This window comes from Mirounga leonina, unplaced genomic scaffold, assembly GCF_011800145.1.
Source record: "Mirounga leonina isolate KUSES-001 unplaced genomic scaffold, KU_Mleo_1.0 Mir_413, whole genome shotgun sequence".
NCBI classification, from domain to species: domain Eukaryota; kingdom Metazoa; phylum Chordata; class Mammalia; order Carnivora; family Phocidae; genus Mirounga; species Mirounga leonina.
In genome coordinates this window covers 2,990,623-3,133,627 of record NW_023270734.1, presented here as the reverse complement: position 1 = coordinate 3,133,627, position 143,005 = coordinate 2,990,623, and the positions used below count along the sequence as shown (strand labels likewise).

Below are 143,005 nucleotides of genomic sequence, written 5' to 3'. Positions count from 1 at the left end.
ATATATATATATATATATATATATATATATATATATATATATATATAAATTTAAAAAAAGATCTGTAGTAAGCATCTCCTTCAAAGCCCAGGTCAAGAGACACTGCATTCTTAGTGCCACACAAAATAATGATAATAGGTGAGATGATTTGTTGGTGTTATTTTAGTCTCTGTTATGGACTGAATGTTTGAATCCCCTAAAATTCTTTCGTGGAAGCCCTAAACCCCCAATGTGACTTTATTTGGAAATGGGGACTTTATGGAAGTAATTAAGAGTCCATGAGGAGGTGGAGGGTGGAGGAATTGGAGAAGGTGGTCAAAAGGCACAAACTTCTAGTTATAAGAAAAATAAATACTAGGGATGTGATGTACAACATGATGACTAAATCTAACACTGCTGTGTGATACACAGGAAAGCTGTTAAGAGGGTAAATCCTAAGAATTATCACCAGAAGGAAAACAACATGAAAAAACATTACCCTTTCTTTCTTTCTTTCTTTCTTTCTTTCTTTCTTTCTTTCTTTCTTTCTTTCTTTCTTTCTTTCTTTCTCTTTCTTTCTTTCCTTCTTTCTTTCATCAATACAAGATGATGAATGTTGGGCGCCTGGGTGGCTCAGATGGTTAAGCGTCTGCCTTCAGCTCAGGTCATGATCCCAGGGTCCTGGGATCGAGTCCCGCATCGGGCTCTCTGCTCGGCAGGAAGCCTGCTTCTCCCTCTGCCTCTCTCTCTCTCTGTCTCTCGTGAATAAATAAATAAAATCTTAAAAAAAAAAAAGATGATGAATGTTAACTAAATTTATTGTGGTGATCATTCGACAGTATATGTAAGTTGAGTCCTTATGCTATACACCTTAAACTTCTATAGGGCTGTGTGTCAATTATATCTCAATAAAACTGGAAGGAAAAAAGATGAAATGAAGTCATAAGGTTGAGGCTCTGATCTGATAAGATTAGTGTCCTTATAAGGAATACCACCTACCTCCACTACTTACTGGCTCTGTGACTTAGGCAAGTTACCTCTGTGCCTGTCAGGGAAAAATAATAGTGCCTACTTCATAGGTTTATTATGAGGATCAAACGAGTTGATATTTGTGAAGCAGAGTGCCCGGCTCACAGTAAATGTACACGTGTGTGACAAATAAATAAGAAACTGATAAGTCACATTCTATTAGGAGAACAGGAGCCACCTAAGTAGTTTGAGTATGAAGTTTATCACTGGGAACGAGAGACTTAAACAACCTCTGGGGATAAGGAAGACAGGGATGATAGATAGAAGGCACGGAACATGGATCAAGACAAGCTCCTTCTCTTCGATCCTCCAGCCACACAGTGGGTGATTCTCAGAGTACAACTGAAAATCACAGGCAAACACCCATGTCAGCTGTCTGCATCTGCAGATGTTCACACTGGCTTTGGGGTAGAAGAGTCCCTGCTTATCTCCTGTCCCCCAGCACCTCTCCAATGCTTCCCTGTGCGCAGGGGAGATTGGAAAGTGTGGGTTTCAGGCTGTCTGTCCACAGCCCCCGGGAGAGCTCAAGAAGGCAGGACTGACACCAGGTCAAATTGATTTGGTTTCCCCCGCAACTCATTAGAAGTAGGAGGTTTTCACAATGAGATACCACCTCACACCAGTCAGAATGGCTAAAATTAACAACTCAGGAAACAATAGATGTTGGTGAGGATGCAGAGAAAGGGGAACCTTCCTACATTCTTGGTGGGAATGCAAACTGGTTCAGCCACTCTGGAAAACAGTATGGAGGTTCCTCAAAAAGTTGAAAATAGAGCTACCCTACGACCCAGCAATTGCCCTACTAGATATATATCCAAAGGATACAAACATAGTGATCTGAAGGGGTACTTGCACCCCAATGTTTATAGCAGCAATGTCCACAATAGCCGAACTATGGAAAGAGCACAGATGTCCATCGACAGATGAATGGATAAAGAAGATGTGGTATCTATCTATAGTGGAATATTACTGGGCCATCAAAAAGGGTGAAATCTTGCCATTTGCAACAACGTGGATGGACCTAGAGGGTATTATGCTAAGCAAAATAAGTCAATCAGAAAAAGACAAATATCACATGATTTCACTCATATGTGGAATTTAAGAAACAAAACAAAATAAAACATAGGGGAAGGGAAGGAAAAATAAAATAAGATGAAAACAGAGAGGGAGGCAAACCATAAGAGATTCTTACTATAGGAAACAAACTGAGGATTGTTGGAGGGGTGAGGGGTGGGGAGATGGGGTAACTGGGTGATGGGCATTAAGGGGGGCACTTCATGTAATGAGCACTGGGCATTGTATGCAACTGATGAATCACTTACCTCTATCTCTGAAACTAATGATACACTATATGTTAATTAATTAATTTCAAATAAAAAAAGAAGAGGTTTTACTTCTGATTATCTTTGTATGTGCTTTGCCTTGATTTGTTATTCAACATTCAAAGAGCCCTCAGAGATCTTGTGTAAAGCTATATTATCATTTCCTTAATGTAAGGAAGACCATAGTTTATACTTCTTTTGCCTTTCCTTTGTGCCTTTTTTTAAAAAAAGATTTTATTTATTTATTTGACAGAGAGATAGAGAGTACAAGTAGGCAGAGTGGCAGGCAGAGGGAGAGGGAGAAGCAGGCTCTCTGATGAGCAGGGAGCCCAATGCGGGGCTTGATCCCAGGACCCTGGGATCATGACCTGAACCGAAGGCAGACACTTAACCGACTGAGTCACCCAGGCGCCCCTCCTTTGTGCCTTAATAGAATTTTGCACTTGTAATGCACTATGTGTGCTCAAGAAAATTTTATTTATTGAAGGAAAAAAACATTTATAACCAAAAAGACTATAAACAATACAATTCAAGCAACAACAAAGCAGCCTGAAATTCTTTCAGATAAAATTTGCATTTTTAAAAATCTGCTTTCACTTTTTTTCACAGTAATAAAATAATTTATTATGAAAAATGCAGTCATTAAAAAAAAAACCCATGGCATGTCACAAAGACACAGGAGCCAGCCTGATGGGACACCCATAGGCCAAATCTCACACAATGTGAGCACCAAAATAATTAATAATATTCTAAACCATTGAAAAATAGTAATCTGTGAGTCCATACTGACCATAATAGGTAATAACCAATAATAAGCAGAGAAATAAATAACAGGATAAGGAGGACCCTTGCTCAGGGCTCGCTGATCAAAGTGAAGATGTGCTGGAGTTGGACACTCATAGCAAAGCCTGTGTTGGGCAAGAATCATCAATAGATGCTCAATCTAGGCATTTTGATGAGGCACTTGGTCTTAAAGTGTCTCCCCCTAAACTGCTTATTAGTTGCAAAAAGGGAAGAAAAGAGCAATTAGACAATGGAGAAATTGGATACCTCAACTGGGATGATCCAAATCAACATTACCAATGAAGAACAGATGGGTATCAGGTGCATCCAGAGGTGCTACCCTGAGAAAGGTACATGATCTGTGTAGTATTGTGGCCAAGAACGCATACTTGCATCTAATCATGAGGAAACCCTAGCCTAACCCAAAGTGAAGAACATTCTTTTTTTTTTTTTTTTTTTTAAAGGGTGGGGAAGCTATATTTTTCAAAAATGTCAAGGAAAGCTGTAGAAATGTTCTCAACTAAAGGAGACTATAGAGGCAGGACAACTCAATGCAATGTGAGCCTACCCTGACTCCTGTACTGGAGGAAAAATTCTACAAAGGATGTTGTTGAGTTAACTGACAACACTGGAATACCAGTCCCAGTGGCAGATTAGATTAGACAAAGGCATTATATGGCGCTAAGTTTACTGAAGTTAATAACTGCACGGTTGTTAGGAAATAAACATCGAATGTATGTAGAGATAAAAAGCCTTACTATATGTCACTTACCCTCAAAATTGAGGAAAAAAATTAGAAAGACATAGATCAAATGATAAAGCAAAGGTGGTAAAATGCTAACAACAAGGGAATAATACGGATGTTCTTAGTACTAGTCTTATTCTTTCAACTTTTCTGTAAGTTTAAAGTCATTTCCAGATAAAAAAGGAAAAAAAATTTAAATCTCTGAAACCATTTTTCACTTTTGCCTAACTTTAATACGACAAATTTCAAACAAATAGGAGATATAAAGGAAACTATAACCAAATCCCATGTACTTATTTTTTACAAAAAAACTTTAATAACAGATAAGGGTCAAGTAGATTCCTGGACATGGTCTGGAAACTTAGGAATTCTCAAGATATGCCCTTTGACGGACACCTGTGTTGCTAGCAAAAGGGAAAATACGAAGTGATGGCTGGGAAAGGTCTGCTCCTATCAGCCTTGAGGGCAAAGCTCTTGTCCGATCTCTGTTATCTTCAGGGCCCACCACACTGCTCGTGGTAGAGCTGCTGCCCAGCGGACTTTCTTGTGTGGCTGGTGAATGGATAACAAAGGGCTAACATGGCCCTCAGAGCCCTATCTATCCCCAGCCAAGCTTTGGGGCAGTGCTGTGGTTTCTAGGTTGCACACCTTTCCCCATGAGTTCATTCCAGTGCCCTGAGAACCACGAGAACTGGCCCCACCTCTTCCCTTTCGGCTCTTCCAATGGTTCTTCTAATCTATAGGGCCTTGCTAAAGCTATTAAAATTATCCAGACCTGGAATATTCTTGTTTATGTTTCAGTCAACAAAGTTAACTGATGGATTTAATTCGCATACAAATTTTTTTCATTATTAGTTATCCCTCCTTTTAATGAATGATATTTGACCCTGAATTCAGAAACTGTGCTTGGTTTTAAATTATCCATGCAAAACGAAATAGTTAAAAGATGATTTAGCCCGGGTTCTCTGGGAAGCAGATGCCAAGAAGGAATTGGAAATGTAAGACACTTATTGGGGAAAACATCCGTGAGAGGTAGTAGGGAGGGAGCAGAAGGAGACAGGGAGAACTATTAGACGGTGATGCAGGTCTAGACCCATGAAGAAGATAGGGAAGGAGAAAAGGAAGAAGGTGGGGAGGGAGGGAAGGAGGAAAGCCACAGTCTGCTTGTCGTTCTCAGAAAGTTTCAGCAAGGTTAGGAGAGAACCCTTGAGCCAAACTCTCTCATCATTGGCACCCCTGTCTCCCAGGAATGGTCTCCTTAGTATCCCTGCCATGTTCAATCACTGGCCAGGAGCAGACCATGAGAAGTGTGGCCAGCAGCTAGGGCTGGAGGCTGATTATACTTCCTGCAGTAGGATCTGAGAGGCATATCCCATTGGCTGCCACTGACAATTATTTGCATGATTTAGGCTGAGCTGCCCTCTGCTTTTACCTGGTATGATCCAAGGCAAGTTTGGAGTTTTGGCCTTAATCATCCATCTGGACTCTGCTGTCCGTGCCATGTAGCTTTGAACAGGGAGGTATAGTCAGGGCATCCTAAATAAAAGGGATCCATGTAGTGCTGAAAACATTAAGCCATAGCTCTGCAGCAAAATAAGTTCTGCTTTCGTTTCAAAATACAGTACGTGCATTATTTTCCTTTTGCCTCAGAAAGACACTGATTCCAGATGTTGGATGTCCGTTGACTCCCCAAATCTAGTGGCTAAATTATTCCAAAGCCTCACTTAAGTATTTATTTTAAAGATTTATTTATTTATTTGAGAGAGAGAGAGGGCACAGGTGGGAGGGGCAGAGGGCAAGAGAGAGAGAATCCTCAAGCAGACTCCCCGCTGAACACAGAGCCCAACACAGACCTGAGATCATGACCTGACCCAAAATTAAGAGTCAGACTCTTAAAAAAAAAAAAAAAAAAAGTCAGCTGCTTAACCAACTGAGCCACCCAGGTGCCCCTAATTATTTTTATAGACTCATTTATAGATCAAGAAAGCTTTAAATTTGCCTTTGTTGCCAAATGTGAAGATCACCTTATGGTGGGCCATCTTTGCATCCATGCCCTAGGCCAGCTAGAATATCTCCCCTCAGAAACACTGAGGCTTTCAACACTGACATCAACTAGATGAAGAGAGTTGGCTTTTGCCTCTGCAAGGTAACTATTTAGGAAGCCTGGGTTCTTAAGTGGGTTCCTTTGCAGAGCCTCCTTCAGCAAATCTCTCATTTTGGGAACATGGTAAAAATGTAAGGATAGATCTAGTAGGATCTAGTGCAGACAAGCACAGTCTTGATTTAGAGGTGATGAACTCTGAGTTTGAATCTGCTACACTGCTCTCAGCAAGGCAGGTGGCATATCCAAATGCCAGGCAGTTGGAAAAGTTCCAGAAGGAAAGGGAGGTCTAGGAGTAGTTATTCGATACTTGGTCACAGAACAGTGGCATTCAGAAGGGGAATTCATTCACGGGCCTAGATGAAACTGGAGAAATGGAGGAGAATCCAGTTCACAGGGGTTTGAAGCAGTGAAGCATAAAGAGAAGAGTAGCAACCAAGTTTCTAACCTATTAAAGTAGAAGGCAAGGCCTCAGATACAGAAGTATACATGAGGAATCAATGTCCTGCAAATATTGGGGTGCAAGGATCAGATCCTACCAGCAGTTAGAGCCTGATTCAATGTTGGGTTGAGGATCTATGCCCTCGCTTTCATTATCCACCATGTATAGAGGATCTGAATTATTCCAGTGTGAGCTGGAATTTTCCGACCTTAGACATAGGAACTAAGCAGCCCTAGATGCAAACTCCTAAGGTTCAGAATTTGGGGGACCATAACCTTAAGAAGCTAGAAAGACTTCTATGAACACTTTTATGTGTTCATACTTTAGGATGATAATTTCTGTAATAAACATTTCACAAATTGAATGTCAATTTACTCAAAAGTATAAGAGATTGTTAAAGAAATAACACAGTGGGGGGCGCCTGGGTGGCTCAGTTGGTTAAGCGACTGCCTTCGGCTCAGGTCATGATCCTGGAGTCCCGGGATCGAGTCCCGCATCGGGCTCCCTGCTCGGCGGGGAGTCTGCTTCTCCCTCTGACCCTCCTCCCTCTCGTGCTCTCTGTCTCAAATAAATAAATTAAAAAAATCTTAAAAATAAATAAATAAATAAATAAATAAATAAATAAAAAGAAATAACACAGTGGGGACTCAATTATCAAAATAGGATCCCAGAATAACTGCAGATTGGCTGTACTAACATGTCATCAATACCACCAAGAAATCCTCAGTTTTCATTACCTTTTTGACAACATGATGAGAATGAACAGTCCTTTCAGATTACTGATGTATCGGCTGCCACTGCCATACACAATCAAAGCATGAAGTGAATACTGTATCAAGATGGTTGCATATTTAGAACAAAGTATATCTTTTTTTTTTTTAAGATTTTATTCATTTATTTGAGACAGAGAGAATGAGAGACAGAGAGCATGAGAGGGAGGAGGGTCAGAGGGAGAAGCAGACTCCCCGCCGAGCAGGGAGCCCGACGCGGGACTCGATCCCGGGACTCCAGGATCATGACCTGAGCCGAAGGCAGTCGCTTAACCAACTGAGCCACCCAGGCGCCCTAGAACAAAGTATATCTTAGAAAAAGAAACAGTATTAGAGGTTGGGTTCTGCTATTTTCTTATTGCTTTATAGGGACATAAGCCTTTATCTGGTAAATATCATAGTTAGAGGCATTTCTAGATTATTCCTTTAAAGGTATTTAATCCTCTATTTAGCAAGATTCATAAGGGAGAGGTACTTCTGGTCTTATAAATGTTTGGTTAGTTTAATGCGTTTTGGTTGTCTTCAGGTTTTTTTGTTTTGTTTCGTTTTTTACAAATCATGGATCGTGGCATGCATAATGCAGCAATCTTACCATTATTTTAGAGGAAAAGAATGCTTTATTCTTGACTTACCCTTAAATTAAATATGTAGGGAAAATTACTGAATTACATACTTAAGACTAAGTCTATGGAATTCTGGAAGAAGGAGAAATTACATTGCCTATGTGCTCTACACCTTTTACCCCTTACCCTGCCATGTGAAAAATTAATTATGGAGGTATAATTTGGTTAAAACATTATCAAGGGGATTTTAATGGGGAAAGAAGACAGCGAAGGGAAGGAGGCTTTGAGAGATAAATAAATAAAAAGAAATAGGAATGGTTTTGGTATGGAGATTGTAAGGCTGCATTATAGATTGATTTTATTTATATGTGTCTATTACTGCCTAAAGTCCTTTTTCAGTAACAGTTTACCGTGCTATGTCCCATTTCCTAATTTAGCACCTTCACGAGGCCAAGGCTTGGAGTCCGTAATAGTTGGTCTCTACAGTGTTAAGGTGGTCATTGTGGTATGGCTTACTCAGAAGCAGTCTGTGCAGAGCATCTTCTCTTCAAAGTTTGGCTTGTGTCCAAGGCTACATCTCACCCTCACCAACCACCAGTCATGCTGATGATTAAGACAACGAACTGGTTTTTAATGAGATAGGGATAAAGATACCCTGTTTCTAGCTGTGTTATCTTAGACAAATCATTTAATGTTTGTGAGTCAGTTTCCTCATTATTAAAATGAAGGGGTTGCACTAAGTATCTTTCAGTTTTCAATGTTTGTCTATGTAGTTCATAGTTACCCTTTATGTTGATATTTTCGCTTGGAACTAGGTTGATGAGAATAGTTTATAACTGTCGATACATTTAAAAATTCAATAACTGTGGGGTGCCTGGGTGGCTCAGTCACTTAAGCCTCTGCCTTTGGCTTAGGTCATGATCCCAGGGTCCTGGAATTGAGCCCTGGGTCAAGCCCTACGTTGAGCGCCCCCCATTAAACACCCCCTTCTAGCCCCCCCATCGAAACCCTGGAGGAGCTCAGCAGGGAGTCTGCTTCTCCCTCTCCTTCTGCCCCTCTCCCTGCTCTTGCCTTGCGTGTGCTCTCTCTCTCAAATAAATAAATAAAATCTTTTTAAAAATTCAGTAACTGCGGGATGCCTGGGTGGCTCAGTCGTTGAGCATCTGCCTTCGACTCAGGTCATGATCCCAGGGTCCTGGGATCGAGCCCTGCATCGGGCTCCCTGCTCAGAGGGGAGTCTGCTTCTCCCTCTGCCCCTCCCCCTGCTTGTCCTCTCTCTCTCTCTCTTTCTGTCAAATAAATAAATAAAATCTTTTTTAAAAAATTCAGTAACTGCTATTGCTATATAGAAAAATGTATTTGTTAGAAGTAGATATTTCCATTTTGGAGTAGGCTGATAAGATTATCTAACCATGGTGGACTCATTTAGACTCAATTCAGAGTCCATATATTTTAATCCTACTCTGCCACTGGTTACTTTTGTTTTTTATATGAGTTATTGATGACATGAATATTCACAATCATCCAGCCTCTTTGGATCATTGTTTCTTGATAGGTAAACTTTTTTATAAAATTTAGGAAAATTGTTACAAAGTGTATGTTAATAATTTAGGGTCTATTTCAGTTAATGTATCTTAACTGTGACAAGAGAAATGTGAACTATTAAGCAAGAATTTGGATATATCTGAAGTGAATTTCTTTTTATTTAGATCACATTTATGGATTAAGAAGACAAGATAAGTTTCCAAACAGGTAAGAAAAGTGAAAGATAGAAAATATGGCTGACAAGAGACATGTGAGATCAATCCAAGAGCTCTAATGCAATTCTAGGAAGAGAAAAGAAAGAAAAAGGAATAGAGTTAGTAACTAAAGATACAATAGAGAAAATCTCTCCAAGCTGAGATTGATAAGGCCATCATGTGCCAAGCAGAATAAATTTTAATAAGACTGACATTTAGCCACATCCTCCTGAAATTTTACAAGAGTGACAAAGAACTCTTGGAAGTTTTCTGATATAAAGAAAACAAAACAAACAATAGGTTAGAAGGTATAGAACCCGTACTTCCAAAGTTCTGAAAGACAGTGACTTTTATATTCCAATTTTTACTGTACTCATCGTGAAATACATTTCAGTTCTTGGGTTCTTCTTGTAAGCTTGTCATTCATAAAACCACCTGCATTTTCTCATATGCATATTTTCTTAACTGAAAAATTGAAATGCTTTTAAATTTAACTTCCTGGCCAAGAAGATTCTTTAAACATAGAAACATATACATTAAAACAAGGAGCTTGGTGCAATTTAAATTGTGTATTTTTCTTCATTTCCAAAAACTGTGAATGGAATTTGGATATACTTTTAAGAATTCATCCTTTTCCTAGGTATGAGCTGCTCCAAACTGGCAAGAGAAAGAGGACAAACAGTCTCGCTTTGTGCTAATTGTGGACTTTAAACAAAGTCCTTAGGCACTACTCAGCACATAAAGCTCAGGCAACACCGAAATGCAAGTATTTAATGGCTCAAGTAAATTTTCCCCTTCTGTTATTCAGAGCAAACCTCAATTGGAAAGTAAGGGCAATCCTCAGGAGGAAAGAAGGAAGGAAGAAAAAAAAAGAAGGAAGGAAAGCAAGCAAGGAAGCAAGCTCACGCTAAATCTGTCTTGAAAGCATTTGCTGATTTCTGTAGACTGGAGGAGTGCAACAGCTCCAGTGTAAGGTCAGAGACCCCACGTAAAGTGAAAACCCTCCAAGGAGACCCCATGGTGGATGAACTGCAAAATGATCCATCTCTAGAAAAAGGATATATAGTTGACCCTTAAACACTTGTGGGTGTTAGGGATGCCAGCCCCACATGTAGTCAAAAATTTATCAAAGCCTAATTTCTATTAGCCTACTCTTGACCAGAAGCCTTACTGATAACAGAAACATACCACAGATAGTCGGTTAACACATATTTTCCATGCTACATATATGATATACTGTATTCTTACAATAAAGTAAGCCAGAGAAAAGAAAATGTTACTAAGAAAGTCATAAGGAAGAGAAAATACATTTACAGGACTGTTCTGTATTTATTGAAAATAATCTTCCATGTCTAAGTGGACCTGCACAGTTCAAACCCATGTTGTTCAAGGGTCAATTGTTTTTACACTAAAAAAATATGTCTTATTTTCTGAAATTCAGATTTAACTGCTCTCCTATATTTTTATTTGCTAAGCTGGCAACCTTACCCCTCAACTAAGATAGTACTAGGACTTAACTCTTTTGGCCTTGGCTACGGCTGGAGGCAGGTAGGTAGGAAATTTTCCTGAGTTTCTTGCAACAGGCAAGTCCTCTTACAGCTTGAAGGCACAAATTCATGCTACCTATGTGTCCCTGGATACCTGGAAGAAACAAATGTAAATCCATTCTGCAGAAATCCAACTTAAAACCCAGACTTCAAAGAATTATCAGAGATAAATTTATAACACAACTTACAGTCAGAAAATATAAAACACGTGAGGAAAACAGGCTATCATGAATGAGAGTTAGCAGAAATTAAAAGAATCAGATTTGAAAGACTATAGGTGTTTAACTTTTTAGCTGTGGAATGGTAAAATAAGTAAGGTTAATTTGCATAAATAAATAAAAGAGGATATTAGATGTATGACTAAGAAATGAGAGATTTGATTATTGAGGATATTCAAATTACTTGATTCAGTATATCACTTAATTGTAGCTAGGTGTTATAGTTTAACTCTTGCTTTAAATTGTATTATTCTTTAAAATGTAAAATTAATTAGTATAAAAAGAAAGAAATACTAAATTTATTTTTGTCTTCAAGAAAAAAAAGGAATCCCCATATCATGTTTGCTAAAGACTTGTAACATTTTTCTATTTGAAAGATAGTAATTGGTGGGCACCTGGGTGGCTCAATCGGTTAAGCAACTGCCTTCGGCTCACGTCATGATCTCAGGGTCCTGGGATCAAGCCCCACATTGGACTCCCTGCTCGGCGGGGAGCCTGCTTCTCTCTCTCCCTCTGCTGCTTCCCCCACTTGTGCTCTCACTCTGTCAAATAAATAAAAAAATAAAATCTTTTAAAAAAAGAAAGAAAGAAAGAAAGATAGTAATTGGTATATACTCTTTGGTACTGGTGTTAGGTTTTGCTATGTAACAAATCATCCCCCCAATGTAGTGCCTTATAGCAGAGTTTCATTATTTGCTCACAGTTATGTGGGTAAGCAATTTGGGTCTGTCTTGCTTCCTGCAGGGTTAGCTGGACTCAGCTCACTCTATGTCATCTGAAGAGGCTGGATCGGCTGGGATGTCTGGGTCCTCTCTTTGTGGGCTCTTTCACCCTCTAGGAGACTAACCTGGACTTTTTCTGAGTGGGAGTGGGCAGAGTCCCTGAGAGAGGACAAGCCTTTATGCATAAGTGCTTTTCAAGCCTTTGCTTGCATCCTATTTGCTAATGTCCCATTGGCTAAAGCAAGTCACATGGTCAAGTCCAGATTTAAGGAGGGTGAAATAGATTGTCTCCTGAAGGGAGAAGTGTGGCAAAGGGGTATACACTTACAATAGAAAAAACTGATGGCCATGTTTTGCTGTCAACAATATATTGGCGTGGCTACCAAACTGAGAAAGGAATGGGGGGAAATGTGCAGGAAATGTGCAAAAGAGTAGGTTCCAGAGTGGAGTGAGGTTCATTCATACATTTACTAAACCTTTACTGAGGACCCAGATAGTCAGGTGAGGGGCTCACACTCTGCCCCTGGGAGGTCGTTTGGATCATGTCCTGTGTGCTTTTTGACTCCAGATCCATTTCACTGTTACCCATTTAGAGTGTGTAAACTAGTTATCTAGTCCAGGCAAATCTTTAGGTACAAATTATGTACAAAGGAAGCAAATAAGCATTATGTGTTGCTTAAAGCCATTTAACTCATGGTCCTGTAGAGAGCTGTCTTTCAAATTGTTTCCAGTTTCCCTCCTAGTTCACTTCTTTCCACTGCCAGTCCAAGACCAGAGTCATTTATTTATTTGGTTAGTTTAGATATATACCGGGACTGCTACTAAGAAGATTTGCAGCAGCTGCTAAATTTCTTTTTCTCAGTTCCCTTGGGTACTAGGGAAGCACATTCCTTTCTATCTGAGCCCTAAGGCTGGCCTCCCAGTACAAGTGAAAAATGCACTCTTGATAGCCAAATAAACCCCTACCTAGTTTAACACTGATTCTTACAAAATATTCCTAACTCTGGTTCCCTTTCTCTGGGAATATAGAGCTGGGCTTATCTCCCCTAAGATGTTTGGGCTTTCAAGCGCTCCCGCCCACTCAGAAAGCATGGTTTCTCTGCAAGCTTAATGTATTTCCATTCTTCTTCTAAACTTGAACCCGCCCATCTCAGTAACACAAGGCTCATATCTCGATTTTCTTACAAACCATTGTCCTCCGGTTAAACTTTATCATATGTCCACTACCAGGATATATTTCCAAGTCTATGTTAGTTTTCAAACAATTTGCAAAGACTCAGCTTTCCTTTTCAAAAATGTGGTTATTCCTAATAAATGCCAAAATTTTTATCAAAAATCTTCCAAATATAGAAACTTAGATTTGTGCTGTTCTGTAACGTAAGGACATACTATATATGTATTTTAAAACATACTCTCTAGTGAAGCCTAAACTGATCTATTTTTACTCTTTCTCAAATCTTAGCCCTGACACAGTCATTCTTTTTTAAAAGTTTCCATGCTTGCTATTTCTATAGAAAAAAATTGACTTACAAAATAGAGCAAGCAGTTGAGACACACTGTTAATATGGAAAGGGAGTTAACAGGGTCACCCCTAAAGAAAGGGAAAAGAGGGAGCACGGGTGGCTCAATCGGTTAAGCATCTGCCTCTGTCTCAGGTCCTGTTTGGTCCTGGGATCGAGTTCCACATCAGGCTCCCCCCCCCAGCAGGGACTCTGCTTCTCCCTCTACCCCTCCCCCTGCTTTTTAAAATCTTTTTAAAAAGTGGAGGGAGGGGGACACTCTTCTCAGAAAACATAGAGTGGGAAGATTTTATCACATTCTGTTCTTTTCTACCTATCACTTCCTACTTTTGACTATATCACAATCTTAGAGTTGGAGACAAAAATCTAGAAGCATACTACCCTTAGCCTTTGTATATTTATCTAATACAGCTATTCATTTTCAAAGCAGACTATAATTTAGGGGCTATATGGACTTTTCAGGATCTCAGTAACCAGTGATTATGTTGTTGCAAGTTGTTGGTCAAGAGCAGTCCCTTTGGCTTAAACTCATCAAAGAAAAATCTGAAAAGCTAGCAGCTAAACCTAAGATTTTGTTTTAGCTGAATTGGAGGGAGAATCAGTGGAGAGTCACAGAATACTTCTCCACAAATGTACTTTGGCAGATTTCCTGGCAGGTCACAGACGGGCCTTTGGGTTGGGTGATCTTGGGATGGCTTTACTGAAGTACCCCAGAAGTTGGCTCCCTTTTTTTTGTAAAAAGCTTTGGGTACTGAAGAGAAGGAGGGAGTTGCAAGTTCTCAGTCCCATTGTCTTCTCTGTCCACCAGTGCTGCCACTGCCAGTGACCACAGCTTTGTGGAGTTCCCGTTTTGATAATGCAGGGAAGCGGTACTTGGTAGGAACTGTCTGTCTGTCAGTTCAACCACAGAAAGTTCTATGGTGTTATCTTCTAAATCCTGATATTTAGCTTAGTTTGTTCAGTTTGCAGGAAAAAAAAATATTGTGAATTTGCTCAGGCCACATTGCCTTTTGCTTATCACTCATAGTGAATCACAAATACCTAAACTCCCCAATGTGATATGAAGATTTTGAAGCCCAGCACTCCTGGATTCAAATTCTATTTCCTCACTTTTAACTAGCTGTGTGTTCCGAGGCATATTATTAAAGATAATGCAAAATGCCCACCATCACAGCTAAGCCAGCCCTTGTGTGTGGACCCTCTAGTATCGATGTGTCATCTGGGCAGATGTATCTCAGATGTATTGCGGGTTTGGTTCCAGACCAGCACAATAAAGGGAATATTGCACTAAAGCAAGTCAAAGGAATTTTTTGGTTGCCCAGTGCATATGTTTACACTCTACAGCAGTCTATTAAGTGTGCACTACCATTATGTCTAGGAAAAAAAATGTATATACCTTAATTTAAAAATAGTTTATTGCTGGAGCACCTGGGTGGTTCAGTCAGTTAAGCCTCTGCCTTTGGCTTAGGTCATGATCTCAGGGTCCTGGGATCGAGCCCCAGGTTGGGCTCCCTGCTCAGTGGGGAGTCTGCTTCTCCCTCTCCCTCTGCCCCTTCCCCAACTTGTGCTCTCTCTCTCTCTCAAATAAATAGATAAATAAAATTTAAAAAAATACTTCATTGCTAAAAAATGCTAACCATCTTCTGAGCTTTCAGCGAGTCATTATCTTTCTGCCAGTAGAGGGTCTTGCCTGGAGGTTGAAGGCTGCTGACTGACATCGTGGCTAGCTGAAGGCTCGGGTGCCTGTGGCAGTCTTAAAATAAGACAATGAAGTTTACCACATCAATGTACTCTTCCTTTCACAAATAATTTCTCTGTAGCATGCAATGCTGTTTGATAGCACTTTACCCACAGTAGAACTTCTTTTCAAGATTGGAGTCAATTCTTTCAGACCCTGCTGCTGCTTTATCAACTAAATTTATGTAACATTCTGAATCCTCTGTTGTCATTTCAACAGTCCTCACGACATCTTGACCAGGAGTAGATCCCTTTACAAGAAAACACTTTCTTTGCTTGTCCATAAGGAAAAATTCCTTATCTGTCCAAGTTATGACACAAGATGGCAGCAATTCAGTCATCTGCAGGCTCTACTTCTAATTCTAGTTCTGTGTTGTTTCCACCACATCTGCAGGGACTTCCTCTGAAGTCTTGAACCCCTCACAGTCATCCATGAGGGTTGGAATCAGCTTCTTCCAAACTCCTGATACTGTTGACATTCTGACTTCTCCTCAGGAATCGTAAATGTTCTCAATGGCTTCTAGACTGGTGAATCCTTTCCAGGAGGGTTTCAGTTGACTTTGCTCACATCCATCGGAGGACTCGCCATGTATGTCAGCCATAGTCTTACAAAATTCATGTCATAAATAATAAGACTTTAAAGTCAAAATTATTCCTTGATCCACAGGCTGCAGAATGAATGTTGTGTTAGCAGCCAAGAAACCATTAGTCTTGTCCATCTCCATGAGAGAGCTCTTGGGTGACCAGGTGCTTTGTCAATGAGCAGTCATATTTTGAAAGGAATCTTTTTTCCCCAGAGCAGTAGATCTCAACAGTGGCCTTAAAATATCCGGTCAACCATGCTGGAGACAGATGTGCTATCTTCCAGGCTTTGTTGTCCCATTTATAGACAGAGTGGATCTAGCATGATTTTTTAGGGGCCTGGAATTTTTGGAATGCTCAGTGAGCATTGGCTTCAATTTAGAGTCACCAGTTACATTAGCCCCTAATAGGCAAGTCAGCCTGTCCCTTGAAGCTTTGAAGCCAGGCATTGACTTTCCCTCTCTAGCTATGAAAATCCTAGGTGGCATCTTCTTCCAGTAGAGGGCTGTTTCATCTTCCTTGAAAATTTGTTGTTTAGCACAGCCCCCATCATTAATGATCTTGGCTAGAACTTCTGGATCACTTGTTGCAGCTTCTACATCAGCATCTGCTGCTTCACCTTGCATTTTTGTGTTATGGAGACTGCTTCTTTCCTTAAACCTCATGAACCAACCTCTGCTAGCTTCAGACTTCTCTTCTGCAGCTTCCTCACCTCTCTCAGCCTTCACAGAATTGCAGAGAGTTAGGGCCTTGCTCTGGATTAGGCTTTGGCTTAAGTGAATGTTGTGGCTGGTTTGATACTCTGTCCAGATCACTAAAACTTTCTCCATATCAGCAATAAGGTTGTTTCACTTTTTTATCATTCATGTGTTCTCTGGAGTAGCACCTTTAATTTCTTTCAGACATTTCCCCTTTGCATTCACAACTTGGCAAACTGTTTGGTGTGAGAGGCCTAGCTTTTGGCTTATCTCAGCTTTTAACATGCCTTCCTCACCAAGCTTAATCGTTTCTAGCCTTTGATTTAAAGTGAGAGATGTGCAACTCTTCTTTACACTTGAACACTTAGAGGCCATTGTGGGGTTACTAATTGGGCTAAATTTAATATTGTTGTGTCTCAGGAAATAAGGAGGCCTAAGGAGAAGGAGAGAGATGGGGGAATGACTGGTTGGTGGAACAGTCAGAACACACAGAACATTTACCAGTTAAGTTAGCCTCTTTTTAAAAAAAAGATTGATTGATTGATTGATTGATTGATTGATTGATTTGAGAGAGAGTGAGCACATGTGTGAGTGGGGGGAGGGGCAGAGGGAGAGAATCCCCAAGGAGACTCCCTGCTGAGCACAGAGCCCCACATGGGGCTCTATCCCACGTCCCCAAGATCATGACCTGAGTGGAAACTAAGAGTCCGACGCTTAAACAACTGAGCCACCCAAGAGCCCCAAGTTAGCCTTCTTATATGGGTTCAGTCTGTGGCGCCCAGCCCCCAACAGTTACAATAGTAACAGCAAAGATCACTGATCACAGATCACCATAACAGATAAAATAATAAGTATGAAATATTGCTGGGATTACCAATATGTGGCACAGAGACAGCAAGTGAGCAAATGCTGTTGGAAAAATGGAGCTGAAAGACTTGTTCAATGCAGGGTCGCCACAAACCTCCAATCTGTAAAAAATGCAGTTTCTGCGAAGTGCAATAAAGTGAAGCACAATAAAATGAGGTATTCAGTAGGCAGTGAACTGTAGGCAATATTAAACATAAAAGGAAGGATAGCAGCCAATCCCATAGTTTTTCTCTTCTTATCTATTGCCTTAAATCAGTTCTCAGAAAGAGAAAGGAGAGTGAGCTATATTATTATTATTATTATTATTATTACTATGAGGAACATCATTAAGATTTGAATTACTTCATTAAATGGAGATGCCACAATTAGCCAAAACTAAACTTACAGCACAACATGGTATATTTCTTTCCATATTTGAGAATTAATTAGCTACAAATAACAACAACAAAAATCCCAAATCACAGTGACTTAACAAAATAGCAGGTTATCTTCTCTCTCGCATGCAAAAATCTGGAGGTAATCTCTCTAGGGCTGATAAACCATTTCATGGTGCCAGGAAACCAAGATTCTATCTTTTGTTCTATCACCCTTAGCATATGGCTGTCACTTCATAGCCCAAGCTGGCTGATTCAGGCTCCAGATATCACATTCACATTGTAGCCAGAGGAAGGAAAAAAGTATAACAGTCCTTTTCCTTTAAGGACATTTCCTGAAAGTTCCATGTGTTATTCCTGCTTATATCCTACTGAACAGAATTTGGTCACATGGCCACAGTGAGCTGCAGGAAGGTGGGGAAATACAGTCTTCTTCTGGACAGAGATGGACCCCATCGAAAACCAGGGATTCTACTAAAAAGAAAGGGAGAAAAATTATTGGAAGAAAACCTCTTTGCCACAGAGGGCTTTTAGATTTCTAATGTTCCACAGGTAAATGTATTTATTATATAAAAAGGTCAATATCCCTTCAAACAGGAAAGTAACTCTCATATAGTAAACATCAAAAATCTATTTTGGAATTTTGCAAACTAAATTTAACTTTCTAAATGATAACTTAAGATGACCTTTTTTAATATAGCTGATGAATATTCCTTTGTCTAGAAGTATACTTTGTGATGAAGAAAGAATGAAAGCCAGATGGAAAACAACATTTTAAAAGGAAGGAATTTGAGGGGCGCCTGGGTGGCTCAGTAATTTAAGCAGCTGACTCTGGATTAAGGCTCAGGTCATGATCTCAGGGTGCTGGGATCGAGCCCCTCATCTGGCTCCACGCTCAGTGGGGAATTGGATTGAGGATTCTCTCTCTCCCTCTCCCTCTGCCCCTCCCCCACTCATGCGCATGTGCACGCGCGCGCGCTCTCTCTCTCTCTCTCTCTCTCTCTCTCTCTCCCCCTCTCTCAAATAAATAAATCTTAAAAAAAAAAAAAAAAGGAAGGAATTTGGTACTGTCATACAGTTGCATTTCACCGGGCCAGGAGATAGCCCTAAATAAGTTTGGAGCCCTGCTGATGGAGTCATATGTCCCTACTAGGCTGGGCTACAAGGCCACACACCTGCTTGTGTGTGGCAAGGGTGCTCCCAGCTGCAATGTGCAGTGGCCTAAAAACATATAGTCTGCGCCAATGGTGAGCGTAAAAGAATATTCCTACAGAAGTCATATCATCTCAATAGGATAATGAAGCTTGATTAATTAAGAAATACTGGACATTAACACGAGTGAAATTATTATAGCATTTTCTGAAACTCTGCATGTAAAACTGGGTGCCTAGTCATTCTATACCAAGTGGAACTGAACTATAGCCCTCAGGACACCTTTGAGCTATCTCTCAGGAATTCAAATTGTGAATAAATACCCGAATATGCATGTTAGAAAGGTTTTGCGGAAGTGGACCCTATGATGCTTTGATGGAGCATTAGAGTCTGTTAGGAGAGAGTGTTGACCGGGGTAATGATCGCTAGTGACAGGACCCAGAGAAACCCTACTTTAACAACAAAATAATTGCAGAAAGTGTCAGAAACCTTTAGTGTTCTGCACCACACTCCACCTCTAAGTAAATTTTGCTTTGGCAAAGACCCCTTAAATGGGTTTGATCTTTCTAAAATTTAGGAGAATAAGAGTCTGAGGAAACCACTTATAGGATTTCCCTTTGCTTTGATTCAAACACAGATAATAGCTAACAGATGATACAGAAGCCTTTGAAGGCAGTGATAAACTCTTTTTTATGGGTGAGGGGGCAGAGAAATTTTGCTAGATTATGTAGTTCCTACGCTATAAAAAATAAAACCATTCATTCTTTTCATTCACAAGAGTAATTTCAGTAGCTTGGTAAAAGTAGATCAAATTATGAACTTTCTCAAAATAAAAATTGGCTTTCCTATTTTAAAAAGTAGCTTACTATTCTCTTAAGATTTTATACTGTTTTGCAAAAAGAAGTTTGCAAAGGGAAGTTTGCATTGCAAAACAATGTGGATAAACCAGGGATCTGAAGAGTAAGGCCTGAGCAAATGTTACTGTAGCGCTTGAACTCCTTGGCCAAAGGGAGTTGCCTCATAGTTGGATAACTGGTGCTTCTGTTTTGGGGTAACTTCCTGGTACAACTGAGAGCTTCCCTTTTGGATACAGCTGCTCTACTGTAATATGACCAGGATTGCAAAAGAAAAGTAAAGCCTAAAATGGGGACCCAGAAGCAATGTTTCATTAGTCTAAAATTTTCATCTGTGAGTAGATGAGCACACATACAAGTAGACAATGCCATGTAAATTACATTGACTATTGTGGTTTTATGGAGCAGGGATTGATTCCCATCTTGAGGTCATCTGTGCTGTATGTCTGATTATTCATTTCGTATGAGACATGTGGTGTTATGATTCAGATTGTACTTTAAGTTATATAGATAATAATTCCTCACATAGTGTTTTATTTTAATTGTGGTAACATTTTTAAGTGTTCTGTGCATTAAGTACATTCACATTGTTGTGCAACCATCACTACCATGGACCTCCTGTTTTTTATCATATCATACTATAACTCTGTACCCATTAAACATAGCTCTCTAATAACCCCTCTTCCTTAGCCCCTGCTAACCTCTACTCTACTTTTTGTCTCTGTGAACTTGACTAAACTAGGTACCTCATATAAATGGAATCATACAATATTTGTATGATTTGTGTAAATATGGAAACCTTTGTGACTGGTTTATTTCACTTGGCATAATGTCTTCAAGGATCATCCATATTGTAGCATGTGTCAGAATTTCTTTCCTTTTTAAGGGTAAGTAATATTCCATTGTATGTGTGTACCATATTTTTGTTAATCCATTTATCTGTCAATAGATGCTGGGTTGCTTCCATATGGAGGAAACTCCATATCCTCAACAACATTTATTACTTTCTGGGTTTTTTTAATAATAGTCATTTTAGTGGGTGTGAAGTAGTATCTCATCGTGGGTTTGCTTTGCATTAATCCTTAATGATTGAGCACCTTTTCATGTGTTTATTAGCCATTTGTTTATTTACCTTGGAAAAATTTCTATTCCAGTGTTTTGTCTATTTTTAATCAGGTTTGTTGTTATTGTTGTTGTTGTAGGGAGTTCTTTCTATATTCTGGAATCAGTCCCTATCAGATATATGATTTCACATAGAGTTTTAAGGGGGAATTAAGTCCACAACGGTGGCTGAGTAGCGGAAGACTCATGGGATGAACACAAGCTTGTTGTAAGTGAACAAAACATACTGATAAGCAGGTCTCATGGGGGAAAGAATAAGTAGTCTAGAAATCCCCCACAAAGTGAAAGGATCAAATCAGTCTTAGGCAGAGTTCTCCTTCCTTTTTTATCTCCCTTGGTGTGTGGGCGTGGTGTTACCTGAAGGTTCTCCCTCTTTTTCCCAACCCCAACAACTATATCAAAGACCCACCAGACAAATCAGTGATTTGCTTTAGGGCAGTGTTTCTCAAACTTCCCTCACATAACAATTTTTGCCATATTCACGTAATATGTAACATTTTTTTCTAACACTTTTCTTTAAATCAACTCAATTGTAAAAATTAAATTTATCTTAAAAGAAATGTTTAAAATCAATATTGTAAATGGCAAACCAGAATCAGGTGCCCTTCCAGGCACAGCAGATTATAAACATCAGTTACTCCTTTGTCATCCAGGACATCCCTTGCTGGTGGCCCTAGATAAGCATGCCCTGGCCCTAACAGTGGGTCCCATTACATCTGCCAGCAGAGTGGGATGGGACTCTTTATTGGACAGAAGGTGCTGTTCAATGGACAGTCTGTCCTGTGCACAGATTTGTGCCCAGGGAGTGGAAATGGGCTGATGGTAGGATAGTACCATCACAAATGGTTGTCTATAGTCATACTATGTGAAACACTACTTGAGCCTAAAGAATAGTTCTTAAGATTTTCTTCTTGGGGGGTGAGGTGAAGCCACAGATTCCCACAAGATATGCTCTGTATATGTAAGGAAAATGTCAGTTGTCTGAAGGTAATTCTTTAATTTGGTAGTCCTCAAACTTAGTGGTCTCAGGACCTCTTTATATCCTTAAAATTAGTGAGCTTTTGTTTATGTGACTTTTAGCTACTGATATTGAACATATTAGAAATAAAAACTGAGAAAATTTGAAAATTTTTACTAATTCATTTTAAATAATGATAAACTACACATTACATAAATATTTTTATGAAAAATAACTATATTTTTCAAAACAAAAGACGAGTAGCTTTGTTTACATTTGTGTAAATCTCTTTAATATCCGGCTTAACGGAACTTAGCTGTATTTTCATATCTGCTTCTGTATTCAGTCTTTTGCAACATCACACATCATGTGGCCTCTGTAAACTACACTGCACACTTATGAAAGAGAGTGAAAAAGTCAAATAATGTTTTATTATCATAAGAAGTAGTGACTTCATAGATCTTCTGCAGGAAGATCTTCTTAACTACTCTCAGGTCACACTGGAAAGCTCTGCTTTAATTCATTTGGAGCTAGCTAGTGGGGTATAGTGGTTTAGAAGGCAGATCCTAGAGGTGCCTGGGTAGCTCAGTCTTTAAGCCTTCGGCTCGGGTCATGATCTCAGGGTCCTGGGATCGAGCCCCGCATCGGGCTCCCTGCTCCACGGGAAGCCTGCTTCTCCCTCTCCCACTCCCCCTGCTTGTGTTCCTCTCTCGCTGTCTCGCTCTCTCTCTCTCTCTCAAATAAATAAATAAAATCTTAAAAAAAAAAAAGGCAGATCCTAGAGCTAAACTGCCCCACTTCTGCCTGCCACTTTTATTATCCATTTGACTTTGGCCAACAAATTTAACTGCTTTGTGCCCTAGGTAGAATAAAGATAATAATAAGGTGATAAACATAAGGGTATATATCTATGAAATTAGTAAAATAAAATAGAACTTTGAGAGGGGGGTGTATGTAGGTGCTCAGTTTAGTCTTGAACTAGAAGTTCATTATTATTTTCATTGTATTTCTTTTTTTTTTTAAGATTTTATTTATTTATTTGAGAGAGAGAATGAGAGACAGAGAGCATGAGAGGGAAGAGGGTCAGAGGGAGAAGCAGACTCCCTGCCGAGCAGGAAGCCCAATGCGGGACTCGATCCAGGGACTCCAGGATCATGACCTGAGCCGAAGGCAGTCACTTAACCAACTGAGCCACCCAGGCGCCCCCATTGTATTTCTTAGTTTATATGTGAAGCTGAAAATTTTTGGTATGTTTATCAGCCATTTGTATTTTTTTGACTCATTTATTAATATACTTTATCTACCTTTGTGTTGAGTTAGTCTTTTTACTAATTTTATGACCTCTTTATATAGTATACATATTAACTTCTCAATTCTTGTATATATTGCTATTATTGTCTCCATATCCATAATTTGTCTTTTAACTTTATTTGTGGTGCATTTTTCATCATGAAGTCTTAAATTTGTATGTGTCAAATCTACCGGTCTTTTTCCCATGGCTTCTGGTTTTCATGTGTTGTTAGACTGACACTATTCTACATTTTATTTCTGTAGTTTATACTTTAATTTTTAATATTTGGAGATATAATATGCTAAGAATTTATTTTGGAGTATTATGTAGAAGAGGGGATCTAATTTTTTTTTCTGCAGAATGGGTAGCCAATTGTTTCAACACCATTTCTTGAATATGCCATTAATTTGCTGCTGATTTAGAATGTCTTCTTTATAATACACTAATTTGTTATAACCATGTGGATCTACTTTTGGATTTCTCTATTTTGTTCCATATAGTATTTGTCTCTTCCAACATCCATAATATTCATTGTATTTATTTATTTGTTTGTTTATCTAAAGATTTTATTTATTTATTTGACAGAGAGAGACACAGCAAGAGAGGGAACACAAACAGGGGGAGTGGGAGAGGGGGAAGCAGGTTTCCCGCCAAGCAGAGAGCCCGATGCGGGGCTCGATCCCAGGACCCTGGGATCATGACCTGAGCTGAAGGCAGACGCTTAACCGACTGAGACACCCAGGCGCCCCCATAATATTCATTTTAAATTACTTTAGCTTTATAGTAAATTTTAATGTATGATATGAAAAGCTCCCCTTCATTATTCTCCTTTCTCATAATTTTGATTTTTTCATGAATTTATTCCATGAATCTTTGAATGAATTTTTCAAATACAACCCTTACGTCCCCCAAATTGTGATTGTAATTGGAATTACATTACATTTACTTATTAATTGGGAAGCACTGTCCTCCTTTACAATATTAAGTTATCCCAGGTGCCTGACTGGCTCAGACAATGGAGCATGGGACTCTGATCTCAGGGTTGTGAGTTCAAGCCCCATGTTGGACTGTAGAGTTTAATTAAAAACAAACAAACAAACAGAGTAACTTATTCCATCCAGGAAATTAAACGGCTTTTAATTTAGTCCAATTATTTTTTATATCTTTCAGCAGATTCTTAAGATGTTCTCAATATAGGTCTTGCTACTTCTTTTAAAACTTGTTCTTAGGTATCAAACAGGCTATTCTGTAAAGATCTGTCTGTGATTATCACCCTCAATCAGGATAAAAACTCTAAGGCAGATTGTGAATTATAAGATGATTGTGAATTTTCTTCTGCACCACATTTTTGTTTTGCCTCATATTGAAAAATAGAAGTTAAGGTATTCAAAATTTATAGGGTGAGCAAAATGCATCAAGAATTAAAGATAATTTTGTACTAAGAAGGGTGAACTGTTTGTCTGCTAAACTGTCTGATCCACCAAATATGTCTCCTCAAGCAAGATAAAGTGTTTGAGTCAAAATTAGATTCTATTCCCCTACCTGGGTCTTGGAAAGAGAAAAGTAAGAAATAAGCTCCTTGATTTTAATGTATAGAATCTCCAACAATCATGTGCAACAGAATCACTTGATGGGCTTATTAAAACAAAATTTGCATTCTAAAAAGTTTTCAGGTGATGCTGATGCTGTTAGTCCAATGACTACACTTGGAGAACCACTGGTCTAGTGTAATAACCCTGGGAGAGAAATTCCAGTAGCCTTGCTGCAATAGATGCAGGAGGAGATGGTAGAGAGAGCATTATAAGTTAGATCTCTGATCACAGTAAGAATTACTATGTTTGTCATTATATTCCTTTAAATCTATGATGTTTTACTCTGAGTTTAGGTCTTATTCAGATCCCATATATTTTGTATGAAATGTTCTGGTTTTTCAGTTTGCATACAATTTGTAATCTCAACTTTAACTTCTGCTGTAACCCAAAAATTAGTAAGGTGATACATCTTTTTACTCATTTGTTCACTCATTCATCAAATATTTATTGAGTATCATCTGTGAGTCACATGGTTGGGATAGATCAGTGAGAAAAGAGACAGATTTCCACCTTATGGAGCTTGTATTAGTGGGCAAGAGATGAGCAACACATGATAAACAAAATAAGTAAATTATATAGCATGCCAGAAAATGATAAATGCTATAGGTACAACAAAACAACAACAACAGAACAGAAAAGGAATCATGGATGCAGGTGGAGGGGCTGCAATTTTAACTATGCTAATCAAATTAAGCCCCAGTGAGAAGGTGAAATTTGAGCAAGGACTTAAAGGAGGTGAAGGAGTCAGCCAAGTGGATATGTAGCAGAAGAAAGCAGAGTAAACAGCCTATGCAAAAGCACTCAAGTAGTAGCATGTCTAGAGTATCTGAAGAACACGGAAGCCATGGAAGCAAGCAAGCGTGGAGAACTGGAGATGAGGTCAAAGATATAAAGGGGGCCGATTCATATATGATTTTTGTAGGCCACTGTTACAATTTTTGTAGGCCACTGTGAGTGAAATAGGGAGCCACTGAGGAATTCTAGGCAAATGAGTGACAGAATATAATTTATATTTCAAAGCATCACAGGCTATTATGTTCAGCATAGACTATAGGGAGCAAGAGTAGAACCAGAAAGATCAAGTAATAGGCAACTGAGGAGTAATCCAGGTGGGGGGTGATAGTTGCTTGGATCAGAGTGGGGGCAGCGGAAGAACTGAGAAGTGGTCAGATTTTTGTTCCATTTCAATGGTAGAGCCCACAGAATTTCTTGATAAAATGGATGTGTGTTGTAAAAGAAGGAAATCAAGGATGACTCTCAAGTTTTTAGCCTTAGCCATATGAAGGATGGAGTTAGCAAGAGTGAAATGAGGACAATAACTGAACAGGTTTAGGATTGAAGATCAGGAAATTGGTTTTGGATGTTAAGTTTCAGATATCCACTTGACAGCCAAATGGAGATACTGAGTAGACAATTAGATATAGGAAACTGGACATCAGGAGAAAAGTCAAGGTAAGATATAAATTTGGGATTTATCAGCAAATAGATGGTTTTGAAAGCCATGAAACTAGATATGATCACCAAGATATATAAAGGACCAAACCCTGGGACACTCTAAAGTGAAGAGATCAGAAAGAAGCATCAGAGCAGTGAAGGAAACACCAGTACTCTAAGGAGAAAACAGATTTTGGTATTCTGGAAATCAAGTGAAAAAAGTATATAAAGAAGGAAGGAGTAATCCACTATGTCAAATATTGCTGTTAGGTCAATTAATATTAGGACTGAAGATTAACCGTTGGCATATGGAAGGTTTTAGTGACTTTAACAGGAGTTAAAGTGATGGTGATGGGGTGAAAGCCTGATTGAAATAGGTTCAGGTAAGAATTGGAAGGGGGGAATAGTATAGAAAAGTATAGACTATTATTGCAAGAAGCTGTTTTGCAAAGGGAAGCAAAGAAATGGGACAGTAACTGGCAAGCAAGGTAAGGTCAAGAGTTTTGTATCTTTTTTTTTAAATGGAAGAAGTAACAGAATGCTTGAATGATGGTGGAAAAAATCTAGTATGGAGGCAAAAACTTGTTGATGTAGGAGAGAGAAGGGAGAATTTTTGAATCGATATCATTGAGTAGCTAAGAGGATAGGATCTAGTATAGGAATCAGCAAACTTTTTCTGTAAAGGACCAGGTAACGACTATTTTAGACCTTGCTGACCACACATGATGTCTGTTGTATATTCTTCTTCCCCACCCCCAGCTTTACCAAAATGTAAAAACCATTCTTGGCTCATGGGCTCTGTGAAAACAAATAGCATGATTTGGCCCATATGTTGTAGTTTGCCAATCCTTGATCTAGTACACAGGCAGAAAGGCTGATTTTATTTTTATTTTCTTTAAGATTTTTTTTTTAAGTAATCTCTACATCCAACATGGGGCTTGAACTCACAACCCCAAGATCAAGAGTCGCATGCTCTACCGACTAAGCCAGCCAGGCACCCCAGAAAGGCTGATTTTATATAAGAGTGTGGAAAGCATGCATAGCTTTTGTATTGTAATAGTCTGGAAAACAGAGTATATGAGTTCAGCTGCTGATAGGCAGACAGATGTAGTAGGAGCTCTCTTCTGATTGCTTCAATTTTCTCCAGGAAATAGAAGAAGTTATCAGCAGGTAAGATTGAGAGCAGGAAATGCTGATATCTGAAGAGGAGAATTGTATGAAATAGTTGTCTATGAAAAGGAGAGTGAATAAACTTGGAGCCAATATATTTTGATTGCCTGGCCGCATTTTGAGATCACTTGAGGTTTGTGTTCATCAAATTTAAAGTGAAACCTCTTTACACTTGCATTTTTCTTCCAGTCATGGAAGAAAGAAAGAAAGAAAGTCTTGCTGGGAGCAAGAGTGAAGTAAGTAAAGACTGATTAGAGTTACAGTTTTGCCAGGTGAGTATGATGAATTAAGAGAGAACATTAAGGAAATGTCCAAGAGAGTGATCAATGATAGACCATGAAATTTAAGCAAAGTGAAGAGGGGAAAAAAAGTGAGGGGCAGTGAAACAGTGATAAAATCAATATATTGGAATTCCCAATGAGTGTGAAGAATTATTGGGAAGCAGGTATCTAGAGCAGGTATCTAGAGCTGGAAAGATAGGAAAAGATGGTCATAGAGGGGGATGCATGAAATTAAGATATTGGTGGGTTTGTAGTTACTGGTAATAAGTAGATCTAAACAGGGAATGACCAAGGGAGTGGTGTAGGCAGTATGAAAAGGAGAAGTAGTCAAGAAGATGAGAGTCAAAGCATTAGAAAAATCATTGATGTGCATATTAAGATCACCAAGAATTGAGGCAGGAATGTTGGAGAGACTGACAAAGTTAGAATCATCAAGAAATAAAGATAACCTCTGTTGACTTGAAGTTTTTTTGCACTGACATCTTAAGAGTAGGTTTTAAGAACTTTACCTTTTGAAATTCACTAAGGTTTTTTATGTGGCCAAACTTGATTGATATTTGGAAATGCTCCATAGACATAAGACAATATGAATTCCCTACTTGTAAGATACAAAATTATATTTATAATTTTTTTTCATTAGTTTTTTCTCAGTGAATATGGAGAGATCAGTTAGGAGGACATTGAATAGACAAAAGATGGTGGTTTAGTTGAGGCTGGTGGTAGTAGAGATGAAAGGAACTGGATGGACTAACAGAAATTGATGAAATCAAATCATCAAGCCCTAATGATGAATTGGATATGGCATGTAAAGGAAGGAAGCAACAAGGACATCTTCTGGGGGGCGCCTTGGTGGCTCAGTTGGTTAAGTGGCTGCCTTTGGCTCAGGTCATGGTCCCGGTGTCTGGGACGAAGCCCTGCATGGGGCTTCCCTGCTCAATGAGGAGTCTGCTTGTCCCTCTGCCCCTCCCCACCACTCATGCATGCTCTTTCTCTCTCTCAAATAAATAAATAAAATCTTTTTTTTTAAAAAAAAAGGATGTCAGGTGCGCCTGGGTGGCTCAGTTGTTGGGCGTCTGCCTTTAGCCCGGGTCATGATCCTGGGGTTCTGGGATTGAGCCCCACATCGGGCTCCTTGCTCAGCGGGAGGCCTACTTCTCCCTCTCCCATTCACCCTGCTGGTGTTCCCTCTTTCGCTGTGTCTCTCTCTGTCAAATAAATAAATAAAATCTTTAAAAAATAAAAATATTTTAAAAATTTAAAAAAAGGATGTTTTCTGGGTTTCTATAAAAAGGTGAATGATGGTCTAGCATTATCATTGAGAGCAAATATTTTGAGGAGTCAGGATACCTTTGTTCAAAGTTAGCCTTACTTACAAGGGGTGTGATATCAACAAGTTATTTTGCTTCTCAATTTTCTCACTTTAAAAAGCAGGTAATAATATATGAGGTTCTTGTGAGGATTAAATGAATTAATGGATATAAGACACTTATTTCCACCTTAACACATAGTAAGCCTTCAATGAGTGTGAGCTATGTTTAGTCTTTATTGAAACATTCAAAGATGATCCAGTTTGAAAGGCAAGTAATGAGCTCAACTGTATATATTTCAAAGCATACACTTAAAGCACACATGTGGAGGTAAATAAGCAGCTGGATATTCAGGCCTGGAACTCAGAAAAAAAATATGGGCTAGAGATACAAATTAGTGAGTCATCTGTGTATAGATGGTAGCTATACACAGAAACCATGGGAGTGGATAAGATTGCCTGGGGAAAAAAATAGTGAGGAAAAGACTGATTTTGTTGTTTTTTTTTTTTAATTGAGATAAAATTCGTATGACATAAAATTCACCATTTTAACCATTTGAGTGCACAATTCAGTGATTTCCAGTACATTCACAATGTTTGCAAACATCACCACTAAATTTGAACATTTTTATCACTCAACTAAGAAACGCCATATCCATTAAGCAGTAACTCCCCAGTCCTGCCTCCCACTAGCCCCTGGCAAATACTAATACTGCTTTTTACATCTATGGATTTGCCTATTCTTGACTTTTCAATTGAATGGAATCGTACTATATGTGGCTTTTTGTGCCTGGCTTCTTTCACTTAGTATGTTTTTCAAGGTTGATCCATGTAGCAGTACTTCATTCTGATTTATGGCTGAATAATTCCATTGTATGGATATCACAATGTGTTTATCCATTCATTTATTGATGGGCATTGGGGTTGTTTCTACTTTTTGGTTATTATTTAGCTATACACATTCATGTACAAGTTTTGTTTGTTCTCTTGAGTGTATGTTTAGGAGTAGTATTGCTGGGTCTTATGGTAATTCAATGTTTAAACTTTTGAAGAACTAAGAAATTGTTTTCCACAGTGGCTGCACCATTCTACATTCCCACTAGCAATTTATGAAGGTTCCAGTTTCTCCACATTGTTGCTAATATTTGTTTTCAAATTATAGCCACCCCAGTGGGTGTGAAGTGGTATCGTACTTACTTTGCATTTCTTTAGTGGCTTACAATGTTGAGCATTTTTTCATATACTTCTTGGCCATTAGAATATCTTCCTTAGAGAATTATCTATTCAAGTCCTTGCCCATTTTTACATTGGGTTGGCTTTTTATTGGACTTACTAGAGTTATTATATATTCTAAATTAGAGACCCTTAACAGATATATGACTTGCAAATATTTTCTCATATTCAATGGGCTCTTTTTCTTGATAATGTCTTTTGATGCACAGAAGTTTTAAATTTTGATAAAGTCCAATTTATCTATTTTTAATTTTGTCACTTGTGTTCTTGATGTCATATCTAGAAATCCATTGCTAAACCCAAAGTAATGAAGATTTACCCCAATATTTTCTGAAATTTGTATAGTTTTGCTATAACACATAGGTCTTTGATTCATTTTGAGTTACTGTTGTTACATGGTATGAGGTAAGGGTCAAAATTCATTCCTTTGTATATTGATATCCAGTTTTTTCAGCAGTATTTATTGAAAATACTATTCTTCCCTCAGTGATCTGTCTTGATATCTTTATCAAAAATCAATTGACCATAGATGTATGGGTTCAGTTCTGGGCTTTCAATTCTATTACATTGATTTATATATCTATATTTTTTGTGTGTGCATGAGAGTTTGAGAAGTTTTTTTTTTTTTTTTGCTTTGTTTTTTTGTGTTTTTTTTAGGAGAGAGGGGGTTGGGGGAAGGGCAGAGGGTGAGAGAAAGAGAGAGAATCCCAAGAAGGCTCCACGCCCAGCATGGAGCCCCACATGGGGCTTGATCCCACAACCCTGAGATCATGAACTGAGCCGAAATCAAGAATCAAATGTTCAACCAACTAAGCCCCCCAGGGCCCCCAGACTGGTATTGTTTTTTAAATGTTTGATAGAAGCCACAAATGAAGCCATATGATTCTCAGTTTTTCTTTTTTGGAAGTTTTTTGATTACTGATTCAGTCTCTTGTACTGTTATGTCTATTCTATTTTGAGTCAGTTTTGGTAGTTTGTTTCTAGGAATTTGTTTCATTCAGATCGTCTAATTTTTTGGCATATAATTGTTAACAATTCTTTTTATTTCTATAAAGTTGGTAGTAGTAGTAGCAATGTTTCCACTCTTTCTGCTTGTAGTAATTTGAATTTTCTTTTTTTCTTGTTCATTCTGTTTAAAGGTTTGTTAATTTTATTGATCTTTTCAAGGAACCAACTTTTGGTCTCATTGCGTTTTCTGTTTTCTATTGTTTATTTCACTTATCTCTGCTCTTATCTTTGCTAAGTCCTTCCTTCTGCTTGCCTTGGGTTTCATTTGCTCTTCTTTTTCTAATTCCTTAAGGTAGAAGGTTAGGTTATTGTTTCTAGATCTTCTTACTAAATGTAGGCATTTACAGCTATAAATTTTCCCCTGAGCTCTGCTTTTGCTGCAGTCCATGTTTCAGTGTGCTGTATTTTCTTTTTCATTCATCTTAAAGTATATTAGAATTTCTCTTGTGATTTCTTCTTTGACACATTCATGATTTAAAGGTGTCTATTTGTAGTTTCATACCATTGTGGTCAGAGAAAATACTTGATATGATTTCAATCTTTTGAAATTTATTGAAATTTGTTTTATAGACCAACCTATATTCTATACTGGAGACTGTTCCACATGCACTTGAACTATGTTGGAATATCTTTTTCCATCCTTTCACTTTCAACTCATATGGTTCTTTGGTTCTAAAGTGAGTCTCTTGTAGATGGGATATAATTAGAACATAAAAAAAAAATCCATTCTGCCAATCTCTCTGCATGTTAATTGGAATTTAATGCATTTACATTTAATGTGATTAGTGATAAGGAAAAACTTACTTTGCCACTTGCTTTTTCATATGTTGTATATCTTTTCATTGCTCAATTCCTCCACTACTGACTTCCTTTGTGTTAGATATTTTCTAGTCTATCTTTTGTATTTCTTGTCATTCGTTTTACTACATTATTTTCTTAATAGTTGCCCTAGGGATTATAATTAGCAACCTATAATAATATTTTTTAAGTAAAAACCAACTTAGTTTCAAGGGCATAAAACATTTTTGCTCTTACGATTCATTCTCTCTTTTGTTATCACAAATTACATCTTTATACATTATATGCCCAAGGACAAAGATTTATAATTACTGTTTTCATCGTTGTATTTTAAATCATACAGAAAAAAAAGAAGTTACTAACCAACAATACATTAACTCTGACTTTTATATTACCCACATAGTTTCCTTTAACAGTGCTTCTTCATGTGGACTCAGGTTACTATCTAGTGTCCTTTCCTTTCAGGTTAAAGAACTCCCTTTGGTATTTCTTGTAGGGCAGGTCTACTAAAGACAAATTCTCTCAGTGTTTGCTTATCTGAGAATGTCTTAAGTTCTTCATTTTTGAAGGATAGTTTTGTTGGATATAGAATTCTTAGTTAACAGGGACGCCTAGGTGGCTCAGTTAAGTGTCTGCCTTTAGCTCAGGTCATGATCCGAGGGTCCTGGGATTGAGTCCCACATCAGGCTCCTTCCTCAGTGGGGAGCCTGCCTCTCCCTCTGCCTGCTGCTCCCCCCTGTTTGTGCTCTCTCCCTCTCTCTCTCTCTGACAAATAAATCTTAAAAAAAAAAAATTCTTAGCTAACAGTATTTTTCTTTCAGCACTTTGAATATGTCATTCTATTGTCTACAGTTTCTGGTGAGAAATCAGCTGTTAATCTTATTGAGGATCCCTTGTTTATGAGGACTCACTTCTCACTTGCTGCTTTCAGGATTCTCTTTGTCATTGACTTTCGACAGTTTGATTACAATGTGTCTTGGTGTGGGTCTCTTTGAGTTTATCCTACTTGGACTTCATTGAGCTTCTTGCACATCTAGATTGATGTCTTTCATCAAATCTGGGCAGTTTTTTGCCATTATTTCTTCAAATATTCTCTCTGTCCCTTTCTTTCCTCTCCTTTCGGAATGCCTATTATGCATATATTCATATGCCTGATGCTGTCCTACAGGTCTCTTAGGCTCTATTCATTTTTCTTCAATCTTTTTCCTTTCTGCTCCTCCAACTGGGAAGTATTAGTTGACCTATGTTGAAGTCTGCTGATTCCTTCTTCTGACAGCTCACATCTACTGTTGAATCCCTCTAGCGAATTTTTAGTTTCATTTATTGTACTTTTCAACTCCAGAATTTCTATTTGCTTCCTTTTTATAATTTCAACCTCTTTATCAATATTCTCTACTTGGTGAGACATACTGTCCTGATTTTAGTTCTTTGTCCATGGTTTCCTTTAGCTATTCCAGCATATTTAAAAGAGTTGTTGGAAAATTTTTGTCTAGTAAGCCCAATGTCTATGCTTCCTTGAGACAGGTTCTACTAACTTTTTTTTTCCTGTATATGGGCCACACTTTTTTTTTTTTCTGCCTTGTTATTTTTTGTTGAAAACTGGACATTTTGATTATTATAATGTGGCAAGTCTGGAAATCAGATTCTCCTCCCTCTCTAGAGTTCATTGTCGCTGCTTATTGTGGTTGTTGTTGTTTGTTTAATGATTTTTCTAAACTAACTCTGTGAAGTCTGTATCCCTTCTTATGTGTGACCACTGAAATGTCTGTTCTGTTGGCTTAGTGGTCAGCTAGTGATTCAACAGAGATTTCCTTAAATTCCTATAACCAAAAATGATGAAAACCACTTCCAGGTTTTGTCAGAGGGCTCTTTCCAGGTGTGTTGGGGCATGCCTTTATCATTCAAATGGGCAATTTATAAGTCTACCTTATCTTTCACTTTCTATCTGCGCAAAGCCTGAATGTTAGTCAGAGGTGAGACTTTAGGAACTTTGCAGGTTTTTTCTGTGCATTTGCCTCACCCAAGATATATAGGTAGCCATTTTTTAAGATTTTATTTTTAAGAAATCTCTACACACAACATGGGGCTTGAACTTACAACCCCAAGATCAAGAGTCACATGCTCTACCAACTGAGACAGCCAGGTGCCCCCAGGTAACCTTTCAGATTCCCAGGAATATGTAGGAGTTTTTCAAAGATTTTATTCTCCAAAGTATCTCACTCTTCAGCCTTTTTTCCCTGTGTCTATTGTTTGCCCCAATTGTTACTCCTTTCCCCAACTGGCATCAGCTAATAAACTTGCCTTTAATATCTCCTGGGTAGTCACTTCTGCCTCAGGAGAGTTCTAAGTTAGGCAAAATAAGGGCAAGCCCTTGCACCAGTCCTCCAGGGAGCCACCAGACAGGTCAAAATAAACTACTACCATTCTTCGAGAACAAGGTTCATTCTGCTACCTCTGGCACCAGGAACCTACACCAGGAATGTAGGCTGTTGTCCAAAACTGCCACTGAACTGGGGATGAAGAAATGAGGCTAGGGTAAGTTTCAATAGCACAAAGCTCTCCTACTCGGATTCAATCACCTTGTTCTTGATTAAATGTTTGCCTGGTTATTGTAACCTTTTACTAATTTCCAGAGTTCACATAAACTTGATTCTGATAATTTTTGCCAAATTATTTGCTGTTTATGTAGAGAGACAGGTCCTTGGAGTTCTATAATGGCCATTTTACTGATGTCACCACCCAGAGACTGATTCTTGGAGAACCTCAACATTTGGTAGTGGAGTAGAGGAGGATGAGTCTGCAAAAAGGAATGAGAGGAGCTGCTAGAGGTAGAAAGAAAACAAGGAATGTGATGTGTTATAGAAGCCAAGAAAGAAATGTAATGCAAAGGGAGTAGCTATCAATGCCAAATATTCTAAGATTCTAAGAAAAAGACTGTAAAATGTTTGGTGAACACAGGTACATAGAAGTCATTTGTGACCTCAAGACTATTTTTCAAGAATCTTTCTTTCCTTTCTTTCTTTCTTTTTCTTTCTCTCTCTTTCTCTTTCTTTCTTTCTTCTTTCATTTTTTAAGTAATCTCTACATCCAATTGAACATGGGGCTCAAACTTATGACTTCGAGATCAAGAGTTGCATGCTCTACCAACTGAGCAAGGCAGGTGCCCAAGACTATTTTTCAACAGGTTGACATTGGCATTTTGAGCAGGATAATTCTTAAATGTGAGAGACTATCCTACAGATTGCAGTATGTTAGGTATCCTTGACCTCTGACAACTAAACACCAGTAGCACCCTTCACCCTTAAGTCATAACCAAAAATATACAAATCAAAACCAAAAAGTACTGCCACATATCTCAAAATGTCCCCTGGAGAATTAGCACTCTCTTGAAGAACCACTACTTTAGGAATCTCTACTTTGGTGATATTAAAGGGGCAGATGTCAGATGATAGTAACCTGGAATATGAATAAAGGGGTGAAAATGAAACCAGTGAGATGCCAGAGACGAGGCTTACTGGAAATTTGGCTGAAGTGAGGAATGTGACAGGGCAGCAAATGGGGTCAAGGAAGTGTTTTTTTGACATAGGATTCAGATGTGTTTAAAAGCAATGGATATGATCCATATAAAAGGGTGAGTTTACGTATACAAAGAAAGGGATACTTGTTAGTCTAAAGTAACTCAAGAGGTGGAAGGAAAGTATATGTTAAGGAAGTGGCCTTAAAGAGGAAGTTTAACTCCTGTTTTTGTAACAGTGACCTTAGGACAATGCAGTAGCATCCTAGGTAGTTTCCCTGCTTCCTTCCTTACCATATAGACTATTCTTAACACAGTAGCGAGCATCACTTTTCTGCTTTTAACTCTCCAATGGCTCCTCATCTCACTCAGAATAAAAGCCAAACTTCTTATAATGGCTTATTAGATCCTTCATGATCTGCCCCTTCATCCCCTCCTTTAACCTATTTGATCTCATTTCCTAAAACTTTTCCCCTCAGTAACATTTCACCCCACAGCTTTCCTTATTATTCTTACACACCAGGCACATTCCTGCCTCTAGATATTTGCTCTTGCTGTTCCCTTTGTCAGGAATACTCCTCTCCAAACACCCATACAGCTTGCTCTCTCACCACCTTCAAGTATTTGCTTAAATGTCATCTGCTCAATGACTACTCTATTTAAAATATTACTTCTTAATCCTGCTCCTTCCTATAGCCTTTCATTCTTCTCCGTAGTACTTTCTACTTTCTAGATCATCATATCACTTATTTTATTCCTGTCTTTCCCCACTAAAATATAAGCTCAAAGGCCAGGGGGAGGTAAAGATTTTTCTTTGTATGGTTCATTGATGTATCCCCAGTACATAGTGGGTACTCAATACATTGTTGAGTAAATAGGGAGAAGGATGACTGTAAGTAGATTTGCAAATTTGGAAGCAGGAAGAAATCTCCCTTTGGTGGATTCAGTTTGGGAGGAAAGTGGTGAGGTTATTTGCTGAGAGTAAAGGGGAGGTAGTAAAGTGAGGGGGATAGATTTGAAGAGAGTGGAAGTTTGAAAACCTTGTTAAAGTAGTGAGAGATTTGAAGAAAGAAATAAAAGATTGCCTAGATGTACTGGGGGTTCATTTGATTTTGGTGATCATGAGATTTTTAGTAGAATCCATCTATTGTATTGTCCAATAGTCTTCAGCAGTGTGCAATTGCTCAGAGGCATTGAGAAAGTGAATGATTGGGGTAATTCAGGCTGCAGTTTTGCCAGACAGAGGCAAAGGGTTTAGGGTATAGTTCTCAATCTTGGCTGTACTTTACTATTTATCAGTTGGTAGGACTTTAAAAAATAGTGAGTTTGGGGGGGGGGGGGGGGGAAGTGGCCAGTTTGTAAATCTAGAGCTTACCTCTACTGCCTCTACATGAGTAAATAAGGAACTCTGGATCCGTCGACTATTTACATTATTATCTCTGCTTAAAAAGATACATCATATACTGATATGGTGCTGTCCTGGAGATTTTTACTCCTCATTTCTAAATAGCAATTTTTGTGGCAGGTTTCCTATTTTTCCACATACTTGAATGAAACCCTCACATCACATCTCTGATAACTCAAATGATCTCCTTTTAGTTATATATTAAAATATAAACTCCATAGAAGCAGAAACCAAGTGAATTTGCTTAATACTGTGTTCCCAAGACATGATACCCAGGTCAATAATGTTTTTTGAATGAATGAATGATAGCCACCAGCAGTGGGGCATGTATGTGCCAGGTGCTGCACATTTATGTAAAGTGATTTCATTTACTTCTGACAAACAGCCCTATACCCTATCAAGCCAATTTTAGAGATTAGGAAGTATAATCTCTGAAATTTCGGTAATTTGCCCAACATCACACTGCTAGTCAGTCAATAATGTAGCCAGAGCTCTACATTATGTCATTCTGATTCCAAAAGCCATGTTTTTAACCACGTTTATCCTGTTTGAGAGGAAGTCAAGGACAGAGAAAAAAGAGAAATGCAAAGAGTAGGTAGAGATCCCTGGGTGGCTCAGCTGGTTAAGCATCTGCCTTCAGCTCCAGTCAGGATCCCAGGGTCTTGGGATCAAGTCACACATCAGAGCTCCTTGCTCAGCAGGGAGCCTGCTTCTCCCTCTGTCTGCTGCTCCCCCAGCTTGTGTGCGCTCTCTTGCTGATAAATTAAATAAATAAACAAAAGAGTAGGTAAAAATTTCAGAGAATACATTTATTATTTTGTGATCCTTTAGAAATTCTAGCAAAACCTCTTTTAACCCCTTTTACAATCAGAAACATGAGAACTTCACTTTTTGATTCTCCATGAATAGGATCACATTAAAATCATGGTCACCTACAGTCTATGGGCTGATAGTTCTCCCCCTCTATTGGTTGATATGTGTTAATCTGTTGGTTGAAATATGGGTCTTTTGCGCACTTACAAATTTGTAACCTCTCAATAGAGAGAAATGCAAATAGTCTAAGATTTGCTATACAGGCAGTTATGTAAATTTTCAAATGCTATCTAATACAGTATTTTATCCATATTAGGTATAAGCCAGCTTTTCCCTATTTATAACAGCAGGACTGGATCTTATAACCACATCTTTTCCTCTTAAGAATGAACAATATTTTGCTATTTTCTTTGTAATTTTGTAGGCAAGTATTCTTTCACTCAACAAATGTTTATCTGATGTCACAGAGATATCATTCTACTGGGAGACAAGCAATAAAGAAAATATATATTATATGGCAAATAGTAAAATAAAAATAGAGCAGGGTGATAGTAGTGGGGTACCATTTATATAGAGTTCTCAGAGGGAAGATCTTTCTGATGAGATTTAAGTAGAGACCTAAAGAAGTGATCACAGTGTGAACCAAGTAGGACCAAAGGGGAAGAACATTCTAGGCAGGATAGTAGGGCAAAGGTCCTCAGACATGCTTGGTATATTGGAGAAAAAGGGAAGAGAGTGATGGGGGAAAAATGAGCAAGTAAAAAAGTCACTGGATATGAAACCAGAGGTAATATGGAGGGGGTAGTTCACTTACAGACCATGGTAAGAACTTTGGCTTTTATTCTGAGATGGGAAGCCATTGCTGGGTTTTAAGATAGAAGTAATACTGACTTGTAAAGAGATCATTCTGACTGCTGTGTGAGCTAGTAAGCCCTGTGAAAGTAGGTATAGAAGTAGGAGATGAGTTAGGAGGCCTTTGCTATGGCCTAGGGATAAGATGGTGACTTGGACCAGGGTGAATGGGATGGAGATAGTGAACAAAGATCAGACTCTGAGTATATTTTGAAGACAATACTGGTGGCATTTGCTGATAGAGTGGATCAGGTATGAAAGAATCAGGACTCCGAAGACTCTAGTCTCAAATAGAAGAATGGAGTTGCCATTTCATGAAATAGGGAAGACCTAATCAGAATTTATTTAGGGGTGGGGGGAATTAAAGACTTTGGTTGTGGATATATTAGGTTTGTGATACCTGGACATTTGAGCAGTACTGTAGAGTAGGCGGTTGATTGTGAGCCTAGTGTTTAAGGGAAAGATATAGGCTAGAGATTCAAATGTGGGTTCATTTAGCCAGACACATGGATAGGATTGCCTAGTGAGGGAGAGCAAAGATCAGAGGAGTCCAAGTTGTGAGATTTGAATCTTGGGGTACTCCAGCATTTTGAGGCTACGAAATTAGGAGGAACCAGCAAGAAGACTAAGCAACAATCATTTAGGAAGGAAGAGAAGAAAGAATGGAATCCTGGCAGGCCAGATAAAGATCTTCAGGAAGAGAGTAATTCATCAGCTGTGTCAAATGCTGACAGGTGAAATGAGATGAAGATAAAGAAATAAAAATTGGATTTGAGAACACGGAGGTTACTGATATTTAGCAGTTTCACAGTGGAGTGTGGAGATCAAGTCTGATTTGTGGATTTAAGAGACAGCAGCAGAAGTGGCCAAGTTTGTACAGAAGAGCAAATCAAAGTGGTGGGGGCATATTTGGAGGGAGATACAGGTCAAGTTTTTTTTGTTTTTTAAATGGTGGTAGCTATTAAGACATGTTTTTAAGTTGACAGAAGTGATCAAGTTGACAGGAAAAAAAGTTGTAAGGAAAGCATACAATTCCAAGAGTAAAATGGAACTCAAGGAAAAGGTGGCAACTTTGATCTTAGAATTTTGACAGTTTATCCATTGTTACAGGAGTGTAGCAGTGTATTCAGATGTAGGAAGATTGGTAGGTGCAGTGGTGAGTAGGAGGGAGCTGTTATTGATTTCTAATTTTTTTCTATTACCCTAGAGAGATAAGCAAGATAATGCCTTTTTCAGAATGAGGAGTGGGGGATGTCTTCTTAGTTTAAAAGATTTGTTAAACAGCTTTTTAAGAGAGCTGGGTAAATGGATTAGGGAAATCAGCCTGGGGGGAAGGGTGATGAATACAAGCTCAATCCAGAGTTAGCATTGCTGTTTTTCTCCAGCCAAATTCAACTGCAAGCACACAGTGAATTAACCAGGATTGTGGTTTAGGCAGGTAAAATGGAGGAAAAGAGAAGGAAAGGATTGAAGGTTATTTGTAAAGGATTTATAACAATGTGATAATGGAATCTAAAATAGGCGATGAGGGGCACCTGGGTGGCTCAGGCGTTAAGCGTCTGCCTTCAGCTCAGGTCATGATCCCAGGGTCCTGCGATCGAGCTCCGCATCAGGCTCCCTGCTCCGGGGCGGGAAGCCTGCTTCTCCCTCTCCCTCTGCCCCCGCTTGTGTTCCCTCTCTCGCTGTGTCTGTCAAGTAAGTAAATAAAATCTTAAATAAAAAAAAAAAGGGATGAGTTTTTTAAAATTGGGTATAACGTTTAGACGGGTCCTTTAGTAAGTAGTTGATTCTTATTTGAGGTAGTTCTTTTAAAGCTTTTATTTATTTGACAGAAAGAGACACAGCAAGAGAGGGAACACAGGCAGGGGGAGTGGGAGTGGTAGAAGCAGGCTTCCCATGGAACAGGACCCTGGGATCATGACCTGAGCTGAAGGCAGATGCTTAACGACTGAGCCACCCAGGCGCCCCTAAGGTAGTTCTATTAAGTCACTATGAACACTGACCCACTCCTAGGGAAAACAGGGTTAGGTTCCTGAAAGACATTTTCATCAATGTGTTTCTATTTAGACAGCTTATTGTTGATTCCTTAACACTGAACTCATCATAGCCAAGGGCAGTAATAAGCCTGAAAGTTTATCTAGGACCTGTGTTTTCTTCACCAAGCACATCGCCATCTTGTGCTTAGGATTACTAGACAGCACTTCAGTCCTAAGCTTGGAGGGGCATTTAAAAAAAGCAAAACCACCGATAAGCATGAAAAGCGCAAAAACCCTGAAAGTATATATATTGTGAAAAGCACATTAATTTACAGTATGAGAGAATTAACCAGTGCTGTCTTGTTAAATTCAGCTGGGAATGTTAAACTTTTTGCCACTCTGTGCATGTCCATGACTGCTATGCATACTGATCTGGCGATCACAAATTTTAATAAGTGGGCAAATTTGCAAATATAGAATCTATGAATTGAGTAAGCAAATTTGCAAATATAGGATCTATGAATAATGAAGACTACATTGCCTTGTACAGTTTCCTCCAGTTTGCTGCTTTTGATCAAATGGTATTTATCAAAATTTCAGCACACCATTACCATCAAAAAACTAGTAATAAATTTTGCTGCCGGTTTTCAAGAAGTTTCTACGTAAGATATACTACTTTGTGTACTCTGCAAATCTATCTTCGGTCTTCAATGCGTCTGCCTTCAGCTCAAGTCATGATCCTAGGGTCCTGGGATTGAGCCCCGCATCGGGCTTCCTGCTCAGGGGAAGCTTGCTTCTCCCTCTTCCACTCCCTCTGCTTGTGTTCCCTCTCTCACTGTCTCTTCTTCTCTGTCAAATAAATAAATAAAATCTTAAAAAAAAAAAAAGTTCAACTCTTGGTTTCAGCTCTGGTAGTGATCTCAGGGTCATGGTATCCAGCCCTTAGTGCAGCTCCGAGCTCAGGAGTATGCTTAAGATTCTTTCCCTTTCCCTCTTCCTCCCCTTGCCCCATGATCTCTCTAAATAAAATCTTTAAAAAAAGAAATTGCACATAAGACTCTAGGTTTTTTAAAAATTTTTTCCCCATTTCAGTCATTGGCAGTCTTTTTAATTACTGATAGTTTATGGGGCATTAAGTAGGCTTTCACTGGTTCTGGAAAACAGCAATAACCCTGACACCTGGCAGGCATATGTGACATGTAATCATTTCTTTCAATCAGTTTTGATTTCAGGGCCTCTTCCCCACATCATTCCTTCTCTTCATTAGGCCCAGCAGTAACGTTAACTTGTTAGATACCAAGTCAGTCAGTTACTTTTTGATACTGGTTTTTGGTGGGGTCTTATTTCTTCTGGTTTCCTCTTTTACCCTTTTCTTCTGTGCAAATATATATTTACTTTGTTTATTACAATCTTTCCGTTAAAATAATTCTGCCTTATAAGGAGTTTAGAGCAAGGGAAAAAACCCCACCTGAATATCTATCAATCACTACCCTCAAGTAAAACTTAATTTTGGGGGGTACACTTGACTTTCCCCCCTCCCAACATGCCAATGCTGGTACTGCGCCTGCAGCGGTCTATAAAATCCAATTCGTCGCAGCTTCATTGAGCACACCCTATGCCTTTATTCACATGCAGAACCTCCGAGTGAATGAATGTTCTTACGCCAAAGAACTTCAGCGAGGAAGAGAAACTAGAAGAGAAAAATAGGACATTAAAAAAAGGATAGGGTGGGGAGGACACAGCGGGGGGGGGGGGGGGGGGGGGGGGGGGCGGAAAACAGGAAATAAGTAAGAGGCGGTTCAACACTTTCCCCCAGTAACGCATTCCCGCTCCCTGTCAGCCTCGATTTCCATTCACCGCCCAGAGCGGCGCTCCCTCCTCCAACTGGGCACGTCCACCTTACGGCCGCACCCGCGCACGGCCTTCCCGCATTCGGTACGGCACCCCTTAACTCCTGAGTCTTTCCTCGCTCGGCAAGCTCGCTTTCCTGCATGCTTCTGGGGGTGAGACTTACTTCGAACGTGCCGACGGGCAAGCTCCAGGCAGCCCCGGCCCACCCAAGGCCCGGCGCGCGCTCGGCGCCAGGTCTGAGACAGGTGCCCAGGCCCAAGTTCCGGCTCCCGGGAGCGGGCCGCAGGGAGCAGCGGCACGCTCCCCACCTCCCCGAGGGCAGCTGCCGTCGCTGCCGACCGACGAAGCTCCTTGGTAACCGCCCGCCAGCCGCCTAACGGGGGGGGGGGTTCCGACCACCCCGCCGGGGCCCGAAGGGGCGGGGGCCGGCGGCCGGAGAGCTCACCCAAGGGCACCCTCCCACCCCCGCGCCTCTGGGCGCACGCGCAGCAGCCGCAGCCTCCTTTATTTAGTCCGCGATGGCTCCTCTTGCGTCCCACCGTCCTCCTCCCGAAGGCGGCTCCCGCCCCGCGCACCCCGGAGCCCCTAGGACCAGCCTCGAGCAGGTCCCCGAGCGGGACTATCCCTAAACTGGAACGGCAGCGGCCGGACTTGCGCGTGAAGAAAAGAAGCGGCAACCGGAAAGACCTGACGGGTCGCAAGGAGGCGAGCCAGGCCTCAGAGGAAGAGGAAGGCCGGGGCGAGCCGAGGTTTGCCGAAGGCGGCGTTCCGGAGCCGCGCGGGGCGGGGAGGAAGGCCGAGGGTGGGAGAGGAGGGGCGCGGCGGAAACTGCCGAGGTTTTCCGAAGGCCGCGGCGTCCGAGTTGCCCGGATGTAGTTGGTGGAGCGGCAGCGGCGGCACCAGCGGCGGCGGCGGCGGCGGCAGGAGGCGGAGGAGAAGGACCAGGCAGCGGCGGCTACGGGGGGAGGAGGGGAGGAGGCGGCGGAGCAGGGCGAGGAGAAGGCGGAGGAGGCAGTAGCTCTCCGCGGGGCTGAGCCGGACGCGTCTTCTTGCCCCCCTCCCCCCGGTTCGCCGCTGCCGCCGTGTAGTTGGCGCGGCTGCCCGGGCTGAGAGTGAGCGTGGTGTCGGCGGAGGGAGATGGCCCGGGAACGCCGGCGCCAGTAACGGGGAGGTGCTGAGAGTCGCCGAGGGCGCGCCGGGCCCTGGTGCCGGTCCTGCCGCCCGCCCGCCGCCTGCGCGCCCGCCCGCCCGCCTCTCGCGGCCGCTCTCCCCCTCCCCCGACACACACTCACAGGCCCGGCATTGATGGTAATGTATGCGAGGAAACAGCAGAGACTCAGTGATGGGTAAATTGTCTTTTCGTTTCGGGCCGGGCCGCAGCGCGGGCGGGGGGCGGTGGCGGCGGCGGCGGCGGCGCGAGGAGGGGGGGCTGTTCCTCCTTATCTGGTGCTGGCCGAGCCGCCATTTTTGTTGTTAACCCTGATCCGGATCGGGCTGGGAGGAGGAGCCGCCGCGCGAGCAGGCGAGGACGGAGTGAGTGTGGAGGCAGTGGAGGGCCGGGTTCTCGGCGTTTCGCCCTGGTTACCGCCTTTCAGCCGGGTGTGTGTGTGTGTGTATGTGTGTGTGTGTGTGTGTGTGGGCTCATTGCCGGTACGTTTGGTAGGTCTCCCGCGGGGAGAGGCGCTGGTGGGGGGGGAACCCGTTTTCTTCCTCCCCCGCCGAGGTGTCTCATATCGCCGTCTCTCTTCCTGTTTTTCAGCTGTCACGACCGGAGGGGGGACTCGCAGCCTTACCAGGTACCAGCCGAGGCCGGGGTGGAGGGGTGGGTGGGGGGACGGAGGGGGGAAGGGAGGAACTGCTACTCGAGCGCAGGCTTCAGAAGTCGCTACAGGCCCTTCGGTGCAACAAATCTGAAACTAGCACCGCCGGTCCCCTGAACATTTTGTGTTTGGTTCTGTTAGCGCTCTCCAGCAACGTTTGGTGACTTATTTTGACAGGTGACTGGAGGAAGTTCAGGGTTTTGTTTTTGTTTTGTTTTTTTTTTAGGAAAAAAAAAAATCATTCCTAGCCAGGAAGAACCTAACTCGATTATTTCGGTGTGAAGGAATCGATGGGATGAGACGATAGGTGACTTCTGAGCCATATTTATTGTATTTGGGAACTAAAAGTTAACGTAAGGATACTTGAATTAGATGGAAAGCTTGGGAAGAAACAACTAATTGATTTGGAACTTTTATGTGTGTCCTAAACTATCCCTTCCCCATTTTAATTGTTTTTGGTGCAAATAGTTGAGTTACTAGTGAAAGATAGTGCTTTTTCTCATTGTAAGAATTGAGATCTTTGGATACTTGGATAATTCGTTCTATGGCCAGAAGTCTTTTTATGGATAATTCTAATATAGATGGTTCTAGGTGGATATGTTCCTTTTTGTTACTGCGGTTTCTGCATGTAAAGTTTTTTAAAATTGTGATAGAAGTGGGCCCTGTTTTGAGGGGGAAATCTCCTAAGTGGTTGGTAACTATCAGATGACACCAGAAATAAATACTTCCCACTTCCTATACTTAATCACTTAAAGGAGTTTCTACGATTATAGTTCTGTTACTGGCTAGCATGAGTTGTTAAAGCTCAAGTTAAAAACCCTAGGTCCCTTGGTGTGTATAATACTGTTCATTATCTTTGGATAGTCAAAAGATTAAACGCTGTTGAATCTGCCCTTTTGAAACATACTAATTACACACAGTAAAAGACTGGTTTATTATGGTTGTCTTAAATGTGTGTTAAAATAAAACTAAACCATTGTGAGGGAGTTTTAGAAATACCCACCAACGTTTTTATATCTTGAAATTATTTTCCATACCTGCAAGAGTAGGTAAGTTAGGTATGAAATGGTTTTTTTTGGATCAAAAAATTCGAGAAACTGATGCTTTTTTTGTAGGTTTGTAGAGACATGCTTATGTATACTTGTGTCTGTGCATATCAGTTGTTAGAACACAAGATTATTACATTAGTACTCAAGATGAAACTAGTACATGAGTTTCTACTTTGGATTAAATTTTGTAATTCCCAAAAAAATTTATTAAGGAATTAATGTACCAAGGTGTTTGATTTTTTTGTAGTTACGAGATATTTAATGAAAAAAGTTTTTTTTTTAAACATGATTTGTACAAGAGTCTTAGGTATTTAGGTGTTGTCTGAATAACTTAAAGGCAGAATTGAAAATAGAAATTTTAATTTTATTGATATAAGTTCATAAACAAGTTAATATGCCAAATTTTATGATAAAATCATTTAGGAAGTTAAGTTTAAAGTTTCAATTCTTTCTCTCTTTTTTGGGGGGTGATGTTTTACAGGCACTTAAGTATTCATCGAAGAGTCACCCCAGTAGCGGTGATCACAGACATGAAAAAATGCGAGACGCCGCAGATCCTTCACCACCAAATAAAATGTTGCGGAGATCTGATAGTCCTGAAAACAAATATAGTGACAGCACAGGTCACAGTAAGGCCAAAAATGTGCATATTCACAGAGTTAGAGAGAGGGATGGTGGTGAGTAGCTTTTTTGATGAAACTTCCACATATACTTAACAATAGCTCTCTGTAAAACAATAGGTGGCAGTGATATTTCCAGCGTGGGGACATTACCATATGGTTATGTCATCAAAATATTTTATTTCTATTAATTTACTTAATTCCTAAACAAGTCACTGTAGAAGTAAGCTATTGAGCTGAGCATCTTAAAATGGATACCAGTGGCTTATAATAAGAGAATGCGTTTATGAGTATGACCTGCCAAATGCTTTATTACTGAGAGAAATGCAGGACGTTTTTCTAAGAAAAGAACTTTCACCTTTTCAAGTAAAGTCTTCAGTTTATTTGACTCAGTTTAAGATTCTTGTTGCTGCTTAAATTTATTTTTTATAAGGAGTTCAAATGTGTTTCCTACTGATAAATTATGAATTTAAAAGCTTAGTACAGTTTTTGAGATTGTTTACAAGTTAAAAAAAAACCCACCTGTGATTATAAAATTCTTTTGGGTTTTTGTTAGCATTTAAAATGTTATTTTCCAGATTCTCCAGGATTTTATTAAGGTAATTTTTATACCGTTTTCATACAAATATTCAACTTTTTTAAAGTTAGCCTCATTTCTTTTGTACGGTGCTGATACCCTTCAGTTATAACCCTACCTCAAGCTCTTTGTGATAGGAGGCTAAGAAAAAGTAAATCAGTAACTATTTTCAGATTTAATTTGCCCAGAATTTACCAAAAAATCAGATTTCATATTTAAAGCATGTATTGAGGCACAAACCATTTTCACTAGAGTAATTAAAACATCTGGTTTTTCCCCACTGTAAGATCTTCTCTTGTTTAATAGATAACATGTTTGAGATACATATATACAACAGTGATTGTACTTTCAGAAGCTTCTAAGGAAACTCAAATGAGTGCCATGTGGCTTTCTGTCCATGAACTTCTCAATACTTTGCTTACTTTTAAAAAATATCCTTCATCTTCTGGTCCTCTTTCCGCCTCTTAGGATGGAGATCAGCTTTATTCAGTGTGATCAGATAATCAGAAACATGAGTGTTCTCTGTCCATAGTTACTGGGTTGAGGAAATTAATGGTTAGATTGCATTGAAATGGAAGAATTTAGACACTGGATGGAAGGAGAATACAGTTCTGTTGAATATAGCTATAGCATTGTGCTACTGATGCAGATAAACTTTATTTTATTTGTATGTAACCAGTAGGAGGTGGGTTTGGTTATTAAAGTGTTAGAAGTCCTTTGATGGCAAAACTACTTTATTAATGTTTTTAATTTTGTGGGTAAATTTTCCAGTGTTAGATATGGTTTGAGATGATACTATTTTTGGTTATTCTTCTATAGTGGATTTCATTTTAAATGTTAGCTCTTGGAAGGCAGGTATTGTTTTGTGTTGTACTGTGTTTTATTTTTAAAATTTTGGTGATTGTGACAAAATAGGATGTGGTACTTTATCTCTTTACAGATGAGTATCTTAGATTTTCTTTTAGTAATTGTGATCTGGTTAATGGATCCTATATTTCCAAATCCAGGAATAAGTCAGTTTAGGCACTCTGGGAAAGTTCTGTAAATGCTTTTGAACATTCACAGTTAACCATACCTGATAATTCCTTTATAGGTGAGTTAATCCCAAGATCATTCTGTTGCTTATTTATTCAACAAACATGGGGCAACAGTTGTGTAGTATTCCTGGAAGTAAAGATAAAATGTGATCCTTGCCATAAAAACTAGTTCGAAAGGCTTTGACTTTTGGCAGCTAGTGGTGGTTGTAGCTGCTAACTTTATCTGTACTCCTTTTTTCTTCATTTCGATTTTAATTTTGCTTCCTATGTGAATTCCAGATACTTCTAGGGTTTTACACTTGATCTTAGCCAAAAGGCCGAGAAGCGATTACTTCTAGGGTTTTAGTTTTCTGTGTATTTGCATCTGGTTGCTGATGCTTCTTTTGTAAGAAACTTGTAATTTTTCTCATCTAGTCATTTGCTAAGTTAAGCCCCACTTTCTGATTTGCTTTTTAGCTGTTTGTCTTCTTCTGGAGCCTTTTAATTAATAGCTCCATTTCTATCTACCATTTCTAATATGCCTGGCTGCCATATTCCTTTATACTATGTATGAATAATAAGTATCATAAAATATGAGATCTCCATTCTGAAGTTTGGAATGTCTCTTTGATGTTAATTCTCTTAAAGATGTGAAGTGGTCGTTCTTTTCTCATTAATACTTAGGTATTTAGTGCGTAAGTTTGATTTTTTTTTTTTTTTACAGGCATTTGTATCTTTTGGATTTTTATTTTTAAATAAATGTAAGTTATATACATATAAGTATTCATATATATAAAGTTAAAACCATTTCCCAATGTTAACTGCAGTGATCTGTGCACCTGTGTAAGTAACTTAATTTAAGAATAGGTTAGGGGGGCGCCTGGGTGGCTAAGTTGGTTTAAGCATCTCACTCTTGATTTCAGCTCAGGTCATGATCTCAGGGTTGTGGGAGTCAGCCCCACATCTGGCTACACACTGGGTGTGGAGCCTGCTTAAGATTCTCTCCCTTCCCCACCCCCCTTAAAAAAAACCAAACAAACCACTTTTAAGAACAGGTTAGTATATTGTTTGTTGATCTAATATCAGTATGTTATTTTCATTTTCATTTTAGGTTTTTAAAAGAAACCTAGACTTCAGTAAATATCTACTAACTTAAGAGCCTATGTACTATGATTTGTAATTTGCATTTTAGAAAGCAGGTTAAACAAATGTGGAACTTATAAAATCAAGGTTGGGCTTTACTGGCATCTATCTACATCACAATGTATTTTTTACAGTGATTACTAGATTTCTTTTATGGCACCTTGGATTTCCTTGGAAAGTGCCATTTCGGAAGTAACGTATAAAAGGACTTTAAGTAATTTACTAGGGAAAGTAAAAGCAAGGAGAAGGATTGTCAGTTGTAGAAATGTTTAGTTTAAAAAAAGACTTACTATAGCATAATACGTACAGTTAAGAGAGTTAGATTTTGTCCTTTTCAGATTTATTAAAGGGAATGTAGATTATGGTAAATTAGGGGCCGTTGAGAGTATAATTAAATATTCTTTAACTTGGTGAATCAGGTTATTTTTATATATTCTGTGATTTATTTGCAAAACAGTCTTAACCAAAAGCAAGAATCTTAAGGTACAATCATTAGATTTGTTTTTATAACTTAAACATGTTTTTAAAAGTGCGGCTGACATCCAAACCGCCGAAGTATGAACCTACAGTTCATGTTGAATTTGTATTTTCGTGGAATTTTAAGAACACTTCTCTTTAGTTATTAAAGTGTGTTTTTCTTGAGACTTGTTTTAAATGATTATTTTACCAAGTAACTTCAAGAATGATAGTGCAGATGAGTTTAGGATGAAAGGTATCTTAACAAGGATTCTGGAAAGATGTTCCACAAAACTTCAACCTCTTGGGGGTTGTCCTATTTTTCATATCCCTCTCAGAATTATTTGTAAGAAACTTATTAGAAGATATATTTGGAATACTTGTTAGAAACCTCTTTTTTGGGGATAGCTTAACTCAGTTGACTAATTGAAAAATATTTTTCATTGGTTTCCTGAGCATTTAGGTATCTTTGAGTACAAAGTAAAGTTGCCTTTAGTGGTTTTGGTAACCATTGTTTCTAAAGATTTGAAAAAAATTTAGCTGCATAGTGAAAGTTTTTATTTTGTTTTGTCATGTAGCCATGTTTGGAGATACTTGGAAATGTATATTCATCTAATTTTCAAACAAAGGGTACTATATAACATTTGAAGAAATTGTTCTGTAGGGACTATTTGGGGATAATTGGTGCTTTTATAGTTTTTAAAATATAATTTAGTAATGTTTGAATCTTTTTAAAATATAATTTTTGAATTTTGAATCTTTTCACATTGGGTGATAGATTGATACTTGGGTAACACGCACGGTTATTCAGGTAACTGTTTTGAATAAAATGAAATGTGCTTTGCATTTGTAATGCTAGAAACTATTATAAAAGTGAACAGTCTCCTTTGATCCTCCTATTGCTTTTGGAAGGTAGAACAGATAGCGTCCGTTTTACAGTTTTACAAATGAGAGAAAATTTACTTGTATAAAATTGAACAAATAGTGGCAGAGCTGACTCTAGAAATTGGTCCTCTCTGTTCTGGTAAATTGTTTACACTGTCAGAGAGGAAACATTTAGGCATATTGATAGCTTATTTGGTGGGTGTTTACTATAGCACAAATTTAAATTTAAAGTCATATCCTCTTGTATCTTAAAGCTTTCACCCAGCGTCCTCGGTGGTTACACCTAATTTAGTCCTTATCAAAGCCACGGCATTGACAATGGCACAATATATGTGTGTAGTTCTAGACCAAGATAGCACGTCAGTGTTTGACTTTTTAAAAGAGTTTTAACGTGAAAGTTTGCCAAAATTTTCGTTTGGAAGCAGCAGTTTTCTCACGGCCTTATATTCAGATACTTGTTTTCAACGCAACTTAGAAATTTCATACAGAATCTGAAGTTTACTAATAACTTGGATTTCATTCCAGTGAAATAGATAAATATTACCTATTTTTATTGATTCATGTTTTATAATTAAGATAGTAAAGTAGGCAGATAGGTTTGCATTGGATCTCCATAGGTCAGTTAAAAACCACAGGAAATAGGTATTCATTCCATTTCAAGAGAAACAGAATAAGCTTGGCAGGTTAGCAGTCCTAATATTTCAGTTCTTCAGTGTTTTTTTTTTTTTTTTTTTTTAATTTTAGGAAATATATATACCCTAGACATGTGTACATGTATTTGAACACATCCAGTCATTTGTCTTAATCATCACCTTTTAACATTTTGTTTTTAAAGGGATGGTTATATATTGTTAATGATATAATGTTATTTCTATTTCACAATCAAAAATATTTTGGAATGGTTGATTTTGATCTTTTTAAGGCAGTCTTAATTGAGCTGTTTTTTAGTTGTGCAAGATGTAAAGTTTTTGGTATAACAGGATTTTTGGTCCATAATTCACAGAAAACTAGATTGTCTCTGTTAAGTGTCTGCTTATTGTCTTTTGTGCAGAATGGTTGTGGTCTGTATAGTTTATCATTTTGTTACGATGCTGGAAAGAGTGAAGGTAGCAATGAGCTGGGGCATCTTTACCGGGATTCTGTAAGTGGGACCACATCTGTAACTACTCTGCTTCTGGGACTCAGTGTACTAAGTATCGGAGATACTATTTGTTAATCATTTCAAAAGCAGTTATTTAGGTCTTGCAGATGTCTCCTAAGAGTCTCTCTTCTACTTATTTATCTGATACTTTATAATTTTGAAAGCCCTTTTACACTGTTTCTCATCTGATCCCACAACAACCCTTTGATGAAGATTATTCCTGTTTAAGTGGGAATACTTGGGAATATAATTTGAAGGTAGAGCTAGGGTATTATATATAGCTAAGAGACTGGCTTTCCAGTTTTAACAATTAATAGTAGCTTAAATACTTCACTTGGATTGTAGTTACAACCACTTCCCAGTTCTTAAAATACAACCATTTTGCTCCTGGCTACCACCTTCTCTTACCAGGACTCTGCAAAAGCCTCTGAATGGTGTTCTTTTTGCATCACACAATTATTTCCCACACAAGTGGTCCAGTTAAAATGCCACTCAGCTCACATCACTCTCTTTCTGAAAACCTAGTGACTCCCTGTTACTTACAAGGCCTATAAAAGACCCTGTGTAATCTGGTGTCTGGGTGTTTCTTCAGCTTCCTCACCTACCACTCTTGCCCTTGTTTGTGCTGCCCTGTCCATTCTGGCCTTACAGGAAGAAGTTTGTTCTTGTCTCAAGAGTACTGCATTTTATGCTCCTCCTTTCTAGGATGTTCATCTTTTTGTGTGTCCTCCTGGTGCACTCTCCACTTCAGTAATGTGCTTAAATGTCACCATCTCCCAAAGGCCTTCCCTGCCCTTCCTGATCACTCTGAAACTGCCATCCCTGTCATTGTCTATCCTTTTCACTGAGTGTTCGTCCTTGTACTTCACATAACTTGATGTTATTTACTTAGAGTCCTGCTGCTGCAACATGACTTGTGTGTCCCTGAAAGTCATCATGCTATGCAAAATCCCACCACCGGATTTATGGGAAAAGTGAAGTTAGGGGCACATTAAAGAGATAGGAACCCAACAAAAATCATAGCATGACATATTAAATGGTTAAGGAGTACATTAACAGTACAATAAATACGGTACTTTACCTTCATGAAGACCTGAAATTAGCTTGTGGGAGGTGGGCATCTTTTGAAAGGGTTGCAGCTTGTGAGTTACTGTGAAGTGATGGAAGGAGGGTTATCTGAAGTAACCCTCTGAAAGTTGTAACACTTAATTGTGCATGGATAGGATTCATAACTCATAGGTTGAATTGAGGTAGCTTGAAGATGTTTGGGGTGTGTGCTTTGTGAATTCCTATGTAGCTTGGTTCATCTGGGTACGGCTAGTGTTTTTCACAGGTGAAACTGCTCATAAGTGGGAAATTTGTGTTATGCTCAAATAATTTCTTGATTTGCCAGTAGTGCTGGAACAAACGTGCATTTTCAAATACAAGTGTTAATAGCAGAACTAACTATATTAGAGCTTTTCTTTGCTTGTCTTCTGTGGAATATATTCCACCAGAACAGGGAGTGAATTTGTTTTGTTAACTTGTATTCCTCTCGCGTAGAACAGTGTCTGACACCTTGTAGCATTTCAGTAAATGGGTGGCTAGAATAATAATGGAATTGTTATTATGATGTAAGGTAAATGAAATTGCAGTTTTCTGGAACAGTGCTTCTGAAACTTGAATGCGTATAGTAATCACCTGGGGATCTTGGCTAAAATGCATATTCTGGTTAATGTGAGCCACAAACGCAAATTACATGTGTGGTTTTCTAGTAGTTCTGTTGAAGTAAAAGTAAAGTGAAATTAATTTTAGTATATTTTCTAACCTAGTCTGTCCAGAGTATTATCATTTCAACATGTACTTGATATTTTTAAAGCTATTAATAAGATTCTTTACATTCCTGTTTTTGTGTGAAGTCTTTGAAATCCAGTATTTTACACTTACTTTATAACACCTTTCAGTTTGGACTAGTCACATTTCATGTGCTTACTTGCCACATGAAGTGGCTATTGGGCAGCAGAGTTCTGGAGAATATGATCACTCTGTTGGTCTATCTAGCTTCACACATACTTCTCTATTTCTCTAAAGAAATTTTTCATATGCCTGATTTCTGAAATACCATGTAAATGCAAGGTATGGTTAGAGTTAATGAATTCTTGAACTATATAGTGCTCTTGTACTAAAATTTTTCTGTTAGGACACATTTATCGGAAAAATTAGAGAAAGGAGGAAAATAAAATGGCCTTAAATCCTGTCATTTGGAGTTAATCAGTTTTTCATAGGACACATTCTTGTCCTAAAATATTAGAAGGATTTTATAAGTAGCTTTTCCAGAATTTTTATTAAAATGGTTTCATATTCTGTTATGCCCTTTATTTTGGCTTGTATTTAATATTTGTGTAGTGGGTTCAGTGGACACTTGGTATTGACAGTATCAGTCTCAAGACTGACTAGGAATACTTTTTAGTTGGTTCTTAGAGAGAATATTAATATTTCTTTTTATCCTTAACTAATGTATTGAAGTCTTCTTTCAGTTAGTGTTTAAGTCTAGTGTCTGATACTTGTAGCTAGGTGATGTTAGGCACAGTACAAAATCCGAGTTTTTGTGCCCACTCCCTTAGGATTGTTGTGGAAATTATGTATCTAAAATGCTTTTCAAGCACATGGCTAAGTGCATGAACTGTGACACCCTAAATGATTAGGTTTGCTCTTATTCCTATGACTAAGTTAGTGTCAGATCAGCAGCTGTAGGTTTCAGACTATTCTCTTCTTTAGAGTTAAGAAGGAAAACAATGGGTATTTCAGTTGCCAAACTGAAGAGCCTGATAAGTGAGAGCTACATGAAGGGGGCTCCAGGGCAGTTCTGACTAACTTGGTGCCTGCTCATGCCCAGGACTTTGCAGTTCAGAGATTTTTAGATAGATGTAAGGATAATTTCCTCCAGATTTGGCTGCCTTATTAGAGTCACCTGAGAAGCTTTTAAAGCAACAAGTTCCTTGACTCCCTCTGAATTAACCATGAGTCAAAGCAGTAGGGGATGTAGCCTAGAAAACTGAATTTTTAAATAAGGATTTATTTTAGATCTTTATAAACTGCAGGTCTAGGGAGAGTACATGGAAGAGGAGGAGGAGGAACTCTGAGTGGGATAGTAAAGAATTTTATCATTAGGAATCTGGAAGTCTGGAGTGGTTATTTGCCAGATCATATGTTAATGTGTTATCTTGGTTTTAAAGAGTTTTTTTCTCTTCGACCTTCTTTCCTGATTTATAGATTATGCAGTTTGTATGTAGTTATACATTAAATACCTAGCTTAGTTTCATGTGGCATGGACATCTAATGCCCCACAGTAGAACTAATGCTGGACAGTAGGGAAGTTTCTAACCAGTATCAGCAACTGGCAAGCAAGTGAGATATATTTGGGTAGTAACAGGAGCTACTGCTATTGCTTTTTAGATAAAACTGTCTTTGGCACTTGGGGTATCCTCCTCCTCCCGCTACCCCCCAATCCTTGTGCCTTCCTGTTGTCTTGAGACTGTTGAGTGGTAAACTTCATTTAAGTAATTGATTTGTGAAGAATAATTTTGCAGACTTCCAACTTCATAAAAATGTGTGCTGGTTGATCATGAAAACGTTGATTATAATAGGAAAAAGCTAGCAAGTTGGAACACAGTATGATAGGCTGTAAGAAGTAGTGTTCTCCGGCACTTGGGTGGCTCATTCGGTTGAGTGTCTGCCTTCAGCTTGGGTCATGATCCCAGGGTCCTTGGGATCGAGTCCTGCATCGGGCTCCCTGCTTCGTGGGGAGTCTGCCTCTCCTTCTATCCCTCCCCCGCCACTACTTGTGCATGCTCCCTCTTCTCTCAAATAAATAAAATCTCCAAAAAAAAAAAAAAAAAAAGTAGTAGTGTTCTCTCCTGCCTGTGGCCTTCTCTGTGGTGGTTTGGTCCAGTTTCTGTTCCTGCTGTTCCTTGGCTCCTTACTAGGGTTTTAAAGCATTTGTATTCAATACTGTATGCGTAGATATCTCTATCATGGGACATTTAAATTATAAAAAATAGTAAGGGTTAAGTCACAAAGCTGTACTTAGTAAAACTGTAGACTAACCTTAATTTTATACTTTTGTGTAATTATGATAGTTCCTTTTTTATATAACTGTTGAATGTCAGTTTTGATTATTTTGGAAAACAGGACAAAGTGCTTAGCCTTTAAAATCTCCCCTTTGATTTGGGCCAGTTTTTTATTACCTTGACAAGGAATGGGTGAGTTCCAGACACTGACTCATATAGGGATGTTCTTGATTTCTTGGGAAGAACAGGTTTCAAAATGCAGCTCTCATTTTAGTATTTTGATGTTTAAACTATTACTTTCAGTACAGACATTAGGAAGTGGAAATCTTACCTTACTGTTTGTTTAATTTATAGTTGATTCTCATTTTCATCGTAACCATAAAAATAGTTCATGGAAAAGACTTTAAGTATGGTCAGTCTTGAGCAGGAGAGCTACTGGGAGCTGTTACGCTGTTTAATTGACTTTGTCAGCACATGTTATTAGCATAGTTAGGGAATTATACACTATTGACTACTTTTTCCCCCGTTATGTCCTTGCACGTTGGCACATTATACATTTAGGATTTGAAATTGTCCTTTTGTGTGCTGATTTTGGGTACATTAGCTAACTTTTGGTTATATAAAGCCATATGTTACTAGCATTGCTTGTAATTAGGATTTGGATTAAGATAGAAGTAGAATTTATTTTTTATTTATTTTTTTAAGGACTTTATTTATTTATATGACAGAGACACAGCGAGAGAGGGAACATAAGCAGCGGGAAGTGGGAGAGGGAGGAGCAGGCTTCCCGCGGAGCAGGGAGCCTGATGCGGGGCTTGATCCCAGGACCCTGGGACCATGACCTGAGCCCCGAAGGCAGACGCTTAACGACTGAGTCACCCGGGCGCCACTAGAAGTAGAATTTAAAAAGAATTACAGTTGATAGGAATACTTTGGCATCAGAATGATAGAAATGTTAAGGAAGAGCTAAAGCTTGAACCTGATACACTGGGAGAATCCAGGAGATAATGGGGTGTGGGGGCCTAACACTGGGAGAATCCAGGAGATAATGGGGTGTGGGGGCCTAAAAAGTTAGATATGATCTTGTTTAGAATTTTGCTATATGGGAACCATATCACTAATGGGAACATATCACTAACCAGCCACTAATGTGGATGCTTCTCATTTCTACTTTGATAATGTAGAATGGGTTGTGTTAAAAACATCTTACGTTATCTATTTTGAAACAAAAAGGTTTATTTAATTTTTATAAAATCAGTAGGACAGTATCCAAAGAGCAGTTACAACAATGAAAGCACGTTCAAGGTACTCATTATATGTAGTTCCTGCTAATTGCATGTTCTATTTCTTCGTTAAAATTAGAACAGCTGGTCGTCTGGATGGCTCAGTTGGTTGAGCGTCTGCCTTTGGCTCAAGTCTTCATCCTGGGGTTCTGGGGTCAGGGAGTATGCTTCTCCCTCTGCATCTGCCCCACCCCCCCCGCCCCCTCCCAGCCCAGCTTATGCTCACACTCTCTATCTCAGATAAAAAAAAAATTAGAACAGCAATGTTGATGGAAGGTAGAATATACAATTCTGCTGCAGCCCCTCACTGTAGTTTTATATGAGGTTAAATCATACAATACTGCTATTTCTGTAAGTAGAAAAAATGATCCTTAGTTTCATGTGGTTCCACCTAAATTATAACAGATTTGTAGCATATTCGCTTCTTGTTAGGGCAGTCCCCTTGTTTTTCAAAAACATCTAGGTTGTACTTAAGTATATTTTCTGCCTCAATAATTTTTTAAAATGTTTATTGCCAAAAATGGGCATCCATATAATGTTCATTTTGTTGGTAATGAACATCCTTGTTCCTGACTTTAATGGGCATACTTCTATGGTTTCACCTTTAAGAATGTTTCTTTTAGTTTTTTTGGTAGGTATTTTACCAAGTAAGACATTTTCCTCTTCCTAGTTTGCCAAGAGTATTTATCAGAAATGGATCTTGAATCTCATGCTTTTTCTGCAACTGTTAAGAAAGATCATATGATCATAAACTTTTTCAGGTTATTAATGTAATAAATTACAGTAGGTTTCTTGAAGCACCTTTTCTTGGTCATGGGATTCATGGTTTTGATGTGCTAATTTTTATTTTATTTTTTAATTTTTTGCCTTTATGTCCACAAATGAGAAGCACTGTTGAAAATGGATGAGAAACATTTGTCTTTTTCTGTGCCCTGAAGCAGCTTAAATAATACCAGAATTAACTTTCTGAAAGCTGTGGTTGAATTCTGCTATAAAACTCTGCTGTTACTGCCTTAGTGAGTGGTAGAACTTTAGCTCTTTTCACATTTTTTGTATGGTTATTGACTCTTTCCCTACAGCTTTAGTATTTTATTAGAAAATGTATTGATATAAAGTTTAAAATTTATGTCTATCAATAGTTTGACTCTTTTCTTGTATTGTTACTCTCCTATACTTCTTAAGAATCAGACTTAACCAAAGACTCATTTCTTGTATTGGTATTTTTAAACAGGCTACAGAGGGGCGCCTGGGTGTCTCAGTCGATTAAGCAGCTGCCTTTGGCTGGGGTTCTCCTTGCTCAGCGGGGAGCCTGCTTCTCCCCTGCCTGCCGTTCCCCCTGCCTGTGCTTGCTCTCTGTCTCTCTGTCTCGCTCTCTGTGTCAAAATCTTTAAAAAAAAAAAAAAAAAAAAAAAAAAAAAAACTGCAGAGAAACAACTCTGTTTTCTACGTTTTATTTAATTTCTTCTTGGATTCTTTTTTGGCCATAATTTCTTCAGTTGGATAGTTTATTTTGATTTTTTTTGTTTATTGAAAACATTTAAAAGTAAATTTTCTAAACTTCACTTTGTTCATACTGCATAGATTTTGATGCAGTTAATAGAGTGATTGCATTTCTATTCAAATCTAGATGTGATTCCAGTTTTGTTTTTTCTCTATTTTAGCCCAGGGGTATTTGGAAGTATGTTTTTAAAAAAAATTTTTGAAGATTTTATGTATTTAGTTTAGAATGGGAGCATGCGCACACAGGCGCATGGAGGTGGGGGGCAGAGGGAGAAGAAGAGAGAGCATCCTAATCAGACTCCCCTCTGAGCAGGGAGCCCAATGTGTGGCTCCATCTCATGACCCCGAGATCATGACCTAAGCTGAAATCAAGAGTCGGAGGCTTAACCAACTGAGCCACCCAGGCGCCCCTTAAAAATTTTTAATGAATTTTATAAGCTAGTATTTTAATAATTACTACTACTAGACTTTCTTTTAAATTCTAGTTTTATTGGCCTGTTGGAATTAAGATTTTTTTTCCTAACAATAATTATTTTAAGTATTTTGTGGATATTTGAAAATAATGCATTTCTTTATGATACAGAGGATTCTGTCAGATCAAGTTCTTTATGTAGCATAACTATAAATAAATCTTTAGTAATCTTAATTTTTACTTGATCCGTTTTCTGACAGGTGAGAAAGTTTTCCATTGTGGTAGTGGATTTCACTTCTCATTCTTTAAAACATTTTTTGCCTCACGTGTTCTGTTTGCATGAAGATTTATAACTAATATTTTTTATGAGTGGTAATCTGAAGTTTTGCATGCCCCAGCATGTCTTCATTTTGTCCTTATACAAGAAGAATGATCTTCTGGCTAGATTAAAAAATATGAATCCTCCCCTCGCTCCCCCCCCCTTTCTGAAGATACTTCTAAATTGGTGATTACAGTTCGTTGTTGCAGGTGAGAAGTCGGATCTCAAACCTGGTCTTTTTATATATAGCTCTCCATTATGATGTATGTCTTTTACTTTAATTCTCCCACCCCCTAGCTGGAGAGCTTTTAGGATTTTTATTTTTCTTTATCCTAAGATGTAAAATTTCACCAGTATCTCTTTGTAACTGGGATCTTTTTTCATGCTTCTCCTTATCGCTGTTTTCATCAAAAGAGAGCCCTTAGAGTTGTTCCCTCCTCCTCCTGCTACCTTCCCCATCTTTAAAAACAATTTTTTTTTTAAAGATTTTATTACTTGAGAGAGAGCTAGTGTGGGAGCATGAGAGCACGAGTGGGGAGGAGGAGCGCAGAGGAAGAGGAAGAGGCAGAGGGAGAAGCAGGCTCCCTGCTGAGCAGGGAGCCCCATGCTGGGCTCTATCCCAGGACCCCTGAGATCATGACCTGAGATGAAGGCAGACACTTAACTGACTGAGACACCCAGGTGCCCCTTAAAATTGTTTTTGACTCTTCACCTTTTGGAACTTTGTTAGGTGTCTTTTGATTATATTCTACTTACCTCTTTCCTGGTAAATAGTAGATACTTGGATACTTTTTGAGAGTGAGAGTACGTTGTACTCTGGAGAGAATCCGTTGGCATATTTCTTCCAGCATTCTGATTAGATTTAAAGATGTGTTCATTTCATTGACCTATTGAAAGTTTTATTTTGGACAGTCTACTTTTAATTTTTTTATGGCCTATAATTTTATGAATCTGATTCAGTAGAAATACTCTGGGAATTTACATGATTTTTAGTTTTTTCCATGTCAGATATGTTTCCTCAGAAGGTTTTCTGTTTGAGTTTGGTGCTTGTCTTCCACAGTATTGGGTTCCACGGATGTTTGCTCCTTGTAGTTGACTGTTCACATTTGGGGATGAGAGTTTAGGTTAGCCACTGTCCAATAGAACTTTTTTGTGGTTGAAAATGTTCAAGGTCTGAGCTTTCCATATGGTAGCCACTAGCCACATGTGCTCATTGAACATTTGAAATGTGGCTAGTAGAACTATGAAATTCAGGTTTTAATGTTACTTAATTTAAATTTAGCCCATTGCCATTATACTGCTTCTCTCCTCACTTGAGCTGCTTTTTTTTTATTATGTTATGTTAATCACCATACATTACATCATTAGTTTTTGATGTAGTGTTCCATGATTCATTGTTTGCGTATAACACCCAGTGCTCCATGCAGAATGTGCCCTCCTCAATACCCATCACCAGGCTAACCCATCCCCCCACACCCCTCCCCTCTAGAACCCTCAGTTTGTTTTTCAGAGTCCACAGTCTCTCATGGTTCGTCTCCTCCTCCGATTTCCCCCCTTCATTCTTCCCCTCCTGCTATCTTCTTCTTCTTTTTTTTTTTTTTTAAACATATAATGTATTATTTGGAAGGCAGCTATGCTCACCACTATACCACCAACGCAACATATAATGTATTATTTGTTTCAGAGGTACAGGTCTGTGATTCAACAGTCTTACACAATTCACAGCGCTCACCATAGCACATACCCTCCCCAATGTTTATCACCCAGCCACCCCATCCCTCCCACCCCCCACCACTCCAGCAACCCTCAGTTTGTTTCCTGAGATTAAGAATTCCTCGTATCAGTGAGGTCATATGATACATGTCTTTCTCTGATTGACTTATTTTGTTGAGCTTCTTTTTTTGCAACTGCTAATGATCTCTTGGTTAACAAGTCCACTGAAAAACTTTCCATAAGTTGTTCGAAGTGATTTTTCTTTCTTTTATTGATATATATGTATATTTTATGATGCCGGTTTTCTTTTCTGTGCTGTTATCATCTCAATACCTGCACTGAACAGTTAATATTTCCTGAAGTGTTCTGTCCTGGCTGCTGCTTGTTCTATAAATCCTACCCTTTGGTTTCCAGGGCCACCTGTCTTTTTGATTATTAAGCATGTTTCATATGGTTTCCCCATAGATAACTTTCCTAAAATCTATTCCTAAATTGATTATTCCCTGGTTAATGCATTCTTTTCTTCTGTCTTTAGAGGGGAATTCTAGACCTCATTGTCCTAACTATTGTAGCGTCATTTTAACAGATCTTTTGTTTCATTCCTCATGCATTGCTGTCTGAATAAAAATTTTAGACTAAATTTAAACATACTATTCTCTTGATTAACCCTTAAAGTCTTCATTGATAATGTATTGACAACATAATTGTCTAAATATATGACTTTTCCTCCTTCCTCATGTACTTATCTGGGAAATATTCCTGTCTGGTGCACATAGAGGACACAAATGAAAAGGGAACACCTTTATGTTCACGCCAGAAATCTGACATCTCAGAATAAGATTTTTTGCTTGTAAATATAGCTTGAAAATTTGAAGAATTTAAAATCTTCTGAGTCATCCTTGCCAGGAGTCCAAACTTCTCCTTTCTCAACCCACCCTCCCTCTCTCTGTACTACAGTCATGTAACTCTACCTACCCAGTCCTAGAACATCAAATTGCTGTTGTCCTTCTGTATGTTTTCACAGCTAAAACTGTCCTCTCCAATCCTACCACATTTTTTTTTGTCTTGGCAAGTCTATGAATCCTTCAAGATCCCAGTTCTTTATTGTATGAAGACTTCCTTGAACCTTTTTGTATCACAGTTCTTTTATAGGGAGTTGTAATTTTTTGTGTATGTGGTTTGTCTTGTGTACTGTAAGCTCCGAGAAGGCAGAGACTATTTTAATTTTTACTGTATCAGGACCTGGCATATAAATGTAGGTGTTCAATAATGTTAAATGTCTTATATGTCATTTGACATGTCTAGTACATGTCAGAAATAAGTGCGTGGTAGTAACCTTCAGGGAATTAATTGGTTTCAAGTTAAAGTTAATTTTTCAGGTGCAGTTAAGAGTAAAATAGTAAGAATTTACCATTTCAGAATTCCTAAAGTGATTGAACTTGGTTTTTGTACTATTTATGAAGGAAGTAAATAGTTTATTCAGACCTTTAGGAAAACATAAAGTTTTAGTTATAAACTTAAAATTGTGTATATAATCGGTAAGTTAATTCCACCACATTATTACTAATCCCTTAAGTGGCTTTGATTTTTAGACTAATATCAGTAGCTTCATTATAATCTTATAGATATATATGATATTTTAAATTCTACAGACTTCTTACTAGTTTTAACTGTTCCTTTCCTAAATTATTGTTTCTCAAACCCTCTTAAGTTCATGCCCCACTATCGAGTTTTACTTTCTGTAGTATATTAAGCAGAAAAATGGGTTGGATTTTTTTGTTTTTTAATTGTTGTTAGTCTGTTTTCCAACTATAACCCTATATTTGAATATTCAGTAAGTTTATCAAGCTTATTGAAATTAAGAATTTCCCTAGAAATTCTCATATGTAGTGCTCCATTTCTCAAGGGTAAGCCCTTGAGAATTGATGCTCTAATTATTTTTAATTAGTGATTCATTGTGTTGTGTTTTATTCCTAAAAGTGACTAAAATGTTAACTGAAGATCATTTTGAATTAGGGAAAAAAAGGAATGCAACTATAATGTGGCATACTTTAGCTCTTGAACTTGTGCATTTTGACAGTAAAACTATGATTTTTAAAAAGTAAACTCTTTGAGGGGCACCTGGGTGGCTCAGTCCATTATGCATCCTACGCTTGATCTCAGCTCAGGTCTTGATATCGCAAGGGTTGTGCGTTCAAGCCCTGTGTTGGGCTCCACACCAAGCCCAGTGTGGAACCGATTTAAAAAAAAAAAAAAAGGTTAACTCTTTGAAGGTGTGTAAGCTACTCCTACCCAGCAATGGCTAAGTTGGAAGTCTTTTGGGATTGAATTCACATTTTGTTGAAAATCCAAGAGCCACAAGTAGCAGATCATTCTTAATTTCTCTTTAATCTCATTTTGTTTTTGATATGAAACATTAGCCAACGTTCCTTCTACTCTATTTACCAGTATTTTCATTGACCCAAACCCGTCTTCAGTGATTAAAGAATTAGCTTAAGATATTTGAGTGAGGGGCACCTGGGTGGCTCAATTGGTTAAACGTCTACCTTTGGCTCCCGTCATGGTCCTGGGATCGAACCCCACAGGCGCCTTGCTCAGTGGGAGCCTGCTTCTCCCTCTCCCTGTTGCCCTGTTTGTGTTCTCTTTTCCTCTGTCAAATAAGTAAAATCTTAAAAAGAAAAAGAAGATAATTGAGTGAATGTATTATAGGTTCAGAAATGGTTTCTCAAGGAGGAGTAATAATTGAGAATTGCCATCGGAGAGTCTTAGAGTGAATACTTTGAAGGTTCCTAATTACTTTTTTGGTATGTGAGTATTCTGATGTTTTGTTTTGTTTTGTTTTTAAATCACATTGTCATATTTCCAATTTTTTCTTTGTGTTTATTTTGAAGGATATGTGTGGTTTTTAAAAGCTATCTTCTGGCTTTGAAAAGCACTAATTTATTTTTATAGCTGTTGGAATGGTGTATCATAAGATTTTTCCTCTAGGCTCGGAATTGATCAAATTAAGTGGAGAAAGTCATTTTGTTGGGCAGAGTGGTACTTAAGTTTTGGTTTGTTAGCCCTGTCTTTTTTTTTTTTTTTTTAAACATTGTAATCCTTTCAACATCTTTCAGATTAGTATCAGTGGAGGAAGGCAGGGAACCATACAGAGAGCTTTCATTATGTGTGGTGTTATTTCAGAAGAACCTTATTGGTTGGCCTTTGAGTTATTAATATACATGTCAAAGCATCATGTTAAGGAACTATTACCAAGTAAAACTTAAAACATCAACAAAGAAAATACTGAGTCATAGAGCCAGAACTCTGAATATTGATTGGATTCTTATTGTCTGTAGGAAAGTTCTTTTGGAGTTTGGATATAATGTGTCTTTCAGGATGCTCTGCTGCTAGAGATAGATCAGTTAACTTGATAAGAATTAAGGTGAAAACATGTAAAGTGGAAAGAGTACCAATCTTGAGATGTGGATATTGTAGTTTTTGCTTTGCTGGTTATTAGCTTTTTAACCATGGGCAAATCATATTCATGTTACTTCTTGGCTGCTGCTTTTGTTTTCCCTTCCCTTTTTTCAACAAGTTGGATTGATAATGTCCAAGGTCCTTTCCAAATAAATAGCTTGAGATGTGTACATGAGAACCTTCTGATTTTTGTGATTTAATTTATGATTTCTGATATTTGCTGTGTGTCCTGCCATTCCATGGTAACGAAAACACTCTTCCTGCCAGAAGTATAATACAGTTTGTGTAACTGTTTTTGTTTGTGTGGGGACCTTTGGAATATTTTCCACCAGTGTTTATTTAGTATTCTCATCACTCTATAGAGAAAGGTAGAACAGCATGATAGTTTTCTTTGTATTTTTTAAGTTTAAATTGAGAAACAAGGTTTATATTTTTGAAGACTATTATAAACAGAAACCCTGTTAGAAGTTTTTACTGTATATAATGTAGAAATGAGATTTTGTTTATATAAAAAGTGGTTTAGTTTTTTAACCTTATCAACACAAGTTTTCAGTTTATTAAGTCTTAAGTTGCCCACCAAATACAGAATTCATTTTTTGCTTTAAGTCAGGATATACTCATTTTGACTCTCCAAATAGAGAGTGTTAAACATTTTAAACTTAATCTACTGGTCAAACACCAGTTTCTTGTGGGTTTACTTTTAAAAAAATGAAAGATACTAATTTCATATTCTAGAAATTCTTTTGTATTCTTTGTATTTTAAATGTAGAGCCTTTTCTGGTTTTACTTGATAGATGAGACAGGGGAATTATAAAACAGGCATTATGCAGTTATGTAGTGCCATTTAAAACTGGGAAGAGTCCTTACAGGTTTTATGTTTAAAGTGTGTAAGTGAAGCGTAAATGTTAATACCTAAATTTGACAATTTATTTTTGGTGAAAATTGATTTTTCAAAATGCAAATATCTGGCATGAGTAAATACTTGTAATATTGTATAGATTTATGTAGCTGCGGAATAGAATGAGCACTGAGGAAACATCCTGGTTGTGCATTTATCAGTTGTATGAGCTTCAGTTCTCTTTGCATCTTGGTTTCCTTTCCTTAGCACTTGACACTCTTAATGCCATTATCCTTCCTTATCCACAGTATCCGCTTATTGAGTCTCTTAGATCTTGCCTCTGAAATAGCTTTTGAATCTATTCGTTTTTTCTAACTCAAACCCTGATCCTCTTTTGCTTGAATTAAAGCAGTGGCATACTGCCCCTTCCCTCCCCCACAGTTCATTCTCCACACCACAGCCAGAATCACCTTTTAAGGAAAGTACATTTGCTCATTCTTTATGTAAAAATCTTTCAGTGTCTTCCCACTGCCCTTAAGATAAAGTACAAATGTTTCACTGAACAGCTTCCCACATCTCTAATTTTCTAGCTGTCCTGTATGCTTCAATTCTTTGAAGATAATGACTTCTTTCACACATGGGTACTTCACACATGCTGGTTCCTTTTAGAAAATGATCTCTCCTCCAGCCCCTTTTGCCTCGTTAATACCTTCTTGTTTTTTAGGCTTCGATTTAGAAGTTAACTTCCTCTAACCTCCCAGTCGCCAGTCTAGGTTGGTTAGCACATCTGTTACCACATTTAACACTTAATTTATGGTGATTATATAGTAGTGCCCAAAACTTAGCTTCTCATCTTCCCCTCTCAAACCTGCTTTTCCCAGTTTTCTGTATTTTGTTAAATAGAAAATGTAGCCTCTCAGTTGCTCAGGCCAATAATCTTGAGCCTCCTAAACCGGTCCTTCTGCTTTCCTACCTTCTAACTCTTCAGTTTATTCTCCATGCAGCAATCATATCAAGTTGCTTCTCTACTCAAAACCTTCTCAGACGTCCTTACAGTGGTCCCCAGGCCCTGTGTGATCCATTCCTTTCCCCATTGTTACCTCTCTGACTTTGTTTCATTTTACTTCTCTTTTGCTGAACTTTAACCATACTGACATCCTTGTAATTCCTTGAGCATTTCACGCACATTCCTCCCTCACAGTCTGTCTTTGCTTTTCCTTCTTATTGAATATCTCCGATATCTTCTATCGCTTAGGTAGTTTGAAAATGATATATAAAATGTGTGATTAAGAGTAATTATTAGAGAGTAATAATGAACTGAATGAATTGAATGGAATAATCAAAAGGATTACAGCGACATCTGTGGTTCTCTGGTTCTTACCCAGGACAGCAACAGATTGTTCAAATGCTTGGTTTCTCATGAATCTTTTTTCTCCTACCAGAGGACTAAATCTTAAAGAGTAAATCCAATGCAGTAATTTAGAGTCTGTATTTTTTTCTTTTTAACAGAAGTTGAACATACACTGTAAAACATACTACCAGTAACTTTAGTCTACCAGTTTTTTTCAGTGTTCTTCAGAGCATACTTTATTTCAGAGAAATCTGTATTTATTACAGTTTTAGAGAAACATTCTTTTTTTCCCCCCTATGGTCAAGTATGTGCAAGTATGGTTCATGGACCACTTGTTCCAAATCCTTGGGGTGTTTAAAAATGCCACTCAGAACAGCCAGCTGAATCAGAACCTCTGGGTGATGAAACCTGGATGTCTCATATTTAACATGCTCCCGAAAGTCATGTTGGTGCACATAAAGTTTGACAACCATTGCTTTGTGCTACATGAATGATAGAACTAGAATTAATAATGGAATAGAGGAACTAAGGATTCATGGCGTGATTGATTAGTGGCAGAAAGTTTGGGATAGACTTTAAAACTTAACATTTAATTTAAATATATTTAAAACTTTGAAAAAATTTTAAGTTTATCATTTTGATTAATTAGAACTAAGCTAAGAGCTAAGAGAACATGGGTTCTTTAAGAGTGCAGAAGTACCCTCCCTTTTTTTCTGGAGGCAAGTATGAAACATTTTGGATTGATCCAGGATCCAGGAGGAGTTGTTGATACTCATGCCTTCTAATTCTTAATGACATTTTGTTACTTGGGGATTACACTAGAGAACCTTGGGAGTACTCTGTGATTTAAACCATAGAAACATAACGTAGAGTATTGTAAAGAGTCTACAACCCCTTCTTTCTAGGGAAATGCCTTTTTTATCTTAGTGCTTTGGTTGCATCAACAAATTTTAGGTGTATGTTAGAGTATTTGTGAACTGTTTTACATTAGCACTCAGTTTTTAGCTTGAATGTGAATGGGTTATTTTGGGTTGAGGACAGCTATTTTTTTCCTACCTTCTCACAGCTTTGTTAAGTAAAAACTTTGCTGCTTTTAAAATCCATTTATTGTATAACAGTTTTAAGTTGGAGATTGTCCTAAACATTTGGGACTGGCACTTGGATACTTTGGTTATGTTTCTGAAAAGGCTGCTTAAAGTCAAAATTATTTAACTTGAAACAGTCTTGTTTTAGTAAAAAGAGGTGGTTATGCCCTGAGGTGTTTAGGAATTAGCTTTGAGTACCTGTGTAATTGCCTTATAAACTGCTGGGCATAATTTAATGCATTTGCAGTGCCAGTATAAATCATATTGAGTCAGTATAACAACAGCATTATGAGACTGTATTAATGTCATACAGTATTAATATTAGCTATATAAGGTATGAGATTTAGCAGGCTCAGTCTTGAGAGAGAAAACTTTACCTCTGTGAAATTATTCTTCTTCATTTTTTTCCCTGGTGTCACTTTACTTTGTTCTCCAACGTTATATGCACCAGTCTACTTTTTTCTTTTCTTTTTTTTAATCCTCTGTGAGGCTTGAATTCTCACGACCCAGAGATCAAGACCTAAGCTGAGATCAGGAGTCCAGCGCTTAACTGACTGAGCCACCTGGCACCCCAGCAATCCACTTTTATAAAAATAAATTACAAAGTTTTATGTGAGCAGACCGACCTGTGTAAATTTAGTAATTCTTCTCCTTGATCCTCATTATTGCACTCTGTTGTGTCAAAGACTACAGTTATTTTAATGAAAGCAAGTAAAAAAAAAAAACTGTATTTGCTTCAGAATCAGTAAAATCTGGTACATTCAAGAAGTTCAAGGAATTCCAAGGTAGGATGGTCCTAGGGCTTAAACACACTGCAAAGAGTGGAGCAAAATTTTTTATCCACTGTAGGCTTTTTAGTTGATGCAGTTGGCAGGCACCTAGAAGCCAAAGGTTGACTAGAAACAAAAGTTAAAAGATATCAAGGAATTGTAAAATGAATCTGTAGTGCATTGGTACAGATCAACCAACACGCATTTGTTACTGTAACATGGAATATGTAAGGTAAGAAAACATAAGGAAAAGCGTGACTTTTTTTTTAAGATTTATTTATTTGACAGACACAGCGAGAGAGGGAACACAAGCAGGGGAGTGGGAGAGGGAGAAGCAGGCTTCCCGTGGAGCAGGGAGTCCGATGTGGGGCTCGATCCCAGGACCTTGGGATCATGACCTGAACCAACGGCAGACACTTAACGACTGAGCCACCAAGGCACCCCAAAGCATGATATTTTTCATAAGATGTTGATGTAGGACATAAAGATAGATTGGGCATCTACCATGTGCCGGGCATTCTGGATACTGCAGAGAACAAGATAGTTAAATCTGCTCTTAAGAGACTGTCATTCACGGGAGAGAGGTAATAAACTTAAAAATATGTGAGTTAGAGAAAAGTGCTGCCTCATAGAAAAATAAAGCTGAATAAGAGGAAATAAAACAATCTAGGGAAGTAGGGGTTGTTACAAAGAAATGTTGGAAGTAAGGGTTGCTATAAAGAAATGAGGAAGGTAGCCACATATGACTATGGGGTGAAGAAAGTTTGTTCCAGGCGGAGAACAGTAAATGGCAAGGGCTTCACGTGAGATTGTGTTTGATGTGTTTGAACAAGATAGCCATGGATGTTTTTAAGGTGAGGAAGTAATAGAAGGTGATGAGCTCAAGAGAGGTGAGGCAAGGGAGCTCAAGAGAGGCAAGCAGGGCCATGTAGGCTTTTGAAAGGATTTGGGCTTTATTTTGAATAAGATAAAAAACCATTGGAGGATATTGAATGACTTTATATGAGTAAGAGAAGCAGCGAGGTCACTTAGGACACTATGCATTAGTGGAAAGAGACAGTCCTGGCTTGAATTAGGATGATAAAAGTGGTATGATTCTGGATGTATTTTGAAAGAATCAGCAGATAAACTAGAAGTGAAGAAAGACTCCCAAGACCCAAGCATTTCTAAGCTGGAACTGTCATTTATTGAGATGAAGAAGACTATACAACAAAAGGTTTGGGGTGTGGGTAGGGTTGTTTTCCATTAGAGAATCCTGTTCAGACATCAAAGGGAGATGTGGAATAGGCAGATGACTGGGTCTGGAATTTAAGGAGGAGATTGGGCTGAAGACATCGGCATATAGAGTAAATTTAAAACCATGAGACTAGATTTCACCCAGACTGTGAATGAAGGAAATGAATAAAGGCTAGGGGTCTGCAGCCTTTCTTCTCTGTAAAGGACCTAGATAAGTAAATATTTTCGTCTTTGCAGCCAAAAGGTCTCCTGCAAATAATCAGCTCAACCAATGTAGTGCGGTGGAACCATGGCATTTTGTAAAGGAATGGGTGTGGTCAGATTCGACCAGCAAGGCATGTGCACACCTCTGCTGTCAAGAGATTACTGCAGATTTATTTTGTGGTACCAGATGTTTGGAAGTCAGGAACTTGAGGGCTAACTAACAAAAGAGATTGGGAAGGAGCAGCCAGTAGAGTAGAAAAGAACCTGAGTTATCTCCTGGAAGCCAAGTGAAGAAAGTGTTCCAAGATGTGTGTGATGACTTACGTCTAGGTCTGCCAGTAGGTTGGGTAATGTGAGAACTGGCACCCTTGAGGGTTTTGACTTTGACGAGCAGTTTCATTGGACTCGAGGGAATGAAGACCTGATTGGGGTGGGGAGAAGAGGTGAAGACATTGACAAACAGAGGAGTTTTGCTCTAAAAGGAATAGAGAACAAAAGTATGGCTGGAGTAGGATGTGGGTTAAAGGAAAGGGTTCTTTTTCTTTCTTCTTTCTCTTTCCTTTTCTTTTTTTTTTTCTTCTCCTTTCCTTTCCTTTTCCTTTTCCTTTCCCTTTCCCTTGATGAGAGCCATATACTGATGGAACTGCTCCAGTAGAGGGAGAAATTGCAAAGGGCTAATTGCTGGAGCAGTGTTGAGATTCAGTATACAAAATAAAAGGTTGGCCTTAGATCGGAGTATTAACAGTTCAGGGATAATAAGTAAGAGGGCACCTTATTACTATTACAGTGTATATACTGATTATTCTTTGTCAATTATAGCTGGAGAGATCACTATAACACCGTTTTTTAAAGGAAGATTTAGGGCGCCTGGGTGGCTCAGTTGGTTAAGCGACTGCCTTCGGCTCAGGTCATGATCCTGGAGTCCTGGGATCGAGTCCCACATCGGGCTCCCTGCTCGGCGGGGAGTCTGCTTCTCCCTCTGACCCTTCTCCCTCTTAATGCTCTCTGTCTCTCATTCTCTCTGTCTCAAATAAATAAATAAAATCTTTTAAAAAAAAATAAAGGAAGATTTATTTGAAGCTATAGTGGATGAATTGGCGTCCTTCGTGCCTTCAGACTGCAACCTTTGGTGCTGTTGGTGTTCTGCAAAACTACCTTGCAGGTCACTGTTAGGAGCCAATTCTACTTTTTATTTGTTTTAGATAGCTGTTCTGGGTAAGATTTTGTTTTGGAAAGAGATTCTTTAGGCTTTGAAAACTATTTGTCAAAATATACTCTTAATATGAAGTGATAGATGTCAAACTTAAAAGAACAGTAATGCAAGATGATGATCTGTAGCTCTTTAGAACTGGATGCTCCCCACTTAATTGAAGAAATACATCATTACAAATCAAGGAAGCCTCTTGCGTACTACCCTTCCTCAGTCATGTTATCCTCTGGACATCCCACCCTCAGCCCCGCCCCTTTCCTAGAATTACCCTGATTTTGGTGTGTGTTGTTCCCATGAATCTGACTTTCTTGTTTAGATTTTGTGTTTTACATTAGATTTTACATTTCTAAAATGTACTTTTATAGATTTTCTTTTGACAGAAATTCAACCAGAAATGAAAAGTTTACTTTTAAATGGTGTTTTTAAAAACAACAGTTTAAAACAATTTACATTAGGGTGTGTGGATGTGTGTTTTAATGGGGTTTGACCCTAAGGGGTAAGTGGGATGGTGAGTGAAATATTATGGCTTTCTCTTCTGTTGTATCAGAATCTTTTCTGGGGTGTGGTGGTTGGGGAAGGGTTAACATGAGAGGATTGGGGAACAGAGAACCAGGAACTAATCGTGATACATGATATGTCCCAGACCTCTGAGATGAGTTGTTTCCTAATAGATAATCTATCTAAGTATTTTCCCCCCAAGCTCCTTTAGGGCAGTGACATTAATTGAAAATCTGATTCAAATAGAGTGATTGCACCATTTACAGCATGCTTTCTGGAAGCATACATACATAATAGATGCTGAATAATACGGTGATTTAATGAGAAAATGTTATGGTTAATAGTTTCTGAATTTGAATATCTTTTAATATACTTTTAGGAGATGAGAAAGGTAACAAAAATTAATAAAATTGACAGTATTTAGGCATTTTCTAGTTCTTATTTGAAGGGGTCAAATGAATTGAATATTGGTTTTCCTATACCATATGTCAGTTATGTAAATAGTGTGATGCATAAGTGGCATTGTGGTACAGTGAAGATAACAAAATTAACAGTAGGGCAAAGGACACTACTACCCATGTTTGTCTTGCATTTATTAACTCTGTAGCCTTGGGCTCATTATTTAAAAATTTTCTCTAAACTTTGAACTGTAAAATAGGGTTTAAAAAAATGATTTGTTTATTTAGAGAGAGAGCGTGAGAGTGAGAATGTATGTGTGTGTGCAGAGAGGAAGAGGGGAGAGAAGCTCAAGCAGACTGGAGCCTTTGGATGCAGGGCTCAGTCTCCCCACCCTGAGATCATGACCTGAGCTGAAACTGACTCAGATGCTTAACTGGCTGAGCCATCCAGGTGCCCCTAAAATACTTATTTTTACTACTCCTCCCTCAAAGATTTGCTTGATGATTAAATGAAATAATTATCTGAAATCTGTATCAATCCCTAACGTGTTCAAGGTAATCAAAATTTTATTTTGTTGTTTCTGTTTTATGATACTTTCTGTTTTGAGTAAAAATCTATTTGATTTAGGCACAAAGAGCGGTATTATTCTTTTAGCATTACTCTTTTCAAGTAAACTCTTTTTCTCCATACTTGGGATGTTTAGTAATACCTAATATTTCAGTCTTTATTTTGTCTTAGAGCCAAGCTTAGCGATTGTGTTTTAGAAGGTAGAACACATGAGATTTTGGATTTAAAAATAACACAAAAAGGGGAACGTTAAATGTGGCACTGTTTTTTCTTTTATTGAAAATATTTCTTAGATTTTAACTCTTAAAATGCTGTATTTTATAGCCCTGATCAGTTAGATTTGGGAATTCTACAGTGTACTTGACCTGAACTGTCTTAAGTCTTTATGAATACTTCGAACTTTCAAAAATTTATGGCAATTTAATGATAGTAACACAAGAGATTACTCTGTTTTTAAGAATTACAGTAAAACATATGAATAAAGTCTTTCTGAAATGTCATCAAATCTAGAAGTGTAAAAAAAAAAGGAAAAATCAAGGAGCAAGAACAATGTGGAACGAATAGTGTGGAGTTCATTGGTGGGGTTGGCTGATACTGGTGTTGTCTCTACAAGGCAAAATGACTTATGTGAAGGAGATAGAATGAGAGAATGTGGAGTTTAGATGAGTGAGCAGGGTGATTAAACATAAAACATACTTCGTGGAGATGAGGAACTTCAGCGGGGATAGTGAGGAGCAATGATGAAAGTGCCCTTCCAGCAAAAATACTACAGAGAGATTCTGTATACTTTTTATCCATTGCCTGTATGTAAACAACATGTTGGCATAACTATAGTATACTATCAAAACCAGGAATGTGACATTTACAGTTGTAGGTGTGGAAAAATTTTTGTTTCCTTTCTGAGGTTCTTTGACATAAATTAATAGGAGAAAAATAAGTGCCCCAAACATGAGACTCAAGGGCGAGTCAGGCAGTTGAGGCACTTGTGACAACATCCTGAGCTAAGGAATGGGATGGGGCCTGGGGGCTTCATAGGGGAGGAGGGCAACTCACAGCATGAGAAGAAGAGCGGATGTTTGGGGCGCCTGGGTGGCTCAGTCGTTAAGCATCTGCCTTCGGCTCAGGTCATGATCCCAGGGTCCTGGGATCGAGCCCCGCGTCGGGCTCCCTGCTCTGCGGGAAGCCTGCTTCTCCCTCTCCCACTCCCCCTGCTTGTGTTCCCTCTCTCGCTGTGTCTCTCTGTCAAATAAATAAATAAAAATCTTAAAAAAAAAAAAAAGCGGATGTTTGTCCTGCCATACAAATACGTCTTTTATTTTTTTTATTTTTATTTTTTTTAAAGCTTTTATTTATTTGAGAGAGAATGAGAGAGAGAGAGCACAAGAGCGGGGCGGGTCAGAGGGAGAAGCAGGCTCCCTGCCGAGCAGGGAGCCCGATGTGGGACTCGATCCTGGGACTCCAGGATCATGACCTGAGCTGAAAGCAGTCGCTTAACCAGCTGAGCCACCCAGGTGCCCCCAAATACGTCTTTTAGTTTAAAAAGTTACCTCAGGTAGTCTTTTTCTGGTTCAAGCTTCCTATCTAAATTCTTTTAGGTAGTTACGGGAGAGGGAAAAGTTTTTCCTGAGTCTGTTGGGTCTTGATTGCCTTCAGCTCAAAATGATCCGCATGCCAGAGTGGCATATTTTGGGGTGACATCCTGTTCTCCTCCACAATCCACTGGCCCTATTCAGATTTTTACCAATTTTACATGCAGTGTGTGTGTGTGTGTGTTTCATGCAGTTTTATCACATGAATAGATTAACATGACTGTTGTCACAGTCAAGATACAGAACAACTCATCACGGTAATTTCTCATGCTACTCTTCATAGCCATAGCCATCTCTCTCCTTCCAGTCTTCCCTCACCTCTTCTAACAAGCAAGCTGCTTTCAGTCATTACAGTTTTGTCACTTCAAGAATGTTACGTAAATGGAAGCACAGTGTGTAACCTTTTGAGATTTTTTTCACTCAGCGTAATTCCCTAGAGAACCAAGGGGGTGTGTATCAGTGATGCATTTCTGTTGTATTGCTGAGTAGTGTTCTGTGGTATGATACACCTCAGTTTGTTTAACCATTCTACCTGTTGAAGGACATTTGGGTGGTTTGCAGTTTTGGACTCTTAACCAACATAGCCATGCATTCATATACAAATTTTTGTGTGAAATAGCTTTTCTTTGTTAGCTGCTTAACTTTTTAATGCCAGTTATTTGTAGGGAAATCTTCACTTGCTGTACTCAGTCATCAAACTATTATTACAAATTATTACTGTTGCCAGAATTTAATCCTCATCAATGGTCCTCTCTCTCTTTTTTTTTTTTTTTTTAAGATTTTATTTATTTATTTGAGAGAGAATGAGATAGAGAAAGAGAGCATGAGAGGGAGGGGGGAGGGTGAGAGGGAGAAGCAGACTCCCCGCCGAGCAGGGAGCCCGATGCGGGACTCGATCCTGGGACTCCAGGATCATGACCTGAGCCGAAGGCAGTCGCTTAACCAACTGAGCCACCCAGGTGCCCAATGGTCCTCTCTCTTAATCACATTTTTCTTTAAGTCATTACACAAATACCTGAATTTTTTTTAAGGAAAGGCTTGATTACTGGATGCCAATTTAATATTTCATTATTTGTATCTAATGTAGAGTGATGGTAAATGTATCTGGTTTGCTTTCTACTTTGCTCAGAAAATAGTATGAGCAACTCTTCTGAATAACCTGTATTTTCATATTTGGTCAATATATTCGTTGGAACAAATATACTGTTCGTTTAACCTATCAAACTCTTGCGCTGTTGTATTTTCACAGAAGTATATCTTGATACTGTATTTTTAAGAGATTTAAAGATTGTGTTCAAAAAGCAGTGTCACAATCTAGAATCTGACATTTGTAGCAGAGTGCCAATACCTACTAAACTGCAATTGTCAAAAAACTTGAAATAGGATAAAATACAGTCAACAGTAAAATTACTGGATGTTATTTAATCTGCCTTTGAAGATTTAGGAGACTTGGAGGTTGCAGTGTATATTGTAGCTTTGGCAGGTATCTGTCAGTCACCTGGAAGTTCAAACAAACCAACCAACCTGAAAATTTTCCTTATTAAAAGTGGCGGGGGGGGGGTACCTGGGTGGCTCAGTCGTTAAACGTCTGCCTTCTGCTCGGGTCACGATCCCAGGGTCCTGGGATCGAGCCCCACATCGGGCTCCCTGCTCAGCAGGAAGCCTGCTTCTCGCTCTCCCACACCCCCTGCTTGTGTTCCCTATCTCGCTGTGTCTCTCTGTCAAATAAAAAAAAAAGTGGCGGTATGGAACCAGGAATCTTAACAGTTTAAAAAGCACCTCAGTTTCTGTTGATATACATAGTTAAGTTTGGGAAACTAAAACTCCAGGGAAGAATGATTTGTTTGATTCTGTTAGAGTCTTGTACCATCTTGGGCATTTGCTGTTCAGTATTTGTCAAGTGAGTACTCTGTGTGTTTGGGGGGGTGGGGTAAGTCACTGTTAGTGCTTTTATGAAATAAAATTACTAAAGGAAAAATTTCAAGAGTATATTTTGAGGAAATTAATATTTGCTCTATAGCGTCAGTCATTTGGCATAAAAGTTTTTGAAATAAACATAAGTGGCTGTTGATTCCAGATACTAAGCAGGTGAGTTTAGGTGCATTTAGGTCATTCTGTTGTCTTAGAAGTTATAGCTTCTCTCCATTTGCAGATTTCTTATTTTGCTTTTTCTTATGATTGTCTTTGTTTTTCTGTGTTAATCTACTAATCCCGCCCCCAAGTTATGAGTGCTTTGATTTTTGATTTCTTAAATATTTGATAATGTCCTCCTATTGTTGCCTGGTTGGAAAAATAATTTTCTGGGTCATATCCATTTTTTTCTCTTAGCTAAGACATTACTACTTTGTATTGTAGCATTTAGGATTTCTTGGGAGAAGTTTGAGGTTAGCCCTTTTTTGTTTGTTGTATAAGTGACATGCTTCTGCTGCCTGGATGTTTTAAGAATTTTTTATGCTTAAAATTCAGCTTCATCAGGCTATGAAGATATGTTTCAGTTTTTATTGGTTCTTAAATTTTTCCTGGTACATGGTAACCCCCTTCAGTCTCCAGATTGAGCTCTTCCTATATTTCAGGAAAGCTTTTTTTTTTTAATACTCTTGAGTGTCCTGTTTTCTATTCTCTTCTTCAGTACCTCCAGTTTTACATATGTTGACTTCAATTTTCATTTGTGGCATTTTATCTATAACTGCTTATCATCTCTGTCCTTCTGTCTTTTATGATATTTTTCAGGTCGGTGTTCCCCCTTATGGTTGACATTGCTTTCAGCAGTGTTGGTTCTTTTATTACTTCAAATGTAGTATTTGTTTCTTTGATGATTTCATTTTTAACTTCTTCCTTTTATTTCTTCCAGCTCCCCCACCCCTTTATATGTTCCCCACCCCTTTATTTATTTGTTTTGTTTCATAGAATTCCTGTTCTCTGGACTCTGAGCTACAACAGAATTTGAAAGTTACTGGTTTCCTGATATTTATTTCAAAGTATTTTCTTCGCCATATTACTGTTAATATACTATCACTTTGGTCTCTGCACAGGCTGTGTAGGGTGGTTTCTGTTTATGTACTTGTGTTGAGTGAATTTGAATATATACATGTGCATGTGTGTATGTATATGTGTAAAGTGATTCAGTTCTCTTTGATTCTGTTTCTTATTCTCCTGACACTACATTAATTGTGTCCTTAAAAGATGGTTGCTTATTATCTGCCTAGAGATCAGAGAAAGGTATGGGAGGTGTCTCTTGGGAGGAGTGATAATATGGGAAAGAGCAGTTCATTCATTCTGTTTTTTCCTGAACTCACACCTTACGTGATTAACTCTCTTCTCAGAGCTCACTCTCGCGGTCCAGGCAAAGGTTTAGAATGGCAGGGCCCTCCCTCCCCTGTTTCAGGTAGTTCTCTGCTTAATTGAGCCAAAAAGTCAACTTAATGGGCCAAGCGACCTTTCTCTCCCAGCTCTTCTGCCTGCCATAGTTTTAAATTTTTTTTAAGATTTTATTTACTTATTTGACACAGAGAGAACCAGAGAAGAGAGAGCAAGCACAAGCAGGGGGAATGGCAAGCAGGGGAGAAATAAGCTCCCTGCTGAGCAAGGAGCCCAACGTGGGGCTTGATCCCAGGACCCTAGGATCACGACCTGAGCCGAAGGCAGTGCTTAACCAACTGAGCCACGCAGGTGCCCCCCCCCCCTTTTTAAGATCTTATTTATTTGACAGAGAGAGATAGTGAGAACAGGGGCACAAGCAGGAGGAGTGGTAGAGGGAGAAGCAGGCTTTCCTGCTGAGTAGGGAGCCTGATGTGGGGCTCCATCCCAGGACCCTGGGATCATGACCTGAGCCAAAGGGAAACGCTTAACAACTGAGCCATCCAGGCACCCCTGCCATAGTTTTTAAAATATGTATCCTGACAGACTTTAGAGGAATTGGGTGTTGGTCTTTAGTAATTTTCCTGTACTGAATATGAATTTTAATTTTCTCTTGAAACCATTTGTCAGTACGAGTTTGTTGGGTTGTAACTATTCCATAGTTGGATTTGATTAAATATTCTTTTTCCCCCCCTAATTTTGATAGGTTTTATAGAGGGCAAAGACAGAAACATGCTCATGCTGTCATCTTTCTGGAAGCCTGCTTTTAATGTAATTTTTATTACTAAATTGTGCTGTGTGAATCGTTTAATTGTTGGAGTATATCATTTGAATCATTGAATTACAGGCTTTTAAAATTAGTTCGGAAGTAGTCTCTTAACATGACTCTTCCACGGTTCTTTTCATTGTTATACTGCTGACTCCATTTTTGTATGGGTTGGGAATTCCAGCACCTAGATAAATTGAGAACATAAATGTTTCTCAGATTTACATATTGTGGTATATGCATGCAATGTGGAGTATAATGTTGCCATTAAAAATGATGATGTAGGGCGCCTGGGTGGCTCAGTTGGTTAAGCAACTGCCTTCGGCTCAGGTCATGATCCTGGAGTCCCGGGATCGAGTCCCGCATCGGGCTCCCTGCTCGGCAGGGAGTCTGCTTCTCCCTCTGACCCTCCTCCCTCTCATGCTCTCTGTCTCTCATTCTCTGTCTCAAATAAATAAATAAAATCTTTAAAAAAAAAAAAAATGATGATGTAGAACGACTTTTATTGATGAGTGAAAATGTTCCGGGATATTAAGTAGGAAAATCTACACATTAAAGTAGTATGGTTCTATTTTGGATATTAAAGGTACATGTAGGAAAAAAGCCTGAGCATAGAGTTTTCCTGATATTTTTCTAGATTCTGAATATAATATTAATACCTTTTCTTTATTTTAGAAAGTCAGGTAAGTTACTGCAATTTCCAATGGCAATTTCCAAAAAAGTGGTATTTAAAAAAAAAAAAAAGACTTGATTGGGGATGTTCTTGATATTACTTGGTGATAAATATCACTATGTAAAGATCATCCCTTTTTGAAATTTCTCTTTTTCGTATTAAGGAAACATCTCATTCCTGCAGTTAGTTAGTTGGTAATTTGTTAAAAGTCTGCTTAAATTTTATCAAATGCTTTCTCAATATCTTTTTTAAAATTAGCATTCAAGGGGTGCCTGGGTGGCTCAGTCAGTTAAGCTTCCAACTCTTGATTTTGGCTCTGGTCAAGATCTCAGGGTTGTATGAGGGAGCCCCACATTGGGCTCCCTCTCTCTACTCATGTGCATGCTCTTTCTCTTCTCTCTCTCTCTCATTTTTTAAAGATTTATTTGAGAGAGTGACCACAAGCACAGGGAGAGGCAGAAGGAGAGGGAAGAGAAGGCTCTTCACTGAGCAGAGAGCTGAACATGGGGCTCTATCCCAGGACCCTGAGATCATGACCTGAGCCGAAGGCAGACACACCGCTCTTTATTTCTAAAATAAATCTTAAAAAAATAATAATAATAACATTCAAGATTTATATTCATGCTAGTCTTCAGTATTCAACTTTAGCGCATTCCTCTCCTGAAGTGTATATATAGTTGTGAATTCTCTTAATTCTGTATTGACCTGTGGTTCTTGTTATCTTTGTCAGAATTTTGTAGTTGTTTCTTTTAGGATTGAGTCTGTTTCTGGAACAGATACATTACAGGAATTACTTTTTCCTTGAAAGTTTGAAACAATTCTTAAATAAACCTATATAATCTAAGTCTGGCTAGGGCTGTGATTGGACAGGGAAAGTGGTGAGAAATGGAAAGATGGGATTGAAAGGGAGTGAAGAGATATGTATGTAGTATTTGTCCAAAGAATGTTGCCATAAAATTGATATGTCGGTTAAACATTATCAGCAAATGTGATCTGTCGAGCTTCTCTAATTACTGAGCTTCTGTTTCTAATTTTTAAAATACCTCATAGTAAGCAACATTTGCATCTGCTGCTTGATGTGTATAAAATTGACTTAGACAATGTGGCAATGTTTACTTTTCCCTTTAATAGACAATCATTTCACAGTTAGAACACCTAGACACAGAGTGTCCAATGTTAGATTACCAGTAGCTGTATCCAAAACTGCAGCCCTGACTGTCTCACCACAAAAGCAGGATGACTAAGCAGCAGAAACAGATGGGAGTTTTTGGATAAATGCTGTTGTATGCATGCGTCTCTAATAAAACACACACAGGAGCAGTATTTAAAATACTAAAAATTTAAAAACTATTAAAAATATTGGAAAAAATAAGGGAAAACCCCATGTTTTCTTTGAGGTAACTGCTGTAATATGCTGCCCTTTTCCTTCTAATACCTCATGATTTTGGGAAAAGCATTTTTCTAATTTATATTAATGGGTACAGGTAAAAGAAGGGAGGAGAGTAATTTTTTTTTTTTTACTAATATGTGTTAGTAATACAGTCAGTGGGTGTTAACAGGTAATGTCTTCTTAACACTTTTTTGCTGTGTTAATATTAGTTACATTTAACAGATGAAGTTTATATACCTGCATTTAACATAGGGTTTGTTACTACTACCCAGCTTTTTGACAGCTAATTGGTAGAGAGGATATCATTCCTTTTTAAATGATGCTATATGGAGGCTAGAGGTTCCAAGAATGGAACTGAGCATGTTGATCCTCAATCCCACATTACCCTTATTGCAGTAAGAGTGGCTCCTGTTTTAAGTATTGGGCTTCCATTCATGCATTTGTTTTATTTTAGTCTCCTGACAGACCCAAGCACTGTTGTAATTACAGGGATTATAGCCAGGACATGACAGGCAAAGTCCCTGTGTTCAGGGAGTTTTTCTCTCCTAGTAGAGGAGATGGACAATATGGAATAGGCAGACATGATTATTTTATAATTGTAATTTGTGCCATAAAGGAAATAGTGTTTTGAAATGGTAATGGCACATGGTAGGAGGTGGTCAGTGAAAAGCTGTTTTAGAGGGTAACTTGTGAATTGACACCTGCAGAATGAGCAGCCAGCCATGTAAGGAAAGAATTCTGTGGCGGAATTGGTGGAAAATACTAGACAGCCATTTCCTTGAAAAAATTTTCTTTAGTCTTCGTGTCATCCTTAAAGATGCGTACTTTTGTCCCCCTTAAAGATGTACACTTTATTTATTTTTAAAGATTTTATTTATTTATTTGACAGAGACACAGCGAGAGAGGAAACATAAGCAGGGGGAGTGGGAGAGGGAGAAGCAGACTCCCCGCCGAGCAGGGAGCTGTTGCGGGGTAAAGATACACACTTTAAAGTCTCCTTTTTTCATGATGCACCCAGTACTGTTCAGAAGCATCGAAAAAACCCAAAATACTCAAAAGCAAACAATCAGTTCTTAATTGTTTATTTAGAGAGTTTTTTGTCCAAAAGATAAAATCTTTTTTTTCCTTAGCTTGGCTTCCAAGCCCGTTTAGTAGTCTTTGGCTTATGTTTAGCTTTACACCCCTTTTATCTCATCTATAGGAACTTTGTGTTCCTGTCAGACTTATTTTACTCCTTGCCCTCTGAACCCTTATCACTCTGTGCCTTCCTATTCTTAAACCATTTCTCCTGTCGTTTTTCTTGATTGAAGTTTATTCTTCACTTCATTGTACCCAGTTAAATCTCTTTTCTTTAGATGATCTTTGTAATTTCCTTTATTATCTTAATATAACTGAGAATTGTAAGTGTGTGAAACATATGAGAGCATAGCACATACTTGAAGATGCCTTTGTCTTCATTTTTCACCCGTTTTTAGTTTGAGGGGTACCATGAGGCTTCCAAAGTTGAAATTGTCTTGCTCAGTTGATTACAGTCCAGAGGTAAAATTACTTGGAGAGACATATAGGCATGACAGGACCTGCCTTTCTTTCTCCTTATTTGCTGTACGGCTCTCTAAAGGCATCAGCTTGGGAAAGGGTGTAATACTCAGTTTGCAACTTCATCATTGCCTATCCACCCTTTCAGAATCTTATTATAATTTGATACATTTTCTTAAAACTGTTATTTTTTTCATGTTAACTTTTTCTTTCAAAGGAGTGCTTTCCTTACTTTGACTAGCCCCAAAGTTAATACAAAAACAAGGAAACAGAATAATGTGAGATGTAATCTAATTACACTGCATAAAAATAGCTGTTAAGGAGAGATGTGTATTATGGTAGGGCACTTGTTATAGATTGGAAGATCAGGAAGGGCATTTCTAAGGATGTGGCATTTAAGCTGAGACCAAAGGATGACCAAGAAATAAGCAGAGGAAGAATGGGAGATAGAGGTGAAGATAAAGGATGTGTGAAGGATCTAGGATAGGAAAGAACTGGGCATGTATTCAAAGAACTGAAAGTGGCCAGGATAGCTAAGGTGTAGTGAGCAAGGTGTGGTGGGTGCTGCAGAATGAGGCTGGGAGGGTAAGTAGGACCATGAAGTTGAATGTCTTCCCTCTGTACCCACTAAAATTCAAGACACACGTTGTGCTCAGAGATGCAGGCTTGAAAGATTACTTTGCTCTGTGAAGACTCTTTTGAAACAAAGACAAGAATGAAAGTGGGAGAGCATTGAGAATATTATGGTGAACCCAGTGAATTTCAACTGGAGTCAGTAAGAATGAGGAGATCCTTAATCCAAGATTAATTCTCCATAGCCCTATAATGCCAACTATTTGTTCTTTGTGGTACTGAATCAAATGCTTGAGATCACTAAGAGTCAAGAGTCCCGTGTTGATAATTTTTCTAAACAAATGGAAGTAATTCTACACACTGTCCAACCAGTATCTTATTTGACAGTGAAGATAACCATAGAAGTTAGGTGACCTCCTCACTTTTATTTAGTAAGGCAGAGGTAAAATCTGGACTGAAGCCCAAATCCACCTGACTGAGTGCTCTTTTCATTAACTGAATGGTTCTCATTTCACATATCTATTTTTAAAAATAGAGGTATAATTCACATACCACACAATTACCACCACCACCACCCCACCGAAAGCCTGTTAGTAGTCACTCCCCATTTCTTCTTCCTGCCTGGTCCCCAACCATTGATCTGCTTTCTATCTTGATAGAGTTTGCTGTTTTGGATATTTCATATAAATGGATTACATATGTTCTTTGTGACTGATCTCTTTGACTTAATATAGTGTTTTTTGTGGTTCATATATTTTGTATCATGTATCAGTACTTAATTCTCTTTCTTTTTTCCAGGTTAAAGTACATTTAAAATTTTCTATAAGAGAATATCATACATAACTTTTTCTAGACTTAGATGGCCGTGTGACATTTTTTTGTTCAAAGCATCTCATAGGATTAGAGTTTTGAGAAATGATGAATTAGGGATCTCTGTCTAAGCTATACAAGTCAAAGTCACACGTAAGCTATGATAGATAATTTTTTTTGGTAACAGTTTTGTTGATGTGTAATTCACCTCCTACAGTTCACCAATTTGAAGTGTGCAATTCAGTGGTTTTTTAATGTATTCCCAGTTGTGCAACCATCACCACAATTAATTTTAGAACAATTTCATCACCCAAAAAGAAACCCTATGGCTATCACTTCGCCCCCAGACTTAGAAAAACTCCTGTCTATAGATTTATGTACTGTGGTTGTTTCATATAAGTGGAATCCTACAATATGTAGTCTTTTGTGACTGAGTTATAGGACTTAGCATAACATTTTCAGGATTCATCCATGTTATATCTTGTGGCAGTATTTGTTCATTTTTATTTTTGAATAGTCCATATTTATTTGTTAACCAGTTAGACATTTGGTTTGTTTCCAACTTCTGGCTGTTAAGAATAATGTGCTATGAACATGTGTGGACACATGTTGGATATATACCTAGAATTACTGGGTCATATGATAAATCTGTGTTTAACCTTTTAAGGAAATGCCATACTATTTCCCAAAGCAGCTGAGTATTTTATATTCGCAACAGCAGCGTGTATGAGGGTTTCAGTTTCTCTGCATCCTCCGCAACGCTTGTCTTTTTGACTATAGCTATCCTAATGGATGTGAGTGGTTTCTCATTGCAGCTTTGATTGGCATTTCCCTAATGACTAACGTTGATGAGCATCATTGCATGTGCTTTTTGGTCATTTGTCATTTGGTCATTTGTATGTCTTCTTTGAAGAGATGTTTGTTATATTTCAGTCATTTTAAAAGTGTATTATTCTTTATTGAGTTGTAAGCGTTCCTACTAGAACTAGATAAAAGTCTTTTGCATAGGATTTGCAAATATGTTTTCCTATTCCGTGGATTGACTTCTCACTTTCTTGATGGTATCCTTTGAAGCACAAAAGCTTTAAATTTTGACAAAGTCTTAATTTATATTTTTTCTTTTTTCACTTGAAATTTGGTGATGAAATAAGCCTATGTTTTCTTTATAAGAGTTTTAGTTTCAGCTCTTACATTTGGGTGTGATTCATTTTATAGTAGTTTTTGTGTATAGTGTGAGGAAAGGTCCAACTCAACTTTATTCTTTTGCATGCGCATCATCCCTTAAAAGTATTTTGTAGGGGCGCCTGGGTGGCTCAGTTGTTAAGCGTCTGCCTTCGGCTCGGGTCATGATCTCAGGGTCCTGAGATCGAGCCCCGCATCGGGCTCCCTGCTCGGCAGGAGGCCTGCTTCTCCCTCTCCACTCGCCCTGCTTGTGTTCCCTCTCTCGCTGTGTCTCTCTCTGTCAAATAAATAAAAATCTTTTTTAAAAAAAAAAAAAGTATTTTGTAAAATTCCATTTCTAGGCTTTAGATGAACAAATAATATATGTTACCTACACGTGGAAGAGTAGGAAAGATGTGAGTAGTTCCTTTGGATGTAAATATGTAACACATACTTTGCACAAAGTAGTTTGTATCACTGCAAAAAGATACGTAGCATATTCATTTGGGGTAAATGTAAAGGATAGCAGTATTGTTATTTTTTAGTTTTTTAAAGATTTATTTGAGAGAAGGTGTGCTTATGTGAGCTGGGGGGAGGGGTTTGGGGGGCAGAGGGGGAGAATCTCAAGCACACACCTTGCTGAGCACTGAGCCAGACGTGGGGCTTGAGATATGACCTGAGCTGAAATCACAGTCAGACACAACCAAATGAGCCATCCAGGCGCCCCAGCAGTACTGTTTTTAAAACAAACTTTATTAATGAAATTCAGTGAAAGCTGCATCTTTCCTTTATCTCTCCTAGTTTAATAGTTTTTGGTCCTTAAGGGAATATCCTTGGTATTATTTGTTCATGATAGATAGAAGTGCAGGTGTATATAGCATAATTGTTGATGATGAAATTTTTCCAAGTAGTGAACATCTTGGTAAAAGTTTGAAACAAAACTAAGTACTCTGCAGTACAATTTGCACAGCAGTTAATGTTCCCTAGAAAATGTAGCATATTGTGTTAAGCAGGTTCTGGGCTCAGCTAATTAGAAGCTGATTTTTTAGATGGGATAGGTCTTTGAGAAATGTCCTCTGCATTATAGGCATCTCTGGCCCCCTTCCACTAATTGTCAATGGATACCTTCATCTAGAGTAGTGCTGTCCAGTGATCCAATTTTAAATTTTCTACTAGCTAACATCTGGAGTTAATTTTAGTTTTAATAATACTTAATATATTGAAAATAGTTCATCATGTAATCAATATAAAAATATTAATGTGCTATTTTACATTCTTTTTGTATTCAATCTTTGAATCTAGTGTGTGTTTTACACATGCAGCAAATTTCAATTTAGAGTGGGCTATCACTTGGATAACACTGATGTAGAGGGAGTAACTCAACTATAGGGCACTGTCAAATGCAAGCCTGTGGTTGACATATCTGAATCATTTCTACCCTTACCAGGAGACATAGTCTGGTTAGCTACATTTTGCTTTTCCACCACCATTTAGCTCATAAACAATTAGTAAATTGGAGAATGACATTAATAAACTGAAGCTGTATTGCTTCATATGTGAAATTTTTTTTCCTAGGCAAGGAGAATCAGAATAGCAGGAGTTAGGGTTATAACCTTCCAATAGAAAGGAAAAAGCTACTGCACAGGCAAGACAAGACCCCTAAAGAAAATTCAAGTCTGCTCCCCCAGCCTTGCATGGCTCTATGTCTGTGGCAAGTTGCACTTTCTTCTCTGTCCATTTTAACTGTAGCCTCAATGCTCAGAACTTCACTTCTATGTTCTCAGCCCCAGCAAGCCTCATTTCTACCCAAATGTGGGTTTTTTTGCATTTTTAATATCCCCTGAAACAATCTATAACCATGCTGAGCTGCTTGCCTTGTGCTGTTGGTTATAATAAAGTTGCGTAATTTTGAGTGGTTTGCTCCTACTCTATTTTTCCCATAAGACTTACTTTTAGTCTGATTTTGCAGAATTTAAGGTTTGTCAGGAAAACATTTATCATGTTATGGTAAAAATACTCACTGTAGATGTGGCTTTCTTTGTAAAATCTCCTTGTTTTTAACTCTTTGTGGTCTCTTGTTTTGGACTGATGAGAGGGAGACCAAAGACAGTGGAAGGAGTAGAGCATTTAAAATAAAGTGTGGCCCAGATACTGACCACATCAAAACCATGTTATTAAAAATTTACATCCTGGGGGGTCCCATCCCGTATACTGTGAATCAGAATCTCTGTGAGATTCAGCCTTGAAATCTACATTTTTTTTTTTAATAAACTGAAGTTTGAGATCCACTGTGGACCTTTATTCAGTCATACCTACTGTCAGCTTTTATTAGTTTGAATAGCATTTAGAGTGGTAGATGTCCTTGAAATCTTTCATTTAGTATTCTAGGTATGCCTTGCCCATTCTTTTCAGTGATTTGTAGATGGCATTAAGACTTAATTTCTAAGTCTGAGGATCTGGTAGTGAATTCTAGTGGTTGTTATGTTCTTTTTTTTTTTATTTTTTTATTTTTTAAAGATTTTATTTATTTATTTGAGACAGACAGAATGAGAGACAGAGAGCATGAGAGGGAGGAGGGTCAGAGGGAGAAGCAGACTCCCCGCCGAGCAGGGAGCCCGATGCGGGACTCGATCCCGGGACTCCAGGATCATGACCTGAGCCGAAGGCAGTCGCTTAACCAACTGAGCCACCCAGGCGCCCTGGTTGTTATGTTCTGAATAAGGACACAAATGCCATAATATTTATCCCTGAATAGAATGAAAACTGTTGTTTTACTTTTTGAAAAGCTGGTTGTGTTTCCCAGCTTTGTTTGCTCATATAGAAGTGTATATTCTTTTTGTTTTCCCTCTAATATCCAAGTTCCTTTTTCTAAATGGAAGTGCAGTGTTACTGCTTAATTTCTAGCTGAATCAGGTGCATTTTGCTACATTTTTTGACCCATTTCACAGAGTACTCTCCTAGGGCTCCATCTTTCTCAGTCTGGAGGTTCTAGCCTTCTCACCCTTTAAGATCTAGCTTCTGAAGTTACAGAGGATGCCAAATAGGGATTATTTTGCTTTTTAAATATTGAAGATTCTGTCAGGGAGGTCCATATATTGCATTACGTTAAATTAATTGCTTATTTTAGATTAATGTCTAATCCAGGCATCAGCAAAGCTTTTCTTAAAAGGCTGGATAATATTTTAGTCTCATGGGTCCCACAGTCACTGTCACAATTAAAAGAAAAAAGTAGGGCGCCTGGGTGGCTCATTCGGTTAGGCGACTGCCTTCGGCTCAGGTCATGATCCCAGGGTCCTGGGATCGAGTCCCACATCGGGCTCCCTGCTCAGTGGGGAGCCTGCTTCTCCCTCTCCCACTCCCTCTGCTTGTGTTCCCTGTCTCGCTGTGTCTCTCTCTGTCAAATAAATAAATAAAATCTTTAAAAAAAAAGAAAGAAAAAAGTAGCCATAGGTAATACTTACATGATTGGCTGTTGCTATGTTTTGATAAAACTTTATTAATGAAAACATGCATCCAGCAGATTGTAATTTGCTGATCCTTGGATTCTAGTCTGACATTAGCATCCAATCAAGTTAAAGCATCTCCGTTTTATATCTGCCTTTGGTTAAGCACTGGATGAGAGAACTTTGCCCAAGCATAAACATATAACCCCTTTATTCCACCTCCCCCGCCCCAAACCCAAGTAATTCTCAAAAGTATCCTTTCCTTAGAAATCTTTAAGACTTGCTTCGTTAGTCCTGTCATTTAAAGTCAGTTGTCTCCCACTTAATCCATAAATACTACTTTCTTCAAAGAGATTTTTTTTTTTTAAGTATGAGCCCTTATTTTGGTAATATGCAGAGAGCATAAAGGGCACCAGACCATATAAACAGCTTTTGCTCCCACTACTTTCTTGGGCCAGATAGCATCCATGAGACTCTCTCTTACAGCATATATGTTATCTTCCTTTGTGCACTTGAATAATCACTGATTTAGTATTAAAATTCTGAGTTCAAGTTTTATGCATGGCTCTACTCTTCTTTGGATATATTGGCATCCACAGATCAGTTGTTCTTTCTCTGAGTCTTAGACTCTACATCATACTGTTAATAAAAACAAAAAATAAAAAAACTTGTGTTTTTATCCTGAAACATACAAACTCATTTTAGGGTAGGAAATAAAAACTCATGTGAATTTTTGAGATAAAAAGGAGATTTCAAAGAAATTTTGTGTTGTAGCACTTTGTATATTAAGTATGGAAAATGTAGCTCTGGAAAATCCTAACCACCATCATCATTAATCTGGTGCTGGGTAGGGTATGTATAATCACTTTGCTTTTCAACTTGTTTGTGAACTTCAGTTTGGAAAGAACTACATGGAGGAATTAAAAGGTTCAAATGAGATACCTCCCAAGAATACTTTAGAAGATAATAGAAACTGTAGCTTTTATTAAGGAGAGTTAGCTATAACTTAGTATGATCATGTTATTTAGGGGCTAATCTGCCCTGTGTTCAGTTCTCAAGCACATCCTTCTGGCTGGAATCTAAAGATTTATTGGCTACCATACCATACCATGCTTTCTTTAAAACCTCTTTTACTTAGTTTTGGATCCCATTTAAGAATGTCAGTTTATTCTTAGTCCCTTACTAAAATAATCTGTATCTTAATCTTGCTTCTCACTTCTTTTTTAAGTTTCAGTTGTTAGTTTTGTTAAGTGGTCTATAGATAAATCTATTTCACAGGATGTAGACTCTATAATCCCTATTCAAAAAGCTTCTGTCTCTGAAAATGTCTTCCCTCTTAACAGCTGATTGAGTTTTCTCTTGTCTCTAAAGTCTTAGGCTAGGGTGCCTCAGTACTTACATTTTTTTCAGTATGTTATGCCCTCTGAAAAAACATATCCTAGGCCTAAAAGCTATCTGATACCATCTGTCAGACTGATGGAATATTCACTGTTTCTTCAGGGGTAAGAGCTTAACTAATTGGGTGCTTGTCACTTTTTGAATTTTCATTGATAGTAAGAATAACACTAGAGTAGAGTAGAGTAGATTCCTGGATCTTAACCTCATAAGAGATCAGTAGACCTCATTCCTAATATACCTTATGTTTATAGAGTACTTCACTTCTCGTGTCTTTTAACAAATCTTCAATGTGGCACTTTTATTTCATAGTCTAAGTGTAGGTTATCTTGCTTAAGAATATATGCAAATAAATGTCAGGGCATCTAACCCAGGCTTCTTAAAGGATTATTCTAGGATTCATTTCAGTCTATAGAATTGGCCTTTTCTTCATTATTGCCGACATATTTATGGAAATTTCAGTGGGAATCTCAACTCTCCTTGGGATGGATAAATATGACATTCTTTGTTTATATTACTCAGTTTCTTATCTGTATTGTCCTGTAAACTGATTTTTTTTTAAATGAGTTACATCTGAAAAGTGCAAATTTTGGCATAGGTTTAAGATTTTCTTAAAAACTTGGGAGTATTAATTTTTCTTTGTAAATGAGTTTGTTGGGGTTTGGTGATTCTCTAAGAGGGTCACAGGACCCAGTGTATAGTCATTATCATGGCTATATGGCTTATTACTGTGAAAAGATACAAAGCGGAGTCAGCTAAGGGAAAAGGTATGCAGATCAAAGCCTGGAGGAAACCAGATGCAGGCTTCCAAGAGTCTTCTCCCAGTAGAGTCACAGAAGACATACTTCATTCCTTCAGCAATGAATTGTGATCATATTTGTGAAATGTTGACCATATCAAGGAGGCTTATTAGAGATTTAGTTCCCAAAATTTTTATTGGATTTAGTTTGTTACATAGGCACCTCTACCTAGCATGTACCAAAAATCTGGATTCCCAATAGGAAAGCATATATTAAGCATAAACCATATTGTATGCACAAACATCTTAGGCACAGTGAGCAACTGTTAGCTCTTAAGGGAACGCTCCAGAAATCTAGGTTCCCACATGTCAGCCAAGGGCCAACTGTGTAAGCGGGCCTTTCTAAGGATAGAGGTCTTAGGCCAGCTGTGTTAACTTTTCTGCCCACTGAGTTTATCTTGACTCATTTCTTTTTGATTGCGTTTATTCTTACAATGTTTACTGAAGAATATTTTGCCTGCTGTATTAAAGTTCAGGGTGTTTTATATAAACACATGCCATACAGCAAGATAAAATTAAAAACAAGTAGATGAAGAAGTCATCAAGCAGTAGCCTGGTTGAGAAATTTCCTCTGTTATACCACCTACATGGTGCCACGTTCTTCAGTAACCCTCTGTTGTCTTTGGTCACATCACTAGTGTTTTTGGGTCTTTGAATCTGCTTCTAGCTTCCCTTATAAACTGGCCCTTAATCCAAGGTTAGGTATTGGCCATTGCCTTTTCTCTTGCCATAGTCTTAACTTCATTCCAAGCTCGTAGTGCTTTTTGATACTATGCAAGGCAAAGTCCCCTGCCTTTCAGTTTTAATGGAGGAGACTTCCAGATCACTTATGAATTCCTAGTGCTCCGTAGGTCTGCTGACGTTTCCACTTGGATGTCTGAAACTTTATAGTCATCTTCTGTCTGTCCCAGTTCACATTTCTTATCTACTTAGTTTCCCTTGCTGATTGAAATAGTTAATTCTTAATGATTTCTACTTGAAACAACTCTGGTTCTAACTGGTGACTAATTGCTAGACCACTCAACCATATATATTACTCATACCACTTTCTGTTCATTATAGTGTAGCCTTCATACCATTGCCAGTGTAGTTTGTTTTAAGTTGAATTATGGTACGTTGTTGCTGGGAAAAAAAGTAATGAAATTGAAATACAATTAGAAATTGTAATAGCAATTAGACTTTTATGGTGAACCTTTTTGTATCTTTAATCAGTGTTTTTGCAAGTCTGTGTTTTTATACCTTGGCTTTTGTTAAGACAGTAAATACTATCATCCCTGATGGTCTTTGAGATGTGTGGATTATTTATAGAACTCATGAATTACTTTTAAGCAATTCTTAGAGTTGGTCCTGTTATTACGAGACTTGATATCATCATCATCTTGAAAGAGAGTACCTTCCCTAAGGTTTAACCTTCTTAATATTGTTTTAGTTGAAAAATTGGCAAAACTATTAAAAATGAAGTTGCAGAGGCTATTTAAGAAATTGAAAAATAATTGCAAAAACATACTGGGTATTTATAACTTTTAGTTCTATATCACTGAATTTTTGTGCCTTTTTTCTTTATGTTGTATTTCTGTCTTTCCCTAATAAACCTCTTTTAAAAAAAAAGGGGGCGCCTGGGTGGCTCAGTCAGTTAAGCGTCTGCCTTTGGCTCAGGTGTTGATCCCAGGGTCTTGGTATCGAGTCCTGCATCTGGCTCCTTGCTCTGCGGGGAGCCTGCTTCTCCCTCTTCTCCCCACTTGTGCTCTCTATCTCTCTCTCTCAAATAAATAAATAAAATCTAAAAAAAAATTTTAGAAAGTTGCTAGAAATGATATTAATGAGGTTTTGCTCATCTAAATATACATAACATTTTTCCATAGGCTATCAGCCATGTAAGCTATATGCTCTTTAAGCCACATCTTTAGTAGGCTTACAAATACTTTATGTGTAAGAAGTATGAATATGTACATATTCTAGATGCTTATGTAAAATGATGATTTTAGGGATATACAATGATCTATAGTATGATAGAAACCAGTTGAAATTAAACATGAAATACAACTTATAATTCACTTTGGTCTTTATTCTTTTAAGGGACCAGTTACTCTCCACAAGAAAATTCACACAACCACAGTGCTCTTCATAGTTCAAATTCACATTCTTCTAATCCAAGCAATAATCCAAGCAAAACTTCAGATACAGTAAGTATATAAACATGCCCAATTTTGGTTTGGGGGGTTCGTGTGTGTGTGTGTGTGTGTGTGTGTGTTTATTACCCCCCCTCAAAAACCCCCAAAAACTCCTCCACCAAGTCTTGTTAAATCAAAAGTTGACCTTTTTTACATGTATTTGAAGTAATGAGCCAACCTTCTTAGTAGAACTGAGAATAGTCAGGAAATACAATTTGGTATTATTTCATCACTTTTCCTATACAGAGCAAAATTTTACCATTGCAATGTCTGAGATACAAAGAACTATAGATGATGAAACTTCTGTAGTTACTTAAAGTGGTTTACCTTGAGCTTTTTCTTACTCTGTAATATATACACTTCTTAAAACATATATTCAGACATCTGCTGTGTATTACACACCCTACTAAACACTCATGATGTAAAGATTCTTGTCCTCAAGGCAATAAAAGTCAGGAATTTAGGTATTTCTAAACTGAAGTAACTCAGCTTGGATTTTTTTTAAGTCAGGGTTCAGATGGAAGTTTTAATACATTCATTCAACAAAAGTTTCATAAGTTTTCAGTTTGCCAAGCATATGCTAGGTAGTAGATACATAGTACTAAGACAATGTGGCCCATCTTAAAGGAACTTTTGGACTTGGGGTGAAGACTGCAGAATAAACAGTTAATAAAACAGTGCATGTTAAAGTTGCTTTGGGAACATTCAAAAGGGGAACTCCAAGCTTGGATGAGAGGAAAGTATTAAAGTACAAGTAACACTCCCCAGTGGATTGAATATAACAGCTAGTTGAAGAGGTCTGGAATTTGTGTGGTATGCAAAGGGAATAGCATCTATAAAGACATAGAAGTGTGAAATAACATAGTATATTTGGAGAACTGCAAGGATTTTGAAAGTGTGAAAGAATGGCAAGAGCTCAGGTTACACAGATAAGTGGGAGCTAGATCACAAAAATTGTGTATCTTACGAAGGAATATGAATTTTATATAAAGGGAGTGCAGAACTATTGAAGGGTATAATTGGTGAAGGAACCTCATAGTTGGAATTTAAAAAATTCATGCGGTAGTAGTGTAGAAAATACAAGGAGGAAAGAACAGCTAGAAGGCTATAGAAGTGTAGGTTGAATCCAACACATTTTGCCTTGGATATTTGGGTGATGATATACCTTAATCAACATTGAAAGGTTCTTGGGATTGATTATTTCTTAGCCCTTATTGAAGCCGTGTGGATAGTACATTTCCAAAGAAAATCAAGACATAAATGATAGCATTTTCATAAAAATGAATTTAGAATAGCTTTAAATATTGTATCAGTCAGGGTCTAGGTAGGAAAACAAAACATGCTAGTTATTTTAGCTCAGAAAATTGGATAGCACAGAGAATTTTACGTACAGGATTGGCTAAGCAGATACTGCATGTTATTGAGGACTGAAAAAAACAAAAAGGAACACCAAGGTAATACACATAGAGTATATAGTATTCACCCTTAGGGCTGGAGTACAGTAAGAAGAGGTTGTGGTTATTAGAACCTAATAGCTTAGAGGAGGAGCTCTAAAGAACTGGTGATAGTGCCTGTGAGTGGTATGATGAAGCTAGTTCTGGTTTGGGGCATATGGCAGAGAGCTGGAAATTGGAGACAGCTGTGGCTGTTAGGCTTCTCGTGCCTTTCAGTTTTAACTTCGGTGCCTACTGTTGGCAGAATCTTAACAGGTAGCCTGCTGACTAAACAATGTAATTTGCCCTAGCATCACAGAACAGTATAGAAGGGGGTGGTGGTGGTGTTGAGGCTGAGACAACAGCTTGGTAAACCTTAACAGGTGTTACCATCAAACTACTTGTGATGAGTTATTTCCAATAACGTGTATTGTCAGGATTTTAGAATGAATCTTTTTGTGGTAGGTGGCCCCATTAATTTACAAAGTAACAAATAATAAAGTTCCATTTATCACTGACAATTCCAATTTGGTATTTGTCTGCTGATAGCTACAGTGGCAGGCCACGTGGACATTGTTTTGGCTTTAAAAAAAATCTTAATTCAGGGCAAACTAAGTCTGGTTGTTTTGATTCCTAAGATGTGGATTAAACGTGAAATCAGAAAGAAATAATGGGCAGATAAGCTTGATCGACCCAAATCATAAATGGGGTCAGAGGATTTCATTTTGTGGGTGGAAGCTGAAGACTGTTACCTGAATGGATTAAGTGTTACATGTTTTAAGAATCAGGATTTCCCTTTCTGTAAATTTCAACTATAGGTATATAATTAATCTCCAAGTAGTCTTTTTTATTATAATATGCCCAGTGGGCATGACACATATATTATTTATAAACTACAAATTTAATCTTACCTGAGAAGTTAGCTTTTGAACCTTTCTGCAGGTTACTTATAAACTTACTTTTTGTCTGTAAATCACTTCTAATGGAACTTTTTGAGTAGTAAGTAAAACAAAATTTAAAAAGTAGTTCTTTTTTTTCTCTGAAGTTTTCAGGCTTTAAATCTGTCTTTGAAAATCAGTAACAATATTATCTAGTTATCTACACAGACATTGGTTGTATGGGTGATTTATATTTATCAACTGTTGATAGTCGAGTTGAAGTTGCCTTATTTTTTCAGTATTAGATTAAGATATTCACATGTAGTTCCCTGAGTTCTGTGATGAACACTATTGTGGTTTAACACAGAGCCTAGCCCATGATAACTATTTAGGAAAAGCTTTTTGAATGCCTCCTCCTTCCTAATCTAAATCATAATAGGAGCTTACAGACCTCATGTAGCTTGTTTTAGATTAGTTATGCTTATTTGTGATTTTTAAGAGGCCTCTGAATTGCTTCATTTAGAAAAAAAAGTATTCCCATTTAAACACATAATTGATATCTTTTACGTATCCACCAATCTTGATTTGCTGGGAAATACTTTACATTCAGTCACAGGTGACTTTGCATTTATATTCCAGCTCCACTTGTTATCATGTAAATTATCTTCTGCATTTTTTGGAGCTTTTCAGCTTGAGGCTCTCAAGTTTATTTTCTATAACCAGTCTGCCTGAAGATACTCTACCTAATTTTAAAAAATTAGAAATTTATCAGAGAACTCTTAGGACTCCATGAAATTCTTTATTATAGTAAATGCCGTCTTTGATGTTGATGTTACTCAGTGAATGGCTCCTTACTAAAAATTCGTAAGTTAATTCCAGAATTAACCATTTCTTTTCCATCGTTTCATTTGGGGAAGAAGTAGTAGGATTCTGTATTTTAAGAGAGAGAGCAGAAAGGGTTATGCTTTTTAAGAAAAGCACACTTGGGCGCCTGGGTGGCTCAGTTGGTTAAGCGACTGCCTTCGGCTCAGGTCATGATCCTGGAGTCCCGGGATCGAGTCCCGCATCGGGCTCCCTGCTCGGCAGGGAGTCTGCTTCTCCCTCTGACCCTCCCAGCCCTCCCCCCTCTCATGTGCTCTCTCTCTCAGTCTCTCTCTCTCAAATAAATAAAATCTTTAAAAAAAAAAAAAAAGAAAAAGAAAAGCACACTTAAAAGACATTTTGAATTGAGGGAAAGCAGATGGGTGCCTCCATAACTGTTTAGTACTGTTCTTTCAGAGCAGTCATTTTCATACTTTTTGATCTCAAGACCTCTGTCTACATTCATGAAAATTGATAGCTTTTGTTTATTTTTTTTATCAATATTTACCATATTTAAAAATTAAAACTTCGTAAATATGAGGGCCGCATAGGTGGCTCAGTTGGTTAAGTGTCTGCCTTCGGCTCAGGTTGGGATCCCAGGATCCTGGGTTGGAGCCCCACGTCGTGCTCACTGCTAAGTGGGAAGCCTGCTTCTCCCTCTGCCCCTCCCCCTTGCTTGTGTGTGTGTGGGTGCTCGTGCTCTCACTGTCTCGCTTACTCAGAATCTTTATTAAAAAAACCTGAAAGATAATTTTAAACTCAGTTGATTGTAAACCCTTTACACGTTAGCATATATAATGTTTTTATGAAAAATAACTATTTGTAAAACGAATAGTATCTCTTTAATGCCTGTCTTAATAGGAGATACCTAGAACTTCACATGTGCTCTGCATTCAGTCTTTCGTTATAACAAATCTCCTTCCACAGCATCTGGGGAAATTCCACTCTGTTCTTGTGATAGAATGAGGAAAAAAAAGAAAATCATTTTAGTATTATTATGAAAATAGTTTTGATCTTTTGAAATGATTTTTGGGGTCCTTCAAGGGTTCCTGGACAGCACTGGGAAAACTGCTGCCTTAGTGCTTGTGTTGGCAAGTACATCAAGCCTAATTCAGAATATTTGAAGTGTTTGCAGGCCTTTTTGGGGTTTAGTTCTTAGTTGTAGATATTCTTTTTTTTTTAATCAAATTTAATAACTTAAGATCTAATGTTTAATATGGTGATCATAGTTGATAACACTATATTGTGTAATTGAAACTGGCTGAGAGTGAAGACTTAAATGTTTTCACAAAATCTGTGAGGTGGTGGATGTGTGAATGAACCAGATAGGCCTAATCCTTTACAGTGTCAAATCATCACAGCATACACTAAGTATCTTCCAGTTTTGTCAGTTATACTCCAATAAAGTTGAAAATATATAATGAAGAAAAGCAGTAACACCTGTTGCACGTCAGCGTTTTAAAAATTCCTCATTACTAAAAGGGTTCCCCGCCCCCTTAACCTTTTTTTGAGTATGGAAGTGGGGTGAGAGAATAAGCTAAAGTTACTGCTGTGTTATTGTAATGCTGTACCCTGAAACACATTTTGTTAAGAAAGACATTAACTTGTACTAATCTAAGATTGGGTGGGCACAATCAGAGCAGTGTTAATAGACTCAGACTCTTCAAGGTTCTGGTCTGTGAACTTTTAACTGTCATGGAGGTTATGCCAGGATGTAAATTAACTGTCATTAAATAGTATACTGTTTACTTGAGCTGGATTTTTTTTTTTCTTAAAGTGAGACTCTTGACAAGGGAAAGAGTATGTCAATATATATTTTGATGCCTGCTCCTTCTTCAGACCAATTCACAAAACCATCACTTTGAAGAGCACTGGTGTATAGACCACTCTGCCATACTCTGATGTCCTCTGTCCACCTGCCTCAAATCTTAATCTACTTCTTCAGGTCAAACTAGTAATCAATCCCATATAACCACTTCCCAAGGAAACCAAATCTTCCAGATATCCATAGAAGTGTTCAGTTTGTATAATAATTTAGGTACGAGGAGTGATGAATGGTGAAAGAGAACTTTTTGAATTTGGCCTTCTGTGATTGGGTTTCTGCAGCTTGGTTGTGGTTGTAGCCTACTTCTGAAAGTGAGGGTTGAGAATTAACTTCCCCCCCTGGTATGAGAGTTTTGGAGGCACAGGGCTGATTGCCAATCGCTTCATTATTTTGAGGCATAATCCCAAGAGCATAAATGTGGCAGAATCTGCAGTATTTTTTCATGTACCTTCAAAATTATTGCAGCATTTTGAGAATTGGGTGTTGATTTGTTGGAAATAATGGGCATCCTGAAACCTAGGTTTTGATCCTTTCTTCTATCACCAGTTAGTTTTGTGACCTATAGACAACTTGTACGTTCCCTAGGCTTGTTTCCTAGTTGGTAAAATTAACGCTGAGTCAGCAGGGCATGAGAATTCGTTTCTTTCCTCAGGCTTTAAAATTGTGTCACTGTACACTGGTGAACCCAGAAGAAGTGTAGACTACCAAAGTATAACATCGTTTCAAGCTCCTTTGACAAAAGAGTCAAGAAATTCATCTCAAGTGTCCTTGGGATTCTACCAGATTTCCTGGGCCCAGTGCACTTAAACGTTACACTTTTTATATCAGTACCACGGAAATTGGGCCTCCTTTCAGATTTTTCTAATTTCTTTATAATTTTACAGTACTTATAAAATACCCTTTAAAGAGAATGTATCTGAGAGTTTTTGAAAGGCTGGTTTTTGTTACAGGGAAATGAGTGATGCTGCTGACCCATATATTATGTGAGACAAGGTTTGGCTAACACCACATCTCATGGATTTTGACAGTGAAACAGATCATAATTAGCTTTGTGTTTATGTTTTATTAAATGTGGTTTTTTTTTCACTAACAGTAAATACAGGCAGATTATTCTCTGTTAATAGTATATGTGAGTACTATTGTGCATAATGAGTTTAGAACTGATGTGCTGTCATATCATCAAATCAGTCAGTTGACTGTGGGTTTTTTAAACTGCCCCCCCCCATGTGACTGGATTTCAGCAAATAAAATTATAATAATGGGGAACTTTGGTAATGCTTTTCTAAAGTCAAGATGTTAATTTTGCATTTCTCATTTTGTGCCTAATAAACTGTCTATTAATCTCTTTAATTTCATATTTTGCACGATTTTCCATTGTTATTTTTTAAGGTGTTCATAGACTAAGGTGTCTTTTAAGATATATACACAGATAATTACATTCTAGATCTGGCTGCTTTTATTTCATGGTCTTTTCCCTTTTCCCTTATATATGCTTTGAAAACCATTGACGTTCTTGATGTTTCATATCAAGTGATTAAATAGTATTAAAATATTTTCTAATTTTTAAAAATGTATTTTTAAGCCTTATGATTCTGCAGATGACTGGTCTGAGCATATTAGCTCTTCTGGGAAAAAATACTACTACAATTGTCGAACAGAAGTTTCACAGTGGGAAAAACCAAAAGAGTGGCTTGAAAGGTATTTGCTCTTACTCATTGAAAAATATTTCTTACTCTTGATTTTACAGCTTTACATCTTTAGAACATTCTGAGTGTAGGTTTCTTAGAGTGAAACTCATCATTCCCTTCTTTAATTGTAGTTGGCCCGTTGTGTTTTCTGTAATTTCTCTTTAAAAAACAAAAAAGAAACTTAAAAAAAAAAAACAACTTGGACAGAGAAGCAGCTGTCCACAAGGACCTTGTATGTGAGGCGAACGTGATAACCACTACACTACGGAAACCCACGACACAAGGACCTTGTAAATCATCAGTATATTTAAGATTTTATATCAACCTATACTTAATGCATCCACTTATAATTTGTAATAGAAATCTTCATAATTCTTAAAGTACAATAATATGTTTCCTTCATATATGTAGAATTAATATTGGAGAGTTTGGCTGTAGCGTTAATGACATTATAAATAGTTGCTGTAATACTGCCATCATTGAGAAACATTACTGTTCTGTTAGCCTTATCTCATCTCCGACACCAGTTGATATTATGGCTGTGTTCAGTTCTTTTATTTTCCATACACCATTTTGTTGAGCATTTGGCCAGAAGTGTTACATGTAAACTCATTTTACTTGATGTAATTTTTATGGGCTTAATCTATGTTTTATTTTTAGAGAACAGAGACAAAAAGAAGCAAACAAGATGGCAGTTAATAGCTTCCCAAAAGATAGGGATTACAGAAGGGAGGTGATGCAAGCAACAGCCACTAGTGGGTTTGCCAGTGGGAGTAAGTATTAATTTTTTTCTTTGAAACAACATGATGTTTGATTCACTCCTGTAGTTCATATATTTATATCTGTATGCATAGCTGTTTACATATGTAAACTAAAATAGTAGAAACATAGGTTTCTTTTATGTTAGATACGTCTTCCTAACCTTCACCGTTTTGTTTCCTGAAAAGAAAAAGGGTGCACAAAGAATAGTGCACATATATATTCATCACTACTCATAATGGCTATAATGCAGTTGAATTGGTGGAAAACAAAATTTCATATTGTGGATTGACTTTTTTAAAACAGGAATTGTTTGGTTCCCCCCCCCCCCCCGAATTGTGTCCTATTAAACTGGACAGTGATATCCCTTCCAAAACTCATTGAGTCTTTCAATCTAATAATTGGATAATAGTCACACACGGATAGTGACATCAAAGTGTCTGCTGTGGTGTTTTATGTTTATCAGTGAGAAACTTTTTTTTTTTTTTTTAATTATCTATTTGAGAGAGAGACTGAGATAGAGCATGAGAGGGGGGAGGGTCAGAGGGAGAAGCAGACTCCCTGCCGAATAGGGAGCCCGATGTGGGACTCGATCCCAGGACTCCAGGATCATGACCTGAGCTGAAGGCAGTCGCTTAACCAACTGAGCCACCCAGGCACCCGAGTGAGAAACTTTTTTATCCTTATATCTGGAAACTGATTTTATCATGATCGTAGATCTAGATAACATCTCCATACTCTGGGCATACCTTAATGTTTTTTGAGGTCAGATTTTGTCTAAGTGGGACAATATGAGTAACATACATTTATTTCTTAATTCAAATTAAATTTGTATTTGGAGCTTTTACTAAAGGTATTCTATTCCCAGTGGCTTCCCTTGCCTAGAATAGAATTTAAATGCCACTGTAGAATTCTTAGGCTCTTTATCACAGTTTGAAATTTTCAGAAAAAATTTTAAAAGATGTGTTCAGGGAATTCTTGGACTTAAGCATATTTGAATCTTCCTCCTGTAACTTAAGTAGGGGATGTATTTGGTCTCAGCAGGGGATACTGATTTTTTGACAGGAGAAATTTTAAGATGAAACAGATAGTAAAGTAACATAGTTCTTCAGCACTGAATGTTTACGTTATGTTCCTTGGAACATTTAATTTTTTATATTAGTGAAATTGTACTTAATTCTTAGAAAACAATGATGTAAAGTACTGAAGTGAGGAAATTAAAACTATTATATTTTGAGACAGAAGACTTGGGTTCTAGTTCCATTTTACTTAATATCTGTAACTGTGACTTCTGGCAAGCAATTAGAAATGAGGTAAAGGTTTTCCTCTCCAGGTTTTAAAAAAAAAAAAAATAGCATCCAGCTTGTGGTCCTCCTGAACAAAACTGCAGAGGAATACTAGGGGGTATGGAGGAGGAGTGGCAAATGGGTATAAAAATAATCACTTTTTCTTAGATATTGGGCCAAGCCTCTCACTTAGTGGGTGAAGGTTCCCAGAGAGAAAAAACATAAGAGCCTAGTGTGTCTGCTTTATTCTCTCTAAAATACGCTATCATTCCTTCTCCCTTGGAGGTGTAGAGTAAATGAAGGAAGTAATTAAAGATCTGATGGAAATATTGTTGGAAGTGAAAGTAGTAATTTTTTGTCTTTTTAGTAAACCATCTTTAAGGAAATAAAATCAGAGTTGTGTTTTTATTTTTACTTATTTTTTTTTTTTAAAGATTTTATTTATTTATATGACAGATAGCAAGAGAGGGAACACAAGCCGGGGGGCTTCCTGCTGAGCAGGGAGCGGGGATGTGTGGCTTGATCCCAGGATCCTGGGATCATGACCAGAGCAGAAGGCAGACACTTAACAACTGAGCCACCCAGGCGCCCCTAGAGTTGTGTTTTTAAATTGTGTGCATCTTTTTCTTTAAAAAATGAAGGGGTTCCTTTTCTTTTCCCTCCATAATTTCAAAAGTGAGGCATGTTTGTTATTAAAATATAATAGGGAACGTTTTTTAATTCTATGAGCCAGGAACATTTGGGGACATATACTCTTTTTTTCTGTGTGAATATAAATTTGTATAAAAACTACACATGTATATGTTTTACATCAAAAATGGGATTATGTTACTGTTTCTAACCTTTTCTTTTCAGTAGTATTTCAAGGAAATGTTTCTGTGTCAGTTTAGAAATCAATATGTGTTAAATTGCATGGTTTTCCTTTTTTATTTTTTATTATTTTGATGTGCCCTCATTTATAAATAACCCTCTATCCATGGATACTTAGGTGATTTTTAGCCTTTTCCTATTGTCAGCAGTGCTGTGATTTCTATCTTTGCCCGCTTATTACTTCCTTAGCCAAATTCCTAGACGTGCAAATGATGAGTCAGTAGGTCGATGTGTGTGTTGAACTATAGTCATGTGTCTCACTTTTTCAGTTTTAAGTAATATTTGAGAAAAACCTTAGCTATATTTCCTTTTATTTTTCCTTAATTGGTCAACTGATTTAAATACTTAAGTGTGGTAGTAATGAAGTCATTAAGCCATTTAAGTGCTTAACTTTTTCTATCCAAAAAGTGTTGGCAGAGTTTTCCCATGTGTCCATTGATGTTCATGCTGGGTAAGACCTAAAGCTTTGTAGTTCGTAACTGCCAATAAAAGGGGGGAGGGGGGACTGAAGATTTTATATGTTAAAGAGATAAAGGTAGAAAATAGATTTATTTTTTGCACTGTAGCAAATCATGTTATCCGGAACTTGACATTGAAAACTTTATGGATAAAATTTTTAATTTGGTATTACTGCTACTAGATTATTTTCATTGTCTTTAATTTGTGCCTCATAGAATGATTGTTCTGTGCTTAGAGAAACCTTAATTTGGGGTACCTCAGCAGTAGCACTAATGACATTTTGGATTAGGTGATTCTTTGTTGTGGGATGACGTCCTGTGTGATAGGATGTAGAGTATCGTACCTGGCCTCTATATGTTAGAGGCCAGTAGCAGACCTCCTCTCTCCTAGTCGTGACAACCCAAAATGTCTCCATACATTTGCCAGATGTCTTTGTTGTGGGGGTGCGAGTAGAGTCATTGCATTAACTGTGTTTTGTCTAGAGTTGTGAATCCTAGAAAGCTGTTGCAGCTACAGCTTCCTTAGTTCCTGTAATGCTGCTGCCATTTTTCTCCCCCAAAGCTTACAAGTGTTTGAAGAAATACCAGCTTTAATTTTCATCTGAGTAGTACATTTGCTTGATATTCTTTGACTACTCATACAGAACTGAGAGGGATTTTTCTTGGTGTCCAGTTTTTGGTAGTCAGGTGACAGGATTGGTGGGAATTGGGCATGGTATTATTTCTGTTTTATCTGTCCCTAAAAGTTTCTATTGTAGCAGTATTCTTTTCAGGAAGAACTTGTAGAATAAAATTTCTTAAGTCTTTTGTGCATGCAAATTGATAGTTCACTGATGAGTTAATATACAACAGATGTTTGTATTCTACTGTGGTAGCTCAATCTATTTGTTCATTTTTTCTTTTAAGGTTAATATATGTGTAATTTATAACACTGAATTTCATTTTTAAGTCAAAAGACTTTTTTTATTGATACAACTGAAACTTTTTGGCAGTGTCCAGTACGTTTTGTTTAGTGTAACATGTAGGAGTTACGCACTGAAGGTTTGGAAACTGACTTGTAGTTTAAGCATACTTCCCTCTGTGCTGTCTTGGTCTCTGGGAGGAACCTTGATTTGGAAAAAACTAAAATACTCAACAGGGAGGGCATCCTTTGGTAATATTACTATATATGTGCTTTTGAATCTTAAGATGTTTCTCTACTTTGAAAGTTGTTTAATTTTTAGTTACTGATTAGACTATTACAATTTTGGATAGAGATTTTTTGATAAATATAAATTTTATTATGATTATTGAAATTTTCCTTATAATCTTTTTGGAAGCAGCAGTACTTCTGAGGTTTAAATATTTCTGTGACTTTAAATTGGAAGAGGATGTTTTTAGTATAACTGGTAATAGCAAGTAGATTTTTCTGACTATGCTGCCGGATGTAGGCCTTCTATTTTCAGATAGCATTATCTATAACTTGAGTTTATAACTAACTGGTATTGTTAGCATTATCAAAAATATGAACTGATTTACTTATTGAATGCACAGTTGATCATAAATTCAGCCACCCCAAAATGAGGTCATGTAAGCCCTAGGACAGACTACTTTAGAGACCACTAATGAGCTACTTTAGTATTCAGAAAAATCAGGCTAATAAAGCTAATATTCTTTTGCTCTTGAACCACTGTGGATAATTCAGTTATTAGAACCCATGGCCAATATTTTAAAAGAATGGACCATTTGCTTTTCATATTTTTAAAATACTTAAAAGTTTTCATTTGAGTAAAATGTTAGAACTCCGCATATATTGTTTTTTTTAATGTTTTGTTTGAACTCAAGTGGTGTGGTTCTAAAGAATCCCCCAAAACTAGTAGCCCACTTGAAATACGAGTATAGATTACTTAGAGTTGAGCTAAAAATCCTCTTTCAGTATTTGGATTTTTTTTTGTTTGTTTAAAGATTTTATGTATTTGAGAGAGCGCGCATGAGCAGGGGGAGGGGGAGAGGAAGAGGGAGAAGCAGACTCCCCACAGAGCAGGGAGCCCAACGTGGGGCTCGATCCCAGGACCCTGGGAACATGACCTGAGCTAAAACTGCAGACATTAACTGGGCTTGCAGTTCTGTAACAAGGTACAAGTATGTTGCTAACTTAGCTGATGTTAAAGACAGGATTCTAACGTAATCTTTTTTCTTCCCCCTTCCGTCATTCCTACATCTCTTTTTTCGAACTGTGAACTAAAGTGGAAGACAAGCATTCCAGTGATGCCAGTAGTTTGCTCCCACAGAATATTTTGTCTCAAACAAGCAGACACAATGACAGAGACTACAGACTGCCAAGAGCAGAGACTCACAGTAGTTCTACGCCAGTACAGCACCCCATCAAACCAGTGGTTCATCCAACTGCTACCCCAAGCACTCTTCCTTCTAGTCCATTTACGCTACAGTCTGATCACCAGCCAAAGAAATCATTTGATGCTAATGGAGCATCCACTTTATCAAAACTGCCTACACCCACATCTTCTGTCCCTGCACAGAAAACAGAAAGAAAAGGTATGCCATTATTACTAGATGCTGCACGTTGAACTATAGTTTCTGAGTTTTTGATTATATTACATTATCTCCATTAGCTTGAATAAGACTCTTAATTATAAATTAAAGTTTTTTAGAATGTTACTGCATAGATTTAGGTCTAGAGTTAGCCATATTTAGATTTTTTTCTTTTAATTTTTAATTATGAAGCCTTAGAACTGTTTTTTGCCTTTGACACTTTGAAGTCAAGTGCTTAATTTATAAGTTAGTAATGGCTTAACTAACTTTTAGCAGAGTCAAAGGACTGTCCCTTCATATTTGTATAAAGTAATTTTTAGTTTTTGTGATAAATGTCATGATGGTTTAGTTTAGATATTGTCTCAATTTTCTGTTAATTAAAATTTGATACGAATAGAGACATTTTAAAACTTGTTACTTCTGCATAACATGCAACTATTGGTTTCAGTTTGTGAATTAGAAAACTGTTCTGGGCCACAAGATAGAGTCTTAATGTCTGAATTAGAACTTAAATCTGAAGAGAAGTTAACTTCGTGACTCAAATTGTGTTTATCCAGCCCAGTGCTGATAACCATAGCTTGTTAAAAGAGAGAAGAAAAATTGTGGCAACAATTACTTTAGGAGGTAACACATAACAAGCAGAGTGAGGAGATAAGTATATTTGCACAGACCACTCACAATTCTAAGCTTAACACATAATGTGTTTTAAGAAATTAAGGAAATTAAAAGGCAATAAGTAAATAAATTATGGGCAGACCCGATAGCAGACTAATTAGCAGATTAGCATAAGTAAATATTGAGAAACTTTTAAATGTCCTTTGGGTTTAGGAGATGCTACAGGGATCTGATGAGTCTTTAAGCTTTTAATCTATTGTCTGATTCATTATTTCACATTGATTTAATTTGCTGACAAAGAATTCTCATAATTAGATTTCTTTTGCTTCTCGTTTCCTATTATGCATGTTTGAATTTCTTCTGTAGTCTTCATTACATATTAAGCCACACGCTTTTATCGTATAGCGCTTAATACGTTATAAACAGGTTGTTCCAAATGTTGTCAGATTCCCCTAAGATTGTTTGTACCAGAATTCATATGTATAAGTCATATTTACCCTGATGCAGAATTAAGTTAGTATTGTAAAGAGAATTCTTGAGAGATGAAATCTAAATTAATACAGTAATTGTTAATGTAGTAGTACTTTCTAAAGGATGTTAACGGTTCTTCAGTTCTTAAATTTTGATTATTTGGTCACAAATTTTATTTTAAAATCCTGGTCAGTTAAAAAAAAAAATCTGATGGCCTTTAAAAAGTCTTTATCTCATTTTATCTCTTGTTCATTTAACTCTTCCTTTTTGAAATTCTTTTCCCTGGCTTCTGGGATACTGCTAGCCTTTTCCTAGTTCTCTTCTCACCCCTTAAATACCAGTATTGTTCAGCTTTTTATTGTGTTTTGTTCTTTTTTTCTTGCTCAGCATGTTCTCTTTTGCTGGGCAGTCTTGTCTACAAAAGTGACTCCCAAGTCTTTATTTATAACTCTTACATATATCTGCTTCCTTTCTATAAGCACTTGGTATGTCCCAAATTCCTCCCTTTCCACACAACTTATTCGCAGGTTCTCAGTAAGTAACTACACTGTCCTCCCAACTCTTTCTTGTTCTTCAGCATTTGTCCCTACCTACCTATCAACAAATCTTGGATTCTGCCTTCTGTATCTTATGTGTATATATCCTTTCTGTGGTTATTGCCACTACCATTATTGAAACTCGGGACATCTCTCTTGAAATAAACCTGTTTATAAATAACTGCTCTGATTCCTTCTACCCAGACTATTCACTTACAGTGGCATCATTATAAAATACAGATTGGATTGTGCTTTTTCCTTCTAATAGTTTTCCATTATCTACAGGATAAAATCCATACTTCTTAGTAAGATTATACCAAGTACTTGAGAGTCTGGTTGCAGCCTGTCTGATTAGCTTGATCTCCATCATTTCACTCTTATATTCCTTATAATTCATCTTTTGCAAACTTACACATTTCTTAGCGCATGTTATATTCTTTCTTGTTTTGAGCCTTTGCTGAAAAGAAGGACATGTTCTTTCTTCCATTCTGTTGAACTCAGTATCTTTCTTTAAGGCCAGCTCTTATGTCCTTGGGTTCTCAGTGTCAGTTAACCTCTCCCAGTCTTGTCCCAAACACTGGTGCTTATATTTGTTTATTATAGCACTTACCACATTAAAATTTTAGTTCATTTAATTAAACTGTTTAGGGTTAGGTGTTAATTACATGTTGAACTTGTTCTCCCTCCATGCTTCAAGCACCAGTCCTGACAAACTTTTTAAATATTAAAAATTAACTGTGTAACAGGCATGGTGCTAAGTATTTAATATATATTTTAGTTTATTTCTTAAAACAACATTGTAAGGGAAGGTGGTGTATCTCTTAGATAAGAACCTGAACATTGCCACTGTTTAAGTACATGATGTTAGAGGCAGTTTCTCTAAAATTCATGTTATCTCCATAAAACTGTAGGTAATGAAAGACACAGTCAAATCTGTATTAATTTGGACTCCAATAATTCAAAATTCCTAACAAATGATAGATGAGTCAATTTTAATTCTACAAAGTATGTTTGCTAATCACAAACTTTACCTAGAATTTCTGTATATAATAATTTTAAACTTAAACAGGAAAAGACTTGATTACCTTGTGATTGACTATTGAAATAGGGAAAATTGTATAATCTTTCAAAGTACTCCTTACAGATGAATGAAGGCAATATTGTTTTTTTAAATTGTATAACAATTTGAATCTTTTCAGATTGTTTACCAGTTAGTCTAAATTTGTGAAGTGTCCATTAATTTGAAATACGTTTTTTCCTCAATGGAGACATTCATGTTATTCAAGTTAAGCTTCCTGTTGACTCTTCTTATCAGTATAGTGATTTCCTTGTTTGATTTTTTCCTTAACAGATAATTTATATTAAAAGGTTGATGGTTGGGTAAGCTCAGACTCTTCAGACTTTTGGTTGTAAGTGCTAATAGTATAGCTAAGCTCTATCTGGGGGTGTCAGTGGTAGGATGCTGTAATAAATACGAGAGCAAGGTCTTTGTCATTGTGAACCGTTGCTCTATTCCTAGTTCTTGACAAAATAATAGGCAGTCAGTAAGTATTTACTGTAGATGGATAAATAACTGAAAGAATGGTAATGAGTGTGTTAAAGGTTGGGGAAGCACCTGCAGTGGTCGTGGTTTTAAAAATGTATTTGGAGAAAAAGAAGAGGATTACATTTGTTGTGAATCTAATTAAAGGATACCAGCAATAGATTTAGATCTGTTTAATGCCAGCGTGCCTTTAAAGAAAAAGAACCTAAGATAAATTCAGTCTGTGCTTGCTTGAAGAGAGTGTGGAGAATCTGAAGCTCTCGTTTTTGTAGGGAATAATCCTGGTGTTAGGTAGGGTGAAACAAGGTTAGGTATCCTGTATTTGTTGTTAGGGTAACATTTGAACATCTTTTGGCAAGATTACTCTATTGGACAACGATAAAACAAAGTAATAAAGACAGTGGTGTGCTTAAAAACCTAAAACTTGATTTTTATCAGTTGGCATACTGTTAGCCAACCAATCTTCCTTCCTTTCTCTCTTTCTCTCTCTTTCTTTCTCTTTCTTTCCTTCCTTTCCTTTCTTTCTTTCCTTTCTTTCTTTCTCTTTCTTTCGAGAGCAAGAGAGGGAGTATGAGTGGGGGGGAGAGGGAGGGAGAGAGAATCTCTAGAAGACTTTTCGCATGTCTCAGAGCCCGACGAGGGACTTGATCTCATGACGTGAGCCGAAACCAAGAGTCAGGAAGCTCAACGGACTGAGCCATCCAGGTGCCTCTGCCTTCCCATATCCCCCCATTGACCATTCTAAATTGTTACTATTCTACCCTCCCTTCCAGATTCATGAAATGACAAAATAGGCAGGAGACCATTACTTTGGCCAAATGACTGCCAGAGTCAGAAGAGTTTAATGACCTTAGTTATTAATGCAAGTTTACTTAGTAATTTATTAGAGTTATGATTTATTAGCATAGATAAACTTGAAAAGTAAAACAAAATAACCAAAGCAGCAGACGTTTGCTAATCTTCTGAGGGCTAGCATGTATCTAAATATTTTAGTGGTTACATAGTTCCACACTCAATCTAATGGGAGGGGGGATTAGTCATTCATTAACATGAGGTGTGAGTTAATCACTTGGAATAAACTTCCCTTTTATATTTTGATGGTATCTATAGATTTGAATGAACCTGAAGACTTCATATGCATTAAGGCAGTAGCCTCTTAAAGCCAATGTAGAAGGTCATTAACTAGCTTTAATAGGCCATGTTCAGCTCTCCCTCTATTGCTTTGCTTTATAATAATTTTTAAGATTACTAAGTATTCGTGGAAATTAGGAAAACTGGCCACAGAGTTAGTGACTCAAATTTTGTTGAATAACCGAATACATTAGTGGAAGAATTTAGTCTGTTTTAGTCAATAAGTTTAAAATTATGTTAGTCAACCTAAGATGGCACTTTGAACAGTGAGACGGGAAATAGCTGTGATGAAAGAATATTAGAAAAATACTGTTTATAATTTGAGGGGTAGGGAGGGCATTTTTTTTTTTTTTTAAAGATCTTATTTATTTATTTATTTGATGGAGAGAGAGAGAAAGCAGGAGCAGGGAGGAGGGGCAGAAGCAAAGGGAGAAGCAGGCTCCAGGGAGCCCGATGTGGGACTCGATCCCAGGACCCTGGGATCACGATCTGAGCCGAAGGCAGCCTCTTAACCAACTGAGCCACCCAGGCACCCAGGGGAGGGCTTTTTAAATCAAGACCCAAAATGCATTTGCCTTTAAAAAAAATGTTGATAGATTTAAACATGTAAGACATTTAAAACTCTCTGACAGAGATAAGGTTTGAAAGACACATCTCAAATTGGGAGAACATACTTGTAACCTATGTAACAGTATGTTATAGATACATTAAGAATACATCAAAACAATAGGAAAAAGACAATCCAGTAGAAAAATGAGGAACAGATAGGAATAAGCAGTTTATAGAAGAGGAATTTAAGATTGCCAGCCTTGGTTTACAGTTACAAAAGTTAGAATGAATCAAAGACCTAAACTTAGGAGCTAAAACTATAAAACTCTCGACAAAAACAGGTGAAAATTTTTATGACATTGGATTTGGTTGTGATTTCTTAGAAGTGACACAAAAACCACAGGCAACAAAGGGAAAAATAGGTGAACTGGACTTCATCAAAATTAAAACTTTTGTGCATCAGAGGGCACCCTAGAGTGAAAAGACAACCCACAGAATGGGAGGAAGTAAATTGTAAATCATGTATCTAATAAGGGATTAATATCCAAATATATGAAATCCTGTAACTAAACAATTAAATGAAACAGCCTAGTTCAAAAATCTGCAAAGGACTTGAATAGACATGTTCTCCAAGGCCAGGCAGTAAGCACATGAAAAGGGGTTTAACATCGGGGAAAGCATATCAAAACTACAATAAAATAACATTTCACATCCTTAGGATGACTATTACAAAAACAGCAATGAAAATAAGGGTTTTTGAGGATGTTAGACCCCTTGTACAGTGCTTGTAAGAGTGCAAAATGATGCAGCTCCTATGGAATACCGTTTAGCAGTTCCTCAAAAAATGAAACATAGAATTACCATAGGATCGACCAATTTTTGCCTAGGTATATAACCAAAAGAATGAAAGGGAATCAAACAGGTAATACACTGATGTTTGTACCAGTTTTATTTACAATAGCCCAAAGTTGGAAACAGTCCAAGTGTCCCATCAGCTGATGGACAATAAATAAATAAAATGTGTTATTACTCAGCCTTAAAAAGGAATGAGATTCTGACACATGTTGCTGCAACATAGTGAACCTTGAAGACCTTAGTATAAGTGAAGTAAGCCAGACACAAAAGGACAAATGTTATTCCACTTAATATGCAGTACTTAGAATGGGCAGATTCATAGAGACAGAAGGTAGAATAGTGGCTACTAGGGAGTGGAATGATAAGGAGTGCCCTTGTTTAATTGGTTACAGAATTTCTTTGGAGAGACGAAAAAATTTTGGAGAGAGATAGGGGTGATGTTTGCACAGTAATGTGTAAATACTTAATGCCCCTGAGTTGTAAACCTAGAAATGGTTAAAATGGTAGGTTTTATGTTACGTGTATTTTAACAGGGTAAAAATTTTCAAGAGAAAGATTATCAGTATATATTGGAAATTAAGATTAAAATAAGATTTTTCACCCTTGAGCTTAGTGACCATTACCAGTTGAATATGGGGAAGCACAATTGGTGGGAGTAAGTTGGTTATTGCAGGAATCACTTTTTAATAAAATCTGTTAAGAGTTGCAAAATATGTTTATCCTTTATATGTGTTATCATAAAGATTTCCTCGGTTGAACAAAAAGCAAGTTGCAAAAATATATCTTAATATATTTTACATCAGCACCATACTTAATGTACCTTTGTAAATGCATAGTAAAGGTTCTGGGTGTATATATGATTTAACATATTCATGAATTGTCAAAAATAAATGAAAGTCGCAGATTATATACCAGGTGCTGTCACCTAGCTACCTTATTACAGGTTTTTTTTCCTACTACATTTGAATACTTTGTTTCCTTTGTAACTTATCCATGTCCTCATCTTCAGTATAATACCACTACTACAAAATAGAACAAAACAGGCTGCCCTTGTTGCATCAGTGGTTTGAGCTTTGTTCACATGTCCCTTTGAATATTATTACAGCAACTGTCTAAGCATCAGAGGAAATTGATTAGAAATGCAATATAGTACTTTTTACTTTTTAAGTGCAGTGTCTTTTTAGATCTTATTGTAGATCTAAAAGGAATTATTTGGCATACCAAAAAAATGTAGGTCAGAAATGGATTTTTACTTCGGTTTATACTCTTGGATACTTTGAATGGGTGCCTAGAATTAGAAGAGGTGAATATTACTTTAAGTCTTAAAGAGTCAGGGTATAGTAACAGATTTCTATGTGACGTTTAGTCTCTGGTAGGTTACGCCCCCTGCTGGTAAGCATTGGAAATGTAAATGAATAATTCATATTCACAAGCATAAAGGGAAAGAAGTTTTGTCAAAGAGTATACACAAAAAAATCAGAGGATAGCCTATTTTAAAGCTCATATTAAAGAGTTGGTTAGAAGTCTGTAAGTCTTAGAAATGTCAAATGGGAAAGTGACTTAGTTAAGTTTAAAATAGGTTAGGTAAGAAACTGAAAAATGCTCAAAGGAAGCTAGGTTTTTTAATGCTTGGGAAAGTTTGCATTTAAAGACTGAGACTGGAGGGTGATATTCTTTAAAAGTGGAAGAGCCTATAGAAATGGCTTTGTAGGGCGCCTGGGTGGCTCAGTCGGTTAAGCGACTGCCTTCGGCTCAGGTCATGATCCCAGGGTCCTGGGATCAAGTCCCACATCGGGCTCCCTGCTCTGCGGGGAGCCTGCTTCTCCTTCTCCCCCTCCCCCTGCTGGTGTTCCCTCTCTGGCTGTGTCTCTCTCTGTCAAATAAATAAATAAAATCTTAAAAAAAAAAAAAAAGAAATGGCTTTGTAATACAAAATACTACATTTATTCCCTTATGTACATTTAATTCTGTCTTTAACTATTTTCAAAGGTCCAAGTTTTTGTTTATGTTTAGTTTGATACAAATTTGTATAAGCACGTTGTTAGGTATATTAGCCTTACTTCCTAACAGATTCCAGATCAAAAGGTTTCAGGTAAATAGAATTGTTAATTAAAATTAAATATCTATATAGAAAAAAAGTATATTTGATGACTGTTTCCTTTCTGTGTTTTTTAAAAAAAAGGAAGAGAGGTTTAGTATTTTATAAGATTATTTAAAATAAGCCTACATAAGTTAAATTTATCTCTAAGACTATATATAGTTACCTTTATGAAAATAGCATAAAGTAAGCTGTTAATTGTCTGTTTTGTCAGTTATTTATGGATAGAAACCTTAGGCTTTCCTCCCCATTATCCTAAGTTCTAAACCTAGAGGTTAAGAGGGAGAGCACATGTACATGAACCTGGGCCTTTATTGCAGAATCAGGCACCCATTCAGCAAGTACATGTTGATGCCATCTTGGTGCCAAGTCCTATTTTGTTACCAGAGCTACAGAGGTAAATACAAGAAAATCCCTCTCCTGAAGAAATTCAAGTTCTAATAGAAGGGAAAGATAATAAACTATATAATAGAAGATGTTGGGCAATATAATAGATCTGTGTTAGGGCACTCAGAACACAGAGGAGAGGTACCCAACCAGTACCTTGCTTTTGTAATATTTTAATGGTAAAACTAAGACTGCCTTTTAGCATTTTATATTTATATTATTAAACTCAATATGTTGTTCTCAGTTATACATGTAGATTGAGGTAAGTAATAAGTAAAATGTTTAACATGTAATATGCTTTGGAAGGGCATTTGTATGGATGTGTCTTTTAGGGAGATGAGGTGAGTGGAGTCATTATTTAAAATAGTGTGGAAATACTTACATGAAGAATCTAAAAAACAAAACCAGGCTTACAGATAACAGAGCACAGATTGGTGGTTGCCTGGGGGGAAATGAGTGAAGGAAGTTAGAAGGTGCAAACTTCCAGTTATAAAATAAAGCATGGGGATGTGATGTGCAGTGTGGCAACTATGTGGTTAATAATACTGTTGCATATTTGAAAGTTGCTAAGAGACTAAAATCTTGAAAGTTCTCATCACAAGAAAAAGAATTGTGTAACTATGTTTGGTGATTATTTCACAGTATATACAGATAACAGTGCTGAACACCTGAAACTAATAATGTTGTCAGTTATACCTCAGTAAGAAAATACTATGCTGAGGACCTGCCTTGGAAAAAAGATTTAGCACTTTCCTGTCTTGCATCTTATCCTTAATTCCACTCACTCCTGTATGTTTGTGCTGTGCTGCTTTATTTTGTTTTGGTTTTGTTTCCTTTGGTTTTTAATGTTAAAAGCAACCTTGGAAGCTCTCTATTTTTTCAAAAATCAGCAAGGGATGTCAGAATCACCCATAGAATTCTTAGAAGTTCAACATATGCTTGGACCTCCCAAGCTCATTAGGAGTGGAGGCCAGTATCTGTTTTGTTTTGTTTATAGATGATTCTGATACATATTCTGTTGAAAACTAATACTCAAAATCAAACCTTTTAATAGAAAAATTCTGGCCTTTAGATAAAGAGGTTACCTGTTCAGGGGTCTCATAGATAGTAAGTAGTACCAACTGGTTTCCATACTACTCTTCAGTGATCTCTCAAAAACTTCAGAAGAAACTTAAGGTAAACTTATTAGAACTAGGAGTTAAGGATATTTAGTTTTTGTTACTTTATTTCTTTATAGTGGTAAGTATTAGTTTCCTATTTTGGGGTGTTTCCTTTTCTTGGATTGAAGCAGCACTGAAGAGTTTAAGCTGTGCTAATTTTTCAAATCTGTGGGTAGATTTAGCAGCATCAAAATACATTTGAAAACAGTTAACACCTTCTCCATCTCCTATCGTTAAAAACAGAAGAAAGCAACAATAAAAGTAACAAAAAGAGTAGGGATCATTTCAGAGGTATGTAAGTACTAATTTGATTGTTCATGCAGAAAGTAAAAATACAGAACTTGTTTCATTTTATACATTAATCAAGAAGGCCCCTAAGCTATATATCCCCTAAGCTGACCCTTAGGGAATATGATCCTGGAGAATACTGCTACTGTCGTCTCTAGTTACCCCATAAAATGCAGTAACTGACAGGTTTACGCAGGGAAAATCTTTATTTCATTCAAGTTTCTGTATACTTGTCTATGAATCCAGAACCGCGAGGTCCTTACTTCAGAGGCCTATTGCCCCTAGTTGTTTTGACTATTACAGTGGTGGTATAAAAAGGCTGATAGAGGAGTCCTTTTTTAGTAAGTTTGCTTGTAATTCTCAGCTTCTGTGGGGACGTGAAGACTAATGAATGTTTAGTTCTTAGAATTGGAATTGAGGATTTACAGTTATTAGGTAGCAGTGTTGTAATACTCAAATGCAGTGTGCCTGGAACTTTTATACATCATAATAGCAGTCTTAATTTGGGTTATATAATGTATATATGAATTTGAAAATCTTCAAGAAATGGGTGTATATGAGAAATTAAAGATACTTTAGCAAATCTTCATCATATTTAGTCTTTAGGCCAATATTGTAAGAATATGTATGAACATCTTGAATAGTTGAGTCTTAATGTTTTTACCCAGAGGTTCTGTTTCTTTTTTCTTCCATTAAAGTTACTGTATTAGTAAAATTCCATGGTACGAAAATACAGTTCGTGTTCATCTTTCTGTTGGTGGACATTTAAGTTTTTTAGTTTTGTGCTAAAATAAAAACAAGCATAGTATTATAAAAATTGTTGAATGTTTCTCCCAATTTACATACATCATAGTTTCTCTAAGGGTATTATACATAAGGAGAATTACTGGGTCATCAAGTGTGTGCATCTCCAGATTTCTTAGATAATGCCAGATTATTCTGCCATGTGGTTATATCAATTTAGTCTCACCAGAAATGTTAAGTTCCTGCTACACCTTCTCAATTTTTGATATTGTCAGATTTTTAAAGTTTTTGTCATTCTGGTGAGTGTAAAAGGATATCCTGTTGATTTAAATTCACATTTTTCTGATTATCAGTGAGGTTGATCATTAGTTTTTTCTAAAACCATTCAGTTTACTTCTGTGAAATGTCTTTACTTCATGTCTTTTGTTCATTTTTCTATCGTGTGGGTTGTCTTTTCTGATTTATAGAAGTTCCTTAAAAGTACTTTGGTTATCAATGCTTTGAATGTAATTGGTTTGCTTTTTGTAATTTTCTGCATCTAGATGTCAAAGATACCTTCCTGTTTTTGTCTACTAGTTGTAAAGATTTTAAACATATATACAGACATTTAATCTACCTTAAATTGGTTTTGTTTTAAATACAAGTTTTCATACTGGCAAGATACATTTCACTAGCTGTGTTCTTTTTCTTCATGAATTTTATGGCTGTACTGGCCCTTAACCTTTTTCAAATAAGTTAATAGAATCAACTTGTCAAATGATGCCAAAAATGCTGTTGGGGTTTTCATCACAATTGCATTGACTCTACTATATACGTAATTTGCGATGACAGCTTTCAAATAATGATAATTTTCCATGCAAGTTTTATACTTTTTTTTTGAATATAGGGTATTATGGGTGAGGTTGCTATTTTAAAAGGATCCTTTTTAGTGCTCATAATTTTTAAATGCTACAAACAGAGCTAGGTGCTTCAGATTATGTACTTTCCTTTTGTAATTAAATATATAATCTGGAAACTCAGTTAAGTATAAAAATTCATAGTCTCATTTATCTACTCCCCTTAGCCCATTCTGGAGGTGCTCACCATGGTGCCAATCCTGATTTCTTTTCAGGCCATTGTCATGTTTGGGATGGTTATTACTGTGGTCATAAACATTTTCACCTTAAATTAAGTCCCAAGAGAATTGTATTGTCCCTTTATCCTAATAGAAGCTTATTTGAACATGTAGTTAATACGTAACTGTGTTTGAAACAGTATTACTAGTAAACAGAACATGGTACTTTTAGAACCAGACATGAATATGGTTGAATCACTGCTTTACCAGGTTTTGTGATTTCAAGCAAGTTACATATTCTTGTTCAGAGAACTTTTCTCATCTATGAAATTGGGATATAAAAATGCCTACCTCATTATTCTAATCAGGCAAATATTTACTGAGCCCCCTCTGTGCTACCTTGGTAAAATTAAATGAGGTCACTTGAATTAGGTGTTTGGCACATGAAAGTTGACTTTTTGATGTTGGTTCGAGTTTCCTCTATTCGAGTAATTTTTTTCAGCCTTGTTACCTCCTTTTTACTTAGAGTCAACACCAGGAGACAAATCTGTATCACATTCTTGCACAACTCCTTCCACATCTTCTGCCTCTGGACTGAATCCCACATCTGCACCTCCAACATCTGCTTCAGCAGTCCCTGTTTCTCCTGTTCCACAGTCACCAATACCTCCATTACTTCAGGACCCAAACCTTCTTAGACAGCTGCTTCCTGCTTTGCAAGCCACGCTGCAACTTAATAATTCTAATGTGGACATATCCAAAATAAATGAAGGTAAATTTTCGTAGTTAACAGTTTTTTTTAATTCATTTGTATTGTGCAGAATTATGTGATTAGTAAAATCCCCAGTTTAGGAATGATCTTTGTTTCATTTTGAAATTCACATTTGAGCTTCATTCTTTTACATTTGTATCCCCCATTGTTTAAGGCCTTTGGTATTGTAATTGAGTTAGCAATACTTGGGATTTTTCTGTATTTTTTTAAGACTTGGCTTTGTACCTGGTAGTTACTGGAAATAAGCTGTTCTGTTTGCGTAATATGTATGGTAAATTTTTTTTTAAGTTAAAAAACAGCATTTTCCAAAACTGATATAAAAACACTTGAATTCTAGCATATTTCAAAAAACCTCTTGTATATGGGTAAATCATTATTTGGAGTATTAAAAATAGGCTAATTACTCAAAGTAGGAATTCAGGTAGTTCCTTCTTAGAATACTTGAAAAAAAATTTGAGATGGGAGATAATGGTTAACATTTTTCTGTTTTTCCTAGTTAATTGCATTGTTAATTCCAACTTTGCTTTTCAGTATGCTACTAAATTACTTACGGGAACCACCTCAAAGAAGTCTGAATAAAAGTGCATATAGTTTTAATTCACAAGCCATTCAAATAGTCCTAAGAGCATTGCAAAATTTTGTTTAGAATAGTCGATTTTGACTTGTGTACATTGTTACATAATATATTTAACAGTAGTATTAAGTGGTTAAGTTCTTCCTTTATCTTAAAAATGGAGCTATTTCAGGCTAGTTGGTCAATAATTCTGGGGGTTTTTTTGTACTTTTCTGCATTTTGATTTTATTCTTTTAAGGTAACTATGCCATTCTCCTACATGATAGGTACATGTTTTCCTAGGGAAAGTGGGGCTTTTAAACAGTTTATAAAGAGATGATAGCATAAGAAATGTCAATAATAAAAGATCTTGTGCTCTGAAAATACATGATGTTCTTAAATTACCTAGCTTTTTAATGTCTGTTTTTAAAAGGTGGTTGTTGCAGGGTTTGAGTGGTCAGCTTGTCTAATAAAGCATTTGCATGAAATAGCTACCATTTATCCAGTTAGTTCCATGTAACCTACTAAGCCCTTTAGGTATCAGTGAATAGGTTTCAGGTATAATCAGAAGTTCCAGGGGATGCCTGGGTGGCTCAGTCATTGGGCATCTGCCTTTGGCTCAGGTCATGATCCCAGAGTGCTGCGATCGAGCCCCGCATTGGGTTCCCTGCTCAGCCATTTTATCACTCTTATCTTCTAGATTTCTGTTTTGAGAGTTCTAGTTTGAAGCACTGCAGTTTCCCTTGGGGGTTTTTTGAGTTTTCAAGTTGTTACTAATGCCGTGATATGCCTCTTGTGTTTTTATTTTAATTTAAGATATGTTTTTAGTTCTTACAGCAGCTGTGACACAAGCCTCATTGCAGTCTATAATTCATAAGTTTCTTACTGCTGGACCATCTGCTTTCAACATAACTTCTTTGATTTCTCAAGCTGCTCAGCTCTCTACACAAGGTATTGATTTTCTTAGGTATCGCTAGAATTATATATTGATTTGGAGGGGGATTCATAGCAATTTTTTTTTTAGTCTTTGAAGAGATTAGCTATAATGATTTGATGTTTGATTTTTTTTTTTAACACCAGTATTTACAGTATTTTTTTTGAACTGATAAGAACAGATACTACACTTGATCTTAGCCAAAAGGCCGAGAAGCGATACAGTATTTTTTTTGAGATGAGACAAGCATTGACATTTATCTTACAGTATTGCCATTAAATCTGTAATATATATTTACTTCAGAATTTGTCAGTGAAATAGTTTACTCCATAAACTGATAATGTCCTCAATCTTTGTGAAACATTGAATATATTTTGAGTTGAAGTTTGGTTCAGGCTTGATGTTTGGTGGTTTTTGACCAGAGGATACAGAAATGCTCAAGTCCTTTCTTAAATTAGCTATTCCTCTTTTTCTGTGAAAGCATCCAATGGAAAGAGACCTACATGGGAACAAAGGAGAAATGAAAGGGTCACTTGGACTTGTCCCCCAGCCCCAGTTCAGAAAACTGATAAACTTAGCCAGGAACACTTGTTCTAAAATTGAAATATAATAGTGAAAAAGACTCAACAACTCTCTGGTGAGCCTCATGAGACAGGAGATAAAGGCCTAAATGTAGAATAAAAAAGAAATGAGAGTGGTGAGGATGCCTTCATATGAGAATAGGTTCAGGCTTACCTTTTTGCTTCAGCCTAAGAAAGGGGTTAGGGGAGGCACACATTGGGTGTGCTTGGTTCTCATCCACAGCTCATTTAGTCTGTGTGGCCCCAGTGAGTATTCCAGATTCTGACTTGCTCAGATAAGTGTTCTCTTTGGGGTTCAGGCGGCATGTGGAGAGATGGAAAGACTTTTGCACATATATTACAGAAGTTTTGGGTTATTTGAAATTAATTGCTTCACTTTTTCACAGCCCAGCCATCTAATCAGTCTCCAATGTCTTTAACTTCTGATGCGTCATCCCCAAGATCGTATGTGTCTCCAAGAATAAGCACACCTCAAACTAACACAGTCCCTATCAAACCTTTGATTAGTACTCCTCCTGTTTCATCACAGCCAAAGGTATGTTGCCTTTGAGGGAAATTTGGAAAAGAAAGCACTCACTTTTGGAAAAACAAGCTTAATGTTTTAGAATCTGTATTGTAGAAAAAGCCCTTTTCGAGAATGTAGTAGTGGTGGAATGAATGATGGGTGAGAATAGATGCAGGTTAGATTCTTAGTAAATTGAGGAGGGAATTGTATCTGCCACTTTTTTTTTTATTATTATTATTAAAGATTATATTTATTTGAGAGCGAGACGGAGAGAAAGCATGAGCAGGGTGGGGGGGTGGTAGAGGGACAAGCAGACTCCCCACTGAGCCAGGAGCCAGATGTGGGGCTTGATCCCAGGACCCTGAGATCATGACTTGAGCCAAAGTCAGATGCTTAACCGACTGAGCCACCCAGGTGTCCCACCATCTGTGCTACTTTTACACGCTGATTGTTTTCTCTTACTGGCTTTGGGATTTGTGACATGGAGAGTGGGATAAAGAGGGGTATACTAATTGTCTTAGTATTTGTAGAATTTTTTTAGCTCTAAAAGATATGAGAGAACAGGTTTTCCAGTGGCTTTTCTTCTTCCCATACTTTTATTTTAGAAATGAGTCCGTTTCCGTGCTACGAGCTTTATATATGTATTTAACTTCACATCATGAGAACCAACTGCTGTTTGCTTCATTTGATAGATAAGAAAATGAAGCCTGCAGTTAAATCTAGTTTTTGTGGTGGACTCAGGATTTGAGGCCTCCGTCTTCCTGAACACAACCCATTTTACTAAGCTGTGCTACCTGTGTTTATCCAAGCAAAATCTTGCATGGATGGCTCCCCAGAGCACAGTTAAAAATTGTTGGTCTGTTCTTATTGGACTATAAACAGGATCTTAACAATGCTGCACTCAGATTTTGTACTACATCATTTGAGTCTTGCCCACAAATTCGTAAGCAAATCCCAGTTACACTTATTCTTTGCTTTGTATACTACCAGCAAAAACATTAAAAAAGATTTGGAAGTTAGTATATGCAAGTTGCAATTGTTTTTTTTTTTTCTTAATTGTAAATTTAGGAAATTCTTTTTAATTAAAAAGTGGGCTATTTCAATCTTTTATGCCAAAGAATTTTTTTTTTTAAGATTTTATTTTTAAGCAATCTCTACTCAATGTGGGGCTCGAACTCACAACCCTGAGATCAAGAGTCGAATGAATGCTCTACCTACTCAGCCAGCCAGGCGTCCTGCCAAAAATTTTATATTGAAATAAAATCATAAACAGAAGCCTTAAAATAAAAATGCATTGAAACATAACTTGAAATTGGTAGGCCAGCTTTTAGGTCTTCCTTTTGGCTCATCCCTTCCCTATTTAAGTCATTTACCTAAGCATGTTTTAGGGTCAGTCTGGATTGGGTTTTTTGGTTTTTTTGTTTTTAATTCTGTGTTAAACGTATTAGTTTATTACACAGTTTCTTATTGTTTGCATTTTGATGGAAGAAGAATAAAAATGTGAGTTTCAGCAATAGAAACCTATTACTAGAGCTTAAGACTCATCCTCAGGGTGGTATCTTAAGAGTACAATAAATGATGATTAAAAGTGAAGTGGCAATGTTAGTTTTACAGTCATTTATAAAATTAGCATTTCAAATCCCTTAAGCATATGGCTAACAATTTTTAACATGAAAATTTTTCCAAGTTTTTTTTTTTTTAAAGTGGGCATTCAGTAATATGATGTAGACCTTATAAAAATGTTCTTTATAAAAGAACATGTTCTTGGGCACCTGGGTGGCTCAGTTGGTTAAGCGACTGCCTTCGGCTCAGGTCATGATCCTGGAGTCCCGGGATCGAGTCCCACATCGGGCTCCCTGCTCAGCAAGGAGTCTCCTTCTCCCTCTGACCCTCCTTTCTCTCATGCTCTCTGTCTCTCATTCTCTCTCTCTCAAATAAATAAAATCTTAAAAAAAAAAAAAAAATTAAGAAAAAAAAAAAGAACATGTTCTTTTATGTTCAGAAGTAAAAAAAGAAAAATATCTATCCAGATTTTTTTGGGAGAATATTAATTTAAAAAAATGAAAAACAAAAAAACGAAAGGGCGCCTGGGTGGCTCAGTCGATCAAGCATCTGCCTTCAGCTCAGGTCATGACCTCAGGGTCTTGGGATTGAGCTCAGCAGGGAGTCTGCTTCTCTCTGTTCCCCCCCCCCCCCCCGTGTTCTCTCTCTCTCAAATCTTTAAAAAAAAAATTTTTTTTTTTTAACTGCTATTGGAGGATGATATGACTTATGGCTCTCTGCCTTAATTTGGGGCTTATATTTAAAACTACTTGTTTTCTCTCTCTGTGGCATCTAAATATGTATAGTATACATATCCCCACTGGATAATCATGGACCTCTTGTTCCACCTCTGTAGGGTACCATCTCTTTGAAGACCACTCCAGTTGAATTTTATATGGGCCATAGCTCATTCTCTAATAACCAGTCTATACATTCTCTGCATATGTGGTTGAAATTTGAGCAGCTGTATTTTTAGGAGGTGGTAACATTAGTCTTTATTGATATAAAAGTAACAATAAATCAGAAGAGCTATTTTAGTGTATTGGAAAGAAAACTGGGCTCAACATTAGTAGTAGTTTCTTGTGCTGTTCTGCTGCTAAGAAAATAATCTTTATGGCCTTGGGCCATTTTATGAGGAAATTAGATCTTAGTCTCAAAACTAGACTCTCTTCTAACTACGTGAACTTCATTTGATTCTAATGTTTTAAATCTCTAGATTTTTCAGAGTTTAAGATTATCCAGCTAGATTTGGAGGTGTGTGTGGATTTGGGAACTTAAATGACCATGATTTACATAATTAAGTATGTCTGTATCACTAATATTAATTTTATTATGAAACAATTAGGACAGCTCATGTTATCTTAAAAATTACTAAAGAATAGGGGCGCCTGGGTGGCTCAGTCGTTAAGCGTCTGCCTTCGGCTCAGGTCATGATCCCAGGGTCCTGGGATCGAGCCCCTCATCGGGCTCCCTGCTCAGCGGGAAGCCTGCTTCTCCCTCTCCCACTCCCTCTGCTTGTGTTCCCTCTCTCGCTGTGTCTCTCTGTCAAATAAATAAAATCTTAAAAAAAAAAAAAAAATTACTAAAGAATAAAAAAAAAGTGCTATGGTGAGCGCTGTGAATTGTCTAAGACTGATGAATCACAGACCTGTACCCTGAAACAAATAATATATGTTAATTAAAAAAAAGTATTAAAAGCAAAAATAAATTAAAGAATAGAAATAATAGGGACTTTTCATTGGTAGTACTTGTGCTTTTATCTAGTTTCCATGGTATTTATCTGTGTGATAGAAGCCTATCTCACCAGATTTTGACATTTCAGGTTAGTACTCCAGTAGTTAAGCAAGGACCGGTTTCACAATCGGCCACACAACAGCCTGTAACTGCTGACAAGCAGCAAGGTCATGAACCTGTCTCTCCTCGAAGTCTTCAGCGCTCAAAGTAAGTTGATATGTGTTGAAACATTATTTTTTTCCTTAATATTGCATGCTGCATTGTTTGAATATTATAAAAATATATGTAAAATAGAACGTGATCTTGGAAGAATCCATGGATAGCCTAAGTTTTATGTATTAAAAGACTTACAAAGGCAAATCTTAACTATAAGTAGTTTGTTGTCTCTAGTAGGGAAGCCAGGTTATTTTTGAAGAAAGTGATTCTTTAGAATTTTACTTAGTAGAATATGATAGGATATGTGATACTTGTACAAAGAGGGCACCTGATTCTGTAATACTTGTTGGAAATGACCTCATTTTTAACCTCCTCATAGCAGCTTTAGATTTGAGTGTATTGATGAAGCCAAAAATGTTAAATTTAAAACATAGGCCGATATTTCCCAACTGGTATGTGTCAGGTTTTCCTAATAGCTTCAGCCCTGACCCCTGTGTGGATTGCTTGTCAGATAGGGCTGTATTGTGTTGTCACGTTTCTTTGTTAATTAACAAATACAACTTTAAAATGATTTTCATTTGATTGATTTTCCTATTTTTATTTCTTGCTATGAGGTGGCAAAATAATTCAACTGTTGTTTTTATTGTTGTTTTCTAAACAAGCATTTCAGAACTTATACATCCAAATGAGAGTTGTTCCCTTCAAAATAATCACCTTGGGAAGCTGTCTACTTACTCCAGCAATGTTGCCATTGCTAAGAACATTTTTGGGAAATTCTTCTTTTAAATTGTCTTTAGAGGCTGCAGTATTATTTTAAATATCCTCAGTGTTGAAAACTCTTCATCCTTTGGGAGATTTAGTTTTTGGAAATAACTGAAATTCATTCAGAGCCAAGTCTGGTGAAGCAGGTAGGAAATCAACTTGGGTGATTAAATTTTTGGTTCTCACCACCATATCCCCAAACCCTAGCCCAAACCATTCAGTTTTAGAAGAAGACAACCAATCTCAGAGTGTTACGTTTTTGGTCTTATTTTGCCACTAAACTCATTCATTGCTGTCCAATAAAATGCCTGTATTTTGCTTCACATTATCTACCCTCTGATTGAATACTTCATTCTGATGTTAAACAAAGGCAATAGCTTTTCCCCCTCATCTACATGTATTTAAGATAGATTGTTCAGTTGTGCCTTATATCTACAACTGTTAAAATGTGACCATTTCTTAGTTACATTCTTACTAGTGTTTCTGGTATACAAAATCAACAGGTCCTGCTATGGAATTTGGAGAGCACTGTTAGTTTAAATTTAACTGACATTAGTGTTACTAAAAGGGCTCTTTTCCCCCCAAAAGTGTGTTAGAGGAATACATGATATAAATACACTTTGGATTTTAAATTCTGTTTATTTGATGTTAATATAACAAATTTTTCTTAGGAATTTGGATATCTTTAATTTAATAGAAGGTATTGACAATTTCTAGGATACCTACTTTTTAAAACATAGTGCACATTCAATTCTGTTTTCTCTTCCAGTAGCCAGAGAAGTCCATCGCCTGGTCCAAATCATACTTCTAGTAGTAATGCATCAAATGCAACCGTTGTACCACAGAATTCATCTGCCCGACCTACATGTTCATTAACACCTACGCTAGCAGCACACTTTAATGAAAATCTCATAAAACATGTTCAAGGATGGCCTGCAGATCATGCAGAGAAGCAGGTATGTTACATGATTCACAGCAGATGTTTCACCTGTGGATGAGTGACAAAATACAACTTCTACTGCTAGAAAATCTAATCTAGGTCACTGAATTTAAGCTACATTTGAAATAACTAATTTCTAATTAGATTGCTTATAGTCACTCTATAAAATATTTGGTAAAGGGGCGCCTGGGTGGCTCAGTTGGTTAAGCAACTGCCTTCGGCTCAGGTCATGATCCTGGAGTCCCTGGATCGAGTCCTGCATCGGGCTCCCTGCTCGGCAGGGAGCCTGCTTCTCCCTCTGACCCTCCCCCCTCTCATGTGTTCTCTCTCTCTCATTCTCTCTGTCTCAAATAAATAAATAAATAAGATAAATAAAATCTTTAAAAAAAAATATTTGGTAAATACTTTAAGGTATTTGAGATAATATTTTATGGTTTCACATAAAATATTTTAATATAATTATTGTTATAGCTACCATTATCAAATACTCAGCATTTAGCACGGTGCTGAGTGCTTAATTTTTTCCACTTCTCAAAACTGTTAACCAGGACAGATAATGAGTTCTCCCATTTTACCGATGAGGCCCTTAGGACCAAATAAATTACATATCAAGGTCACCCAGTTAAAACAGTGATGGGGCTCAAAGCCAGTGTGCTTTTTCCACTCAGCCAGCCGCTCTCATAGTTATAGAACTTCTTCATATGACTACTCTTATATCTCTCCACTAGACTAGCAACTAGAAGTTAGGAAACAGTTTTGCTCTGGAATGAGGGACCTTTGGACATTCTAATTACTGCCATTGGCTGCTTCTGTCTTTTAGTGGTTTACTGTCTGAAATTTTCTCTTAAGTTCACAGAGATAATGTTGTGTATCTTATGACCCAAGAATACAGTGAAGGCCCTTTTATCAGTGTTACTCCTGAACTTTACTCTGGCTGACTCAGCACCTTTTATTAACCACAAATCATGAGTTCTTCTATCCTAGTGCTATGCAGTACTGAAATTGGAAATACTATTTTCTCCAGAAGTTGAAGGGGGAAATTTTGAAAAGTACCTTCCACCATTAGAGACCGTTTTTTTTTGTTTTTGCTTTTTTTTTTTTTTAATCATTTTCCCCCTTAGATTCACTATCATTTTTGTGGATTTAAAGGAGAAGAATTACTCTGTAATCTTGGTATAAAGTTGTACTCAGAAATTTAATGTTTGTTTTTTTGTATGTGATTGTGACTTATGTGATCTTTATTTATCTAACTCTAGGCATCGAGATTGCGAGAAGAAGCCCATAATATGGGAAGTGTTCACATGTCAGAAATTTGTACTGAATTAAAAAATTTAAGATCTTTAGTCCGAGTATGTGAAATTCAAGCAACTTTGCGAGAGCAAAGGTAAGTTTTTCATGGACAGAATTTTTGTCTTAGCATTATAGATCTTAAATCAGACTGAAGAATATAAATCAAATTTCATTTCTGAATTTCAAGTTCTCTTTGATATGTCATATTCCATAACACTAACTGCATTACAAAAAAGATGTATTTATTTTAGAGGTGGGGGGCAGGGGGAGAGAATCTTCAAGCAGACTCCCCACTGAGTGTGGAGCCTGACACGGGGCTCTGTCTCAAGACCCATGAGGATCATGACCTGAGCCGAAACCACGAGTCGGATGCTCAACCGACTAAGCCACCCAGGCACTCCACACTATGACTGCATTTTTATAATTTAACTAATATTCCTGGTAAATGGTAATGGCATCTAGATTTTAGTTCTCTAACGCATGGTAAATGCTTCATTAGACTTTATTCTTAAAACTCTGTAAGGTACAGTAATATTTAAAAAGTGAAATGTTAGAACACTGTATGTTAAGTATACTGTAACCTTTAAAAAAATTGACGACAGCAACTAATTGGTCTCCTCTTCAATTAAGGATAGTCCTCTATTGCTGAGTGTACTTGTTTCAGTTGAAATTTCAAATCACTATTTACATTGTCTTTGGATCACCTATAGATCCCTTGGAAATTTAGTTGTCTATCAAGTGTATCTATTTTCTGAATTGTTTTCACCTAAACTCTTACTCTCTCACATTTCTTAGTCTCTAGTATCCTGCTCAAGTAAGGCTATCTACATCCCAGTAAATAGTATAGATACTTTTTAAATGCATCTTACAAAATCAAGGACAAACTTTTAATGGCCTCTCACATCCTGTCTATTTAAGTCACTGGGTCACAAGTAGAGTTAGTCTTAACATGAAACCACAAATATTTAATAGATACCAAGTTGGAATTTATAGTAAACTCGGAAAAGTAAGTTTTTACCTAATCTTTCAATTACTCAACTGTCTGGAGTTACATTGTGAATATCAACTGGGATTTGTTTACTCTAGGATTGCTCTGAAAGTACTTCAGACATACATAAAATTTGACCGCATTTTGGCTTAATAAGAGATGATTTGACTTTTAGGAAATTATTTGCAGCCTCAGCTGTTGACATGGTGTACACTGGTAAATACCAAGCCACTTTATGATTATGCCTAATTCACTGGTACAGGCAGTAAATATACTTTACGGAAGAGAGAGGTCAGAAGGGGAACAGTTTTATGAAGTTCATGGAAATCTAGTTTGTTTTAAATATGCATGTCAGTTGGACTTGGACTCAGCTCTGTTTTTCTGAGCCTGTGTTTATATTGAGAATTGTTCTTTAATATGATTAAGCCTCTTGCACCTAGTTAATTCTAGGCTTACTCTGTTGTGGCCTAGAAAACATATGCAGTATAAGTTTGTCTTGTATTTAATATCTGCTGCTGTGTGTGTGTGTCTGTCTTTGATACAGCAAACAAACCACATTTTAAATCAATCTTTATAGTCAAATTATTGAGAAATTGTTAGAAAACTAGGAAACATTCTAACTTTTGTTGTCCTAATCTTTAATACGTCATACATTCACTGGTCATTTTAACTCTAGGCTAATCCATATTTATTCATTTTTAAAGATTTAATTATTTATTTGGGGGGGCAAGAGAGGGGGAGAATTTCAAGCAGACTCCCTGCTGAGCACAAGAGCCCCCTGTGGGGCTTGATCTCACGACCCTGAGATCAGGACCTGAGCCGAAACCAAGAGTCAGGACACCTAACTGACTGAGCCACCCAGGTGCCCCTAGATTAATCCATTTTTAATTACTTAGTTTTAATTGTAGTTTACTCATTTTATCTTAAGATATTTCTGTAGTTAAAGTTCTGTTTGGTTTTTCTGTAACATTTATATGAACCACACAAGTTCTAATGCCTTCTTTTATTTTTCAGGATACTATTTTTGAGACAACAAATTAAGGAACTCGAAAAGCTAAAAAATCAGAATTCCTTCATGGTGTGAAGATGTGAATAATTGCACATGGTTTTGCGTACAGAAACTGTAAATCTTATTGCCCAATCTTAACATTTTTGAGCTGCATTTAAGTAGACTTTGGACCGTTAAGCTGGGCAAAGGAAATGACAAGGGGACGGGGTCTGTGAGAGTCAATTCAGGGGAAAGATACAAGATTGATTTGTAAAACCCTTGAAATGTAGATTTCTTGTAGATGTATTCTTCACGTTGTAAATATGTTTTGTAGAGTGAAGCCATGGGAAGCCATGTGTAACAGAGCTTAGACATCCAAAACTAATCAATGCTGAGGTGGCTAAATACCTAGCCTTTTACATGTACACCTGTCTGCAAAATTAGCTTTTTTTAAAAAAAAAAAATTGGGGGGGTTAATTTATCATTCAGAAATCTTGCATTTTCAAAAATTCAGTGCAAGCGCCAGGCGATCTGTGTCTAAGGATGCGATTTTGAACCATATGGGCAGTGTACAAAATATCATGAAACTGTTTCCACACTTGCACCTGATCAAGAGCAGTGCTTCTCCATTTGTTTTGCAGAGAAATGTTTTTCATTTCCCGTGTGTTCCATTTCCCTCTGAAATCCTTGATCTGATTTTATCCATTTTTTTATGGCTCCTCTTTTTCTCCTTTCTTAAGGCACTGTTGCTATGGCACTTTTCTATAACCTTTTCATTCCTGTGTACAGTAGCTTAAAATTGCAGTGATTGAGCATAACCCACTTGTTTGTATAAATTATTGAAATCCATTTGCACCCTGTAAGAATGGACTTAAAGTACTGCTGGGCATGTGTGCTGAAAGTACATTGATTGCTCAAATATAAGGAAATGGCCCAATGAACATGGTTGTGGGAGGGGAAAGAGGAAACAAAGCTAGTCAGATGTGAATTGTATCTGTTGTAATAAACATGTTAAAACAAACAAAAAATTGTTAATTTTTCTTTTCCTTCGGTCAATGCATATTAGAATTTGAACTACCTGGGACTTCTTTATCAGAACTATTCTTGTTGAATATTTATACTTAATTGAAATAATTCCTTAAGGGAGGTTTTGTTTAAAGCATATTAACAGGAAATTGTGTATAAGATATTTAATGAAATATGAAATTCAACAAGAATGATTAAGTCACTTCCCAAGTGGTTGTCATTTGTTATAAACCCTGGTTTAACCTGTCTTGCTATTATGACATTTCATTTTGAAGGATGTTTGTGTTGTAGCTAACTGTTCAAGTCTGGTGCTGACTGCTGTTCTTAGCCATCACAAAACGCTAAATTTGTGTAATTGGAGCTTCCTTCTGTTATCTGGAAATGGTGGGAAAGCTCAGCTTTGTATATTGTTTCCTAAAGTATATTAAAATAAAAAAAGAAACTATTGCTACTATAAAATTACCTTGGCTTTTTTTTTCTTTTCTAAAATATTGGTCACATGGCCTTAGCATGACACTGCCAGTATTAAATCACAAGGGTTTCTTTATGCAGAAAATTTAATTTTAATTTCAAAATCTTACCCAATCTAGACTTTTTTTTTCCCTGTTGAAGCAGATGTGTTTATGTGCTTTCAGAACTGCCAGCACCAAGGGCTTATTTTGTGATGTTAGACGTTAATGTTACTGCGTTTTTGGATATGAAAATTCCAAAATTGCTCTTGTGCTTGAAGCATATTTAAAGTATAGATGATAATGCTCAGACCTTTCAATAAACTTTAAAAAGTAAAATGTAAGTGATAGTATGAATGATACTTTCTAAAATACAAAAAAATGTTCCAGTGTAATTAAGAGGAATTAAAATCTTATACTGGAAACTGGTTTTTTTTTTTTTTTTTTTTATTGTAACTTGAGCATACTTTTAAAATGTAAGAAAAGACGAATGTCAAATCATATCATGAAATGTTCATACCTGTAAGATTGTTAACATTTGCTGGGCTTGATTAGTGCATGTAAATGAAACTCCAAAGATCAATGTTAAGCTAGAACTCTCACTGATGGAGTCCTGTATCTTTCCTGGAAAGAAGTGAGCAATTTGTGATGTAGTAGGCAAATGTTTCCTGATCAGATGGCAACTTGACTTGTGATTTAAGGTAAATTTGAATTTTATTTGCTAATAGTTTATTGATCTATGTCACCTTATTCCTTTGCTTTAAAAATTGTTTACATCCCTAAATGAATTGCTCACATATATATAGGAGAAGATGCCTAATATGATATTTCTTGGTGAATTTTTAAACAAAATTAAAATTTTTGTGGAAATATTTTTACAATATTTGATTCACTTATTATTCTGTAGTAAATTATTTTAAGTATTGCACTTTAATACATTGTGTCCAGCTACTAACCTTGAGATAACCAGGGAATATTTATTAAAATAGGCATAATATCCAAGAATACTCTTTATATAGTTGGCCTGTTGCCATGGCTTCGAACATGTATCTCGTTTTGAGTTGCACCTTGATTCAGATAATTTGGAAATAGAAATACAAAGAGCCCTTAGGAAACCTCAGGGTTTTTATTTTTAAAAGGACATTAGTAGTCTTATATTCAAACCTTAAAAACTGATACTGTAATAAAATGTATTTTGTGAAGGTGGGTCTATTAGAAAGTCTTTCCTCTTAGGAACCAGCTTTCCTACCTTTTTTCCCTTTATTTTCTGTTTAACTAGTTTGACTAACTTTTAATTTTAAAACTTGGACTATAACTCCAGATTTTAAGCACACTGAAAAACTCCATGCTTCAACTCTTCTTAAAGACATGATGCTGCTTTTAATAGTCCAGATGTGAATGGTTTTATCTTCTAAGTTTTATATGTTTCACACTCATAAAACCTTGGAAAGGAGGTGCTTAAAACTTTGCAAAGATGAATTGTTAACCCCATTTCAAACAATCTATTGTTGAAACCCAACTAGCTGTAAGGGATTATTTCAAAGGGGGGGGGGGGCGTGTCGAAGTAATTTACTCTGCAAACTGGAACTACTGTAGTTCAGGACTTAAAGCTACTGTATTTAGATGTGGGGTTTGAATATACGGATTTCTTTTCGATACCTGTAAATATGGCTATATTCTTGTATTTGTACTGGAGTGTACAAAATGACACTTAAAGTAATAAATATGTTTTGACTATATTGTGCAGTTATTTCAGAACAGTCTTTTGAAAGTCTTAGAATGCAAAATTTGCATTTGAGTAAGAAAATGCCAGATTACTGCTAAAATTTTAGTGTTTCAGAAGTTTCAACATAATCCTTTGCACTATTTTAATGAAAAATTTGGCTTAAAGATCTTAAGATCTGTAGATTCTCTTCTAATTTGCTGTACCGTTTTCCTGATCTCTGAATTTTGGGAGTGCCCTCAAGTGGTTTGCCTAGGTGATCTCATCCAGGCCCTTGGCTATAAGAATCCTCACTCTTAGGTCAATTTCATCCAAATTGTCTTAAGTATTAAACTCTTGAGCTCTGAACAGCAGTCAATTTAGATACTTGCCTTAACTTGGCAAATTCTCTAAAAAGAACTCTTGTATTTAAGACTTTATTCTCCAGTGTCCCCATTTCCAGTAACTGACACCATCATTCCCCATTGCTTGAGACCCAAACGGAGGCATCCTTTATTTCTCTAACACCCTGTATTTAATCCATCATCAAGACCCACAAGCTCTCTCCAAGATGTATTTTGGATCTGAGAGCTCACTATCTCTGTTTACCACTCTATTCCAATCCACAATCATCTTATGAACCAGACTGGTGCCACAACCTCCTAACCTTTGTCTTTGCTTGTCACCACCACCACACATACCAGTCTGTTCAGATTGTTCTCATACCAGAGTGGGGGAAAAAAAAAAAAAAACCCACGTCATTCTGTTCATAATCTTAAATAAAAATGATTTCACATAAAGCAAAATTGAAATCTCTTAACTGTGGCTTGTGTTCAAGCCCCTGCATACTACCACAGTCTTGTCCACTGGATTCTCCCTCACTCACTGCAATCTCACCTCAGGACTTTTGTATTTTCTGTCTGGAAAATTCCGTTTTTAGAGACTTGCACCGGTAGCTGCACGTTCAGTCTCTTTTCAAAGGACACCAAGCCTGTTCTGACCTCCCATCTAAAAGAACCCATCAGTCTTCCTTCACTCCTTTTCTTCAAAAGAGCGGTGTCTGATACATAGTACTCCAGAAATACATGTTGAATGAATCAAGAAAAGGGGCTATGGAAACAATTCAAAATTTGTAAAGGTTACCGATTTTTTTTTCAAGTTTTGACTTTTGGTTCTTTTCTTGGGAGATAGAAAAGAAACAGCAACTAGTTTCTTGGTTTTTGGGTTTGTTTTTTGTTTTTGTTTTTTTTTTAAGAAATTACTGTAATTTACTAATGGTTACCAAAGCCTAGGTCCAAACCTGTTTTATCATTACCATTATGAAATGTGGTTTCTCTAAGTAATTTAATCAACCGAACCAGTAATAATTAGAGTGCTCTTACGGTAGGATGCTTTGATAGGCCCATTTGGTTCAGATGATGCCTTCACATCCAAATCAGGCCCTTTCTACTTTTTAGGACGGGTGTAAGGCAAGAAACATTCAAGTCAACATTCTAAGATGTGTCACTAATAGAACATCTGCACTACATATAAAATCCTACAGGAAAATGGGATGTAGGAATTCCCTGCTTTTATGATGGGTGGGAAGTTTTAAGATTTAACAGGCCCTTGATACCATTGTATGTACTTCATAAACAGGATCGTTTTCATTTTCTAAGGTGCCTAGTGTTAATCGCTTAATTTGATCAGCTTATGTGGCTGCATTAGGGTCAAAAGTTTTCTTATCTTTTTTGGGTAGTTACAGGATTATTACCTTGGATGAGAAAGGCAGAATGCAAGAACAAAATTGTCTCTTGTGTATCTCCCAGACCTAGAAAAATCACACAGTAGGTGCTCAGGATGTTTGCATGAATGAGTGAATGAAATATATATTTTAAATATTTGCTCTGTTAAGTTTGCTGAAATTTGTATTTAATCTTTAAGCGTAATGTTTTAAAAAATATTTTTTTAATTAAAAATTTATTATTAGGGGCCCCTGGCTCGCTCAGTCGGTGGAGCATGTGACTTGATCTCAGGATTGTAAATTCAAGCCCCATGTTGGGTGTCTTAAAAGAATTAAAGGGACCTCGAGCAGAGAGTCACTGAAATTTCAACAAGTCTCTTGCTTAAATATCACTTTTTTTTTTTTCATTTTGATGCCTTGATGCTTATTTTGTCATCTTTATGAACTAAAACTGTTAAAATGATAAAATATTGCCATGCTTGGCAAGAGCTCTAATTTTTAAAATGCCAGTTCAGTCCCCGTCTACATCTCTATATACCCGTTTCAGAAGCCCAGGGGTTCCAAAGATACCGTGTAAAATATTGGTAATGGAATTGCAGGATAAGCTAGCTGATGAATATCACCCAATACTTAACAAAAGTACTTAAAGAGCCAAAATATTTCTCCACGAACATCAAAACAATGAAAGAAACATGAAACTTCTATAATTTTTGAAAGGTGATGGAAAGATAGGTAGGTAGAAAATTTTGGTATAATTTAGCACATTTAATCATCCCAAATTAGAGGTCAGTCAGAAAATAGAAACCACCTTAGGTATTTCAAAAGGAGAGAATTTGAAACTGGTGGAGAATAAAACCGAGGCAGGCCTTTTTGGAGGAAACAGAGCTGCGAATATAGACGGGCAGTATGGAGGGAGCTGGATCCAAGGAAAAGACAAAGCTGCTGCTGCTGAAGATGACTTCTGAAGCAAGGTGAGGCAGAAACCCAGGCTTTCCCCCTCTTGTCCTCTAGTTCTGCCTTCATTGGCAGAACTTACTCAGAAGCAAGAGGGCAAGAGAGTTTGGGACAGCCTCTGCAATGCTGAGAAGGGTAGAGAAAAGGGAGAAAAAGGAATCTGAGAGCAAACAACCAGCATAACCTCTGACCCTACCAGTAGAGAAAAGGAAGAGCGAAAGTATGCCAATTTGAGCCACATTTCTTGATATTAGGTAATGGAACCATTTTATGAAGTTCTAGGAAATGTGTAAGAAAATGTATTGTGGCCCAAATATTTAGCAAATTGCTCAAATATAAAAGCAACAGTGACTACCAGATGTTAAAGCATCAGAGACTATTATTGCACTCATGAGACCTTGGAGAAAACAATAACTGACAAAAGCTAACCAAGAGGTGAATGGAAAATGGTGATAAAAGCATTGTTGGTGACATGGAAGCAATTTACACATGCAACTACAGAATGATGGGAAATGTGGTACATGAATGTAGTAACATGTGGCAAAGTGAGATAATAAAATGGGAGATGGTGAGAAGATGGGAGGAAATATAAGTGCATTCATTTTTGTCTTAGGGGGAAAGTCCAAAGGTGACTGATCAAGAAATAAAAAGGTACTATGTACTAGTAGACCAGGTTCTCACTCTAGTTGAAGCTTCCATTTAAGTGAAGGAAAAAGCAAATGCACACACAAAAAATCAGAATTCGATACATAATGCATGATAAATACAGAAATAATTGTGAAGAATATAAAACAAGGTGATAAAGTAGAGACTCACGAGGGAGTATTAGTGATTTTAGATCATGTATTTAGGAAAAACCTTAAAAGACATGGCTTTTGAGCTGAGATCTGAGGAATGAGAGCACGATAGTCATGTGGAACTTATATCATGCTTAATGACAAAACACTAGAAGCAGTTCCATAATAAAAGACTTATTACCTCTGTTACTTTTAATAGTCTTTGGGAAATACTAGCCAATGCAATTAGACAGGAAAAAGAAATGAGCTATAAATATGGAAAGGAGGAAGACAGTGATTATTTTCAGTGATATATATACAGAAAATAAAAAGAAAGCTATTAAAGAATTTAGTAGGAGGGCTAATTCAGTAGCTTTGTTACATAGAAAATAGAAGTATAGATTTAATTTACTATAGCAATAAAATTAAGACTAATTTTAGGAACATCTCCAATAAATAGCATTGGGAAAACTATATTCACATGCAAAATAATGAAATTGGGCTATTTTATACTACTTATAAAAAATTAACTTGAAATAGGTTAAAAGGTTAAATGTAAGACCTGCAACTGTAAAAATCCTAGAAGAAAACATAAAAAAAAAAATTCCCTTGACATTGGTCTTGGCTGGTTTTTTGAATATGACATCAAAAGCACAAGCAACAAAAACAAAAATCAAGTGGAACTAGGGGCACTTGGGTGGCTCAGTTGGGTAAGTGTCTGACTCGTGATTTCAGCTCAGGTCATGATCTCATGGGTCGTGAGATCGAGCCCTTCACTGGGCTCTGCACTCAGCAGGGAGTCTGTGAGATTTTCTCTCTCCTTCTCCCTCTGTCCCTCCCCCAACTCACTCACTCTCTCTCTCAAAAAAATAAATCTTTTTAAAAAATCAAGTGGAACAACACTAAGCTAAAAAGCTTCTGCACAGAAAAAGAAACAAAAAGGCAACCTATGGAACAGGAGAAAATGTTTGCAAATTATACATCTCACAAGAAGTTAATATCAAAACTCCTACAACTTAATAGCAAAAAAGCAGTTCAATTAAAAAATGGGCAAAGGACCTGAACAGAAACTTTTCCAAGGAAGACATACAAATGGCCAACAGATACATGAAAAAGTGCTCATCATCACTAATCATCAGGAAAATGCTAATCAAATCCACAGTGAGATGTCCCCTCACACCTGTTTGAATGGCTATTTATCAACAAGACAAGAGATAACAAGTATTGGTGAGGATGTGGGAAAAAAAAGGGAATGTTTGTATACTGTTGGTAGGAGTCTAAATTGGTGCAGCCACTATGGAAAACAGTATGGATGCTGTTAGAACCACCGTATGATCCAGTGATCTTACTTCTGAGTATATATCTGAAGGAAATGTTATCACTATCTCAAAAGAGATGTCTGTACTCTCATGTTCATTGAAGCATTATTCACAATAGCCAAAATATGGAAACAACCTAAGTGTCCATCAATGGATGAGTGGACAAAGAAAATATATTTATAAAATGGAGTATTATTCAACCATAAGAAAGAAGGAAATCTGCCATTTGCAACAATGTGGGTGAAACTTGAGGGCATTATGCTAAGTGAAATAGGTCAGAGAAAGACAAATATTGTAATGTTCCACTTTTATGTGGAATCTAAAAAAGCTGAACCTATAGAAATATAGATAGGTGATTGCCAGGGGTTGAGTGGTAAGGAAAATGGGGAGTTGTTGATCAAAGGGTACAAACTTGGGATTAGAAGATAAGTTCTAGGCATCTAATGTATAATATGGTGACTATGGTTAATATTGTAATATGTACTTGAAAGTTTCTAAGAGATTAAGTGTTCTAACTATAAAAAAACCAAAATCATGTGAGGTGATAGATAGGTTAACTAATCTTATGGTAATCATTTTGTAATATATACATGTATCAAATCATCATGTTGTACACCTTAAACTTGCACAATATTTTATGTCAATTATTTCTCAATAAAACGGGGGCAGAGGAAAATATGTATAGGTCTGTGTGAAAAAATCTTTAAAGCTGTTCTGTGGGATACAGAATATAGCTTAAATAGCAAACATGCACGTTCTTGATAGGAAAACTCAATATTGAAAAAAGTCAAAATCCTCAATATGTTCAGTGTAATTCCAATAAAATACCACCTTTTTTGGTGAGATTTTGTTAGAATGATACCTATGTTCACCTGGAAAAATATATGTACAGATTATTGGGGAAAAAATTCTTAAAGGCCTCTCGGGATGGCAGTTCAAGATGGTGACATAGGAAGATCCTGAACTCACCTCCTCCCATGGCAACATTGAATCTATAGCTATAAATGGAACAAGAGGAAATTCTAAAAAAAAAACATTAAAAAAAACCTAAAAACTGGCCTTAGTGACAACTACACCTTGGGCAACAAGAAGAAAATCACTTCAAAATGGGTAAGAGAGTCTAGGACACAATCTCACCATAAATCCTACCCTCGGTGTGGCATCCCACAATGCACGGAACTCAGAATCCAAAGCTTCTCCTTGAGGGGCAAGGCATTTGGACCCCACATTGGACATCCCAACTTTTGGGACATACATTTGAAAGATGAGCCCCCAAAGCATCTGACTTTGAAAACCACCAGGGCTTGTGTCCTGAGTCCCGTGTCTAGTGATTTGGAAAGCTGCTCTTAAAAGGCTTGTGCTCTTGGACTCCTCTGCCCCTCAGCCTAGCCCAGCCTAGCCTAGGCAGTCAATCTCACCCAGACTTAAAGTAAAGGAGGCCCACCTGCTTATATTAAAATCAGCCTGAGGGGCAGGTGTCTAATTTAACACACACATCCAGGAACCGCTGGAACACTTGGGGCTGGAGACTGATACCATCTTTAAACTCTCCCTTTGCTGTTCTTCGGTGTTTTTGGAGGTAGGCTTTTGACATGTCTGGTGCCCCAATTTTTGCGACTGCCGCCAAGGGACACCTCTATGTCTACCGGCTCTAGTGGTTGGTGGGGCTTATGCTCGTGGGTCGCCCAGGACTGTAATCAATGGAGAAAGAGTTCTTCAACAGCTACCAGGATGCAGCAGAGGCAACAGGCCCAAGAGCTCACTGTTTCTGTGAAGGAGGCCTATTAGCTGATGGTCATGACTGTGGCTGGGGTGGGCTTCTGATTAGGCATGAATCTGGGGACTGACTGCAATCCTTTCCAGGGACTCTGGAGAGCAGGCTCTATCTTCATGCTCACCCTCTGCCATTCTCCAGAGTGCCAGTGTCTTCTGGAGGAAGCCTTTAAAGATGGCTGGTGCCTTGGTTTCTGTTTCTGTTTCCCATTTTTTTGTGGTTGCTGCCCAGGAGATACCCCTTGATTGCTTGGCTCTAGTGGCCGAAGTGGGGCTTGGACTCCTGGGTCCCATGAAGCTGTGCAATCAGAGAGACAGTTCTTGGCAGCCCGCCACCCTCAGAACGCTGTGCAGACCGTGGACAGAGGCACATTCCCGGGACTTCCTGTGAAGGAGGGCTCTTCACGTGTCCTGGAGCTTCTGCCTGACAAGCAGCTATAGTTTGGCACATGTGTAGGGGCCTCTATAGAAACAGTCTGTGGAAGCTGTCTTGGTGCTCTCTCTCTGTCCTGCTCCAGTTCGCAGGTTTCACCCAGAAGAAAGCATATACGCTTGTCTGGCACCCTGATTTCTGTGAGTGACATTCAGGGGACACCTCCAGATCTCCCGGCTCTGTTGGCCAGCAGGGGTGATGCTTACAGTTCCACGCGACTGTATATATTGGCATATTTTTAAAAGCTGATGCCTGAGGGTCTGGCTTCCAGTCACCCTGAATCTAGGTGTGGAGATTTTCCCTTTAGGGACACTGACAGGTTTTGGCACATCCTCAACTATTGGAGCTATTAGAATATTATAGTCTGCCTGGACAAACATGGAGGTTTAAAAGACAGCCAGAAGCTGAGGCAGGATTATTCGAACAACAAGGTTCATCTCCTACGTGAGACCACTGCTTCCGGATTAAGAGAATTGGTCGTTTCACCTACCGTGTGGAAACCAACACAGAGAGTCAACAAGCAAAATGAAAAAAACAGAGGAGTGTACAACAAGTGAAAGAACAAGATAAAAACTCGGGGGGGTGGGTGGGGGGAAGAACCTTAATAAAATGGAGATAAGTAATTTACCTGATGACAAGTTCGAAGTAAAGGTCCTAAAGATGCTCACAAAACTGGGGAGAGGAATGGATGAGCCCAGTGAGAACTTCAGCAAAGAGATGGAAAATATAAGAAAGTTCCAAATAGAAGTCACAGAGCTGAAGAATACAGTAACTACAATGAAAAGGAACACTGTTGTTCAACAGCAGATAGATGGAGCAGAAGAATCAGTCAACGTGAAGACAAGGCAGTGGAGCCATCAAAAGAAAAAAAAAAAGAAAAAATATGAAGATTCCAGAGTCAGGGGGTTCTGGGTGGGAGAAATGGGTGAACTGTTTTTTTGTTTGCTTAAATAAATCAAATTTAAAACATTAAAAAGAAAGAAAAAAACCAATACTTATAAGACACGGAAACTTGAATACTAATTGTATTTGATAATATTAAGCAATTAATGCTAATATTTTTAGGTATGATTATGACATTTGGGCTCTTTTATAAAGAAGAGTTATTACTTTTGGATTACGCATACTAAAATATTTATGAATAGGATTAAATGATAGCAAGGATTTATAAATAATAAATAATCTGGTAGGAGGTGGTAGTGGGTAGCTATAGATGAGAAAGATAAACATGAGTTGAAAATTGTTGAAACTGGGCAACAGAAGCAGGGGTTTATTATATAATTCTGTCTACTTTTGTAAATGTTAAACTTTTTCCAAAATAAAATGTTTTTAAAACCAGGGGAGAAAAACCTCAGAAGCATGGGATAAAACATCCTTTCTTTGCTAAATGTGTGTCTGCTGTGATGGCAGGAAGTCTGCAGCCTTTTTGTGACACTCACTGAGAATGGCAGAACAAGATGGAAAGTGCCTGCCTATATTCTTGATGTCACTTGAGCTGAGTTAACCAGTCCTAGAAATAGCTCATCTTCTATCCTTGTCATGTGAGACAGTAAGATTTCCTGATTTTTGGTCTGGTGTTCTGTGACTTACAGGTAAAAACATCCTAACTGATACAGGGAATAATAAGACATTTGAACAACAACAAAAGGAGCTAATGGGATGTATCTTAAACATACATGAAAACATATTACTATAATGTTTTACATACTATATACATTAACACTACATAAAATCCACAACTTGTAAAATCTAGCAGACAAGAATAGGTAGCCCAGAAAAGATTAAAAATATAGATATGAAGTTAGGATGTGATAAAAAGTAACATTTCAAATTGGTATGGAAATAGTAAATATTTGAAACTGGGAAGAACTGGCCCAAGAATATTAAACGCTATAAATCTGGATCTGAATCTTTTTGTTGATGAATCAAACATTTAATTTAAAGGTAAAAACTGTAGAAGAAATCATGGGTTGATTTATTGATAATCTTGGATGGGGAAGGTATTTCTGAGCCAGAGACAAAACCCAGATGCCATAAGGTTATTTTTATTTCTATTTATTTTTTTATTTTTTTAAGATTTTATTTATTTATTTGACAGAGAGTTAAAGAGCAAACAAGAGGGAGAGCGCACAAGCAGGGGGAGAAGCAGAGGGAGAGGGAGAAGCAGGCTCTCTGTTGAGCAGGGAGCCTGATGCAGGGCTCGATCCCAGGACCCTGGGGTCATGACCTGAACTGAAAAAGTTATTCTTATTACATAGGAACAAAAACTTCGCTCTTGGAAAGACAAAGTTTAAAAATCCTAAACAAACCCTACATAACAAACAAACAACTGAGCGAAAACTGGCAATTTTTCAAAGGACTAGGAACAAACCAAGAAAAATGCAGCAGGATATAAAATAGGCAGTTCCCCCAAAGAAGAAGTATAAATAGCTCATAAAATCTATGAGAATAGGGTTCACTGCACTACCAGTTGGGCCTTTTACAATACATCAGAGTGTAATAAGTACTTGTGGAACAGGTGACTGAATGAAATGCAGATTAAAGCAGTAAGACATCGGGGCACCTGGGTGGCTCAGTCGTTGAGCGTCTGCCTTCGGCTCAGGTCATGATCCCAGGGTCCTGGGATCGAGCCCTGCATCGGGCTCCCTGCTCAGCGGGAAGCCTGCTTCTCCCTCTCCCACTCCCCCTGCTTGTGTTCCCTCTCTCGCTGTGTCTCTCTCTGTCAAATAAATAAAAATAAAATCTTAAAAAAAAAAAAAAAGCAGTAAGACATCAACTTCCAGCTATTAGGTTTACAAAAATCGTGAAATTTGACAAAATCCACTATTTTGATAAATACATGAGAAACAGGAACTCATTTGGTAGTATCTTTAAATTTTTGAATGCACATGCCACAAGATCCAGCAAGTTCACCGCAGCATGGATATGTTCACACAAATAGATCAAGATATGCGCAAGAATGATCATTGCAGCATTGTTTACATTAGCAACAATAAAAAAGAAAATAAACATCTATCAGCAGGGATCTTGTACTTAATATTGATTGGTACCTCCACACAAGGGAATGCTATGCAGCCTTTATACAGGATGTTGTAGATCTGTATGAATCAAGAATTGATTATAGTTTCAGCCTCTCCCAGAAATGGAATCTTAAACCAGCTATTCAGGATTCACCTGATGAGCAGTACTGAAGTAGCCTGTCTGATAGACCCGTGCCATCCCCTAAAGGAAAGTGACCTTGGCACAACCAAGTCTACTTTTTGCTGGGATAATTTCTTTGCTCCCGCTCCCATCTGCCTATAAAAGTCTTTCATTTTGTACAGCTCTTCAAAGCTCCTTTCTATTTGCTAGATTAGATGCTGACTGACTTATGAATCATTGAATAAAGCCAATAAGATCATTCAAATGTATTGAGCTGAATTTTGTTTTTCAACATCACTCATCAAGGAAGATCTCTAGGATTTTTATTAAGTGAAAGATTCAAGATAGAAAATAATAAGTAGAGTATGAGTTTGGGCAATTACTTAAAAAATAGATGTGCAAAGGTATGCACGTATCTAGAGAGAGGCATATGCATAAAATGTATTTTGAGCATATATGTGAGGAACCAGTATTAGCGGCTAACTTTGAAGAGAATGACTAGGGGACAAAGGAAGAGAGACTTATTTTCATTTAATATGATTCCACATACTCTGCATTTTCTACTCTGGTTTTCAGGGGTGCCCTGGAGTCAAGCTCAAGAGTATAGATTGTGTCTTTGTGCACATTTATTCCCCGACTCTGCTTAGTGACCTCATGTTGGCAGCTTGAAATTGGCCATGGTGGTAACATTTACACCATGGAAATGGGCTAACCCTTAAATCAGGGCTTCATTTCCCAAAAACTGTTGTTCAATATTTATCAACACAACCCTGCGTATCCTGCTAGTATGATCACACTAAAATGTTTAGTTAATAAAAATGTAGACAAATCCTCAGGTCACAATGTCCCATGTACTTGAGGTAGACATGAGCAAAAGGAAGGAGCATAGGCAGGTGCACTCTGCCAGATCCTTTTTCAACCAGGACCAGACTCACTGAGGAAGTGAAGAGGCTATGCCCTGCAATATATGACTTCCAAATATTTTTCCCTAGGGGCCCTCCTTTAAAATGTAAAACCTTTTCCAGTTTTGGACACAATATAAATTCCCTTAGAGAAATCTCACGGCATGCCTGTGACGAAAAGGGTATATAAATCAGGAGAGAGAGGCTTGCTTACAATATAGTGTTTCCCTGACTTTGTGTCCCTCAGTGGTATATCCAATTATGTGAAGACATTGCAAAAAATCTGCAAACGTTTACTTTAGCTAAATATATGTTCACAACAAGAGTTTGTCAGGTGACGGGAGTGATTACCTTCAGAAGTGATGGCCATCTCTGGGTCACATGGCCCCATCAGCGTGGTCAGGCTCCTCCCATTCTCCTTGCACGGGCACCCATGCCCCTCTGCCCCAGCCCCCACAGGAAGCGGTATCAACTTATACTCTGGGGACCTTAATTCAGTCTCAATCTATTGTTCTTTTCCATTTTGTTTTTGATTCCTTTTGCTAGGATCCAGCATTTCCTGGTTTAGCATAAAAGTGGCCAAGTATAAGTATCAGCAGTTATTGAGGACCTGAAGTGAAAGCCTATGGGAACATCTGGAAATAGAGCTGCCCTGTGTAATAGCTGGGAAAGAGAGGAACTGCTCATAGACTGGCCAACCTGAACCCCAGAGCACACGTCAAGCCCTTGCTGCGGGCCCGTGGCAATGTCTCAGCAGCCACCCCATCATAAGGACCCTTTTCTCTGCATTCTCTCTGCTTCCGTGGAATCACATATGTTAATGTAGGGAAGAAAACATTTTCCCTCTTCCTTTCTGAGTTCCGTGGCCAGTCAATTTATTAAGTTGATATGAGATAGATTAACAGGAGAAAAACAAATTTTAATTTTGTAAGTATGGAAGCCCCATAAAGATATGATCCCCAAAGGGCAGCCAGGTCATGGAGGCTTATATAACATTCTGAGCTAAGGAAAGGGGTGGGGGTCCAAGGATATAAAGGGAAGGAAGGCCATTCACAGGAAAGGGAGATGTTTGGAAAACAAAGGTTGCTCTGTGATGCAGACAAGTTTCTTAAGTAAAGAGATATCCTCTGGTAATGGCTCTCTTCCTGGTTACAGGCCTCCTTTACAATGTAAATTTAGGTAGCTCAGGGAAGCTAAAGAGCTCTAGCTGGACCTGCTGGGTTTTGATTACTTTTAGCTCAAAATAATCCTCTGGCCAAAGAGACATATTTTGAGGCAGCAAATTTTGCTCCTCTTCATTGACCGTAGTATGCAGCTCTTCTATTTAATGCTGTGTCAGATTTACTATATTTTGTTTGGTTGGAACTACTGAGTTTATCAAGTAGAGGAAAATTACTTATGTCCAAGAAGGTTTGGTGCTACCCTTGAGG

The 143,005-nt window shown here is 37.5% G+C and overlaps 2 protein-coding genes and 1 pseudogene across 10 annotated transcripts; 1 reads left to right on the top strand and 2 right to left on the bottom strand.

Moving 5' to 3' along the window:
• Window positions 1-42,095: 42,095 nt before the first annotated feature.
• LOC117998422 (translation initiation factor IF-2-like) lies at window positions 42,096-43,651 on the bottom strand. Its single transcript, XM_034987167.1, has 3 exons — window positions 43,645-43,651; window positions 42,512-43,612; window positions 42,096-42,187 (listed from the first exon to the last, which is right to left on the bottom strand). The coding sequence occupies exons 1-3, from the start codon at window positions 43,649-43,651 to the stop codon at window positions 42,171-42,173; spliced, it is 1,125 nt and encodes a 374-aa protein (XP_034843058.1). The 3' UTR covers window positions 42,096-42,170.
• WAC (WW domain containing adaptor with coiled-coil) lies at window positions 42,414-129,724 on the top strand. Of its 9 annotated transcripts, none has more exons than XM_034987215.1 (14): window positions 42,414-42,432; window positions 44,108-44,144; window positions 45,699-45,894; window positions 91,517-91,623; window positions 98,191-98,306; window positions 98,957-99,069; window positions 103,896-104,204; window positions 116,159-116,404; window positions 117,786-117,908; window positions 118,859-119,007; window positions 122,342-122,460; window positions 123,941-124,127; window positions 125,368-125,495; window positions 127,404-129,724. In XM_034987215.1, exons 3-14 carry the CDS (start codon window positions 45,756-45,758, stop codon window positions 127,471-127,473), a joined length of 1,806 nt encoding a protein of 601 aa, XP_034843106.1. In that variant the 5' UTR covers window positions 42,414-42,432; window positions 44,108-44,144; window positions 45,699-45,755; the 3' UTR covers window positions 127,474-129,724. The 9 variants fall into 9 exon arrangements, with proteins under 9 accessions (XP_034843106.1, XP_034843104.1, XP_034843109.1 ...); XM_034987213.1 differs by lacking the exon at window positions 42,414-42,432 and adding an exon at window positions 42,877-43,097 and having other exon boundaries at window positions 127,404-129,717; XM_034987218.1 differs by lacking the exon at window positions 42,414-42,432 and adding an exon at window positions 43,016-43,097 and having other exon boundaries at window positions 45,681-45,894; window positions 127,404-129,717.
• Window positions 117,989-118,111, bottom strand: LOC117998452 (annotated as a pseudogene).
• Window positions 129,725-143,005: the final 13,281 nt, after the last annotated feature.

Coding starts and splice junctions, on each gene's coding strand:
- WAC (XM_034987210.1), top strand. CDS start 43,654: ATGGTAATGTATGCGAGGAAACAGCAGAGACTCAGTGATGG. Junction 122,461..123,940: donor CGAAGTCTTCAGCGCTCAAA/GTAAGTTGATAT, acceptor TTTCTCTTCCAG/TAGCCAGAGAAGTCCATCGC. Junction 124,128..125,367: donor CAGATCATGCAGAGAAGCAG/GTATGTTACATG, acceptor ATCTAACTCTAG/GCATCGAGATTGCGAGAAGA.